Source organism: Globicephala melas, chromosome 3 (assembly GCF_963455315.2).
Source record: "Globicephala melas chromosome 3, mGloMel1.2, whole genome shotgun sequence".
NCBI lineage: Eukaryota > Metazoa > Chordata > Mammalia > Artiodactyla > Delphinidae > Globicephala > Globicephala melas.
Window position 1 is genome coordinate 160,973,316 of NC_083316.1, and position 144,179 is coordinate 161,117,494.

General features: G+C 44.2%; 3 protein-coding genes and 1 pseudogene across 3 annotated transcripts; 1 reads left to right on the forward strand and 3 right to left on the reverse strand.

Annotated features, from left to right (window-relative positions):
- Positions 1-22,628: 22,628 nt before the first annotated feature.
- On the forward strand, positions 22,629-87,639 carry LOC132597043 (mucin-16-like). The gene is given in 16 exon segments (XM_070045092.1): positions 22,629-22,908; positions 42,332-42,442; positions 43,525-61,701; positions 63,340-63,444; positions 71,487-71,885; positions 71,970-73,427; positions 73,526-74,224; positions 75,369-75,499; positions 75,855-75,922; positions 76,748-76,896; positions 78,432-78,592; positions 79,504-79,571; positions 83,875-84,041; positions 85,786-85,827; positions 86,031-86,149; positions 87,474-87,639. Coding segments are annotated over 16 exon segments (22,239 nt in total). The 3' UTR covers positions 87,579-87,639.
- A 1,665-nt stretch (positions 87,640-89,304) lies between these two features.
- MBD3L1 (methyl-CpG binding domain protein 3 like 1) lies at positions 89,305-89,877 on the reverse strand. The gene is given in 4 exon segments (XM_030880401.2): positions 89,305-89,416; positions 89,418-89,789; positions 89,791-89,841; positions 89,843-89,877. Coding segments are annotated over 4 exon segments (570 nt in total).
- Positions 89,775-92,879, reverse strand: LOC115865540 (protein LRATD2-like; annotated as a pseudogene).
- A 35,414-nt stretch (positions 92,880-128,293) lies between these two features.
- On the reverse strand, positions 128,294-141,268 carry LOC115865539 (zinc finger protein 709-like). Its single transcript, XM_060295547.1, has 4 exons — positions 141,135-141,268; positions 130,775-130,901; positions 130,510-130,570; positions 128,294-130,112 (listed from the first exon to the last, which is right to left on the reverse strand). Exons 1-4 carry the CDS (start codon positions 141,135-141,137, stop codon positions 128,294-128,296), a joined length of 2,010 nt encoding a protein of 669 aa, XP_060151530.1. The 5' UTR covers positions 141,138-141,268.
- Between the last annotated feature and the right edge of the window lie 2,911 nt (positions 141,269-144,179).

Consider the following 144,179-nt stretch of genomic DNA (forward strand, 5'->3'; position numbering starts at 1 on the left):
AAAAAGTAGCATGGAGGTTACAAGGGGCTTGCGGGAGGCGGTCATGGGGAGTTAGCGTTTAATGGAGATAGAGTTTCAGTTTTGTAAAATGAAGAGTTCTGGAGATGGATGGTGGTGATGGTTGCACAATAATATAAATGTGCTTAGTATCAATATACTGTACACTTAAAAGAGGTTAAGATAGCAAATTTGTTACATACATTTTTAAATAAATACAATCAATAAAACATTGAAAAATAATTAACAAAATATTTTTAATATTTTGTTGTATTGAGCAGTGACTACACACCATGTGAATGATCTCTCTCAATCCCCACAGACACCTCAGGCGATAAGCATTACGTGGAATCCCAGGAAATTGTCGATATTGGTTTTCAGCCACAAAAAGGACAATTTAATAAGGTTCCACCTATTACTATCTTCATTTTAAAGATAAGGAAAGTGAGTCATAGAGGCATTATGTGATCTGGTAAAAATTGCAGAATTTAGGCAAGGAGAGAGGCCAGGGTTTCAGCCCAGATTTGACTGATTTTAAAGCCCAAACTTGACCGTCTCCATGGCCTTTCTGCCAACAGCTGTTAGGAGGAAAAAAGGCATATATTTTTCCACAGAAGGGACAACCCCAAGGGCCTCCTACGTAACTAAGGGGTTTCACTGTCACATGTGACCCCAGCCTGGGGCTTGCTAGCTGCCCATGAAGAAATGCTTGGGCAACACCAGGCTCTTCATTGCTCTGAGTGTCCTTCTTTTCAGTTTGCTCTGGACAAAATACTCACCCAGGAGTTTCCATTTCTCAGCTGCATGCTTGAGATCTTTTTTTTTTCTCTAGGTTTCTTGAGCTACAATGGACATATAACATTGTGTATGTTTAAGATGTGCAATGTAGTGATTTGATAAGATATATTACAAAATTATCACCATCAGAGTTCAGCTAACTCCTCTATCACATCATATAATTACCATCTCTTTTTTTGTGTGTTGAAAGCATTTAAGATCTTCTATAGCCAAAAAAAAAAAAAAAAGGAGTGGAACTTAATATACATTTTTCCAGACATACAAATGGCTGACAGGTGCTGGGCATCAGTAATCTTGGGGAAAATGCCAATCAAAACCACAGTGAGGGCTTCCTTGGTGGCGCAGTGGTTGAGAGCCCGCCTGCCGATGCAGGGGACACGGGTTCGTGTCCGGGTCCGGGAAGATCCCACATGCCGCGGAGCGGCTGCGCCCGTGAGCCATGGCCGCTGAGCCTGCGCGTCCGGAGCCTGGGCTCCGCAACGGGAGAGGCCACAACAGTGAGAGGCCCGCATACCGTGAAAAAACAAACAAACAAAAAACCCACAGTGAGATATCCCTTCACACTTTATTTTATTTTTATTTATTTTTTAAACTTACTTTTGTCTTTATTTCATTTATTTATTTGGCCGGCAAAGCATGGCATGCAGGACCTTATTTCCCTGATCAGGGATCGAACCGGTGCCCCCAGCAGTGGAAGCGTGAAGTGTTAACCACTGGACCACCAGGAAATTCCCCCTTCACACTTTAGAATGGCTGGTATCAGAGACCACAAGTGTTGGCAAGGATACATGTTTGAGAACTTATCCTTTAGGGAACATTATGTGCCCCATTCCTGTGGCTTTCTCAAGGGCCTTGGGGGCCCATTCAATTAAACATTGAATGTTTAATTTTTTAAAAGCTTTCCACTTCAAAGCAGGCTTCTCTGTGTCTGCTGAGCCCATTAACCTCCCAGGTGTGTGTGCATGACCCTGGTCACTCATCTGAAGAGGAAAGTGGTGAGTTAGCCCCAAGTCAGGAGGGGCCCAGCCCTCTGGGGATGCTTTGCCCTAGAATAGGTTCTTTTCTTCTGGGCACTCACACCTGCTGTTTCCTCCCCCTCGGGTGTCATCCCAGCACTTAGCAAGGTGTGGGATGACCTGTCTGGGAAACACCTTTCCTCTGGTTGCAGGGAAATGAGTCTTGCTGGCTTTGAGAGATGGGCACTATATCTATTCCCCACATATTTCTGTATCATCAGCGTGGAGTCTGTTCTATTTCCTAGGATATGCCAGGCTGATCTGCAACTGTGATGCTTTTCTGGGAATATTACTATGTTACAAACAGCACCCTGACGTTTGCTAGCTCTGTGACGCTGCCACACCTTCTCCCTGAGCCTCAGTTTCCCTACCTGTAAGGTGTCTCTGGGTAACACCCACCTTGCTGGGTGGTTATGACAATTATTATAATTAAACAACAAGAATGACCTTTACCCAGATCCTGCTAGGCAGCAGGCAGGCCAGAAGGCTTTTCAAAGTCATGCTGGCGTTTAATAACTGGCATTTAGGAATTCCTGCATTAAAATTTTCTTTTTTGAGTAGGCTTAAACTGAGACAGGCTGGGACCTGAAACCTGGGACCTGGGACCCTTTGCTGCAGTGCTTGCACCTGGACACACATCTCCTCTCCTCCCGCAACAAAATACAAAGAAACTATAAGGGACTAAAAATAACTGGGTGCATGTGCAGTTGGGGCAATTTCTGGACAAAAGATACAAAAAGACCAAAAAACCGAACTGCCACTTCTGAGGAGTTGGGAGCAGAAGCAGGGTACTGTGCATGCACACTGCACACAGCACCACCAAAGGGTGGGCAGACCACCCCTCTGGCCTGACCCCTGGACCCACCTCTACCCTCACCCCATAAAAGGGATCAGCTTGCCCCCCTCAGCGAGCAAGGGAACCTGTTACCTGGTTTCACTCCAAGCCTTGCCCGAATTTCCTGTCTGGCCTCTTATCAATTTCAGTTAATTAAGGAGTGTAAGAACCCTGGTCGGTTATAAAACCATTTCAATAAATTCCCTATGGACTCAAATGTTTGGTCCTTGGTGAGCCTAAAATTGCACTCTGAGGAAATTACTGAAGCAAAAATGGGGAAGGGGAGAGAGAAAGAAAAATAGAGGGAAAATATTGGCCTCATCTTGGGGTATTCCCTTAGGACAATGGAACATATAAGCAGGTTACATTTCTCCCTTTACATTGGCTCAGAGTCAGTTATACCCAATGTTGACTTAATATAAGGCGCTTTGTTAACATGAAAAATAGGCATAAACGTTTTTAGACATTGCTTCATTTTTTTCCTCTGATCTCACTTAAGTTTTAGCTTGCTGTGTGTAACTCTATATTCCTTTTTCACTTTGAATGAGGAGGGGTCTACATGCATAAATACTATATTAATGAGAAAAATGCCTCAAAGATGCACAGACCATCCAATTTTTTTTAATTAGGGGTTTTTAGACTGAAGTCCATAAACTCCTGTGTAGGGTATAAATAAGACTACAGATGGTCAGTAATCTTCCTGAATATTTAGGAGGGGCTTGGGTATCTGTGCATCCCCTCTCTGCACCCAGAGAATTAATAGATTTCATCAGATTCTCCAATGGATCCACGACTCCCCTAGTTATTATGCATCTCTGCTGTAGATAGGATAAATGTAATTCTTGGATCAAGCCAGACCACCAGAAAGTAACCTGTATCCCTCATTGGTATGGCCCACCATCAGCAAGCTTTAATCCATTGGGTCCAAACTGGGCTGATTCTGCCCCCAGGGGACATTTGGCAATGGCTGGAGACATTTGTTTGTCACACCTGGAGAGAGGGGCAGATGCTATGGCATCTAGTAGGGAGAGGCCAGGGAGGCTGCTGAACATCTTACAATACACAGAACAACCCTGACAACAAAGAATTATCCAGTAAGTTCCAAATATCCATAGGGCAAGTTTGAGAAAACCCAGCTTGAACAAAATCTTCTGTTGAAACCTCAATCCTGGTTTGCAGCCCGGGGCGTTACAGAATCTAATGCTTTGAAAGGCAACATTGCATTTATGGTACCAATGTCTCGGTGCACACGATCTGTTAGGCATCACTCAGCACCCCATCTGGCCCAATTGCAATGATCCATCTGAGAAATTTCTTTCAGAATCGGCGTCAGCCAAAGCTTGGGCTCTCTTGAGCAAGAAGTGTTACTAAACGCAATTTCACGTGCCTGATGCACAGTGAGCCCAAACAAACCTAAATGTCAGAGTTTGGAGCAGAGAAAGGTTTATTGCAGGACCAAGCAAGGAGAAAGGCGGGAAGGAGGGGTGTTGGGCAGGGGGGTGCTTATGTTCCAAAAAAACTCCCAAACTCCCCGAAGGATTTCAGCAAAGCATTTTTTAAAACATCTTTATTGGAGTATAATTGCTTTACAATGGTGTGTTAGTTTCCGCTGTATAACGAAGTGAATCAGCTATACGTATACATACAGCCCCATATCTCCTCCCTCTTGCGTCTCCCTCCCACCCTACCTATCCCACACCCCTAGGTGGTCACAAAGCACCGAGCTGCTCTCCCTGTGCTATGTGGCTGCTTCCCACTATTTTACATTTGCTAGTGTATATATAAGGCAAGGTGAGAGAGAAACGTGGTTGATTGTTGCAAACTTCTTGGTTCAGGAATCCGTTGTTCTTGCAACTGCTCATGTAGGTCAGGTCATGATGTTCCTGTAAACCTCCCACAAAACAAATGCTATTCTCTGTTCTGCAACTTTTTTATCTCTACATGAATGGGATAGTGTTATACCCTTGATGGTCAGAGCCTTGAGAATGAGCTATCCTGTATATTTCAGGCTATAGGCACCATTCTTAACTCAGAGCAAAAGCCATGGAATACTAAGGTTAAAGTAAAAGAAACAGATCTAATATGGAGTCAGATTTGTTCTATGACAGAAGTGTGACTGTAATTTCTAAATACAGGGCATTTGTTCATTCAATAAGTATTTACTGCCTTGCCTGTCCATTGCCAGCCACTGTTTGGGCTCTGGGGACAAGCAGTGAGCAAAATGGATACAATCCCTGCCTTCCTGAAGCTTTCACTCCAGTGAGAAGACAGACACTAAATGAGCTACATAATGTGTATAATTACTGGCTACAAGGGAGAAGGAGTTACTTGGGTACAGAGAGACCAGTCTGTGCAAAGACCCTGGGGTAAGAAGGAGCACTGCAGCTTTAAAGAATCACTGGCTGGCAAAGCTGTGGGAGCCCTGAGAGCAAGGAGGTAAATAGTACAAAAAGCTAAGAAAATAGACGGCAGCCAGACCATGCACCCTGGACCTGGCTGGCTGAGGCAGGCTTTGATCTTTGTCCTGGAAATGGAACGTTAAGAAACACCTTAAGCTATTAGAAGGATGCACTGTGGAGGGCAAAGTAGATATAGAGAAAAAGGAGACTTTGCAGTTTTTTGGAGCTAATGATTGCTTTGGCATCCATCCATCCATCCATCCATCCAAATCACTGAATGTCAGTTTTGCCTAAATACTCATGCTTTAAATCTGTGCAAGGACCGTGGAGAAGCAACAGCATCCGGGGGCTTGTTAGACATGAAGAATCTCAGCAGGACTTACTGTATTAGAATTTGCATTTAAACAAGTGATTTCCATGTGGATTAAAGTTCAAACGGCCCCACCATTAATATTACCAATACTGACAAGGGTCGTCATGAGGCGTGGGATTTAGGATGGCCAGTACCTGGCATAAGCTGGCAACTCAATAAAGGGTAGTGCTACCATTTTAAAATTTGTAATATTGCAGCTTCAAGAATTGGGCTGCGGGGCTTCCCTGGTGGCGCAGTGGTTGAGAGTCCGCCTGCCGATGCAGGGGATGCGGGTTCGTGCCCCAGTGCGGGAGGATCCCACATGCCTCGGAGTGACTAGGCCCGTGAGCCATGGCCGCTGAGCCTGTGCGTCCGGAGCCTGTGCTCTGCAATGGGAGAGGCCACAGCAGTGAGAAGCCTGCGTACCGCAAAAAAAAAAAAAAAAAAAAAAGAATTGGGCTGCAACTCTGGCTGCTTCTGGGTAGTTGTTTGCCAGGCTCACTTGTAATGATGGGTATTTGTTATTCAGGGAATGTTTATAGAGGAGTGCCTCATTTAAAAAAATTTTTATTGAAGTATAGTTGATTTACAATGTTGTGCTCATTTCTGCTGTACAACAGTGACTCAGTTATACACATATATACATTCTTCTTTTATATTCTTTTCCATTCAGTTTTATCACAGGAGACTGGATATAGTTCCCTGTGCTATACACTAGGACTTTGTTGTTTATCCATCCTATATATAATAGTTTGCATCTGCTAATCCCAAATTCTTAATACTTCCCTCCCCCACCCCCATCCCCCTTGGCAACCACAAGTCTGTTCTCTATGTCTGTGAGTCTGTTTCTGTTTTGTAGATAGGTTCATCTGTGATGTATTTTAGATTCCACATATAAGTGGTATCAAGGTATTTCTCTTTCTCTTTCTGACTTACTTCACTTAGTATGATAAGCCTCTAGGTCCATCCATGTTGCCGCCAATGGCATTATTTCATTTTTTTAATGGCTGAGTAATATTCCATTGTATATATATACCACATCTTCTTTATTCATTCATCTGATGGACACATTTCTTAACCTGTTGACCCTCAGCATCTTCATCTATAAAATGTGGTTGTAAGAGCAATGCCTCTCCTCTGGGTTTCTGTGAACGTGTAATGAGATAACATATGGCAAAAGCTCAGCACAGTGCCTGGCTCACAGAAATCATTAGCAGGAGGATGGCTCCCTAAAGCCATTGGCTGGGGACCCTCTAAGTCACCACCTCCCTGAGACTGAATGAGTTCTTCGTATATTTCAGGAGCGCCAGCACACTTTTGCCTAGGCTCTCCTGGTCTGGCTCCACCTGAACACTTCCTTACAGCCGTGCCCAGCTGCTTCTGTGGCCACTTGGGATCAGCAGCCCATCATGGTGTTACCTGAGCTGGCTGACATCCACAGGTGTGGCTGGGAGACCACGGAGGCCAGTGGGGCATGACAGTCACTAGATCAATTTTGCAGCCGGAGGGAGTCCTCCTTGCAGCTGAGAAATGCCACACAGCCTCTGCTAGGGATGAAGGAAGTGCACGCTGTCCCCTACCTGGCCAGCCAGCAAGAGCTGGGCACAGGGTGGTGCTGGACATTTGGGGATGAATGTGGCACCAGCTCCTGCCCTTGCTTTGTTTTCCAGCTAGAAGGACCAAGCAGACGTGTCTCGTTGACACCAGCTTCATTCAGTCATTCACTCTTTCGGCAAATATTTATTGAGCACCTGCTTTGTGGCCACACTGGTGCCGAGCACAAGCGATGCACAGCAAGCAAAACGATCAAGGCCTCTGCTCTCATAGAGGCAGAAAAAAGTGAACATGGAACTGGGTGAGCAAGGGGCTGGGTGAGACTTCAGACAAGGTGGTCAGGAAAAGACTTCGTAGCTCTAGAGGTCAGAATTTGGACCAATAGAGGGATGTTATCATGATTAAGCGTAAGAGTTTTGATATATCATGATTAATCATGAGTTGAATAAGGTAGTGAGCTCCCCATCGCTAGAGGCATGCAAGTGAGGCTGAAAGACTCCACATGGGGAATGTTGTAGCAGGTCCTTATAGGCTGGGCAAGACCTGAGCATTTCCATGTAATTAAAATCTGTCACTGTGGCACCATTGTAAAGACCACTCTTGGGAAGTTCTTCCTTAAAAGAAAATGGGTGAATAGTCCTGAATACCTAGGTGATAGTCTGGGCGGCTTCAACCTCTCAGATGTGGATTCTTTGTCCCCATCCCTGCATGTCCAGGCTCAAGGACTCCTCAAAGATTCCTTCCCAGAGATGTCAGTGCCACCACCTCCTTGAGGAGGGTCCCTGGGGAAGGACATCGCAGCTGCAGGGTTGTGGATGCCTTTGTGAGTACATTCATCTGTTTAACAAATGCACACTGAAGTACATGCATGCAGGCTCTGGGCTCAGACCTGTCTGGGTTCAAATCCTGCCTTTGCCTCTCCTCCACTGAATGATTGATCAAGTCAGACGATTCCTCTGAGCCATGGTTTCCACGTCTGTACAAAGCCGGAAATACTGTGTAACTGTTAAGTTTGTTGTGAGGCTTAAAGAAATAAAACAAGTTCCTGCCAGTAAGTGTCTTTGTATACGGTAAGTGCTCAAAAAAATAAAGTGGTGACGATGGTGATGAGGGTTGCCGACTTGTTTTTTTTTTTTTTTTTTTTTTTTGGTGGTACGCGGGCCTTTCACTGCTGCGGTCTCTCCCGTTGTGGAGCACAGGCTCCGGACGCGCAGGCTCAGCGGCCATGGCTCACGGGCCTAGCCGCTCCGCGGCATGTGGGATCTTCTTGGACCGGGGCACAAACCCATGTCCCCTGCATCGGCAGGCGGACTCCCAACCACTGCGCCACCAGGGAAGCCCCCGACTTGTTTGTTGACTCATCTGTTCACATGGTCTTCTGGCAAACATTTCTTGGAGGCTGGGCGTTCACATCCCTCTGTGCTGCCTGTGGGGAGCTGGCATCAGTTCTCTGAACCTCCCCGTGAAGTCCCTCCTGACTGGTCAGTCTCCTGGTGTATCAGTTTCCTATGGCTGCTGTCCCAAATCACCACAAATATAACGCCTTCAAACAAAACCAGTTAATTTTTTTCTTGGAGTATAATTGCTTTGCAATGTTGTGTTAGTTTCTGCTGTAGAACAAAGTGAATCAGCTATATGTATACATATATCCCCTCCCTCTTGAGCCTCCCTCTGACCCCCACCCCGTCCCACCCCTTTAGGACATCACAGAGCACCAAGCTGAGCTCCCTGTGCTATACTGCAGCTTCCCACTAGCTATGTATTTTAAATATGGTAGTATATATATGTCAATGCTACTCTCTCAATTCGTCCCACCCTCCCATTCCCACCCTGTGTCCACAAGTCCGTTCTCTACGTCTGTGTCTCTTTTCCTACCCTGCAAATAGGTTCATAAGTACCATTTTTCTAGATTCCACATATATGTGTTAATATATGATATTTGTTTTTCTCTTTCTGACTTACTTCACTCTGTATGACAGACTCTAAGTTCATCCACATCACTACAAATGCCCCAGATTTGTTCCTTTTTTATGACTGAGTAATATTCCATTATATATATATGTACCACATGTTCTTTATCTATTCATCATCTGTCGATGAATATTTAGGTTGCTTCCATGTCCTGGCTATTGTAAATAGTGCTGCAAAGGATATTGTGGTACGTGTATCTTTTTGAATTATGTTTTTCTCAGGGTATATGCCCAGTAGTGGGATTGCTGGGTCATATGGTAGTTCTATTTTTAGTTTTTTAAGGAACCTCCATGCTGTTCTCCACAGTGGCTGTAACAATTTACATTCCCACCAACAGTGCAAGAGGGTTCCCTTTTCTCCACACCCTCTCCTTGTAGATTTTTTGATGATGGCCATTCTAACGGGTGTGAGGTGATACCTCATTATGGTTTTGATTTGCATTTCTCTAATAATTAGTGATGTTCAGCATCTTTTCATATGTTTGTTGGCCATCTGTATGTCTTCTTTGGAGAAATGTCTATTTAGGTCTTCCACACTTTTTTTTTTTTTTTGCGGTATGTGGGCCTCTCACTGTTGTGGCCTCTCTCGTTGCAGAGCACAGGCTCTGGACGTGCAGTCTCAGCGGCCATGGCTCACGGGCCCAGCCGCTCCGCGGCACGTGGGATCTTCCCAGATCGGGGCACAAACCCGTGTCCCCTGCATCGGCAGGCGGGCTCTCAACCACTGCGCCACCAGGGAAGCCCCCACCCATTTTTTGATTGAAACAAAACCATTTTATTATCTCACAGTTCGGGAAGTCAGATGTCTGGAAATGGGTCTCCCTGGGTTAACATCAAGGTGTCAGCAGGGCTGCATTCCTTCTGGAGACCCTGGGGGAGAACCTGTTCCTTGCTTTTTCCAGCTTCAAGAAAGTTGTTCACGTTCCTTGGCTCATGGCTCCTACCTCTATCTTCAAAACCAGCAGTGTAGGGACTTCCCTGGTGGTCCAGTGGTTAACACTTCGTCTTCCAATGCAGGGTGTGTGGGTTTGATCCCTGGTTGGGGAACTGGGATCCTACATGCCTCGAGGCCAATAAACCCAAAACATAAATAAAAAAAACCCCAGAAGCAATATTGTGACAAATTCAATCAAGACTTTAAAAATGGTCCACATTAAAAAAAAAAAATCTTAAAAAAAAAAAAGCAGTGTATCATCTTCCAATCTCTCTCTGACTCTCCAACCTCTGCTTCCCTCCTCACATCTCCTTCTCTGACTCTGACCCTCACGCTTCCCTGTTACAAGGACCCTCGTGATGACTTAGAGCCACCTGGGTAATCCAAGATAATCTCTCCATCTCGAGATCCTTAACGCAATCACATCTTCAAAGTCCCTTTTGCCATGTAAAGTCACATTTGCACATTCTGGGGATGTGGACGTGGACATCTCTGGGAGGCCATGATTTTGCCAACCACATCTGGGTCCACTGCCTTGGCCCCCGCCACCTGGCTCTCTAGATTCCTTCCAGGTCTCTCTTCCCATGAAAGGAAACTTCTGCCCCAGGTCACTCAAGTCTTTGGGCTTTGGTATATCATCCCATCTGTCTAAATGCTCCTCTGCTCTCCCTTTGTCTGGTGTTACTCACCCTTCACGTCTCCACACCACCCACTCCTTCCCCCCACCCCACCCCCAGTTTCACCAAGTTCCCAGATTAGACTAAATCCCCACCTTGTAAATCACCTGAAGTCACAATGGCATGCGTGCTATTCCTTACTGCCTGCCTCCTTCCCGTCACTCTAAAGCACCCTAGGGGCAGGGGCTGTGACTCTTGCTTACTGCTACATCCTCACACCTAGCACAGCACCAGGCGTGTCGCAGCCCCTGGAAACAACTTGTTAGTTTGAATTGAGTCGTTGCCCTTTCTCGTCCTGCCCCATGGCTGGCTTCCTTGTTGCTATATACAGGGGTATTCACTTCTTAGGGATGCTGTCACAAAACATCACAAGCTGGGTGGCTTCAATGACAGAAATGGATTATCTCAGAGTTCTGGAAGATAGAAGTCCACGACCAATGTGTTGTCAGGGTTGGTTCTATTTGAAGGCTGTGGTGGAGACAGAGTCTGTTTCATTCCTCTCTCCCTGCTTATGGTGGTTTGCTGGCAATCTTTGGCAACACTTGTGTTATAGATGTATCACCCTGATCTCTGCCTTCACCTTCACATGGCCTTCTCCCTGTGCATGTCGGTCTCTGTGTCCAAATTTCCCCCTTTTATAAGGACACAGTCATATTGGATTAGGGCCCACCCTCATGACCTCATTTTAACTTGATCATCTGGAAAGAACCTATTTCCAAATACAGTCCAAAATCCCATGCACAGGTACTGGGGGTTAGGACTTTTAACATCTTTGCGGGGGGGACACAATTTAACCCATAACACGAGGCTTCTGCCCTCAGAGTCACCCACACTTGAAACCTCAATCATCTTTGCCTCCACTTTCATATAATTCAGAAAATATGGGTAAAGGGACTTACTAAGTAAAAGAGACCTTAAGCTGAGTCTTTTTTTTTGGTCACGCTGCACTGCATGCGGGATCTTAGTTCCCCAACCAGGGATCGAACTCATGCCCCCTGCAATGGAAGCCTGGAGTCCTAACCACTGGACCACCAAGGAATTCCCTAGAAGACATCTTAATCCTGCTTTCAAGATCTGCAAGTGAGGAAGAGCAGATGTGCCTTTGGAATTCCTATTTCTCAGGCTGTATCACCTGGAGGAATGAAAATGAAGAGATTTTATTATTTATTTATTGCAAATAATTGCAAGAAAATATTTCCTTGGCTTGGCCCTGCCCTACCATCCTCTTCCACTTTTCTGAAGTCTCTCAAGTTCTCGCCCCAGGTCGATTGCAGGAGATGTCTCACAGACACTCCTAGATAAGTGTGCTTATTGCCACCTCTTGTACCACTAGCTTTGCCACACCGGGAAGAGGTTTCTCATTTCAGCCCCAATGGCAGTGTTGCAAAACAGGTACTTCCAGTTTTTTTGCCACCCACATGATTCTTTTTTTTTTAATTGAAGTATAGTTGATTTACAATGTCCTGTTAGTTTCAGGTGTACAGCACAGTGATTCATATATATATATATATATATATATATATATATATTCTTTTTCAGATTCTTTTCCCTTACAGGTTATTACAAATATAATATAGGTTATTATATTGAGTATAGTTCCCTGTACTATACAGCAGGTCCTTGTTGATTATTTTATATATAGTAGTGTGTATATGTTAATCCCAAACTCCTAATTTATATCTCCCCCCCTTTCCCCTTTGGTAACCATAAATTCATTTTCTATGTCTATGAGTCTCTTTCTGTTTTGTAAATAAGCTCATTTGTATCTTTTTCTTTTCTTAGATTCCATATAAGCGATATCATATGATATTTGTCTTTGTCTGGCTTACTTCACTTAGTATGATAAATCTTTAGGTCCATCCATGTCTTTGCAAAGGCCACTGTCCAGTTTGAGATGCACAGAATGTGAGGTCATTGTCCAAGGCTGCACACTTGCAAAGTGGTGGAGCCATGATTGAGCCCTGTGTGTCTGACTCCAGGACTTGCGCCTGTAACCCTGCCTTAATAAATCACAGCCCCAAGTTGATGGGAGGAAAAGCAGGTCCAGAGTAAGAAAGGGCACAGCATGGTCAGAGGTGAACCTGACCCCAAATCCATATAGACTATTATCTTTTCCCTTTTTTAAGGAATTAGAACTTATGCACAAAAACATGCATGGCCCAAGGCACTGTTTTCCAATACCTCCTTATGAAAAATTTCAAACATACAGCAAAGTTGAAAGAATGTTGCTGTGAACTCTCATATACCCACCACCTAGATTCTACTTTCATATTTTGCCATACTTGCTTTATCACACATCTGTCTATCCATCCATCATCCACTCATCGATCGATCCATCCATCCATCCCTTCATCCCACTATCTGTCGTATCTAAGCATCTTAGTTTTGATGCTTCCAAAGAAGTTGCATTATCAGTACCATCCCCCTCTAAGTAGTTCATCACGCAGAGAGTTAACTAGAATTCAGTATTTGTATATAGATTTTTATCTTTTGAGATCAAATTGACGTTAAGTGAAATGCACAGATCTCAGGTGTAATTTGCTAACTTTGGACAAATGCCTACTTCGGTGTAACCCAAATTTCTCTTGAACTGTAGAATATCACCAACCTCACCCCACAGAGATATAACATATTACCCTCCATTTTTTTTCTTTTATATGGAAGTATAATGTATACCCAGTAAAGTCCACAAATCCTAAGTGGATAGCTCAATGAATTTTTATATGAACTCTAAGCTTTTAACCCCTGGGCTGCACTTGGAGTCACTTTTCTTCTTGCTAACTGGATTTTGTCTTTGGGGTAGATTCTTTGATATTAATATAAATCAATTAGGTTTTTCAATTAAGCGTGATTTTGCTCCCAGATGACAGTTGGCAATATCTGGTGGCATTTAGGTTGTCACCACTTGGGAGGTGCTACTGGCATTTTGTAGGTAGAGGTCAGGGAGGCTGCTAAACATCCTACAATGCACAGGACAGCCTCTTCCACCCACCGCCCCCCCAGCAAAGGATTATCTGGCTCCAAACATCAATAGTGTCAAAATGAAGAAACCCTGATATCAACAGACCGCAAATCTTCCAATCCATCCATCCTCCAGCATTACCCAGATGTGTCTGGATTTGAGACTGAATCAGCTTAGGCTCCATCAAGGGGTCCTGCACACCATATATAAATAACTACACACCAAGATCAGAAGGGGGATGAAGCATCAAAGAGGCACAGAAACCACAGAGGAGGTGCAGTGGATCTGTTTCATTCACCTCTTTATGCACAGAGCTTGGTGCCTGGTGACTGGTAAGTAAATAAATGAATCGGTCAGGAAACTCCTTTACTGTTATTTTTTTGCACACCTCCTGCGTGTCAGGTACCCTCTGTGGTATTCACAAATCTAGGGACTGTAAGAGATCCAAACCCACATGTGTGATCGTGTGGTCAAGCTCTTTCACGGAGAAAGTTACAGAGTGCTCTGGAAACCGGAATGGCAGGTAAGCATGCTGTCTGTGGGAGGCGGAGGTGGGGAGCGAGGGCCCTTCATGAATCACAGGACCTGTAAACAAAGCATTTGAAGGAATGTGTCAGGTGAAGAGAGGGAGAGCAGTCCTGACAGAGGGAACAGCCTGGGCAAAGGCTTGGAGGGGAGAGATCATGCCAGATGTTGTGGGCATGGGAGGATGCTCTGGCGCTGCTGAATCCCTGGTTTATGGGGAAACAATGCACTCAGGCGAATGCGCTGGGGCGGGGGTGGGGCTGGTCCCAGATCAAGATGAGCCTTAAGAGCCAGGCTGGGGACTTTGGACTTGATCATGAGGGCAATGAGAAGGCACAGAAGAATTCAGACCAGGGGCGGGGCATGGACAGTTTTGCATTTTTGGAAGGTCATTCTGGGTGGGTGGAGGCAGAGGATGCGTAAAGAGGCCGTTTCAAAAAGTCAGAGATGACGAAGGCTTGAACTCAGGTGGGGTTTGGGGGCAGAGGGTCAAGAATGACGTAGAAGTTTCCGAGGATGGAAAGGGTCCAGGACAGGGTTTCACATAGCGCACCCCCAGAAGGCTGATTTCCCAAGGCTGCTAAGCCCTCATAGAGCTAAAATAAATAGAATAGGGTGCCCTTCTCAACTCCACTGAGGAAATCCTAGGACTTTATTTTTTTATTCAACAAGTATTTGAGGGCCCATTGTGTGTCATTCATGGGGGATAGAGCCATGACTAAGATAGACCCAGACCTGCCCCCCAGGGGGAAATGGAGACAATAAGCAAGTGAACAAATGGATGATACAATTTAGAAAATTGGCTTGGGCAGGAGGGGCATATAAAAAGAGGATGATGAAGTGGCACATGATGGATAAGGCAGGACAGTTTGGAGGGGTGGTGAAGGCAGACCTCTCTGGCGAGGTGATATCTCAATGGAGGCTTGAGGGATGGGAAGGTGCCAGTTGTGTAGAGTCAGGCAGAGGTAAGAGCAGGTGCAAAGGCCCTGAGGTGGGCCTGAAGCGTGAAAAGAAATTGTCCTGAGGCGAGTCAGGCACAGAGGCAACAGCATGTGCAAAGGCCCTGAGGTTGCAAAGCCCTCACATGTGCAACTTCCAGCAAAGAGACCAGTGTGGTAGATCAGAGAGAGAGGGGAGAGGAGAGGGAAAAAAAGACTAAGAGGTGGCTGGAGCCAGACCCGAGGGCTGTGGAGGTCTTGGTGAGGAATTTAGATTTTATTCCACATGTGGTATGAGGAGGACATTGGAGAGTCTGAACAGATGCACTGTGGAGAGTGATTTGGAGCAGAGGAAGAAGGGAGGCAGGGAGCCAATGAGCAACGTGTCCGCATTGTTCAGGTGAAAAACTATGGGCTGGCCCAAAAGTTCATTCGGGTTTTTCCATGCGATGTAATGGAAAAACCCGAATGAACTTTTTGGCTAGCCCAATATTATTCGGACAGGCCTCAGTTCAGCACCGCCCTCTGCCAATTACATCTAAAAATTTCTAAATATTATATGATATCACTTATATGGGAAATCTAAAAAAAAAAAAAAGATACAAATGAACTTATTTACAAAACAGAAACAGACTCACTGACTTCAAAACACACTTATGGTTACCAAAGGGGAGAAAGGTCCAGGGGAGAGATAAATTAGGAATTTGGGATTAACGTATACACACTATTATATATAAAACAGATGATCAACAAGGACCTACTGTATAGCACAGGGAACTCTACTCAAGATTCTGTAATAAGCTATAAGGGAAAAGAATCTGAAAAAGAATAGGTATAGGTATAACTGAATCATTTCACTGTACACTTGAAACTAACACAGCATTGTAAATCAACTGTACTCCAATATAAAATAAAAATTAAATTAAAAAAATAAAAATTTAAAGTTAATTAAAAAAAACTTTTTGTTGAGGTATAACATCTACCCACTGAAGTGTACAATGCCCTGGTCATAAGTGGATGACTCAATGAAGTTTTACTTACGTGTAACCTCCACACCGCCCAAGGTATAGAACATTCCTTTCCTCTAGAACATGGTTTCTCAAGCCACCACAGTACTGATGTTTGGCGTGGGATGATCCTTTGTTGGGAGGGGCTGTCTTGTGTACTGTAGGATGTTGACCTCGACCCCAGCCAACACCCACTAGATGCCAGTAGCACCCACATCTACACCTCTTACTTGTTTTTTTGTTCCCTGGAAGTTTGTGCGTTTTGACTACCTTCACCCATTTCCTGCACCCCTCCCCACCCTACTCCCCACCTCTGGCAACCACCAATCTGTTCTCTGTATTACTGAGCATGGTTTGTTTAGATTCCACATATGAAATCATACAGTACTTGTATTTCTCTGCCCGGCTTATTTCACTTAGCATAATACCCTTCAGGTGCATCCTTGTTGTTGCAAATGACAAGATTTTCTCCTATTTATGGCTAAATGATATTCCAGTGTGTGTGTGTGTGTGTGTGTGTGTGTGTGTGTGTGTTGCTTTCTTTATCCATTCATCCATTGATAGACACTTAGGTTGTTTCCATGTCTTGGCTATTGTAAATAATGCTGCAATGATGTGGAGGTGCAGATATCTCTTTGAGATCAAGATTTTATTTCCTTTGGATAAATACCCAGAAGTGGGATTGCTGGATCATATGGTAGTTCTATTTTAAAATTTTTAACTGTAGGGGCTGCACCAATTTACATTTCACCAACAGTGCATGAAGATTCCCTTTTCTCCACATCCTAACTAGCATTTGTTGTGTCGTCTTTTCTTTTTTTATAGCAATTTATACATATATATGTGTGTGTGTATATGATTATTTTAAGATGCTGAATAATCATATATATATGATTATTTTAAGGTGCTAAACATTGTTTTTCTTTACTTTCTTTTTTTATTGAAGTATAGTTGATTTACAATATCATGTTAGTTTCAGGTATACAGAACAGTGATTCAGTTGTGCATATATACATATATATATATATATTCTTTTTCAGATTCTTTTCCCTTATAGGTTATTACAAATATTGAATATAGTTCCCTGTGCTATACAGTAGGTCCTTGTTGATTATCTGTTTTACATATAGTAGTGTATATGTTAATCAACCTCCTAATTTATCCCTCTCCCCTCCCCCTCCTTTCCCCCTTGGTAACTATAAGTTTGTTTTCTATGTCTGTGAGTCTCTTTCGGTTTTGTAAATAAGTTCATTTGTATCTTTTTTTATTAGATTCCACACATAAGCGATGTCATATGATATTTGTCTTTGTCTGGTTTACTTCACTTAGTCTGATAATCTCTAGGTCCATCCATGTTGCTGCAAATGGCATTATTTCATTCTTTTTATGGCTGAGTAATATTCTGTTGTATATATGTACCACATCTTCTTCATTCATCTGTCAATGGACATCTAGGTTGCTTCCAGGTCTTGGCTCTTGTGAATAGTGCTGCTATGAACTATCTCTTGTCTTTTCGGTGATAGCCATCCTAAGAGGTTGAAGCAACATCTCCTTATGGTTTTGATTTGCATTTTCCTGATGATTAGTGACGTTCAGCACCTTTTCATGTACCTGTTGGCCATCTGTATGTCTTCTTTGACAACACTTCTCAGTTTGGACAGCTCAGAATGTCCCCAGACAGTGCCAAATGTCCCCGGGGAGCATAACTGTCCCTGATTGAGAACTGCTGCTCTAGAAATTTCCCTCATGCTCCTTTTCCAATGTCTCCATGCCCAGCACATCATTGGCTTTCATTCCCATCTGTTAGTCTTGCCTGTTCTTGAACATATTATGAATGGAAACATAAGCTGCCTCACTGCAGTCTTGTGTGATTATAGAGCATCTTTGCACCTCAGTCTCTTTCTCTGTGAAATGGGTTGATGAATGCACCATCTCATAGAACCAAATGAGCCATTAAAGCCTGTAAAGGAAGGAGCTCAGAGAAAACATTGAATAAATGCTGCTTGTTAATGCTGTGATTTAATGTCAGCGCCCTTAGCTCCTGGCACACTTCTTCTTCCTGTTTCCCTAATGGCTGGCATACAGTAGGTGGTCAGTAAACATTATTATTATTGTAGTCATTATCGCTGCTGTGGAGTGACAAGGATTTGAACCCAGGCTACCTCTAGCACCAGTCTCATACCCTCTTGACTTCTAAGCCTGACAACCTGGCCTTGCCCATTTTCCTGCATGGAAACAACTGTCTCAAGAATCATTGATAGCTTCTCCTGAGCTTCTTCTACCTCTGCTTTTTTTTTTTTTGGTTGCACGCAAGCAGGATCTTAGTTCCCCAACCAGGGATCGAACTGATGCCACCTGTAGTGGAAGCGTGGAGTCTTAACCACTGAACCACCAGGGGAGTCCCTACCTCTGCCTTTTATATGACATGTATATGGTACTCTCTCCCTTGCCCTCAAAACCCACTGCTCCTGCAGGTTCAGTGACGACCGACCGTGTGGGTTACTCCTCCTGCTTCTCTGATTGTGCCTCTACCACTAGCTTCTCTCTCCCTTTCTGGCCAGGCAGTATCCTCAGCCTTCTGTCTTGCTCAGGCAGCCCAGCCCAGCCCTGACGTTTCCCTTCTTCCCCCAGCAATGCCATCGGAAAGCAAGGCTGGCTCAGGCCACTCAGTCATTCTGGGTCCAGCAGAAGCCAGAGGTTGCTTTGCCCCTTCTCTGACCCTGCTGTTCTCTCCATGTCCCCACAGAAGGGCAGGCAGACCTCTAAGAGAAGAGCATCCAGAGACCTGCCCTCATCTTCCCCCATTCCCAAGTGGTCTTATTGACGTAACTCAGCATCGTCAAGGGTGGAGAAGGGAATATGGATCCCACCCCATCCTTGTCATTGGTGCAGGAACTGCCAAGCCGGGGGAGACAGAACAAAGAGAGGCAAAGGTATTTATAGTTAAGATGACTAAGATTAAATAATAAGAATAATATCTTAAATAATTAACATTATTTATAGTGGGGAGCACTCAGATCCCAGACCAGTGTTATCCAATAGAAAGAGAACCCAAGAACCCAAGTCACATACGTAATTGGAGATTTTCCAGTAGCCACATTAAAAGAGTAAAAAGACACTGGTGCTGTTCATTTTCATCATCTATTTTATTTAACCAGTATATCCAAATAGTTATCATTTCAATCAGTAACTAGTATAAAATGACTAAGGAGATATTTTACATTATTTTCTCATCCTACATCTTCTAAATCCGGTATGCATTTTAAACTTTATAGAGCATCTCATTTCGGACGCTAGATTTGTAATCTGAACTCTTGATCTGTATTTAGATTTCATAAAACTCCAGTAGAAAAAGTACATCCGCTGATTATTAGGCACATGGTGTCAAAACTACAATGAGGTACCACCTCACACTGGTTAGAATGGCCGTCTTTAAAATGTCTACAAATAACAAATGCTGGAGAGGGTGTGGATAAAAGGGAATCCTCTACACTGTTGGTGGGAATGTAAATTGGTGCAGCCCCTATGGAGAACAGTATTGAGGTTCCTTAAAAAACTAAAAATAAAGCTAACATATGATCCAGCAACCCCACTCTTGGGCATGTATCTGTAGAAAACCATACTTTGAAAAGATACATGCACCCCAATATTCATTGCAGCACTATTCACAATAGCCAAGACATGGAAGCAACCTAAATGTCCATCGACAGATGAATAGATAAAGATGTGGTGCATATATACAATGGGATATTACTCAGCTGTAAAAAAAAAATGAAATAATGTTATTTGCAGCAACATGGATAGACCTAGAGATAGATTATCATACTAAGTGAAGTAAGCCAGACAAAGACAAGTATCATATGATATCGCTTATGTGTGGAATCTAAAGTATGACACAAATGAACTTATCTACCAAAAAACAACAGACTCACAGATATAGAGAACAGACTTGTGGTTACCAAGTGGAAGGGGGAGTGGGGGAAGGAAGGATTGGGAGCTTGGGATTAGCAGATGCAAACTATTATTTATAGAATGGATAAACAACAAGATCCTACTGTATAGCACAGGGGACTATTTTCAACATCCTGGGATAAACCGTAATGGAAAAGAACATGAAAAAGAATGTACATATATGTATAGCTGAATCACTTTGCTGTACAGTAGATATTAACACAACATTGTATATCAACTATACTTCAATAAAATAAATCTAAAAAAAGAAAAAGTACATTCACATGCTTAAGCTCTTCCATGCCTACTCATAAATTTTCTAATAACTCAACTGAGGATTGCTCTTTTTAAAATTCAGATTAAACAAAATTAAAAATTCAGTTCCTCAGTCACACCAGCCACATTTCAAGTGCTCAGTGGCCACGTGTGGCTCATGGTGGGTGGCCCTGTTGGATGGCACAGATATAGAACATGAACATTATCCAGAAAGTTCCACTGGACAACAGTGTGGCTTTAGACCAGGTTTTTTGTTTTTTTTTTGGGGGGGGGTTGTTTGTTTGTGTTTTTTTATCAGTGTCAGTATTGACATTTGGGGCTGAATTATTCATTGTCAAGTGTGTTTGTCTTTTGCACTGTAGGATATTCACCAACATCCCTGTTCACTATCCACTAGATGCCAGTAGCAGGCCCCCTTCCCCTCATGACAACCAAAAATGACTCTAGACATTGCCAAATGTCCTCTGGGGGGTGGGGGGAATAACCCTTAGGTGAGAAACACTGTTCTCGATCAAAACAGAGTTCAAATCCTAGTTCTGCTATGTGCTAGATGAGTGACTTTGGGCAAATCCCTAAGCCTCGGCATTCTCATCTGTGCAATGGGGCAATGAGTAGCAACCACCTTATAGAACCACTGTGAGGGTAAAACCTAGCTTCAGGGTCGTGGGGATGACTGGAAGCCATGCCCAGTGCATAGTAGGTGTTCAATAAACAGTAGTTGTGATTACCCATTGTGAACCTAAACCCATAAACCCCTGTGCACCCGTTGTAAGAGCAGGGCAGCTCCTGGACGCTAAAGCCTCTCTGATGGTGTTTGGGGGTGCTCGTTGACATGTCCTGGAGAGACAGAGGATTTAAATCCAGGCCTCACATGCTTAAATAGGCAGAGTTCGGAGAGTCCAAGGATCTGGGGTCTGGTCCCAGCTGTGTCACTGATCCTGCTGGTCCTGGTACTTTTTGGGTGCCCAACTTTCCCCTCTGTGAGGTGCGGGGAGCTGACCACCGTGATCTCCCACTGGACCCTCTAGCTTGGCCTCTATTTCTGATTGTTTCCTTAAGGAAGGGAAGAGGTGCCCGGGTAGACAACAAAGGGAGGGGGTTTGGACAAAAGCCAGACTCCACTTCCTGCTCCCCGCTGCCTCCAGTCTTTGCTAACACTGTGTCTTTTCCCTGGAACACTCCTTTCTCTACTCCCCACCTCCCCTGGCCCAGCTGGCTTCAGCTTATCCTTCAGGACTTGGTGTATGTGGCACCTCCTCCAGGAAGCCTTCCCTGATCCCCTGCCCCTTCCCAGCCTGGGACTGGTGTCTCCCACCGACTTCTACGCTTCTGCCACCCCACCTTGATCATTTGTCCATCTTGGCCAGGCTGCATGCAGGGGCTCAGCAGAGTGTGTCTATGCTGAGAGCGAGTGAACGGCATCCGGGCAAGAAAGGTGGAGAGTAGGTTAGCAGGACGCCGCATTGAGCATGAAGGACCGGGGGGCAGGGGGGGTGGGTGGGTGTTCGGATAAGCTCGCCTTGGCTACAGGTCCATGGAGTTTGGCTCTGGGTACCAGATGCAGGAGAGATGTGAGGATTCGTGGGGTGGCCACTGCCTGCCACCTTCACACCTGCGTGTGCCGTTCCCTAGATGAGAAGATAAACCCACCTGTCTGGCTGTTAGAGGCTTGAGGGGTGGGCCAGGAGGGAGGGTGAGGGTCTCCTGAGTGCCTGGACGAGGGAGGAGCATGGGGGACACGGGGGATCACGTACCTAAGGAGGGTCGCCCTGGCAAAATCTGTTTGGCAGATGGCGGGGGAGAAGGGCAGCTGTTGTAACAGCCCAGGCCTGGGGTGACAAGAATCCCTGGAGGCTGCAGCCTTGTCAGGGAGGAAGCAGAATCCCACGCCAGCCCCTCCTGCTCTTCTCTGCCCCTGGGGCCGCTGAAGGGCTTGGCTGGGGAGTGAGCACTGCAGCCCCCATGCTGGCCATTTGGGGCCTGGAGGGGTACGGGGGGGCACAGGGTGGCTCTGAGGGACTCCCCAAGCGGACCACAACACCAGCCCTCTGCTTCCCTGGCAGCCAGGGAGTTCCCACGTGGGAATGCAGTCTCCCACTCCGCACATTCCAAAACCCTGGGAGCCAGCCGTGCCTCCCCCAGGGAGGGTCCACCCAGCTCGGTCTGGTGGTGCCAGCCCCTGAGCAGGAAGTTGTCAGGTAGAACCCAGGGGACTTGAAAGATTAGGACAGATCTATGGTCAACCTCCTGTTCACCTTTAAGGCCAGCCGGACCCTTGGGTGGGGGGCAGGGGGAGGGGTGGAGTAGGGGGGTGTCTCTTGGTCTGGCAACAGGCTTTTCGGGAGCCAGGCTGAGTCTGGTGGGTGGGGATCCCCTGGGCCCCTCTTCACAGAGGGTATCAGTCGGCGGGCGTTAGTCGCCACGAGGGCACTGAATAATGCCAGCTGACCTTTGCCAGCCGCAGAGCCACTGCTTCCCCCTAGGGCAGGCCCTGCCCCTCTCGGGAAGCTCAGCAAGGCGTGTCCTCAACGCCCTCCCAGGAGCCTGGCTGGCTCGACTGGGCTGGGTTCAGTCACTGGGACTTCTTCGGGGTGAGGTGCACTTCCCCGAGCGGGTGGGCAGGAGCATGGGCAGGGAAAGCCCTGCACACCTGGGGCGCCATCGGCGAGGGCAGATGCTGGCTCTGACCGTGACCCTCCTCCTCACCTGTGGGCCAGGTAAGCCGGGCTGAGCTGGGGCCAGCAGAGGAGTTGGACAGATTCCTGGAAAAGAGGGGCAGATGTGACAGGCTCCTCAGCTTCCCAAGCACCCCTCCAGGGGCAGCCATAAGGGCTTTTGCTTTTCAGCAAAGGCTTCCATCACAGCCAGCCAGGTGAGGCTACGTTTTCCAAACTGACTGGGAAGACTTCACACAGTGGTTACATCATGAATTAAATATTGCTGGATCAGAGATACCCAGGCACATCTTCTTTCTCTGGCTCACTTATACGTTCGTTCCCTAGGGTTTGGGTGTGGTTTTTTTGTTTTTTATTGGAGTATAGTTGATTTACAATGTTGTGTTAGTTTCAGGTGTACAGCAAAGTGATTCAGTTATACATATACATTCATTCTTTTTTAGATTCTTTTCTCATATAGGTTATCACAGAATACTGAGTAGAGTTCCCTGTGCTATACCGTAGGTCCTTATTGGTTATCTATCTGGGTTTGTTTGTTTACTGACACCTCAGATCCCAGTACCTGTGCTCAGCTCTCAGGTGGGAAATGAGAAAGTCACAGCCACAGGCTTGCAGGAGCTCCAGGCTGGTGGGCAAGGCAGAGGGGTGCCCAGGCTCTCTTGGTACAAGGCTGAGCAGGAGGTTTGCCACCTTAGGGGTTCTGGAGGTGAGGGTTTGCCTAAACTGCAGGGTGGTGTTTGGTTGGCAGGGATATCTACAGGTGCAATTAGTGGAAGAAGGAAAAGGGCACTCCTGTCAGGGAGAATGGGTGGGCAGAGGCCAGGAGGCAGGAAGGCGCAAGGTGTGTTTGGGTCATTCAATGTGATGTGAGCGCATTTGGGCTGCTTGAAGGCGGGATGCTGAGGGGAGGGGTGGGAGCAGAAAGGCAGACTGTGAGGGTTAGGGGAGGTATGTTCTTGGCTCTCAAGGAGCACTTTGCAGGCCTGTTGGTCATCTGAGGGATCAGCTTGGGTCTGGCTAACCAGAGAAACTCACTGGCCTCAGGAAAAGCTGAGAGTCCAGCTTGGTGTTGGGCTCTCTCCCCTACGGAAAGAAGGTCCAAGATCCTCCACGTGTGGCTCTAGGGCTGCCTAGACCCCCGGACTGTTTTACTCCAGCTGCCTCCTTGGGCAGGAAGTCAGGGCTTTCCAGCCAAACCGCTCTGGTGTCCAAGATAACCTGAGAACGGGCATCTACTATGTGCCAGGTGCTTAAATATCTGTTCGTTTACTCCTCCCAGGAGAAAGGACTGTCCTCAATGCTTGTCTGGGAAATGGAAGCCACTAAGGCCTGAAGGAGAGTGATGGTGGGGTCATCCTGCTTCCCCATCCTGAGGACCTCAGGCCCTGGACACTGGCAGCCCAGGAGCCACCCAGAGTAGGTGGGCTGCCTCCTCACCCACTCAGGCCTTGCTGCAGCTCCTGAAGCGGGTGGAGAGGGCCCCCCAGCCCCCCAGCCCTGAGTCACCCAGGCCAGCTCTTGCCCCTGGAAGAGCTTTGCAGTTGGATGCCATTGTAAGGCACCCACACAATGGCCTAAATTGTGGGCGGGTTTGGATCAGACAATTCCACCACCTCTGATGGGGCGTGTCACCCTGAGCTGTCCCCAAAGCACATCACCACAAACAGAGGCTGTTTAACTGCTTTTGACCCCAACGCTCCCTCAGAGTCTGATGCTGAGGGCTGTTTGAACTGAGCAGACGCTTGCTCCTGCCCAGTGAGGGCTGGTTGCCTGGACTAAGGGGTTGACACCCCTCCCCAATTCCCCATCAATTCCACAGTAAACAGGACGCCTGTCAGGGCAGGGATCCCCCTGGAATATCAATTCAGACACCCTTCAGGACTCTTGACTTTAACGCTGGGAAAGACTCCCTTAATCCCTGGGCAGAGATGAAAAGAAATCTAAATCCAATGCTGACAGGCTGTGTGTCCTTGGGCTTGACACCTAACCTCTCTGAGTTTCTATCTCCCCAAAGAGTAATTTAAAAAATTCCAGAGCCGGCGGAGATCCATTCCCCACTCACCTCTCCCTCCACCCTGGACTCATCTGGTGCATCTTCATCCACATCTGCATCCTGTGCTTTTTCCCTCTTTGCCCCTGCGGCTGAAACACCCCAAGATCCCAGAGGACTGCAATAATCATCATTTTGTATTGCGTGCCTACTATGTGCCAGGGCTTTTTTTTTTTTAACATTATTAGAGGATAATTGCTTTACAATGTTGTGTTAGTTTCTGCTGTGTAACAAAGTGAATCAGCCATATATATATATATATATATACACTACCAAATGTAAAATAGATAGCTAGTGGGAAGCAGCTGCATAGCACAGGGAGATCAGCTGGGTGCTTTGTGACCACCTAGAGCAGTGGGATAGGGAGGGTGGGAGGGAGATGCACGAGGGAGGGGATATGGAGATGTATGTGCCAGGGCTTTTACCTGCGTTATCTGGATTGAACTTGTGTGGGTGAGAATAGGGGCGTATTGCCTCCCATTTTACAGAAGAGGAAACTGAGGCTCAGAGAGGTTGAGCCTTTTGTTTAAAGTCACACAGCAGGGATCTGAACACCCATTTCTAGATGATTCCTAAGTCCTGACCTTTACCCTCTACCTGGGAAGAGACTGAGGGTTGAGGAGGATTTCTCCTCTCCTGCCTGTTTCCTGGCCCTTGAGTACCTCCCCCAGGGGAGACAGCTGTTCTCCATTGCCCCTCTGAGCAGTATCCTGACAGTATAAAGATCTTGCTGTGCTGTTGAGCCCCTTCCTGCGTCCCTGGACAACAGTCATTGCCCCAGTCCAGGCTTGGCTGAGATATCCGAGGTCCAGGGAGGGAGATTATCAAGGGACAGTGCATTGGAGGGAGTAGGTGTGTACGTGGAGGGTATCTGGAGCTGAGAGGTGGGTTCCAGAGTGTAACCTGCTCTGGCCAGAATTTCAGAATCTTTCACCACCTGTGACTCAGCTCCAGGAAAAGAGGAAAGGTTTGCTCATGTTTTCTCCCGATCACAAGGAATAGAGTCACCTTTCTTTCCAGTTACTGTGTGGCCTCCCCCAAAAGGAAGGTGCTGGATCCAGGCCGGCAGGGCAGCCCTAGGCTTCTTTATACCTAGGTTGTCCTTCTGGTCACTTGATGCTCCCAAGGTTGCCCCAGGCGAGCAGGTAAATGAACCCCTACCCGCCTTGGGTATATACTTTATACCCAAAGTTCCAGAGTGATGTGAATGGCCATCCCCATTTCAGAGGTGAGGGGACAGAAGCTCAAAGAAGAAGGTTTCTCATGTGACCAGGGTAGATCTGGGCTTCAAACCCAGTGTATCTGACTCCAAACACTACACTCTGCATCCCACTATCCAGGTCTGGCTTCTCGGCACAGGTACCAGCCCGCTTCCTCATCTTCCTGCCCCTGCTCAGGGCTCAGAGCTGTCCCCAGGGGCCTTAATGCATCATAAGCCCAGAGCTGTGGGAGGCAAATGTCAGGCCAGCTGTGATCAAGAGAAAGATCCTTGCTGAGCTGATATTCTAGCAGGGGGAGACAGACCATAACCCATAACAATAGTAAGTAAATTAGGTATTTAAGTATTAAGAAGGTGATAAGGAGAAAAATTTGGGACAGAGAATCTGGGGTGCTGGAGTGTGTTGGGCGGCGGGTTGCTCTTTTCAATGGGGCGGGGTTGGGGGAAGGCTCCCTGAGAAGCAAAGACGTGAAGGGGGAGGACGTTGTTGCTGTGGGTCCATGACTAACACATCCCAGTGAAACCCAGTGCAACATGGGGATAGATATTCTCTGATGTTATTTCTGCTTTAAAGATGGTGAAACTGAGGCTCCATGAAGTGAGCTGGGGCAGAACCAGGATGAAATCCAGGACTCCAGGACTTGAGTTCCAGCTGTGTGTGTGCGTGCATTTGTGCGTGTGTGTGTGCGCGTGTTACTGAATTTGTATGTGTGCACAAGTATGTGGGAGAGTGTGTGTGTGTGTGTGTGTGTGTGTGTGTGTGTGTGTGAGAGAGAGAGAGAGAGAGAGAGAGAGAGAGCGAGAGAGAGCTCTTTTTTTCTTGCAGGAGGTCCTCCTCTTTCTCTCCTGGCAGCATGTCCTCACTTTTCTCAGGTGGGAAGAAGAGCCCTTAGGTCTTTCTTTCCAGGGCACATAGGACTTCTGCCCTGGGGAACAGTTGGTGCTGAAATCCCCAAAGGACCACCCCCACCAGCAGTCCCTTGTGGGTGCAGGATGGGCCAGCAGGGCAGGGGAGCAGTGGGCTCTGCCCATTATCGGAGGCCCCTCCTGCAGGTGGGGATGGGATTGGCATTTCCCCTGCTGTCCTGGGCTGGGTGCCCCCTCCCTGCACCCCCCTGCTGGGTCCATGCCTGGGAGGAGATGCCCAAGGAGCTTCCCCAGCTCGTCTGACCCCATACCTGCGTGGAGCCGGGCCTCACAACGGTCAAGGGAACAGATATTGCAGTGGGGCATCCTGCCTGGCTGTCCCCCACCCTCTCTGGACCTCTCATCCCACACTGACCAGTCTCATCTACCTCCATTGGACCACGCTGCCCCTTATAAGGGCTGTTCTGGGACAGCTGTCCTTTGGGCGTCCAGCTTTGTGACTCCCCAGCATACAGTGAATCTGACCCCTGCTTCCCATCATTGATTCTTACCCTGGTCCCCACTTTCTCTGATTCTGACCCACTCCCTAAGAGTAACTCTGATCCAAGTTACCTCCTCCCTCTAATAATAATAATATTGTGATAAGTGCTATGCTAAAATGAGTTGTAATAATATCTTTATTATTTTATATTTTATTTTATTTTGTATTTTTAAATTTTAATTCACATAAAGTTCAGTCTTTGGTGAATTTTGACGAATCATATTCATACAACAATCGAGAACACTGTCGTGTGCCGGACACTGTTTTAAGCCCTTTGCATAGATTAATTCATTTAATACTCTTAGTGACCTGATGAAGTACATACCATTATCGTTTCCACGTTGCAGATAAGGAAACCGAAACAGAGTTTCCTTTTTAGACTGGGATCCATAATAAGAAATACATTGTACCCTATGACCAGTTATGTGTAAGGCAGCCTGTCCCAGTACCTGGGACATAGTAGGTATGCAGTAAATATTCATTGCATGAATAAAGGAGGAGGAGACTACTGGTCTGCAGCCTCATTCCCCAGTCATGACAGATGCCCTGATAACCTGAGGGGATGCTAGTTCATCTGCACTGTCCAAAGTACAAGCTCAGGTTGCCAGCACTGGCATGAAGACGAGCAAAACATCTTTTCTGACAGCTGCAACCTCCTCTGAGAGCCCCAGGATGAACTCAGTCCTCAACTCTCCTGAGGCTCTTAGAGAAGCATCCAGCTTTGCCCCCTCTCCCTCTGTACCCGCCTCCATCCTCACAGGGCCCTCTGGAAGAGCCCTTCAGTTTGTGTCAAGTGGTACCCACATGCCCCCCCACTTCAGCCAGGGCTCTGTCCCCAATCCTGTCATGGGTCCAGCTTCTCCTTTTGGGGACATTCTTGGGGACAATGTCCAGCCTATTTTTTGAGTCCCTATCTTCTTCACAGCCTGTCTCTGAGAACATGGCTGATCTGGGGCATGAACCTTGGAGGACGCTTCAGGGACAAAGAACTGTCTTTTTTAAAATTTTTATTGGAGTATAGTTGATTTACAATGTTGTGTTAGTTCCAGGTGTACAGCAAAGTGAGTCAGTTATACATATACATATATCCACTCTTTTTTAGATTCTTTTCCCATATAGGCCATTACAGAGTATTGAGTAGAGTTCCCTGTGCTATGCAGTAGGTCTTTATTAGTTATCTATTTTATATATAGTAGTGTGTATATGTCAATCCCAATCTCCCAATTTATACCTCCCCCCCTTTCCCAGTTGGTAACCATAAGTTTGCTTTCTACACCTATGACTCTATTTCTGTTTTATAAATAAGTTTATTTGTACCATTTTTTTTAGATTCTACATACAAGCGATATCATATGATATTAGTCTTTCTCTGTCTGACTTATTCACTCAGTATGACAATCTCTAGGTCCATCCATGTTGCTGCAAATGGCATTATTTCATTCTTTTCATGGCTGAGTAATATTCCGTTGTATATATGTACCACATCTTCTTTATCCATTCCTCTGTCGATGGACATTTAGGTTGTTTCCATGTCCTGGCTATTGTATCAATAAATAGTGCTGCAGTGAACATTGGGGTGCATGTATCTTCTTGAAGTATGGTTTTCTCTGGATATATGCCCAGGAGTGGGATTGCTGGATCACACGGTATCTCTATTTTTAGTTGTTTAAGGAACCTCCATACTGTTCTCCATAGAGGCTGTACCCATTTACATTCCCACCAACAGTGTAGGAACTGTCTCTTAGAAACACAATTGCCAGCAGCAAACATGCCTGAGCCTATGGCCCAGGCAGTTCACAGCCCCCCATGCTGGGGAGAAACCCAGCTGGATGAAGGAAAAGCCCTGGGCTTTGCCTCCTTCCAGCATCACTCAGTTTACAAGGAATGAGCCTCTGCCTTCTGTGGTGTCCTGGGCCGTGCGGGTGGGCAGCTTTCCCCTGGATGGCTGAGCAGGAATTCTGAATTCTGGCTGCATTCCTGTTTCAGGATCTGTTCTGAGTTGTCTGAGACTCCCTACTTCCTAGATTTATTACCCTCATCATCACAGTCAGTTTCATTTTTGCTTTTTATTTTTTTATTCCATCCTCCTCATCCTTTTCTTGTTGATAAAAGTATGTTAGAAATTTATTAGAAATATAAATGTATTAATCTTACAAAAATAAGAATTGACACTTAAAATGTGTAACAAAACTCCATGTTTTTTTCTGGTTAAATATTCAGAATCCTAAGAACATATTTCCATACGTGTGTTTATTTAATGAATATTGTGATAGGGTTATCACAATAGATGTATTTACCTAATATTTTAGGTTTGCTGAATGAAACAAATGAAAGAAGAACAAGAAAAAGCCAGACTGACAGACTCTAGAAGAAAGAGATCAAACCTATCATTATTGTTAAGAAGTAGTGTAGCTGTAGGGTCATTTTTTTTTTTAAAACCTTGAGTCCCTAAGTTTGTAGGCTAGTCATCATCCCCTGGGTTATCAAGGGCAAACTCCTGCAAGATCCCCCGGAGTCTGGGGGTCTTGCCCTCAACCACCACCTCAAAGGAAGCCATTTATGTCTGATTGCACCCCTGCTACTTATAAGCAAGGCTGGCTCCCCAGCTCTAGGGGTGAGAGAGCCTGCAATTTGCCTGCTGGGGAGGAAGGACCAGGCCTCTGGTATCTGGGACCTGGCAGGGTGGATGCAACCAAACGAAGAGGTACTCCTGGCAGCAACCAGCAGTGGGATGGGGAGTCCAAAAAACATAGACCCAGTCATCAGCGTTGCCCTTCATTAGCTACATTACCTTGGAAAGTGTTGCCACTCTGTGCCTCAGTTTGTCCATCTGTAAAATGGAAATAATTTCACTGACTAACAAAGAAGGCATATGGAAAGCACCCAGTGCAGGCCTGTGACCCTCTGGAGCCATTCAGAACCAGTGACTAAAGATAATAACACAAGGAAGCCCCAGGAGACAATAAATTCTGGACCTGCAGGTCGCTGCATCCCTATTGCACTTTCCTTGTATTAATTTTCAAGTGCTAGTTTGCATGTTTGAGTGCTTAGCTCAGTGGGACCTGATAGCAGATGAGTGCTACCTGCATCTTAGAGGTCCCCTCCCCTCTACTGAGCTTTAAGGGCAGAAAGCATCCTAACCTGGACGTTGAGAAAGCAGCAGCCTGCTTAGGATAGGACAGAAGGCCCCAGAGAAGTCGGGTCACAACAGAACTGGATGTGAACCCTCACTCAGAGCCCTTGCAGCTACGGAGCTGAATCCCTGCTCACCCTTGGGGCAAGAGGAGGAGGCAACTTCTTGCTTCTTCTAGTTGAAGTCCTCAAAGGATTCAGACTGTGCATAAGGCCACCTCTCTTTAGGATATGTGCCTTCTTATTAGGGGTTCAGCCAGTCAGTATGAGGGGGGCTGGGATGGCCCTATCTTATATCACAGACTCTTCTCCTCCCTTGGGTTCTAGGAAGCTGGCTCCTTCCAACCCAGAAGCTTATAGGGTGGAAATAATGATAATGAATTATTATATTATGTGGATAACTTAGTTCCATTCAGCAGGGGTGTGTGTGTGTATGCTGGGGTTCTTGGCATTGGTGGCTGTGTGTCCTTGGGAGTAATGTCCCCAATGTTCTCCTTCCATTTGCTTCTCTCTCTCAGGGCTTCTGGGAGCATTTACACAGAAATCAATCCAACTCGATCATGGTGTATTATTCTGCCATTTGCAGCAACGTGGGTGGGCCTAGAGAATATTATGCTTAGTGAAATAAGACAGAGAAAGACAAATACTGTATGATATCACTTATATGTGAAATCATATCACTTATATGTGAAATCTAAACAAATATATAAATGAATGTATATGTGAAAGAGAAACACACTTAACAATATGGAAAACAAAAGAGTGGTGACCAAAGGTGAGAGGGAAGGGGGGAGGGGCAGGTTAGGAGTAGGCGGTTAAGAGATACAAACCACTGTGTATTGGGTTGGCCAAAAAGTTCATTCAGTTAATGAATACGTTCGATAAAGTTCTTGGTGAAACTGAAAAATGTGTCTTATTTTTGCTTAAAACCAAACGAACTTATTGGCCAACCCAATATAAAATAGATAAGCAACAAGGATATATTGTATAGCACAGGGAAGTATAGCTGTTATCTTGTAATAATTTTTTTTTTTTTTTTGCGGTACACGGGCCTCTCACTGTTGTGGCCTCTCCCGTTGCGGAGCACAGGCTCCAGACGCGCAGGCTCAGCAGCCATGGCTCACAGATCTTCCCGGACCGGGGCACGAACCCACGTCCCCTGCATCAGCAGGCAGACTCTCAACCATGTTGCCACCAGGGAAGCCCTCTTGTAATATTTTTAATGGAGTATATATAAGCTGTAGAAGTGCTGAATCACTAGGCTATACATCTGAAACTGATATAATATTGTAAATCAACTATACATCAATTTTAAAAGTCACCTCATTAACATGACAAAAGGCACCTTTATTGCTCTCATCGTGCAGGAAATTCCAAGGGTATTAGGAGCTCTTTGCCAGAAATGGGGACAAAGACCAAATACATATTTCTTATTATAAATTACAATATCACAGCTTTAAAGAACACTTTCCAGAGGAGGAGATACTTGAACTGTGTGGGTTTTTTTTTCATTTATTGAGGTAACATTGGTTTATAACATTATATAAGTTTCATGTGTACAACATTATATTTTGACTTCTATATACACTACAGCATGCTCACCACCAAAAGCTTAGTTTCCTCCATCACCATAGAGTTGACCTTCTTAACCCATTTCATCCTCCACCCATTCCATTTCCCTTCTGGTAACCTGTACTATGTTCTCTGTACCTATGTGTTTGTTTTTGCTTGGTTTGGTTTGTTCACTTATTTTTTTTAATTCGGTTTTATTTATGCAGTATTTTATTTATATGTTTGTTTTTTATATTCCACAACTAAGTGAGAGCATATGGTATTTGACTTTCTCTGTCTGACTTATTCCATTTAGCATAATACCCTCTAGATCCACCCATGTTGTCACAAATAGCAAGATTTCATATTTTTTATGACTGAGTAGTAGTCCAGTGTGTGTGTGTGTCACACACATTCTTTATCCTTTCATTCATTGATGGGCATTTAGGTTGTTTCAATATCTTGGCTATCGTAAATAATGCTGCAATGAACAGAGGGGTGCATATATTTTTTTCAGATTAGTGTTTTGATATTCTCTGGATAAATGCTCAGAAGTGAAACAGCTGAATCATATGGTAGTTCTATTATTAATTTTTTGAGGAATCTTTAGACTGTTTTTCATAGTGACTGCACCAATTTACCTGAACACCAACAGTTTACGAGTGTTCAGTGCAATCCCTATCAAAATTCCAATGACATTTTTCACAGAAATAGAATTTTAAAATCCTAAAATTTATATGGAACCACAAAATACCCCGAATAGCCACAGCAGTCAGAGAGGAAAAAGAAATAAAAGGAATCCAAATCGGAAAAGAAGAAGTGAAATTGTCACTGTTTGCAGATGACATGATACTATACATAGAGAATCCTAAAGATGCTACCAGAAAACTATTAGAGCTAACCAATGAATCTGGTAAAGTAGCAGGATACAAAATTAGTGCACAGAAATCTCTTGCATTCCTAGACACTAATGATGAAAAATCAGAAAGAGAAATTAAGGAAACACTACCATTTATGACTGCAACAGAAAGAATAAAATACCTAGGAATAAACCTACCTACGGAGACAAAAGACCTGTAGGTAGCACTGATGAAAGAAATTAAAGATGATCCAAACAGATGGAGAGATATACCATGCTCTTGGATTGGAAGAATCAACATTGTGAAAATGACTATACTACCCAAAGCAATATACAGATTCAATGCAATCTGTATCAAGCTACCAATGCCATTTTTCACAGAATTAGAAATAAGAATTTCACAATTGGTATGGAAACACAAAAGACCCCGAATAGCCAAAGCAATCTTGAGAAAGAAAAATGGAGCTGGAGGAATCATGCTCCGAGACTTCAGACTATACTACAAACCTACAGTCATCAAGATAGTATGGTACTGGCACAAAAACAGAAATATAGATCAATGGAACAGGATAAAAATCCCAGAGATAAACCCACACACACATGGTCACATTGTCTTTGATAAAGGAGGCAAGAATATACAATTGAGAAAAGACAGCCTCTTCAATAAGTGGTGCTGTGAAAACTGGACAGCTACATGTAAAAGAATGAAATTAGAACACTCCCTAACACCATACACAAAAATGAGCTCAAAATGGATTAAAGACCTAAATGTAAGGCCAGACACTATAAAACTCTTAGAAAAAAACATAGGCTGAACACCCTATGACATAAATCACAGCAAGATCCTTTTTGAACCACCTCCTAGAGAAATGGAAATAAAAACAAAAATAAACAAATGGGACCTAATGAAACTTAAAAGTTTTTGCACAGCAAAGGAAACCATAACCAAGACAAAAAGATAACCCTCAGAATGGGAGAAAATATTTGCAAACGAAGCAACTGACAAAGGATTAATCTCCAAAATATACAAGCAGTTCATGCAGCTCAATATCAAAAAAACAAACAACCTGGAGATTGGTTCAAGATGGCGTAGTAGAAGGACGTGCTCTCACTCCCTCTTGCAAGAGCACCAGAATCACAACTAACTGTTGAACAATCATCGACAGGAAGACACTGGAACTCACCAAAAAAGATACCCCATATCCAAAGACAAAGGAGAAGCCACAATGAGACGGTAGGAGGGGTGCAATCACAATAAAATCAAATTCCATAACGGCTGCATGGGTGACTCACAAACTGGAGAACACTTATACCACAGAAGACCACCCACTGGAGTGAAGGTTCTGAGCCCCATGTCAGGCTTCCCAACCTGGGGGTCCAGCAACAGGAGGAGGAATTCCTAGAGAATCAGACCTTGAAGCCTAGCTGGATTTGATTGCAGGACTTCGACAGGACTGGGGGAAACATAGACTCCATGTTTGGAGGACACACACAAATTAGTGTGCAGATTGGGACCCAGGGGCAGGAGCAGTGACCCCATGGGAGACTGAACCAGACTACCTGCTAGTGCTGGAGGGTCTCCTGCAGAGGCAGGGGATGGCTGTGGCTCACTGTGGGGACAAGGACACTGGCAGCAGAGGTTCTGGGAAGTACTCCTTGGTGTGAGCCCTCTCAGAGTCTGCCATTAGCCCCACCAAAGAGCTGGGTACGCTCCAGTGCAGGGTCGCCTCAGGCCAAACAACCAACAAGGAGGGAACCCAGCCCCACCCATCAGCCGACAAGTGAATTAAAGTTTTACTGATCTCTGCCCACCAGAGCAACACCCAGCTCAACCCACCAGCAGTCCCTCCCATCAGGAAGCTTGCACAAGCCTATCAGATAGCCTCAACCACCAGAGGGAATAGAGCAGAACCAAGAAGAACTACAATTCTGCAGCATGTGGAAGAAAAAACACATTCACAGAAAGACAGACACAATGAAAAGGCAGAGGACTTTGTACCAGATGAAGGAAAAAGATAAAACCCCAGAAAAACAACTAAATGAAATGGAGATAGGCAATCTTCCAGAAAAAGAATTCAGAATAATGATAGTGAAGATGATCGAGGACCTCGGAAAAAGAATGGAGGCAAAGATCAAGAAGATGCAAGAAATGTTTAACAAAGACCTAGAAGAATTAAAGAGCAAACACCTAGAAGAATTAAAGAGCAAAGAAACAGAGTTGAACAATACAATAACTGAAATGAAAAATACACCAGAAAGACTCAATAGCAGAAAAACTGAGGCAGAAGAACGGATAAGTGACCTGGAAGACAGAATGGTGGAATTTACTGCCACGGAACAGAATAAAGAAAAAAGAATGAAAAGAAATGAAGACAGCCTAAGAGACCTCTGGGACAACATTAAAAGCACCAATATTCGCATTATAGCGGTCCCAGAAGAAGAAGAGAGAGAAAGGACCCGAGAAAATATTTGAAGAGATTATAGTCGAAAATTTCCCTAACATGGGAAAGGAAATACCCACCCAAGTCCAGGGGGCGCAGAGAGTCCCAGGCAGGATAAACCCAAGGAGAAACATGCTGAGACACATAGTAATCAAATTGACAAAAGTTAAAGAGAAAGAAAAATTATTGAAAGCAACAAGGGAAAAATGACAAATAACATACAAGGGAACTCCCATAAAGTTAACAGCTGATTTCTCAGCAGAAACTCTAAAAGCCAGAAGAGACTGGCATGATATATTTAAAGTAATGAAAGGGAAGAACCTACAACCAAGATTACTCTACCTGGCAAGGATCTTATTCAGATTTCATGGAGAAATCAAAAGCTTTACAGACAAGCAAAAGCTAACAGAATTCAGCACCACTAAACCAGCTCTACAACAAATGCTAAAGGAACTTCTTTAGGTGGGAAACACAAGAGAAGAACAGCACCTACAAAAACAAACCCATAAGAATTAAGAAAATGGTAATAGGAACATACATATCGATAACTACCTTAAACATGAATGGATTAAATGCTCCAACCAAAAGCCACAGGCTTGCTGAATGGATACAAAAACAAGACCCATATATATATGCTGTCTACAAGACACCCACTTCAGCCCTACGGACACATACAGACTGAAACTGAGGGGATGGAAAAAGATATTCCATGCAAATGGAAATCAAAAGAAAGCTGGAGTAGCAATACTTATATCAGATAAACTGGACTTTGAAATAAAGAATGTTACAAGAGACAAGGAAGGACACTACATAATGATCAAGGGATCAATCCAAGAAGAAGATATAACAATTATAAATATATATGCACCCAACATAGGAGTACCTCAATACATAAGGCAACTGCTAACAGCTATAAAAGAGGAACTTGACAGTAACACAATAACAGTGGGGGACTTTAACACCTCACTTACACCAGTGGACAGATCACCCAGACAGAAAATTAATAAGGAAACACAAGGTTTAAATGACACAATCGAACAGATAGATTTAATTGATATTTATAGGACATGCCATCCAAAAACAGCAGATTACACTTTCTTCTCAACTGCACATGGAACATTCTCCAGGATAGACCACATCTTGGGTCACAAATCAAGCCTCGGTAAATTTAAGAAAATTGAAATCATATCAAGCATCTTCTCCGACCATAATGCTATGAGATTAGAAATCAATTACAGGGAAAACAATGTAAAAAACACAAACACATGGAGGCTAAATAATACATTACTAAATAACCAAGAGATCACTGAAGAAATCAAAGAGGAAATCAAAAAATACCTAGAGACAAATTACAAGGAAAACACGACAATCCAAAACCGATGGGATGCAGCAAAAGAAGTTCTAAGAGGGAAATTTATAGCAATACAAGCCTACCTCAAGAAACAAGAAAAATCTCAAATAAACAATCTAACCTTACACCTATAGGAACTAGAGAAAGAAGAACAAACAAAACCCAAAGTTAGTAGAAGGAAAGAAATCATAAAGATCAGAGCAGAAGTAAATGAAATAGAAACAAAGAAAACAATAGCAAAGATCAATAAAACTAAAAACTGGTTCTTTGAGAAAATAAACAAAATTGATAAACCTTTAGCTGGACTCATCAAGAAAAAGAGGGAGAGGACTCAAATCAATAAAATTAGAGGGCTTCCCTGGTGGCGCAGTAGTTGAGAGACTGCCTGCCAATGCAGGGAACGCGGGTTCGTGCCCTGGTCAGGGAAGATCCCACAGGCCGTGGAGTGGCTGGGCCCGTGAACCATGGCCACTGAGCCCGCGCATCCGGAGCCTGTGCTCCACAACGGGAGAGGCCACAACAGTGACAGGCCTGCATACTGCAAAAATAAATAAATAAAATAAAATAAAATAAAATTAGAAATGAAAAAGGAGAAGTTTCAACAGATACCACAGAAATACAAAGCATCACAAGAGACTACTACAAGCAAGTCTATGCCCCAAAAATGGACAACCTGGAAGAAATGAACAAATTATTAGCAAGGTATAACCTTCCAAGACTGAACCAGGAAGAAATAGAAAATATGAACACACCAATCACAAGTAATGAAATTGAAACTGTGATTTAAAATTGTCCAACAAACAAAAGTCTAGGACCATATGCCTTCACAGGTGAACTCTATCAAACCTTTAGAGAAGAGCTAACACCCATCCTTCTCAAACTCTTCCAACAAATTGCAGAGGAAGGAAAACTCCCAAACTCATTCTATGAGGCCATCATCACCCTGATACCAAAACCAGACAAAGATACTACAAAAAATGAAAATTATAGACTAATATCACTGATGAATATAGATGCAAAAATCCTCAACAAAATACTAGCAAACAGAATCCAACAACACATTAAAAGGATCATACACCATGATCAAGTGGGATTTATCCCAGGGATGCAAGTATTCCTCAATATACGCAAATCAATCAATGTGATACACCGTATTAATAAATTGAAGAATAAAAGGCATATGATCATCTCAATAGATGCAGAAAAAGCTTTTGACAAAATTCAACACCTATTTATGATAAAAACTCTCCAGAAAGTAGGCAGAGAGGGAACATACCTCAACATAATAAAGGCCATATACGACAAACCCACAGTAAACATCATTCTCAATGGTGAAAAACTGAAAGCATTTCCATTAAGATCAGGAAAAAGACAAGGATGTTCACTCTTGCCACTATTATTCAACATAGTTTTGGAAGTCCTAGCCATGGCAATCAGAGATGAAAAAGAAATAAAAGGAATACAAATTGGAAAAGAAGAAGTAAAACTGTCTCTGTTTGCAGAAGACATGATTGTATACATAGAGGACCCTAAAGATGCCACCAGAAAACTGCTAGAGCTAATCAATGAATTTGGTAGAGTTGCAGGATACAAAATTAATGCACAGAAATCTCTTGCATTCCTATACACTAACAACGAAAAATCAGAAATAGAAATTAAAGAAATAATCCCATTCACCATTGCAACAAAAAGAATAAAATACCTAGAAATAATCCTACCTAAGAAGGTAAAAGAAATGTATGCAGAAAACTATAAGACACTGATGAAAGAAATCAAAGATGACACAAACAGATGGAGAGGTATACCATGTTCTTGGATTGGAAGAATCAATATTGTGAAAATGACTATACTACCCATAGCAATCTACAGATTCAACGCAATCCCTATCAAATTACCAATGGCATTTTTTACAGAACTATAACAAAAAATCTTAAAATTTGTATGGAGACACAAAAGACCCCGATTAGCCAAAGCAGTGTTGAGGGGAAAAAAATAGAGCTGGAGGAATTAGACTCCCTGACTTCAGACTATACTACAAAGCTACAGTCACCAAGACAATATGGTACTGGCACAAAGCCAGAAATATAGATGAATGGAACAGGATGAAAATCCCAGACATACACCCACGCACCTATGGTCAACTAATCTATGACAAAGGAGGCAAGGATACACAATAGAGAAAAGACAGTGTCTTCAATAAGTGGTGCTGGGAAAACTGGACAGCTACCTGTAAAAGAATGAAATTAGAACACTCCCTAACACCATACACAAAAATAAACTCAAAATGGATTAGAGACCTAAATGTAAGGCTGAACACTATAAAACTCTTAGAGGACAACATAGGAAGAACACTCTTTGACATAAATCACAACAAGATCTTTTTTTTTTTTTTTTTTGTGGTATGCCGGCCTCTCACTGTTCTGGCCTCTCCTGTTGCAGAGCACAGGCTCCGGATGCGCAGGCTCAGCAGCCATGGCTCATGGGCCCAGCTGCTCCGCAGCATATGGGATCTTCCCGGACCAGGGCACGAACCTGTGTCCCCTGCATCGGCAGGCGGACTCTCAACCACTGCGCCACCAGGGAAGTCCAACAAGATCTTTTTTGATCCACCTCCTAAAGTAATGGAAATAAAAACAAAAATAAACAAATGGGACCTAATGAAACTTAAAACTTTTGCAAAGCAAAGAAAACTACAAACAAGACAAAAAGACAACCCTCAGAATGGCAGAAAATATTTGCAAATGAATCAACGGACGAAGGATTAAACTCCAAAATATATAAACAGCTCATGCAGCTCAATATCAAAAACACAAAACAATCCAATCCAAAAATGAGAAGAAGACCTAAATAGTCATTTCTCCAAAGAAGACACACAGATGGCCAAGAAGCACATGAAAAAAAAGGCCGCTCAACATCACTAATTATTAGAGAAATGCAAATCAAAACTACAAAGAGGTATCACCTCACACTAGTTAGGATAGGCATCATCAGAAAATCTACAAACAACAAATGCTGGAGCGGGTGTGGAGAAAAGGGAACCCTTTTGCGCTGTTGGTGGGAATGTAAATTGATACAGCCACTATGGAGTATAGTAATGGAGGATGCTTTAAAATATTAAAAATAGAACTACCATATGACCCAGCAATCCCACTACAGGGCATATATCCTGAGAAAACCATAATTCAAAAAGACAATGCACCCCAATGTTCATTGCAGCACTATTTACAACAGCCAGGTCATGGAAGCAACCTAAATGCCCATCGACAGACAAATGGATAAAGATGCGGTACATATATACAATGGAATATTACTCAGCTATAAAAAGGAATGAAATTGGGTCACTTGTAGAGACGTGGATGGATTAGAGACTGTCATACAGAGTGAAGTAAGTCAGAAAGACAAGAACAAATATCGTATATTAACGCATATATGTGGAACTTAGAAAAATGGTACAGATGAACTGGTTTGAAGGGCAGAAATAGAGACAGAGATGTAGAGAACAAACATATGGACACCAAGGGGGGAAAGTGGCGGGGGTGGGGGGGTGGTGGTGTGATTAATTGCGAGATTGGGATTGACATATATACACTAATATGTATAAAAGAGATAACTAATAAGAACCTGCTGTATAAAATATAAATTAAATTAAATTAAAAACAAAAAACCAAACAACCCAATCCAAAAATGGGCAGAAGACCTAAATAGACATTTCTCCAAAGAAGATAAACAGATTGCCAACAAACAGATGAAAGGATGCTCAATATCACTAATCATTAGAGAAATGCAAATCAAAACTACAATGAGGTATCACCTCACACACATCAGAATGGCCATCATAAAAAAATCTACAAGGGCTTCCCTGGTGGCGCAGTGGTTGAGAGTCCACCTGCCGATGCAGGGGACACGGGTTCGTGCTCCGGTCCGGGAAGATCCCACATGCCGTGGAGCGGCTGGGCCTGTGAGCCATGGCTGCTGAGCCTGCATGTTTGGAGCCTGTGCTCCGCAACGGGAGAGGCCACAACAGTGAAAGGCCTGCGTATCGCAAAAAAAAAAAAAAAAAATTTACAAACAATAAATGCTGGAGAGGGTGTGGTGAAAAGGGAACTCTCTTGCACTGTTGGTGGGAATGTAAATTGATACAGCCACTATGGAGAACAGTATGGAGGTTCCTTAAAAATTACAAATAGAACTACCATACAACCCAGCAATCCCACTACTGGGCATGTACCCTGAGAAAACCATAATTCAAAAAGAGTCACGTACCACAACGTTCATTGCAGCTCTATTTACAATAGCCAGGACATAGAAGCAACTAAGTGTCCATCGGCAGATGAATGGATAAAGATGTGGCACGTATATACAATGGAATATTACTCAGCCATTAAAAGAAAGGAAATTGAATTATTTGTAGTGAGATGGATGGACCTAGAGACTGTCATACAGAGTGAAGTAAGTCAGAAAGAGAAAAACAAATACCATATGCTAACGCATATATATGGAATCTAAAAAAAAAAAAAGGTACTGATGAACCTAGTTGCAGTGCAGGAATAAAGAGGTAGACATAGAAAACGGACATGAAGCTGGGAAGGCAAAGCTAGGGCGAAGTGAGAGTAGCATTGACATATATACACCACCGAATGTAAAATAGTTGGCTGGTGGGAAGCAGCAGCATAGCACAGGGAGATCGGCTTGGTGCTTTTCGATGACCTAGAGAGGTGGGATAGGGAGGATGGGAGGGAGGCTCAAGAGGGAGGGGATATGGGGACATGCATATGCATATGGCTGATTTGCTTTGTTGTACAATAGAAATTAACACAGTATTGTGAAGCAATTATATTCCAATAAAGATCTATTAAAAATAGTAATAAATAAAGAGACCTAGGAATGAAGGCTCCTGGTCTAGGAATGCATAAGAGTATGGCTGGTCAAGAGGGACCCAAGTCCTCGACTGCAACTGTCTAGAGCAACTTCAGCGTATTGGCTGTGCACAAAGTCTGGTGTGGGGAGGACAGATTTCCTATTTGAAGTTAATATCCTTGAGGTAATTGCCTATGGTTGGGCCTGAAAAATCACACACAGCTTTTTACCTAGGAGCCAGACTCCTCAATAACTACAATAATTTTGCTGGATTTAACTCATGTTATATATGAATATTTCAAAATGAATAAAGGTATAATAGAGTGATGAAGACCCTACTTGTTCTAAGGAGACAGATAGTTTTAAAAATTTATATGTTGAGACCAATCAGATCAGAAGTCCCCACAATTAACAAAAAGCTTTCCATCCCTTATGACCATCTTGAGGGTTTGATTTAATGTAAAAAAGACAGTTACTCTTTAAATGCCTTCTCAGAGACAAATGAGGGCATTGCTAAGCCAGTATCTAGTGAGAATGTTCCTTATAGGTCCGTATTCTTAGGGAATGCAAAGGTAACACCTCTATCTTTTACTTCAGGCCCTGATGAGTCTGTGGCAAGCACCACCAGGGAGCTGAGTCAAGGAGAATATGGAGGTACCACTTCGCCAACCAGTAACCCCTCATCTCTTACGACTATGATCAATGTGGGTAAGTAAGAGCATCATCTCTGTTTTCTTCAAGTCTAAGAGGACCCATTTGGGTCCTCTCTCTTCATCCCTGGGGTCAAAAATTGGATTGTTTAAGGAAGTAAAATGACTAGGTTTGAAATCGATTTCTTTGGCTTCCTGTCACTCTAAAGATGTTGGTTATTTTTTTCCTAGAGATTGTATTAACGGAACACTGTTATTGCTTCACCTTAGTAATTTATATGATTAGTAGCCAATTAATTCAGCAGGAGAAAATGCCACAAGGTCAGTTCCCTCCACACTTTCTCTTGCACCAGGGTGAAGGATCTTTCTAAATCGGAGATCCTCACTGGAATTTTGTGTTGACAGGGAGGGCACAGACAGACTTGAGGTGATACAGTTTTCTTTTGTTACAGTAGAGGAAGGGATCATGGTCCTTGGCTATGCCAAGTTGGTGAGGATAATGTAAAAAAGAGTGCTCTTAGGTCGAGCTTTCCTTATCCCTGTGGCAGTTACATGCCCTTTACCTCAACGATAGGAAAAGGGTTCAGAGAGGAAGATGAATTTGAAAGAGGATGAAGGTAAAGGAAAAGAATTTTATCACCCTTCTATTCTGTTGCTTCTCAAATATAAATCCTTAAGTGGCTTTTCAGTGAACTAAGATTTGGGGCATCTAGCGGAGGCTCGAAGTTATAAGCTGAAACTGGTTCCGCAAGGGCAGGCTCCAAGGAGAAAAGTAAAATAGGGTAGGGGAAGCCTCGTGCATGGGTAGAGTCCAGGTTCATCACATCCTTCCTTGTACAAAGAGCCCTTCTTTGTAGGGTATGTAGTACACTGAGTTCCAGGTAACAATTTCTTCTGAGTAAACAAGAGGGTCAAAGCCCTCACCCCACTAACCCTAACACTTTGATCCATCTTTGGGGATGGTCAGTATGTTCCCTGGTGTCCAGAGTCTTGAAATGTGGTATGAGAGGGTTAACATTTTCTTTTCTGGAGAAATAGGAAATAGTTTGAGTTGAAATCACAGGAAGGAACAAATGATACTGTCAATCAGGACTCCTGTACCTTTTGCATATCTCCTACCAATTCACTTTCCAATCACAGGTATGTCCACAAGAAGCCCAGAAATGGCTACAGCCTTCAAAATCATAAGCTCCAAGGAGCCCAGCACCAGCCCAGAAATGAAGTACACTCTGGGAAATTCTTGGAATACTTCAACAGCAACTGTCCCTATGAAGACCACAGTGGAACCAGTCACACTTCAGTCCACAGCCATAGAGAGTAGCGGCATCAGCCTCTCTCACCTGCCCACAGGATTCATGACACCAGCCAAGTCACCAACAAAAGGGACAGCAACTACAGAATGGGTCTCACTCTCCCAATCTGAGGTTGGGACCAACCCCCATCTTGGGACTCCAGAAGGGACCAAAAAGTCATTGGGCACAGTGTCCTCTGTCTCCCGAGAGTCAAATCCTAAAGGCAACATAGGGACTGGTCCACAAACAAGCCCAAATCTGATTCCAAGGACAACTGGAATGAATTTATCCATGTGGCTTGGCTCCACTGGAGGGACCACCGTGGACACACATGTCTCTCTGAACACATCTTCCACTGGTCCTGAAGACTCTGTGGCCATCCCGGACTCTGTGACAACCCAGATGGTAACCACGAGCTCAGTGACAGATAAATCTGAATTTATAACCAAGACAAGGGTCAACATCACAGTCATTCCTTTACAGTCCAGTATTTACATGGATACCAACTCAACCGCAGAGATAAGCAGTGTCCATTCCCTAAGTTCTTTTGCTATTACTAGGGTGTCCGGGACAGAAGTCACTACCTCTGACAGAATTTCCAGCCCAGATCTAGCTCAGTCCACAAGGTCATCAGACATCACCAGGCCCTCTACCTTCCCTGACATAACAGACTCTGAAAGAATAACCATCACCATGCAAACAGGTCCTTCTGGGACTACATTGCTGGGTGCACCTACCATGGACACATTAGCCACAGCCTCCTTGTCAGGGACCTACTTGGCTGTGACTCAGGGATTTCCACAGTCAAAGATAACCACTCAAACGAGCAAAGGTCCTGAAGGTGTGTCATGGACAAACCCTCCCTCTCTGGGAGAAACCACCTCTTCCTATTCCCTAGCACCTATCCCCGACACAACCTCATCTTCTCATGTTTTGCTGACATCACAAGGGCAAAGTACCTCCTCTACTCTATCTGTGACTTCAGGTCTCTTGCCTGAGAACTTCGGCTTGGGGAAGACCAGAGACATGTTGAGGACGAGTTTGGAAACTGATACCAGTTTACCCCCAAATTTGAGGAGTAGCTCAGATGAGATGTTTGTCACCACAGATATAGAAGCAATTCATCCTTCCACAAACACAGCAATGACACATGTAGAGACTACCAGTTGTGAACATGAATCACATTCTCCTGTCCTGGCCCCCACACAGCCACCCAAAGCTAAATCTTCAGTGGTTACCTCCTCCACCATGTGGGACACTACTGCCCCCACATCAATGTCTGGCTCATCTGAGACTATAAAGATTGAGAGAGAGTCAGTATCCTCTCTGAATACTGGACTTAGGGAGACAAGTACCTACCAGGAGACCAGCTCTGCTACAGAGACAAGCACTGTCATTTCCAATGTGTCCACAAATGATGCTACTACTGAGGTCACCAGGACACAAGTTACCTCCTCCAGCAGGAAATCTATCCCAAGCCTTGCTCACTTCAAAACTTCTCCAAACACACTTACAGAAAGCAGAACCAGCCCCTCTATATCCATGTTCATGACAGAATCTTCGGGAATGACCATCACTACCCAAACAGGTCCCCCAGGGGTTACATCACAGGACACACTTACCTTGGACATATTGACCAAGGTCTCTGGGGCAGGGACTCATTCGACTGTGACTCAGAGTTCTACACACTCAGAGATGACCACTCTCAGCAGCAGAGGTCCCAAGGATGTGTCTTGGCCAAGCCCTGCCTCTGTGAAAGAAACTGGCTCTCCAACCTCCCCAGTAATTGTACCTGCCAGGACAACACCGTCCCCTGAGCCATCCACATTACCAGGGAGGAGCCCCTCCTCTCCTACACCTGTGACCTCACTGCTCACTCGTGGTCTGGGGAAGACCAAAGACACATTGGGTACAAGTGTGGAACCTGTGTCCAGTTCACCTTCAAGTGAGATGAGCACCACCATTGAGATACTGTCCACCTCTGAAGCCTCCACAGGTACAGATGCACTTCAGCCCTCCAAAAACACAGCTGGGACCCACCGGGCCAACACAATTTCTGGACATGAAGCACATTCCTCTGCCCCAGCTGAATCACAGCCATCGAATGTCACGTCCCCAATGGTTACTCCTTCCCCCTCTAGGGACACCAGTGTTTCTACATCAATGCCTCACTCTTTAGAAACTACAATGTTTGAGATACACTCCACATCCTCTCTGACTCCTCCACTGAGGAAGCCCAGCACCGTCCAGCAGAACAGCACAGCCACAGAGAAAATCGCCGTCCCTTCCAAAGTACCCACTGATACGACTATTGAGAACTCTAGGACCGAATCAATCTCCCCTAGCAGCACGTCCATCCCTGGCCCTGTTCAGTACACGCTGTCGCCAGACATTCCTGCAGGCATCATCACCGGGCCCTCTGCCTCTCCTGTGCCAACAGAATCTGCAGAAGTCACCATGACCACCCAAACAGGTCCCATTGAGCCGACATCACAGGACCCACTTACCTTGGACACTACATCCAACACCTCAGGGGCAGAGATCCACTCGACTGTGACTCAGAGTTTTATGCACCCAGAGATGTCCACTCTCAGCAGCAGAGGTCCCGAGGATGTGTCTTGGCCAAGCCCTGCCTCTGTGATAGAGACTGGCTCTCCATCTTCCCCAGTGATTGTACCTGCCATGACAACACCCTCCCCTGAGCCACGCAAATTACTAAGGAGAAGCCCCTCCTCTCCTACTCCTGTGACCTCACTTCTCACCCGTGGTCTGCAGAAAACCAGAGACACATTGGGTACAAGTGTGGAACTTGTGCCCAGTTCACCTTCAACTGAGATGAGCACCACCATTGAGATACTGTCCACCTCTGAAGCCTCCACAGGTACAGATGCAATTCAGCCCTCCAAAAACACAGGTGGGATCAATGGGGCCAACGAAAGCTCTGGACATGAAACACATTCGTCTGCCCCAGCTGACTCGGAGCCATCCAATGTCACGTTTCCAAAGCTTATTCCTTCCAACTCTAGGGACACCCATGTTAGCACATCAGTGCCTAACTCTTTAGAAACTACAGTGTTTGAGCTAGACTCCATATCCTCTCTGACTCCTGAACTGAGGAACACAAGCACCGTCCAGCAGAACAGCTCAGCCACAGAGAAAATCGGCGTCCTTTCCAAAGTACCCACTGATATGACTACTGAGATCTCTAGGACCGAACCCAACTCCTCTAGCAGCACGTCCATCGCTGGCCCTGTTCAGTCCACGATGTCACCAGACATCCCTGAAGGCCTGATCACCAGGCCCTCTGCCTCTCCTGTGACGACAGAATCTGCAGAAGTGACCATGACCACCCAAACAGGTCCCATTGAGGCTACTTCACACGACCCACTTACCTTGGGCGCTACAACTAATACCACAGGGGCGGAGATTCACTCGACTGTGAATCAGAGTTTTATGCAACCAGAGATGACCACTCTCAGCAGCAGAGGTCCCGAGGATGCGTCTTGGCCAAGCCCTGCCTCTGTGAAAGAAACTGGCTCTCCATCCTCCCCAGTGACTGCACCTGCCATGACAACACCCTCTCCTGAGCCAACCACATTACCAGGGAGGAGCCCCTCCTCTCCTATCCCTGAGACCTCACTTCTCACTCGTGGTCTGGGGAAGACCAAAGACACATTGGGTACAAGTGTGGAACCTGTGTCCAGTTCACCTTCAAGTGAGATCAGCACGACCAAGGAGATACTGTCCACATCTGAAGCCTCCACAGGTACAGATGCAATTCAGCCCTCCAAAAACAAAGCTGGGACCCACGGGGCCAATATAAATTCTGGGCATGAAGCACATTCCTCTGCCCCAGCTGATTCAGAGCCATCCAATGTCACGTCTCCAATGTTTACTCCTTCCACCCGTACGGAGACCAGTGTTTCCACATCAATGCCTCACTCTTTAGAAACTACAATGTTTGAGCTAGACTCCACATCCTCTCTGACTCCTGAACTGAGGAACACCAGCACTGTCCAGCAGAACAGCTCAGCCACAGAGATAATCGCCGTACTTTCCAAAGTACCCACTGATATGACTACTGAGATCTCTAGGACCGAACCCAACTCCTCTAGCAGCACGTCCATCGCTGGCCCTGTTCAGTCCACGATGTCGCCAGACATCCCTGAAGGCCTGATCACCAGGCCCTCTGCCTCTCCTGTGACGACAGAATCTGCAGAAGTGACCATGACCACCCAAAGAGGTCCCATTGAGGCTACTTCACACGACCCACTTACCTTGGGCGCTACAACTAATACCACAGGGGCGGAGATCCACTCGACTGTGACTCAGAGTTTTATGCAACCAGAGATGACCACTCTCAGCAGCAGAGGTCCCGAGGATGTGTCTTGGCCAAGCCCTGACTCTGTGATAGAGACTGGCTCTCCATCTTCCCCAGTGACTGTACCTACCAGGACAACACCCTCCCCTGAGCCATCCACATTACCAGGGAGAAGCCCCTCCTCTCCTACTCCTGTGACCTCACTTCTCAACCGTGGTCTGCGGAAAACCAGAGACACATTGGGTACAAGTGTGGAACCTGTGTCCAGTTCACCTTCAAGTGAGATGAGCACCACCATTGAGATACTGTCCACCTCTGAAGCCTCCACAGGTACAGATGCAATTCAGCCCTCCAAAAACACAGCTGGGACCCACCGGGCCAACACAATTTCTGGACATGAAGCACATTCCTCTGCCCCAGCTGAATCACAGCCATCGAATGTCACGTCCCCAATGGTTACTCCTTCCCCCTCTAGGGACACCAGTGTTTCTACATCAATGCCTCACTCTTTAGAAACTACAATGTTTGAGATACACTCCACATCCTCTCTGACTCCTCCACTGAGGAAGCCCAGCACCGTCCAGCAGAACAGCACAGCCACAGAGAAAATCGCCGTCCCTTCCAAAGTACCCACTGATACGACTATTGAGAACTCTAGGACCGAATCAATCTCCCCTAGCAGCACGTCCATCCCTGGCCCTGTTCAGTACACGTTGTCGCCAGACATTCCTGCAGGCATCATCACCGGGCCCTCTGCCTCTCCTGTGCCAACAGAATCTGCAGAAGTCACCATGACCACCCAAACAGGTCCCATTGAGCCGACATCACAGGACCCACTTACCTTGGACACTACATCCAACACCTCAGGGGCAGAGATCCACTCGACTGTGACTCAGAGTTTTACGCACCCAGAGATGTCCACTCTCAGCAGCAGAGGTCCCGAGGATGTGTCTTGGCCAAGCCCTGCCTCTGTGATAGAGACTGGCTCTCCATCTTCCCCAGTGATTGTACCTGCCATGACAACACCCTCCCCTGAGCCACGCAAATTACTAAGGAGAAGCCCCCCCTCTCCTACTCCTGTGACCTCACTTCTCACCCGTGGTCTGCGGAAAACCAGAGACACATTGGGTACAAGTGTGGAACCTGTGCCCAGTTCACCTTCAACTGAGATGAGCACCACCATTGAGATACTGTCCACCTCTGAAGCCTCCACAGGTACAGATGCAATTCAGCCCTCCAAAAACACAGGTGGGATCAATGGGGCCAACAAAAGCTCTGGACATGAAACACATTCGTCTGCCCCAGCTGACTCAGAGCCATCCAATGTCACGTTTCCAATGCTTATTCCTTCCAACTCTAGTGACACCCGTGTTAGCACATCAGTGCCTAACTCTTTAGAAACTACAGTGTTTGAGCTAGACTCCATATCCTCTCTGACTCCTGAACTGAGGAACACAAGCACCGTCCAGCAGAACAGCTCAGCCACAGAGAAAATCGGCGTCCTTTCCAAAGTACCCACTGATATGACTACTGAGATCTCTAGGACCGAACCCAACTCCTCTAGCAGCACGTCCATCGCTGGCCCTGTTCAGTCCACGACGTCACCAGACATCCCTGAAGGCCTGATCACCAGGCCCTCTGCCTCTCCTGTGACGACAGAATCTGCAGAAGTGACCATGACCACCCAAACAGGTCCCATTGAGGCTACTTCACACGACCCACTTACCTTGGGCGCTACAACTAATACCACAGGGGCGGAGATTCACTCGACTGTGACTCAGAGTTTTATGCAACCAGAGATGACCACTCTCAGCAGCAGAGGTCCCGAGGATGCGTCTTGGCCAAGCCCTGCCTCTGTGATAGAGACTGGCTCTCCATCTTCCCCAGTGACTGTACCTACCAGGACAACACCCTCCCCTGAGCCATCCACATTACCAGGGAGAAGCCCCTCCTCTCCTACTCCTGTGACCTCACTTCTCAACCGTGGTCTGCGGAAAACCAGAGACACTTTGGGTACAAGTGTGGAACCTGTGTCCAGTTCACCTTCAAGTGAGATGAGCACCACCATTGAGATACTGTCCACCTCTGAAGCCTCCACAGGTACAGATGCAATTCAGCCCTCCAAAAACACAGCTGGGACCCACCGGGCCAACACAATTTCTGGACATGAAGCACATTCCTCTGCCCCAGCTGAATCACAGCCATCGAATGTCACGTCCCCAATGGTTACTCCTTCCCCCTCTAGGGACACCAGTGTTTCTACATCAATGCCTCACTCTTTAGAAACTACAATGTTTGAGATACACTCCACATCCTCTCTGACTCCTCCACTGAGGAAGCCCAGCACCGTCCAGCAGAACAGCACAGCCACAGAGAAAATCGCCGTCCCTTCCAAAGTACCCACTGATACGACTATTGAGAACTCTAGGACCGAATCAATCTCCCCTAGCAGCACGTCCATCCCTGGCCCTGTTCAGTACACGTTGTCGCCAGACATTCCTGCAGGCATCATCACCGGGCCCTCTGCCTCTCCTGTGCCAACAGAATCTGCAGAAGTCACCATGACCACCCAAACAGGTCCCATTGAGCCGACATCACAGGACCCACTTACCTTGGACACTACATCCAACACCTCAGGGGCAGAGATCCACTCGACTGTGACTCAGAGTTTTATGCACCCAGAGATGTCCACTCTCAGCAGCAGAGGTCCCGAGGATGTGTCTTGGCCAAGCCCTGCCTCTGTGATAGAGACTGGCTCTCCATCTTCCCCAGTGATTGTACCTGCCATGACAACACCCTCCCCTGAGCCACGCAAATTACTAAGGAGAAGCCCCTCCTCTCCTACTCCTGTGACCTCACTTCTCACCCGTGGTCTGCAGAAAACCAGAGACACATTGGGTACAAGTGTGGAACTTGTGCCCAGTTCACCTTCAACTGAGATGAGCACCACCATTGAGATACTGTCCACCTCTGAAGCCTCCACAGGTACAGATGCAATTCAGCCCTCCAAAAACACAGGTGGGATCAATGGGGCCAACGAAAGCTCTGGACATGAAACACATTCGTCTGCCCCAGCTGACTCGGAGCCATCCAATGTCACGTTTCCAAAGCTTATTCCTTCCAACTCTAGGGACACCCATGTTAGCACATCAGTGCCTAACTCTTTAGAAACTACAGTGTTTGAGCTAGACTCCATATCCTCTCTGACTCCTGAACTGAGGAACACAAGCACCGTCCAGCAGAACAGCTCAGCCACAGAGAAAATCGGCGTCCTTTCCAAAGTACCCACTGATATGACTACTGAGATCTCTAGGACCGAACCCAACTCCTCTAGCAGCACGTCCATCGCTGGCCCTGTTCAGTCCACGATGTCACCAGACATCCCTGAAGGCCTGATCACCAGGCCCTCTGCCTCTCCTGTGACGACAGAATCTGCAGAAGTGACCATGACCACCCAAACAGGTCCCATTGAGGCTACTTCACACGACCCACTTACCTTGGGCGCTACAACTAATACCACAGGGGCGGAGATTCACTCGACTGTGAATCAGAGTTTTATGCAACCAGAGATGACCACTCTCAGCAGCAGAGGTCCCGAGGATGCGTCTTGGCCAAGCCCTGCCTCTGTGAAAGAAACTGGCTCTCCATCCTCCCCAGTGACTGCACCTGCCATGACAACACCCTCTCCTGAGCCAACCACATTACCAGGGAGGAGCCCCTCCTCTCCTATCCCTGAGACCTCACTTCTCACTCGTGGTCTGGGGAAGACCAAAGACACATTGGGTACAAGTGTGGAACCTGTGTCCAGTTCACCTTCAAGTGAGATCAGCACGACCAAGGAGATACTGTCCACATCTGAAGCCTCCACAGGTACAGATGCAATTCAGCCCTCCAAAAACAAAGCTGGGACCCACGGGGCCAATATAAATTCTGGGCATGAAGCACATTCCTCTGCCCCAGCTGATTCAGAGCCATCCAATGTCACGTCTCCAATGTTTACTCCTTCCACCCGTACGGAGACCAGTGTTTCCACATCAATGCCTCACTCTTTAGAAACTACAATGTTTGAGCTAGACTCCACATCCTCTCTGACTCCTGAACTGAGGAACACCAGCACTGTCCAGCAGAACAGCTCAGCCACAGAGATAATCGCCGTACTTTCCAAAGTACCCACTGATATGACTACTGAGATCTCTAGGACCGAACCCAACTCCTCTAGCAGCACGTCCATCGCTGGCCCTGTTCAGTCCACGATGTCGCCAGACATCCCTGAAGGCCTGATCACCAGGCCCTCTGCCTCTCCTGTGACGACAGAATCTGCAGAAGTGACCATGACCACCCAAAGAGGTCCCATTGAGGCTACTTCACACGACCCACTTACCTTGGGCGCTACAACTAATACCACAGGGGCGGAGATCCACTCGACTGTGACTCAGAGTTTTATGCAACCAGAGATGACCACTCTCAGCAGCAGAGGTCCCGAGGATGTGTCTTGGCCAAGCCCTGCCTCTGTGATAGAGACTGGCTCTCCATCTTCCCCAGTGACTGTACCTACCAGGACAACACCCTCCCCTGAGCCATCCACATTACCAGGGAGAAGCCCCTCCTCTCCTACTCCTGTGACCTCACTTCTCAACCGTGGTCTGCGGAAAACCAGAGACACATTGGGTACAAGTGTGGAACCTGTGTCCAGTTCACCTTCAAGTGAGATGAGCACCACCATTGAGATACTGTCCACCTCTGAAGCCTCCACAGGTACAGATGCAATTCAGCCCTCCAAAAACACAGCTGGGACCCACCGGGCCAACACAATTTCTGGACATGAAGCACATTCCTCTGCCCCAGCTGAATCACAGCCATCGAATGTCACGTCCCCAATGGTTACTCCTTCCCCCTCTAGGGACACCAGTGTTTCTACATCAATGCCTCACTCTTTAGAAACTACAATGTTTGAGATACACTCCACATCCTCTCTGACTCCTCCACTGAGGAAGCCCAGCACCGTCCAGCAGAACAGCACAGCCACAGAGAAAATCGCCGTCCCTTCCAAAGTACCCACTGATACGACTATTGAGAACTCTAGGACCGAATCAATCTCCCCTAGCAGCACGTCCATCCCTGTCCCTGTTCAGTACACGTTGTCGCCAGACATTCCTGCAGGCATCATCACCGGGCCCTCTGCCTCTCCTGTGCCAACAGAATCTGCAGAAGTCACCATGACCACCCAAACAGGTCCCATTGAGCCGACATCACAGGACCCACTTACCTTGGACACTACATCCAACACCTCAGGGGCAGAGATCCACTCGACTGTGACTCAGAGTTTTACGCACCCAGAGATGTCCACTCTCAGCAGCAGAGGTCCCGAGGATGTGTCTTGGCCAAGCCCTGCCTCTGTGATAGAGACTGGCTCTCCATCTTCCCCAGTGATTGTACCTGCCATGACAACACCCTCCCCTGAGCCACGCAAATTACTAAGGAGAAGCCCCCCCTCTCCTACTCCTGTGACCTCACTTCTCACCCGTGGTCTGCGGAAAACCAGAGACACATTGGGTACAAGTGTGGAACCTGTGCCCAGTTCACCTTCAACTGAGATGAGCACCACCATTGAGATACTGTCCACCTCTGAAGCCTCCACAGGTACAGATGCAATTCAGCCCTCCAAAAACACAGGTGGGATCAATGGGGCCAACAAAAGCTCTGGACATGAAACACATTCGTCTGCCCCAGCTGACTCAGAGCCATCCAATGTCACGTTTCCAATGCTTATTCCTTCCAACTCTAGTGACACCCGTGTTAGCACATCAGTGCCTAACTCTTTAGAAACTACAGTGTTTGAGCTAGACTCCATATCCTCTCTGACTCCTGAACTGAGGAACACAAGCACCGTCCAGCAGAACAGCTCAGCCACAGAGAAAATCGGCGTCCTTTCCAAAGTACCCACTGATATGACTACTGAGATCTCTAGGACCGAACCCAACTCCTCTAGCAGCACGTCCATCGCTGGCCCTGTTCAGTCCACGATGTCACCAGACATCCCTGAAGGCCTGATCACCAGGCCCTCTGCCTCTCCTGTGACGACAGAATCTGCAGAAGTGACCATGACCACCCAAACAGGTCCCATTGAGGCTACTTCACACGACCCACTTACCTTGGGCGCTACAACTAATACCACAGGGGCGGAGATTCACTCGACTGTGACTCAGAGTTTTATGCAACCAGAGATGACCACTCTCAGCAGCAGAGGTCCCGAGGATGCGTCTTGGCCAAGCCCTGCCTCTGTGATAGAGACTGGCTCTCCATCTTCCCCAGTGACTGTACCTACCAGGACAACACCCTCCCCTGAGCCATCCACATTACCAGGGAGAAGCCCCTCCTCTCCTACTCCTGTGACCTCACTTCTCAACCGTGGTCTGCGGAAAACCAGAGACACTTTGGGTACAAGTGTGGAACCTGTGTCCAGTTCACCTTCAAGTGAGATGAGCACCACCATTGAGATACTGTCCACCTCTGAAGCCTCCACAGGTACAGATGCAATTCAGCCCTCCAAAAACACAGCTGGGACCCACCGGGCCAACACAATTTCTGGACATGAAGCACATTCCTCTGCCCCAGCTGAATCACAGCCATCGAATGTCACGTCCCCAATGGTTACTCCTTCCCCCTCTAGGGACACCAGTGTTTCTACATCAATGCCTCACTCTTTAGAAACTACAATGTTTGAGATACACTCCACATCCTCTCTGACTCCTCCACTGAGGAAGCCCAGCACCGTCCAGCAGAACAGCACAGCCACAGAGAAAATCGCCGTCCCTTCCAAAGTACCCACTGATACGACTATTGAGAACTCTAGGACCGAATCAATCTCCCCTAGCAGCACGTCCATCCCTGGCCCTGTTCAGTACACGTTGTCGCCAGACATTCCTGCAGGCATCATCACCGGGCCCTCTGCCTCTCCTGTGCCAACAGAATCTGCAGAAGTCACCATGACCACCCAAACAGGTCCCATTGAGCCGACATCACAGGACCCACTTACCTTGGACACTACATCCAACACCTCAGGGGCAGAGATCCACTCGACTGTGACTCAGAGTTTTACGCACCCAGAGATGTCCACTCTCAGCAGCAGAGGTCCCGAGGATGTGTCTTGGCCAAGCCCTGCCTCTGTGATAGAGACTGGCTCTCCATCTTCCCCAGTGATTGTACCTGCCATGACAACACCCTCCCCTGAGCCACGCAAATTACTAAGGAGAAGCCCCTCCTCTCCTACTCCTGTGACCTCACTTCTCACCCGTGGTCTGCAGAAAACCAGAGACACATTGGGTACAAGTGTGGAACTTGTGCCCAGTTCACCTTCAACTGAGATGAGCACCACCATTGAGATACTGTCCACCTCTGAAGCCTCCACAGGTACAGATGCAATTCAGCCCTCCAAAAACACAGGTGGGATCAATGGGGCCAACGAAAGCTCTGGACATGAAACACATTCGTCTGCCCCAGCTGACTCGGAGCCATCCAATGTCACGTTTCCAAAGCTTATTCCTTCCAACTCTAGGGACACCCATGTTAGCACATCAGTGCCTAACTCTTTAGAAACTACAGTGTTTGAGCTAGACTCCATATCCTCTCTGACTCCTGAACTGAGGAACACAAGCACCGTCCAGCAGAACAGCTCAGCCACAGAGAAAATCGGCGTCCTTTCCAAAGTACCCACTGATATGACTACTGAGATCTCTAGGACCGAACCCAACTCCTCTAGCAGCACGTCCATCGCTGGCCCTGTTCAGTCCACGATGTCACCAGACATCCCTGAAGGCCTGATCACCAGGCCCTCTGCCTCTCCTGTGACGACAGAATCTGCAGAAGTGACCATGACCACCCAAACAGGTCCCATTGAGGCTACTTCACACGACCCACTTACCTTGGGCGCTACAACTAATACCACAGGGGCGGAGATTCACTCGACTGTGAATCAGAGTTTTATGCAACCAGAGATGACCACTCTCAGCAGCAGAGGTCCCGAGGATGCGTCTTGGCCAAGCCCTGCCTCTGTGAAAGAAACTGGCTCTCCATCCTCCCCAGTGACTGCACCTGCCATGACAACACCCTCTCCTGAGCCAACCACATTACCAGGGAGGAGCCCCTCCTCTCCTATCCCTGAGACCTCACTTCTCACTCGTGGTCTGGGGAAGACCAAAGACACATTGGGTACAAGTGTGGAACCTGTGTCCAGTTCACCTTCAAGTGAGATCAGCACGACCAAGGAGATACTGTCCACATCTGAAGCCTCCACAGGTACAGATGCAATTCAGCCCTCCAAAAACAAAGCTGGGACCCACGGGGCCAATATAAATTCTGGGCATGAAGCACATTCCTCTGCCCCAGCTGATTCAGAGCCATCCAATGTCACGTCTCCAATGTTTACTCCTTCCACCCGTACGGAGACCAGTGTTTCCACATCAATGCCTCACTCTTTAGAAACTACAATGTTTGAGCTAGACTCCACATCCTCTCTGACTCCTGAACTGAGGAACACCAGCACTGTCCAGCAGAACAGCTCAGCCACAGAGATAATCGCCGTACTTTCCAAAGTACCCACTGATATGACTACTGAGATCTCTAGGACCGAACCCAACTCCTCTAGCAGCACGTCCATCGCTGGCCCTGTTCAGTCCACGATGTCGCCAGACATCCCTGAAGGCCTGATCACCAGGCCCTCTGCCTCTCCTGTGACGACAGAATCTGCAGAAGTGACCATGACCACCCAAAGAGGTCCCATTGAGGCTACTTCACACGACCCACTTACCTTGGGCGCTACAACTAATACCACAGGGGCGGAGATCCACTCGACTGTGACTCAGAGTTTTATGCAACCAGAGATGACCACTCTCAGCAGCAGAGGTCCCGAGGATGCGTCTTGGCCAAGCCCTGACTCTGTGATAGAGACTGGCTCTCCATCTTCCCCAGTGACTGTACCTACCAGGACAACACCCTCCCCTGAGCCATCCACATTACCAGGGAGAAGCCCCTCCTCTCCTACTCCTGTGACCTCACTTCTCAACCGTGGTCTGCGGAAAACCAGAGACACATTGGGTACAAGTGTGGAACCTGTGTCCAGTTCACCTTCAAGTGAGATGAGCACCACCATTGAGATACTGTCCACCTCTGAAGCCTCCACAGGTACAGATGCAATTCAGCCCTCCAAAAACACAGCTGGGACCCACCGGGCCAACACAATTTCTGGACATGAAGCACATTCCTCTGCCCCAGCTGAATCACAGCCATCGAATGTCACGTCCCCAATGGTTACTCCTTCCCCCTCTAGGGACACCAGTGTTTCTACATCAATGCCTCACTCTTTAGAAACTACAATGTTTGAGATACACTCCACATCCTCTCTGACTCCTCCACTGAGGAAGCCCAGCACCGTCCAGCAGAACAGCACAGCCACAGAGAAAATCACCGTCCCTTCCAAAGTACCCACTGATACAACGACTATTGAGAACTCTAGGACCGAATCAATCTCCCCTAGCAGCACGTCCATCCCTGGCCCTGTTCAGTACACGCTGTCGCCAGACATTCCTGCAGGCATCATCACCGGGCCCTCTGCCTCTCCTGTGCCAACAGAATCTGCAGAAGTCACCATGACCACCCAAACAGGTCCCATTGAGCCGACATCACAGGACCCACTTACCTTGGACACTACAACCAACACCTCAGGGTCAGAGATCCACTCGACTGTGACTCAGAGTTTTACGCACCCAGAGATGTCCACTCTCAGCAGCAGAGGTCCCGAGGATGTGTCTTGGCCAAGCCCTGCCTCTGTGATAGAGACTGGCTCTCCATCTTCCCCAGGGATTGTACCTGCCATGACAAAACCCTCCCCTGAGCCATCCACATTACCAGGGAGGAGTCCCTCCTCTCCTACCCCTGAGAACTCACTTCTCACTCGTGGTCTGGGGAAGACCAAAGACACATTGGGTACAAGTATGGAACCTGTGTCCAGTTCACCTTCAACTGAGATGAGCAGCACCACTGAGATACTGTCCACCTCTAAAGCCTCCACAGGTACAGATGCAATTCAGCCCTCCAGAAACACAGCTGGGATCAATGGGGCCAACGAAAGCTCTGGACATGAAACACATTCATCTGCCCCAGCTGACTCGGAGCCATCCAATGTCACGTTTCCAATGCTTATTCTTTCCAACTCTAGGGACACCCGTGTTACCACATCAGTGCCTCACTCTGTAGAAACTACAGTGTTTGAGCTAGACTCCATATCCTCTCTGACTCCTGAACTGAGGAACACAAGCACCGTCCAGCAGGACCGCTCAGCCACAGAGAAAATCGGCGTCCTTTCCGAAGTACCCACTGATACGACTACTGAGATCTCTAGGACAGAACTGATCTCCTCTAGCAGCACGTCCATCCCTGGCCTTGTTCAGTCCACGATGTCGCCAGACTTCCCTGCAGGAACCATCACCTGGCCCTCTGCCTCTTCGGTGATGACAAAATCTGCAGAAGTGACCATGACAACCCAAACTGGTCCCACTGAGGCTACATCACACGACCCACTTACCTTGGGCACTACAACCAACACCTCAGGGGCGGAGATTCACTCGACTGTGACTCAGAGTTTTACGCACCCAGAGATGACCACTCTCAGCAGCAGAGGTGCCGAGGATGTGTTTTGGCCAAGCCCTGCCTCTGTGAAAGAAACTGGCTCTCCATCCTCCCCAGTGACTGCACCTGCCATGACAACACCCTCTCCTGAGCCAACCACATTACCAGGGAGGAGCCCCTCCTCTCCTATCCCTGAGACCTCACTTCTCACTCGTGGTCTGGGGAAGACCAAAGACACACTGGGTACAAGTGTGGAACCTGTGTCCAGTTCACCTTCAAGTGAGATCAGCACGACCAAGGAGATACTGTCCACATCTGAAGCCTCCACAGGTACAGATGCAATTCAGCCCTCCAAAAACAAAGCTGGGACCCACGGGGCCAATATAAATTCTGGGCATGAAGCACATGCCTCTGCCCCAGCTGACTCAGAGCCATCCAATGTCACGTCTCCAATGTTTACTCCTTCCACCCGTACGGAGACCAGTGTTTCCACATCAATGCCTCACTCTTTAGAAACTACAATGTTTGAGCTAGACTCCACATCCTCTCTGACTCCTGAACTGAGGAACACCAGCACTGTCCAGCAGAACAGCTCAGCCACAGAGATAATCGCCGTACTTTCCAAAGTACCCACTGATATGACTACTGAGATCTCTAGGACCGAACCCAACTCCTCTAGCAGCACGTCCATCGCTGGCCCTGTTCAGTCCACGATGTCGCCAGACATCCCTGAAGGCCTGATCACCAGGCCCTCTGCCTCCCCTGTGACGACAGAATCTGCAGAAGTGACCATGACCACCCAAAGAGGTCCCATTGAGGCTACTTCACACGACCCACTTACCTTGGGCGCTACAACTAATACCACAGGGGCAGAGACTCACTCGACTGTGACTCAGAGTTTTATGCAACCAGAGATGACCACTCTCAGCAGCAGAGGTCCCGAGGATGTGTCTCGGCCAAGCCCTGCCTCTGTGAAAGAAACTGGCTCTCCAACCTCCCCAGTAATTGTACCTGCCAGGACAACACCGTCCCCTGAGCCATCCACATTACCAGGGAGGAGCCCCTCCTCTCCTACACCTGTGACCTCACTGCTCATTCGTGGTCTGGGGAAGACCAAAGACACATTGGGTACAAGTGTGGAACCTGTGCCCAGTTCACCTTCAGGTGAGATGAGCCCCAGGATTGAGATACTGTCCACCTCTAAAGCCTCCACAGGTACAGATGCAATTCAGCCCTCCAGAAACACAGCTGGGATCAATGGGGCCAACAAAAGCTCTGGACATGAAACACATTCATCTGCCCCAGCTGACTCGGAGCCATCCAATGTCACGTTTCCAATGCTTATTCCTTCCAACTCTAGGGACACCCGTGTTACCACATCAGTGCCTCACTCTGTAGAAACTACAGTGTTTGAGCTAGACTCCATATCCTCTCTGACTCCTGAACTGAGGAACACAAGCACCGTCCAGCAGGACCGCTCAGCCACAGAGAAAATCGGCGTCCTTTCCGAAGTACCCACTGATACGACTACTGAGATCTCTAGGACAGAACTGATCTCCTCTAGCAGCACGTCCATCCCTGGCCTTGTTCAGTCCACGATGTCGCCAGACTTCCCTGCAGGAACTATCACCTGGCCCTCTGCCTCTTCGGTGATGACAGAATCTGCAGAAGTCACCATGACAACCCATACTGGTCCCACTGAAGCTACATCAGAGGACCCACTCACCTTGGGCACTACAACCAACACCTCAGGGGCAGAGATTCACTCGACTGTGACTCAGAGTTTTACACACCCAGAGATGACCACTCTCAGCAGCAGAGGTCCCGAGGATGTGTCTTGGCCAAGCCCTGCCTCTGTGATAGAAACTGGCTCTCCATCTTCCACAGTGATTGTACCTACCATGAGAACACACTCTCCTGAGCCATCCACATTATCAGGGAGGAGCCCCTCCTCTCCTACACCTGTGACCTCAGTTCTCACCCGTGGTCTGGGGAAGACCGAAGACAGATTGGGTACAACCTTGGTAGCAGTGACCACGTTACCTCCAACTTTGAGTAGTCCCACAGTTGAGATAATTTCCACCTCTGAATTCTCCATAGATACAGCGAAAATTCTTCCTCCCCTATACACAATAATGAGTACTGTGGGTTCCAGCAGTTCTGGACACGAACTAAGTTCCTCTGTCCCAATTTTTCCTGAGTCCTCCAGCACCACATATCCTATGGGTACTGCTTCCTCCGTGTATGAGACCACTCCTTCCTCATCAATGCGTTCCTCCTTTGAGACGAAGACACTTTCCCATCTGACTCCTAGACTGAAGGAGACAAGAATAGCCTTGGATTCCAGCTCAAGCACACTCACAAACACACCTTCATCGCCTCTGTCCACTCATGGTTTGAAGGGTCCCAGGACTGATGCTGCGTCTTCTGTGAAAGTATCAGCACCAGATCAGCCTCTGTCTACACAGTATACTGACATTCCAGTGGAAACAGTCACACGCTTTTACACTTCTCTCTCCATTACAAGGTCTGCTGGCATAACTGTCCCAGAATCCAATCTTTCTATGCCTGTATCAGAAAATACACGTTACCTAAGCACAGATATGCTGTCTTCAGCTGAGACCATTTTTGCTAATAACACACTAACACCTTATTTGTCAGAGGCCATGGCTTCCTTTGCTACATCTGGAGTTCCAGGTGCCATTTCAGTTAGTCCATTTTCTAGGACAGAATCAGGCCCTGGGGATGCTACTATGCCCACCACTGCAGAGAGTCTACCTTCTTCAGCTTCAATACCATTCCCCTCTTTGACCTTCCGTACCACTGATTCTTCAACCAGCCCACTCCCCCATTGGATTACTTCCTCACCAGCTACCCCAAGAATAGTAGACACCAACCTTGAGGCAGAGAGCCAAAGCACTGCTGCATTACCCTTGGTTACAGCCAGTACTTTGCAGACTTGGACGCAGCCAGTCAGGACATCTTTACCACCCATTACGGATACCAGAATGACAGAGAGTGTTGGTTTGGGAACAGTGACAAGTTCTTCTCAAGTTCTTCCACACTCAACCCAGTTGACAAGTAAGGACCCACTGCTCCTACACTCTCATTATTTGGGGCTCATAGAAAATGGCTTCTTTTCCGACAGGTAAAAAGGAGTTAATTAGGAGTTTATTACTGCACCAGAAATTCCTTTAGCAAACATATATGTTGATCTATTTTCATGTTCAGGCATTGAAATAAGCACTGGGGGAACAAAGCTAAATAAGCAAGTAGTTGAATAATTATAGTACCATGATGGATGTTGTAACATTACAGCTAATGTTGATGATGACAATAATGATAACAACAAACGTTTATGGAACACTTATTCTGTGTCAAATGCTGTTCTATTAAATTCCTCATTGGAACACAGTTTGAGAAGGGACTATTATAAGCCCATTCTACAAATGAGTCAACTGATACAGAGAGAGGTTGAGTAATTTGATTAAGATCATTAAAGCTGGTAAGTGATAAGAACTCAGATTATATGGGACTAGGAACCTATGTTCTTAGCCATTAGGCTAGGCAGGAGTGGTCCAAGAGATAGGAGGAAAAGCAAGAGATTCTGGCCTCACAGAAGCCAGAGGAAGAGAGAGTTTTAGGAAGGAGGGATGGTCAGTTCCATCAAATGCTACAGAATAGCCAAATTGAAATGAGGTGAGAAGTTCTCTGACAACATGTGGGTCCTCAGGGATTCTAATGAAGGGAGCATCAATGAGTTTTAGAGGACTGAAACAACAGATAAAATAATACATAGATAAAAGGAGAGATTCCTCCTTTAAACTGAGCATGTTTCTATATTGAGAAGAGAGTCAGCAAGGAGAAGGGAAAGAAAAAGGTGAGTGAATGAAAATCGAGGGAACAAAGTACCTATGGATGTGGGAAGTACTTAGGACCTAGGAGGAGAAACACCACCTCCAAAAGAACAGTAGATGAGGTAGGGAACTTCTTGGGAGGATTCCATTCCTTGGATAAGTTGAATTTGACGCCAGATTTTGTTCTGGACACAAATCCAACAAGGCCCTCCAACTACTCCAGCACCTGTTCACTAGACAATATGTACAGAAGGGTGATTTGATTATTTCCCAAACCAGTTTTAACAATTCACAATCAGGTTAGACACATTGATGGCTATTGACCCATGTCTTAAAACGTGGCTTGATAGTTCAGTGATGGGTGTTCAGTAAGCAAGTGATGAGTGGAATGGAAAGAAGGTAGGACTGTGGTTGGATGGGAGGAAGGAAGAAAGGAAGAATGGAGTGATAGATAAATGAAAGAAGAAAAGATGGATGTATAGAAGAAAGGATGAATGTATAGAGGGAAGGGTGAAAATAAGGAAGATGGATGGAAGAAAGGATTGAAGGAAATAAAGATTGAAGGAAATACTGTAGGGATGAAAAGTTGCAAAGAAAGGAGAGAGGAAATATGAAAGGAAAGATGCATGGTAGGAAGAAAGGATAAAAGGAAGGATGGATGGAATGGGTAGATATAAGGGTAGATGGACAGAAAGATGGATGAATCTCTGTGTGAATGGATGAACACAGCCCTGGTTCCAATCCATACAGATGGTTGAGAAGAAATGCATTGTGTAGTCAAATTAAGTGGATCTATTTAGACCATGTTATCCTTCTGGATGAGATGAGTTACTCTAGGTCTCTTCCCTACCCTCTCCTGCAGGGACTGACGGCATTGTGGAGCATATCACAAAGATACCCAATGAAGCAGCACATGGAGACACCACCGTCCATGTCCCCCTGGCATCCACGTCTGCTAGTCTTAGAGGTAGGTTCAACTTTGCTTACTTCCCAGTAATCCGACTTATGCCTTTATTTCCTGTTCCAGAGGGATGAAATGTTTGTTTCTTTAGAGAAAGAACTATGTGGAGTTGCCATGGGTTTCCCTGTCTCAACTGAATCTTTGTCAAGTTGTTACCAGGTAGATGTTACTTTTCATTCCCTCATAACATGCTGAGTGAGTTTAGTTCAAGGTTGGATATGTCAGCTTCACAAATCCGACCCAGTTTAACTTAACTCTGAAAGTGCTTATTAATAATTTACTGTGTGTTAGAAACTATGACATAAACTAAGGATGCACAGATGAAAATAGATCGGCATTGCATCCATGGAGCTCTCAGTCCAGTACAGGAGACAGCAAAGGAAAAAAATAATTATGATGCAAGTTTTAAAAAAATTTTTATTGGAGTATAGTTGACTTACAATGTTGTGTTAGTTTCAGGTGTACAGAAAAGTGAATCAGTTACACACATATACATATATCCACTCTTTTTTAGATTCTTTTCCCATACAGGCCTTTACAGAGTATTGAGTAGAGTTCCCTGTGCTATAAAGTAGGTCCTTATTAGTTATATGATGCAACTTTAAAGTACTTGAATGGTAGAAGGAAGGCTTCATGGAGGAGGTAACATTTGAGCTGGGTTTGAAACGATGAAGAGGAATTTAGCAGGAAGACAAGGAGAACTGATGAAGACATTCTGGACAGAAGGGAGAGTTGCATGCAAAGGCACAGGGAAGGGTAAAATCTGGACATATTTGGGAGGTACAAATAATTCACCTTTGCTAAACTATGAAATATACAGATGAGATGGTGAGAGATGAGACTGTAGACGGGCAGAAAACAACATTCAGAAAACTTTTTAAGCCCTTGTAATGCTTGGATGCCCTTTAACAAAAGGACAAAAAGTTTGTGGCCAAAAAAGTCTGACAAACATGTTGCTCCTGGAAATTCCCTGGCTGCCCAATGGTTAGGACTCTGTGCTTCCATTGCAGGGGGCACGGGTTCAATCCCTGGTCAAGGAACTAAGATTCCACAAGCCGCGTGGTGTGCCAAACAAACAAACAAACAAAAAAACATTGCTCCTTCCTAGAGGGTAATAACATGCATAAGCATGTTAAAGGCTCTGAGATATCCTGCTGTAAAGAAACTTGTTTAGCCTTATTCAACACAGGGTTTTACATAATTATTTGACTGTATAATTTTTTTTGCTGAAAAGCACCTACTAACATGTTACAGTATTATTGGTCTGCATGAGTGTTTAAGAGGTGCATGGTGAGGAGAGGGGTTCTCCTCACCACATGGCTAAAAGGTAAAGTTCCCCATACCCATTAAGTTTCTTCCAACATTTTTTAAAATTTTATTTATTTATTTATCTGTTTATTTATTTATTTATTTTTGGCTGCGTTGGGTCTTCGTTGCTGCACGCAGGCTTTCTCTAGTTGCGTCCAGCAGGGGCTACTCTTCATTACGATGTGTGGGCTTCTCATTACAGTGGCTTCTCTTGTTGCAGAGCATGGGCTCTAGGCATGCAGGTTTCAGTAGTTGTGGCACGTGGTCTCAGTAGTTGTGGCTCGGGGGCTCTAGAGTGCAGGCTCAGTAGTTGTGGTGCACAGGCTTAGTTGCTCCACGGCATGTGGGATCTTCACGGACCAGGGGTCGAACCCGTGTCCCCTGCATTGGCAGACGGATCCTTAACCACTGCGCCACCAGGGATGTCCCATTTTCCAACATTTTTAGAGACCAGACTATTTTACCAGTACATTTTGGAAGCTTTTTGCCAGATCCAGGCTTTGGACAGAGTCACTACCAGTCAGGTTATTAGTCTTATCCTGTGACCCAGGTATCTTTGGTTGGCTCCCCGCAGAAGCAGACATGAGTTAAGGATGTGGGCAAGTAGTTTATTTTAGGTGGGGGTTGGTCCCAGGAAGCGCTGGAGAAGAGAAGGAAAGGAAGTCAATGCAAGGTGCTTTCCTGAGCAGGTCACAGCTGTAGGCAAAAGAGTGTCAGTTCCACTCGGGACCTCTAGGAGACAGCATAGAACACCTCACCTAGCCAAGTGGCTGGAGTGTTTATCATCCAACTTCCTTCCATTGCTGGCCATGGGCTGCTTGGTCCTGGAGGTAACCCTCAGCACTTCCAGCCTGCCGGACACACAGGCTAAGTGAAAGCCCTTAGGTGCAGAGCTACAGGGGCTGCATTAGGATCCCGTTGTGATTACGTACTACAGCAGTGAGTGCTTGTGGGATATGAGTGAGGCATTGCCAGTTGGCTACACCAGATCACTTGGAAATGGATCACTGAGCTTCAGGTGATAACCAATATTTAGATGGCAAAGTTTATGAGGTATAGCTAACCATATTCATTGGCTTCTTTCAATATAGAGCGGGATTTCTCAACCTCAGTACTATCGATATTTTGGGCAGATAACTACTTGTTGTAGGGGGCTGTAGGATGTTCAACAGCATCCCTGGCCTCTGCTCACAGGATGCCAGTAGCACCCTCCATATACACACAGCTGTGACAACCAAAAATGCCTCCTGACATTGCCAAGTGTCTCCTGGGAGCAAAACTGCCCCAGGCTGAGACCACTAAATTAGAGAATCCTTGAGGACCCCACCCCCATGGTCATTTTCTCCTTACATCCTTCCTTTCCATCCTGGCCCCCACAAGATCCTGAAACTCCGTTAGGGAATTAATAACCTGCAGTGGTTGAGAGCATAGGTCTAGGATTCAGAGAGAACTATGTTCAAATTTCCACACTATCAGTCAGTAGCTGTGTGATCTTGGCAAATGATGATCTCTGAGTTTCTGTCTTTTCCCTGGTCTGTAAAATGACAAGAATAATAGGATATACACTCAGTGTTCTTGTGAGGCTCAAAAATACAAGGCATGTTAGGCAATTTGCTCATCATCATCTTCATCATCAAATACATATTAAACACATTAGGATGTGTACTCTTGGAGATGTTTTTTAGGGCATACCCAGCAACACAAGGACATTGTTCCACCATCAGAGTCCAAATCCTCCTCCTTTTGTCCCTCTCCCTGCAGCAACCTCCAGTAGGCTTTGTGGTCTTTATAGAGAAGCCTCCCTGTAGTTCTTCCTCCTTCCTGGGGACCTTTTTCTGAAGGCCTGGTGAGTAGCTGCTGTCTCAGCCAATATCACTCTACTCTTCCTCAGAGACTGAATTCCAGTCACCTTGGCCAGCTAGCATGGTTCCTGGCAAATTCAATTCAGTAAACATTTATTGTATATTAGAAGTCCAAAGAGCAGGAGTAGTAATAATGTGTGGCTGTAGCTACTAACAGTAGCAATAACTCTAGCAATAGTAGGTAATAGCAGGCAGCAGCAGCAGTAGTAGCGATAACAGTAGTAATAGGTGGTAATAGTAGTAGTAGCAGCAGTAATGGTTGGTAGCAGCAGTGGTAGCATTAACAGTATTAATAACAGCAGAAATGGTAGGTAGAGGCAGTGATAGTAGTAACAGTAGTAATAACTCTAGCAGTAGTAGATAATAGTAGACAGTAGTAGTAGTGGTGGTAGTAACAGTAGTAATAGGTGGTAATAGTAGTAGTAACAGCAATAACAGTAGTAATAGGTGGTAACAGTAGTAGTAACAGCAGTAATGTTAGGTAGTGGCAGTGGTAGTAGTAACAGAAGTAATAACAGCAGAAATAGTAGGTAGAGGCAGTGAGAGTACTAAGAGTAGTAGTAGTAGGTAGTAGCAAGAGTAGTAATAACAGTGGTAATAGTAGATAAATAGTAGTGGTAGTAGTGGTAACATCTTATTACAAAACAGGAGGCATTGTGCTTGGTGCATTTTTATCAAGACTCTGAGATGACCACTGTACTTATTCCTACTTTATAGATAAGAAAATGGAGGTCTAGCAAGATCTGACAACGTAAAGAGCCACACATCTGTTTAGTGGAGGAGCCAGAACACTAATGTGGCGTAAGAGCCCAAGCTCTTAAGCACAAAGATACATGATCTCTCTCAAGTCAGAGGAGACCTGCTAATGTGCATATTCATCCATGTATTTGTTCATTCATTCAACAAATATTTGTTGAGCCCCTACAATATGCCAAGCAGTCAGACATTAGTAGATATTACCAGGCAGACTGGGAGGGGTGGTACAGTGCAGGTTCAGACAGTATGATGAGGAAACATTGAGAAGGGACAGATGGATTCCTACATGGATTTGTAAAGGTAGATTTGAGCTAGGGTTTGAAGAAGGGCAGAACATAAAACCTGTGAGAGATGGGCATGGCAGGTAGAGAAAACAGCTTGAACAAAAGGCTCAGAGGGAGAGTACAGAGAACATCTGGAAACGGGGTGGTCAAGAATTCATGGAGGAGTTCCCACATCTACTTCTCTGACTGATATGCATTGAGGAGACAATAAATATATCAGAGAAATTTATAGAAAGTGACTAGAACTTTGAGGATTTTGTTTTATAAATACAAAAAAAAACAACCTGAAACCCATTTTCAAAAATCCATTTGTGGGCTTCCCTGGTGGCGCAGTGGTTGAGAGTCCGCCTGCCGATGCAGGGGACACGGGTTCATGCCCCAGTCTGAGAGGATCCCACATGCCGTGGAGCGGCTGGGCCTGTGAGCCATGGCCATTGAGCCTGCGCGTCTGGAGCCTGTGCGTCTGGAGCCTGTGCTCCGCAACGGGAGAGGCTGCAACAGTGAGAGGCCCGCGTACTGCAAAAAAAAAAAAAAAAAAATCCATTTGTGTGGGACTTCCCTGGTGGCACAGTGGTTAAGAATCCACTTGCTAATGCAGGGGACACGGGTTCAAGCCCTGGTTCAGGAAGATCCCACATGCCGCGGGGCAACTAAGCTCACGCGCCACAACTACTGAGCCCACATGCCGCAACTACTGAAGCCTGCGCACCCTAGGGCCCATGCTCTGCAACGACATGCCACCACAATGAGAAGCCCGCGCACCGCAACGAAGAGTAGCCCCCACTCACCGCAACTAGAGAAAGTCTGAGCGCAGCAACAAAGACCTAACGCAGCCAAAAAAAATTTTTTTAATTCATTTGTAACCTCATTCCCTAGCGAATGGCAACGTTAACCACAGTCTTGTGGGTTATCCGTGCTTGGCCAAACTTCCCAGGATCTCCTTCTCACTTCCTGAATAGTTTATCGAAAAAGGTAAAGTTCTTAGACTTACATGAACTACAGTTTAAATCCTGGTCTTGACACTCTAGATGTAATTAAATATCAAAAATCTCTGCGGGGGCTTCCCTGGTGGCGCAGTGGTTAAGAATCTGCCTGCCAATGCAGGGGACACGGGTTCGAGCCCTGGTCTGGGAAGATCCCACATGCCGCGGAGCAACTAAGCCCGTGAGTCACAACTACTGAGCCTGCGCGACGGGAGAGGCCGTGACAGTGAGAGGCCCGCGCACCGAGATGAAGAGTGGCCCCCGCTCGCCGCAACTGGAGAAAGCCCTCGCACAGAAACGAAGACCTAACACAGCCAAAAAAAAAATTAATTAATTAAAAAAAAAATCCCTACGGGGCTTCCCTGGTGGCACAGTGGTTGAGAGTCCGCCTGCCGATGCAGGGGACATGGGTTCGTGCCCCGGTCCAGGAAGATCCCACATGCCGCGGAGCGGCTGGGCCTGCTGAGCCTGCGCGTCCGGAGCCTGTGCTCCGCAATGGGAGAGGCCACAGCAGTGAGAGGCCCGCATACCGCAAAAAAAAAAAAAAAAAAAAAATCTCTGCGTACTGGTTCCAGTAGCTACTTACTTGATGATCTTGGATATATTGCTTAAGCTCCTATCTGTAAAGTGTGGGGAGAAATATCTACATCAAAATAGGTATTGGGTGCATTAAATAAAGTCAAGTCTTCGGATGTACTATCTAAAAATTTTAACCTCCCTGAGGATCGGCTCTTTCATCCATAGAATAAAAGTGATTACTATGTAATCATAATTTTAAAGGTTTAAAATGACAATTAAAATAGGATACTTAACAAATGAGAGGTCTCCAGTTATATTATTATTTGTAACCGAAAGTGGGGCCCAACTGCTTACCGCTCAAAAGCCAATAAAGAGGCAAGGTTGGTGGAAAGTTTGCTTTATTTTGGATGCCAGCAACTGCAGGGAGAGGGGAGGGCAGACTCCAGTCCAAAGGCCAACTCCCACCCCCACAACCGGTGGGCAAGAGCTTTTATAGACGGAGGGATGGGGCTACATGCAGAAACAGCAGAGTCAGCTCTCACAGTCATCTTGAAATTGGTCATCAGTGGTCTGACCAGCATCATCTTGATTGTTTTAAGTACAGTTTTAGGGCCAGTTTGTTTCCACTTCTTTGAGGCAAATTCTTGGAATTGTGTCAGCTTATGTCATAGCTACATGTTCTGGTCATCATGTAGTTAATTTCTTCCACCTGGTAGGGGTTTCAGTTTCTACAAGACAGCTCACAGGATACGGCTCAGAATATTATCTATAGCCCTTGAGAAGGACCTAAAGGTCCTTGACTTTGCTTAATGACTAAACTATCATTTAGTCTTGTTTGACTGCTTTTCTTTGCTTCTGCATTTTCTCACTTCTCTGATTAAACTTATTCTTTGGCTAAAGTGTTTCCACAGACAAAAGGCAGGCTGAGGACGTGGGGGTCAGAGACAATAGGGTCCTGCTCCATTTCAGTATCATATTCTCAACTGTCAGTTCCCAACCAGAGATGCTTATGAAGAAACTGCCTGTGGTGATAGAACACTTGCCCAGATGATAGCCTGACTGACAGACTCAGGATCTCTGTGAGGGTGTGTTCAGAATAGATAGATATTTTTTTCAAAGCTAAACAAATAAATATCATCACAGCTCTGGTTAAAAAATGAGCAGTGGTCTAATTTTCTGGATCAATCTTTTTCTCTCTTCCTTCTCCTACTTTCACTCATTTTAGATTAATGATTATTCCAATATGGTCCTGAGGTATTTATACTCTCTTGAACTTGGGCAATATAGCTGCCACCTGTGTTTATAGTTAATAAAAAGAGCAATTAGATTTATTCGGATTTCAGAGAGCTCTTTCATTTTATGTGCATGGATCTTATTTTTTTAAGATTTATTTATTTATTTAATTTATTTTTGCCTGCGTTGAGTCTTAGTTGTGGCATGCAGGATCTTCTCTGAGGCATGCAGGATCTTTCTTTGCAGCACACGGGCTTCTCTCTAGCTGTGGCATGCAGATTTTCTCTCTCTAGTTGTGGTGCGCAGGCTCCAGGGAGTGTGGTTTCTGTAGTTGTGGTGCGTGGGGTCCAGAACGCATGGGCTCTGTAGTTTGCGGCATGCAGGCTCTCTTGTTGAGGCCCGCAAGCTCAGTAGTTGCAGCACGCAGGCTTAGTTGCCTCACGGCATGTGGGATCTTAGTTCCCTGACCAGGGATCGAACCCACATCCCCTGCATTGGAAGGTGGATTCTTTACCACTGGAGCACCAGGGTAGTCCCATGCATGGATCTTTTTTAAGGAAAGTTTTACTCCATTATGTTTTTGAGTTTTGTTTCTGTTGTTATTATTCTGATTTCTACCTGAGAAGAAAATAATAAACCTTATGTCGGTTTCCATTTTCAGTATTTTCACTGTTCTCTTTTTATTTTCATGCTCTTAATGTTTATAATAAACTCATAAACTGATTTTTTAATATATTTTCTTGGCCGCCGCACAGCATGTGGGATCTTAGCTCCCCAACCAGGGATCGAACCAGTGCCCCTTGCATTGGAAGTATGGAGTCTTAACCACAGAACCACCAGGGAAGTCCTATAAACTGATGTTTTAAAATTCTATTCCTGTTCTAAATAAATACTTTTAAACAGAAAAAGAATTCATGGAGGAGTTGCAGCCCAAGATGAGTCAGGTAGGGTGAGGGAATGCCAATCACAATTCCTTTTCCCATTCCAGAAGCATCACTGGAACACCCCAGGCAGACATTTCTCTCCCTTTCCTGATGTGGAGAAAAAATAAGCGATTGCCAACCCAGTAAGCAGTAATCATGTGTCCCTCCTACAATTCACAGGACTATCAACAGGAGGGAAAGAGAGGGCAGAGACAACTGCCATGGTTCTGAAGACCACTTCCACAGTGACTTTGACTACCAGAGTCTCTACTCCCACTTCAGGTATGCTGTCTCTCCTTAGGACATCAGATAAAACAGCCAGCATAAGCACAACAGGAATGATCATCACAACCCCAGATGTTCCAAAGATGACAGCCTCATTTGTCACCAGACCTGGAGACAAGACCAGCACAGTAGTTCCCATGACAACCCCATCTATTTTCAATAGAGGACCACAGACTACACCCTCACTGGTCCCTAGTTCTGGGGCAGAGACCAGTGCAGCTGTTCCAACTCTGACTGTTTCCTTTGGTGAGCCAGAGACCACAACCTCATGGGTCACCCATCCTGCAGAGACTAGCCCAACTGTTTCCAGGGCAATCCTGAATGTTTCTCATAGTGAATCAGACAGCACACCCCCAACAGCTACAAGTCCTGGGGAAGAAGTCAGTTCAGCTGTTCCAACTCCGACTGTCTCCCCTGATGTACTGGGGGTGGTGACCTCACTGGTTACTAGTTCTGGGACAGAGACTAGCTCAGTTGATCAAACTCTGACTGTTTCCCCTGGTCAGCCAAATGCAACAACCTCATGGCTCCATTCCACAGAGACCAGCACACCTGTTTCCAAAACAACTCTGAATTTTTCCCCTAGTGAATTAGACACCACATCTTCAGCAGCCACCATTCCTGCGGCAGAAGCCATTTCAGCCACTCCAGTGATGACTGGCTCACCTAGCATACCAGCGATGGTGACCTCACTGATCATTAGTTCTGGGACAGACACCAATATAATCTTTTCAACTCTGACTGAGTCCCTGCATGAATCAGAGTCAACAGTCTCCTTGGTCACCCAACCTGCAGAATCCAGCCCAACTCTTCCCAGAACAACCCCCGATGTTTCCCATAGCACACCCTCAATGGCCACCAGCCTTGGGACAGAAGTCAGTTCAGCTGTTCCAACTACATGTATCTTCTCTGGTGTACCAGATATGGTGACCTCACAGGCCACTAGTTTTGAGATAGATGCTAGTACGGCTATTCCAAGTCTGACACTTCCTCCTGTTGAGCCAGTGACCACAGCCTCACTGGTCACTCAACCTGGGGTGCAGACCAGTCCAGCTGCTCCAACTCCAACTGTCTCCTCTACTGTGCCAGGGCTGGTAACCTCACTGGTCACAAGTTCTGGGGCAGAGACCAGTACAACTTTTCCAATTCCAACTGATTCCCCACACAAACCAGAGACAACAGCCTCTCACATCACCCACTCTGGAACAGAAACAAGTTCAGCTATTCAAACTATGACTGTTTCCCATGGGAAGCCAGATACAACAGTCTTACTGGTCACCCATCCTGAAGAGACCAGCCAAAGTATTCCCAGGACAATCCCCAATGTTTCACATCATTAATCAGACACCACATTCTCAATGGCCACCAGTCCTAGGGCAAAAGCCAGTTCAGCTGTCCCAGCTACGATTGTCACACCTGGTATGCCAGGGATGGTGACCTCACTGGTTACCAGTTCTGGGGCAGAGACCAGTACAACTTTTCCAACTCTGACTGATTCCATGCACAAACCAGAGACAACAGTCTCATGGGTCACCCATACAGAAACAAGTTCAGCTATTCCAACTATGACTGCTTACCCTGGGAAGCCAAATACAACAGTTTCACTGGTCACCCATCCTGTAGAGACTAGACTGACTGTTCCCAGGACAGCCCCCAATGTTTCCCATAGTGAATCAGACACCACATTCTCAGTGGCCACCAGTCTTGGGGCAGAAGTCAGTTCAGTTGTTCCAACTCCTACTGTCTCAGCCGGTGTACCAGATATCAGGACTTCACAGGTCACTAGCTCTGAGACAGACACCACTATGGCTATTGTACCTCTGACTCTTTCTCCTGGTGAACCACCAACCACAGTCTTATTGGTCACCCATTCCAGTGCAGAGATAAGCACAAAGTTTCCTGCTTTAACTAAACTATTTTTCCTCATTTACCAGAGATCACAGCCGCACCATCCATCCCACCTGGGTTAGAGACTAGTACAGCTCTTCCAAATCAGACTGTTTCTCTCAGTCCACCAGAAACATCCTCTCTCTTCACCACAACTGTAACCAAGACAGCCAGAGTTAATCTAACTCCAACAGCTTCATTTGGTGTTCCTGCAGAAACAGCCTCACTCTCCACCCATCCTGGGACAGACATCAGCGCAACTACCTCAACTTTAGCTCTTTCCCGTGGTTTACCAGAGACCACAGGCTTACTGACCACCAGGCCTGCAACAGAGGCCAATACAAGTACCCTAGCTCTGACTGTTTCCCCTGGTGTTCTTGGGCCTTCCAGGACCCCTGCAACAAATGTTGGGTTTTATCCTGTACCTTCCTGGAGCACAGAAACCTCACCACCTACAACCTCAGTTGGACTCCCAGAATTTCCCAAGACCGTGACAGGTGACACCGTGACCTTGATAGCATCAGAGACCCCAACACCACCTAAAACCAGTCATGGAGAAGGATTAAGTACAACCACTGTCCTGAAAACCACCACTGCTGAGACCACTCATTTAGCTGCCACAGGTTCAGGTCCCACTGTGGCCGAGACCACAATCACCTTCAATACACTGTCTGGAAGTCCTTTTGCCCCTGTGACCACACCTGGAACCTCTACCTTGGCCTCTGTGAGTGTGACTTCAAGAACAAGTAAGAATAACTTTATTGTGGTCAAATATAATTTATTTATATATATATATAAAATATGAAATATTTGCTATTGTAACCATTTAAAATGTACAATTCAGCAGCATTAATGACACTGACAGTATTGTGTAACCATCTCTACTGTTCTCAATCACCCTGAACAGGGTATGTGAACCCATTAAGCAAGAATTCCCCCTTCCCCACTCCCTCTAGCCCCGGGTGACCTCTAATCTACTTACTGTCTCTATGAGTTTGCCTATTATAGATAATTCATATAAGTAGAATCATCCAAAGTATTTTTCCTTTTGTGCCTGGGTTATTTTGCTTAGCATAATGTCTTCAAGGTTCATCCGTGTTGTAGTGAATATCAGAACTTCACTCCTGTTTAGGAGGAATAATATTCCATTGTATGGATGTAGCTCATCCATACACCATAATGGAAAAGAATATGAAAAAGAATATATATATATATGTATAACTGAATCACTTTGCTATACAGTAGAAATTAACACATTGTAAATTAACTATACTTCAATAAAATAAAAAAATTTTTTTAATATTACTTACGGGGACTTCCCTGGTGGTCCAGTGTTTAAGACTCTGCGCTTCCACTGCAGGGGGCATGGGTTTGATCCCCCGTTGGGGAACTAAGATCCCACATGCGGCATGGCGTGGCCAAAAAATATATATATTACTTAAGGACACAAAAAAGGCAGAGACACTATTATTAACAGGGTGCCATGGGAGTGCAGAGATGGGGCAAGTCAAGGATTGCCTCCTGAAACTGTACTAGACACTGGACATGACAAGAACAAGATAGATGAATGTCTGCTCTCATGGAGCTCCACCTCAATGGGCTCCTGAAGCAAGAATAGGAGTTTTCCTGGAAAAGAAAAGGGTGGAAGAGCATTCCAGGAAGCGGGAACTGCATAAGCACAAGCAGAAAAGCTCAGCTTAGGAGATTCCTTATAAAATTCCAGTTTTCTCCCTCTACAGGGTGACTTTCCATTTAGGAGCCCTATAGTCCCCAACATGTGGACCTGGTTTTGGTTGATTATGACAGTAGGTAGGGGCCCCCAAGCCACCATGCCTCTGTCCTAAAACCTGAGAGTCTCCATCTGTCTTTTCTTCCTCTTGGTGGCTCCAGGCTATGTACCCCAGAGTTCATCTATCCAGAGCGAGTACCAGCTAAATTTCCACATCATCAACTGGAACCTCAGCAACCCAGACCCCATGTCCTTAGAGTACACTGCCCTGCTGAAGGACATCCAGGACAAGGTAGGGTCTCTCTCCCCTCCCATCTCTCCTTGCCCTGGGTGCCCCTCTCATTCCTCAGTCTGACTTACATCTGTTAAGTGATTGCTTAACTCCTCACTTTACCTACATGTTCTGGGTTCTTGCTGATTCCAGGGGTCATACCCTAGCTGCCTCCCCACTTCTCATATGGGCAAACTGAGGCTCAGAAAGGGGAGCACTGTGCCTAAGGTCACACAGTGAGTTAAGGACAGAGCCAGGATTGGAACTCAGGTCTCCCTTGCTTCAAGACCTATGTTTGTTCTTCCACTGGCTCCAGTGGCCCCCTCCAGCCCCAAGAGACCTCCATCGCACTCACTCTCCCTACCCTTTATTCCAGGTCACAAAACTGTACAGAGGCAGCCAGCTACAAGACATATTCCACTCCTGCCTGGTCACCAACCTGATGTAAGTTGAGATTGGAGGCATTGGCTGAGCTGGCGGCTTGAGGCTCTGACCCCCTGTTGGCACACCCTTGAACTGGAAGGTTCATTGACATGGTGCCCATTCTTCCCCATGTCCCTGACAGCTAATCTTACCATCTCCTTCCGTACGTCTTCGGGGTGCAGGAAAAGGATTAACCTCATGGAGCCACCAACCCCTTGCACCCACCTCCTTCTTGGGAAATACAACTTTCAGCTAATAATAGTCCAATAATAACATTCACCGTGGCCAGGCTCCCTGCTGAGTACTTTCATGCAAGATCACCTCATTTAATTCTCATAACATCCCCCAAGAAGTGAATGCAATGTTCATCCGCAGGGTTCACATGGGAAAACTGAGGCTCAGAGAAGTGAACAGCGCAAGAGCTGTCAAAGTTGGGTTTGAACCCAGGTCTCTGAGGGATGGGTAGAGGAACTAGGACATCTATATTAGAGAGAGGGAGGATCATGGGACACAATGCTGACTTTGAATGTTACCAAACTTCAGTTCCTTTGTCTTTAAAATGGGGAAAACTATAATAATAGCTTCCACCAGAGCGATGGGGAGGGAATGTGGAATTCACTTCTTAGAGATGCACAGTAGACATTCATTATTGTTACTGTTATTGCTTCTATTCCCAAGCCCTAGAAGTCTTTCCCTTTTTGGTCAGGGTCTCTTCTCTTGCCTGGGGGAAGAGGCAGTCAGATACCCACAGTGCTTGTCCCTAGGTCTTTGGCTCTATAAAACAGTAACTCAGGAGACACTGCTGGTGTTGGGTGCTGGCTGAGTTCCCATGGCCTCTGTTCCTAGGCTGGATCCCATGTCGGTCAGCATCAAGGTACTGTTCTCCTCCAAACTGGACTCCAGCGTGATGAAGCAAGTGTTTCTAGACAAGACCCTTAATGCCTCATCCCACTGGCTGGGTGCCACCTACCAGTTGACAGATGTGCATGTGACAGGTATGAGATAAGGTGGGGGAATAGGTTCATGGCTGGAAAAGATGGTTTTATGAAGAAGGATAGGGCTTCTGGGTAGCAGTGAAATGGATAGAGGCTGCAGAGGAAAAAGGGGGGCTTTCTGGAAGCCCATGTTGATGATTCATGGCAATGTGTCATCCAACAGGATGCAGGAAGAGAAAATGCAGCGATTGCAACCAAGGAAATGGTTATTTTACACGTCAGTTTTTCTAACCCAGAATGTAAAGGATCCTGTGTTTCCTTCTTAGGCTGCAGTTATGAGTCATGCATTGGTTGATTCATTCATTCATTCAATGTATACGCCATGAAAATAAATAGGCACTGATGATACACCGTGAAAACCACTATAACAGGGGAATTTCAAAACTCTGTGGGAACCCCCAAAAGGGATACACAATTCTCTCTTGGAAAGTTTTCTAGAGGAAGTGATGAAGAAACTGAGAGCTGAAGGAGAACAGGACCTAGTTGGGGGAAAGAGATGGGCAGCTGTGCTACATGTGTCTATAACCTAGAATATAGAAAGAACATGTCATTGGAGGAGGCTTTAAGAAGTTTGGTGTGGCTGGAGCATACACCTTGACATGAGACATGGGAAAGCTGTAGCTGAAGATGTGGGCAGGGACTTTCCTGGGCACTGGAATGGTTTGTGGAGGAACAGAACACACCCAGAATTCTACTTCAGAAAGCACATCCTCTCCGTGTTACAAGGACAATGATTGGGGACGGGGAGGAAGAACAGAGGCAAGAAGACACATTAGGAACCTAGGTCAACAAAGCTGTGTGATAGATGCCCACTGAGATGGTCAGCACCTGCACCTGCCAACTCTGCCCCAGAGAAGCCCAAGCTCCTCTTCACCACATCCTAGTGAACTCTCATAATGCTTGGTGGAGAGTTGGACAGGCAGACAGATGAATGGATTCAAGGTGGACAGGTAGATGAACAGTCTTCTGTAGGCCAATTTTTTTTTTAATTTTATTGAAGTACAGTTGATTTACAATGTTGTGTTAACCTCTTCTGTATAGAAGAATGACTCAGTTATACATATATATATTCTTTTTCATATTCTTTTCCATTATGGCTTGTCACAGGACATTGAATATAGTTCCCTGTGCTATAGAGAAGGACCTTGTTGATTATCCATCCTATATATAATAGCTTGCCTTTGCTAATCCCAAACTCCCATTCCCTCCCTCCCACATCCCCCTCCCCCTTGGCAACCACAAATCTGTTCTCTGTGTCTGTGAGTCTGGTTTTGCTTCATAGATATGCTGATTTGTATCGAATTTTAGATTCCACATATAAGTGATATCATACAGTATTTGTCTTTCTCTTTCTGACTTGCTTCGCTTAGTGTGATAATATCTAGGTCCATCCATGTTGCTGCAAATGGCATTGTTTCATTCTTTTTGAGTGTAGCCCACTTCTAAAATCCCACCTCAGTCCACATTGCCAGGAATAAGTAGACTGGCTGTAATGACTTCTTTGTTAAAAACTTCATACTTTCTTTTTATTCTAGAAGTGGAGCCATCAATTCATATACCAACAGACCAACCAACAATCAGTCCCAGCTTCCAGAACTTCCAGCTGAATTTCACTGTCACCAACTTAATCTATTCCCAGGACATAGCCCCAGGCACCCCCAAACACCAGCGGAACAAGAGAAATATTAAGGATGCGGTGAGAATGGGGTTGTTTGTCCACCCTGTTCCCATGTAGAGACTGACCTATGGACACTGGGTAGTCAGAGGGTGACTTTTTTTTGGTGTGCACATTTATTTTTTTTCAGTTTGGCAATCTGGCCTTTTTTTTAAACATCTTTATTGGAGTATAATTGCTTTACAATGGTGTGTTAGTTTCTGCTTTATAACAAAGTGAATCAGCTATACACATACATATATCCCCATATCTCCTCCCTCTTGCGTCTCCCTCCCACCCTCCCTATCCCACCCCTCTAGGTGGTCACAAAGCATCGAGCTGATCTCCCTGTGCTATGCAGCTGCTTCCCACTAGCTATCTATTTTACATTTGGTAGTGTATATATGCTGGACATTTTTAAAAACTGAAGTATAGTTGATTTACAATATCATGTTAATTTTGGGTGTACAGCACAGCGATTCAGATATATATATCCTTCTTCAGATTCTCTCCCTTAAAGTTAATACAAAATATTGAGTATAGTTCCCTGTGCTATACAGTAGATCCTTGTTGGTTACCTGGAGGGTGACTTTTTTTTAACATTTCATGAAGACAGGTTCTTATTCCCATTTTACAAAGTAAGAGACAGCCACAGAGGGGTTCACTTGCTAGCCCAAGTCATACCCTGGAACAGGCCCTGGGCTAGTGTTTTCTTTTTCGTTTTCGTGTTTATTTGGGTTTTTTTTGGCCGTACCACTCAGCATGTGGGATCTTAGTTCCCTGACCAGGGATCAAACCCATGCCCCCTACAGTGGAAGCACAGATTCTTAACCACTGGACCGACAAAAAAAAAAAAAAAAAAAGATGGGGAAGTGTGTTCTTTGGTTAATTGGCATTCTCCGATGCCACCGTGCCATGGATTCTGACCAAGGAAATGTTGCCCTGTCTTTCAGCTCAACCAGCTCTTCCGAAACAGCAGCATCAAGTGTTATTTTTCTGACTGTCAAGTTTCAGCATTCAGGTGAGTTCCAACTCAGGACCCAATCATTTTGGAGGTTTGTTCTGTCCTTTGAAAGTGTCCCACTGCCATAGTCTCTCAGTTCCTAGCTGTCATAGAGGAGAGCCCTAGGAATATAGAGCTGTTACCCAAACATCAGCTTGTTCCTGAACCAGCGAGTACAACTGGCTAGAAACTCAGAAGAGCTTGTGTCAACCTAGGTAGGCATGAAGGTGGCTGGTGCTGGGGGCCATGGAATATAGAGTGTAGCATTCATGTCTTAAGAAATCGGCCACTGAAGGCAGAATCCATGGGAGCTAGGGGTTAGAACCAGATGACTTGGAATCCAGCAGTCTAACTGTGCTGTCCAATACTGTAGCTACTAGCCATAAGAGGCAATTAAAAACTTTTATACACCTCTTGGGATGTGTTTCACATACCATAAAATTTACCTTTTTGATGTATGTAATTTAGTGGTATATTTATATAGTGCTACAACTATCCCACTACCTAATGGAGGGAGGAACATTTTCATCACACCAAAAAGAAATCTTGTACCCACCCATTAGCAGTCACTCATTTTTCCCTCACCCCCACCCCCTATCAAACAATTTACTTTCTCCCTCCGTAGATTTGCCTATTCTGAACAATAGGCATTCCATTTATATGAAATGTATATAAATGGAATCATACATTATGTGGTCTTTTGTGACTGATTTCTTTCCCTTAGCATAATGTTCTCAGGATCATCCATGCTGTAACATATATCAGTCCTTCATTCCTTTTTAGGACTGAATAATATTCTATTGGATGGCTGTACCACTTTTGTTTATCTGTACATCCACTGATGGACATTGGATTGTCTCCACTTTTTGGCTATTATGAATAATGCTGTTATGATCATTAATATCCAAGTTTTAACGTGAACTTATGTTTTCAATGCTTTTGGACATATAAATAGGAATGGGTATTGTAGGGTCATAGGGTAACTATGTTTAATTTTTGAGGAACTACTGAATTATTTTCTACAGAGGTTCCACCATTTTATATTCCCTTCAGCAATGTATGAAGGTTCCAAATTCTTCACATCCTCACGAACGATTATTATTGCCCTTTTTTTCCCCACTATAGCCATCCTAGTGGGTGTGAAGTGGTAGCTCATTGTAGTTTTGATTTGCATTTCCCTAATGATTAGTGATGTTGAGCATTTTTTCACATATTTATTGGCCATTTTTATATCTTCTTTGGAGAATTGTTTATTCAAGCTCTTTACCCATTTTTAAAATTTTGTCTTTTTAATGTTGGGGTATAATAGTTCTTAATATAGTCTGGATACTAGACTCTTACAAGATACATGATTTGCAAATTTTCTCCCATTTGAAAGGTTGGATTTTCATGTTCATGATAGTATCTTTTAAAGCACAACAGTTTTTCATTTTGGTGAAATCCAATTTATCTACTTTTTCCTTTGGATTCTTGTGCTTTTAGTACCATATCTAAGTAAGCAATGACTAATCCAAGGTTATGAAGATTTACTCTTATGTTTTCTTCCAAAGGCTATATAATTTTATCTCTTACATTTAGATCTTTAATTTATTTTCAGTTAATTTTTGTATATGCTGAGATAGGGGTCCAACTTCCTTCTTTTGCATGTGAATATCTAGTTGTCCCAGCTCTATTTGTTAAGTAGCCTATCTTTTCCCTGTTGTTTTGGAAACTTTGCTGAAAATCAGTTGTCCATAATTGCATGACTTTGCTTACAGACAGTAAATTTTATTCCATTGATCTGTATGTCTATCTTTTTGCCAGTGGCAGTGTTTTGAGTACTGTAGTTTAGTAGTAAGTTTTGCAATTGGGAAGTGGCGCTGTCCAGCGTTGTTCTTTTTCCATATTGGTTTGGTTATTCGAGTCTCTTGAAATTCCATATTAATTTTAGTATCAGCTATCAATTTCTGCAAAAGAGCCAGCTGGGATTTTGATAGGGATTGAATTTAATCTTTAGGTCAATTTGGGGAGTGTTATCATCTTAATAATACTAAATCCCCAATTCATGAACATAGGATGCCTTTTCATTTATTTAGGTCTTTTTAAAAGTCTTTGAACAAAGTTTTATAGTTTTGAATATACAAATCTTACATTTCTTTTGTTAAATTTATTCCAAAGTGTTTTGTACATTGTTTGATGCTATTGTAAATGGAACTGCTTTCTTAACTTTATTTTCAGAATGTTAATAACTAGTGTATAGAAATACAATATAGATTTTTGCATATTGCTCTTATATCCTACAATCATGCTGAACTAATAGGATTTAGTAGTGTGTGTGTGTGTGTGTGTGTGTGTGTGTGTGTGTTTCTTGGGATTTTTCTATATACAGTATCATGTCATCTGCAAATAGAGAGTTTAACATCTTCTTTTCCAACCTAAATGCCTTTTATTTCTTTTTCTTTCCTAATTGGCCCCATAAGAACCTTCAGTATGATGTGAATAACATATAAGAGGAGGGCAGACATACTTGTCTTGTCCTTGGTCTTAAGGGAAAAGTTTTCACTCTTCCACCATTAAGTATGATGTTAGGGGTAGTCTTTGCATGAATGCTCTTTATCAGGTTTGTAAAGTTTCTTTCTATTCCTAGTTTGTTGTTTTTTTTAATCATGAAATTATATTTTGTCAGTTTTTTTGTGTCTATTGAAAACATGTGGAAAAAAAAGAAAACATGTGGTACTTGTCCTTTATTCTATTAATATGGTATGTTACATTGATCAATTTTTTTAGATATTAAGCCAACCTTTCAGGTAGAGGTAAGAGTTTAAGACCTTCTCAAGTCTTGCACAGCACTCTTGTGGTCTTCTGGATACCCAGGAATACATTGGAGCTTTTCAAAGCCCCCTGTAGACATCTCATTCCCCAATTTTTTCTTTTAAGTTATTAGCTCACCTCTTGCTTGCCTCAACTGGTATTGCTCCCTTGGGCAGATATAGTGTAAAACAATTACCACTGACTGTGGCAAGTGCCATGGGGTTAGGCTCTCCTCTCTAAACAAGCTCTGAACTACCATATGACCCAGCAATTCCACTACTGGGCACATACCCTGAGAAAACCATAATTCAAAAAGAGACATGTACCACAATGTTCATTGCAGCACTATTTACAACAGCCAGAACATGGAAGCAACCTGAGTGCCCACTGACAGATGAATGGATAAAGAAGATGTGGCACATATATACAATGGAATATTATTCAGCCATAAAAAGAAATGAAACTGAGTTATTTGTAGTGAGGTGGATGGACCTAGAGTCTGTCATACAGAGTGAAGTAAGTCAGAAAGAGAAAACCAAATACTGTATGCTAACACATATATATGGAATCTAAAAAAATAAAAATGGTTCTAAAGAACCTAGGGGCAGAACAGGAATAAAGACACAGACGTAGAGAATGGACTTGAGGACACAGGGAGGGGGAAGGGGAAGCTGGGACAAAGTTAGAGAGTTGCATTGACATATATACACTACCAAATGTAAAATAGCTAGCTAGTGGGAAGCAGCTGCATCGCATGGGAGGATCAGCTCGGTGCTCTGTGACCACCTAGAGGGGTGGGATAGGGAGGGTGGGAAGGAGATGCAAGAGGGAGGGGATATGGGGATATATGTATACATATAGCTGATTCACTCTGTTATACAGCAGAAACTAACACAACATTGTAAAGCAATTATACTCCAATAAAACTCTGAGTCAAATAAAGACAAGCTCCGAAAATAAGGCTTTTTCAAGGAGCTGCCAGATAGGTCAAATAATGACAATTCAATGGTGATGGGTCTTTTGGGGAGCTCTAAACCCATTATGGTTTTCAAAGTTACTGAGCCCCTTGTGAGAGCAGGATGAGAACTGTGCAAGTTATAACACCATAACGTTTACTCCATTTGCCAAGATTCAAACATTTTTTCTTAACTAAATGCTGTTTGAATTGTTACAAGCCTTCGGTTAATTTCTAGACTTCTGAAAAAGTTGATTTTGACCATGTTTGCCAGTGTTCTCATTGTTTTTACAGATTTTCAGAAGTCCTTACTCCAACATTTCAAAATGTTCTCCCTGCAGCTAGTTATTTATAAATTAATTCAATTAAATAAAATGAGACATTCAGCTTCTCACTCACACTAGCCACATTTTAAGTGTTCGATAACAACATGGGGCAAATAATGACTGTATTGGATAGTACAGACACAAATGTTTACATCACTGCAGAAAGTTCTCCTAGACAGGACCAGAAGCAGGGAACCAGGAATCGGGGTAGAATTCCAGATATCCTTGTTCATTCCTTGTGTCCTTCCAGGTCTGAGCCCCGCAGCAACCACACTGGGGTAGATGCTCAGTGTAACTTCTCACCATTGGCTCAGAGACTGGACAGAGTTGCCATCTATGAGGAATTCCTGCGGCTGACCAAGAACGGTACCCAGCTGCAGAATTTTATCCTGGACAGGAATAGTGTCCTTGTGGATGGTAAGGCTCCCTGATCATTGAGGCAGAAGTGGGGGCTTCCAATTTCCTCACCTGGGGACTTTCCTGGGAATCTGGAGACTTTGGGATGAGTCAGCACTGAACTTCCCCAGGCTGGCAGGAGGTGCATACTCCCACAGATTTTACCCACTACTGAGGGAGAGGAAAGGACATTCAGTGGGATATAGGAGACGCTCGCCTTCTCCTAGACTGCACCATGCAATAGAACTCTCTTAGTGAAGGAAATGTTCTATATCTGTGCTATCCAGTGCATAAGCCACATGAGGCTCTTGAGCATATTAAACACAGCTATTGTGACTGGCTTTTATGGTTAATGATTTTTAATAGTACTGACTACCAGATTTTTAAAATTTCACTTAATTAAAATTAATTTTAATTTAAAAAGGCACTTGTTGAAGTAAGTCAGAAAGAGAAAAATACCCTATGCTAACACATATATATGGAATCTAAAAGAATAATGGTTCTAATGAACCCAGGGGTAGGACAGGAATAAAGACGCAGACGTAGAGAATGGACTTAAGGACACGGGGAAGGGGAAGGGGAAGCTGGGACAAAGTGAGAGAGTAGCATTGACATATATACACTACCAAATGTGAAACAGATAGCTGGTGGGAAGCAGCTGCATAGCACAGGGAGATCAGCTCGATGCTTTGTGACCACCTAGAGGGGTGGGATAGGAAGGGTGGGAGGGAGACCCAAGAGGGAGGGGATATGGGGATATATAGCTAATTCACTTTGTTATGCAGCAGAAACTAACACAACACTGTAAAGCAATTGTACTCCAATAAAGATGTTAAAAATTTTTTTTTAATTTTTAAAAAATTTTTAAAAAGTAAAAAATTAATTAATTAATCACAGCATATATTTTATAAACCTGGTCTGAATGGAAGTAAGAATAAACCTCCAAGTAGATGCAGAAAAAAAATAAAAAATAAAATTAAAAAAAAATTAAAAAGCACTTGTTCCTGCTCGTATCAGGCAGCACATCTTAAGAATTTGCCTGGGGTTGTACGAGCAGGGGGACCTGAAACCCTCTCCCATTGCCCAATGGGTGCTATGTGTCCCTACCCTCATAGAGTTTGTGTTGCAGTTGGAAATAACAATAGGCAATTTAAAATTATAAATTATTTGATGTGAACCAATCCATACTTGGGAGTGGTAATCAGAAGGCTTCCTGGAGGAAGTTACAGTATAGGTGAATCCTGGAAAATAAGCATTAAAAACTCAGTAAAGGAGAAGGGAGAGAATGTACTCATAGCCAGAGAAGAGAGTTTTGAGTGGGAATTTATAAATTTAAAGAGATCCCATGGTCTTGTCAACTGTGATGATCCATTCTCCCCTCCACTAGCATAAGAGGGTCCAGCCCATCATCAGTCATCCATTCCCAGAGGTATGATTTGAAATATCACTCTTGTAGTGTGATAATGACTTTGTTATTATGTAGCAAAATATCCTCATTTTCCAGTGATGCAAACTAAAATGGAGTGAATCATCATTATGGCTACATGACTTTAATATTTCAATGGAATTATGGGATGATGCAAGGGTAGCAAGTGTTACTAATTTATACATTGGGTATGATACTGTTTTAACTGGATAAATTATATATTGTTATTTCTAGGTGATGGACGTTTATAATGTGGTTCTATTTTTCTGTGTATTTGAAAAGTTTTATTTAAAAAAGTAAAACACACTCACATGCATTCTCCATTTCATTCACTTTCAGGGTATTCTCCCAATAGAAATGCTGTCTTGACTGAGAATTCGGGTAAGCCTCAAAGACGCTCCAGCCCAGGATGGGGAGGGAATATTTTGATTCTCTGCCTCACTAAAGGGAACCATGTACCCAGGGTATTGGATGATGATGAATGTTGGCCAACCCATGCTAAGGACTTTGAGGCACAGTAGGGGGGGATCAGGAGCCCTAGGGGAATGATAGGAGGTGGCTCACACAAGCACTTGTCTCCCCAGACCTCCCCTTCTGGGCCATCATCCTCATCTGCCTGGCAGGACTCCTGGTTCTCATCACGTGCCTGATGTGCTGTTTCCTGGTTAGCAAGAAAATGCTGTTGTCTTCTTACTATCAGGTTGTAAGAGCCCTTTATATATTACAAATACCTGTCTTCTGCTGGGGATATGTTTTGCAAATATTTTCTCCTAGTCTGAGTGTAGTTTGCCTTTTCCTTTTCTTAACAGCATTAGTCATTAGGGAAATGTAAATGAAAGTCATAATGAGATACCACTACACATGAGAATGGCTAAAATTAAAAAGATAACAAGTGTTGGTGAAGATATGAAGCAACTGGAACTCACATATAGTGCTGGTAAAAAATAACATGGACACATCTTTAAAAGTTACATTGGGGTTAGTAGATGCAAACTGTTACATACAGAATGGCTAAACAAGGTCCTACTGTATAGCACAGGGAACTATATCCAATATCCTGAGATTAAACCATAATAGAAAAGAATATAAAAGAATGTATATATGTGTATAACTGAGTCACTTTGCGGTACAGCAGAAATTAACACAACATTGTAAACCAACTATAGTTCAATTAAAAAATAAATTTTAAAAGAAGTTACATACATCTATGCAACCACCCAGTCCTAGGAATTTATCCAAGAGAAATGAAAACATATGTCTACACAAAGACTCGTACACAGATGTTCATAATAATATCTGTACTAGCCAAAGACTAAAAACAACCCAGAAGTCCATCAACAGGTGAAGGGATAAACAAACTGTGGTATATCCACACAATTCAATACTATTTAGCAATAGTACTGGATTATTAACACATGCAATGATTAATCTCAAAATAATTATGCTGAATGAAAGAAGTCAGATGAAAAAGAGTACTTACTGTATGATTCCATTTATAAACAAACTCTTGAAAATACTAGCTAACCTCTGAGGCCAGAAATCAGATCAGTGGTTGTCTGGGAATAAGAATGTGTTTGTAAATAGCAGGGGAGGAGGAATTGCAAAAGAACATGAGGACGATTGGGGGGATAATGAGCATTCCTTATTTCGATTGTGGGGATGGTTCAATAAGTTTATAATCCAAACTTATCAAATCATTCACTTTAAATGTATGCAGTTTACTGTATGTCAGTTATACATCAGTTAAGCTGGGGTGGGGGGAGGAAAACAGAAGATATGAAGGGGATATCAGAGAGAAAATGGTAGAAAAAAAAGAGTTAAAAGGAAAAGAGAAGAAGAGAAAGAGGTGAAAGAGGGAGAAAAGAGACGAAAAGGGCTGGGAGAGAAAATTAAGAGAAAAAGAGAAAAAAGGAAGAGAGACACACAGGAACATCAGGTCTCTGTGGCTGTGGCCATGTCCCTCCCCTGTAACCCCCAATACTTGGCAATGACTGGTCCATTCTGATGCCCTCTGCTCACCCTCACAGGTCACTGTCTCCAGGCAGAAGGAGGAGGAAGACTGTGAGGCTCAGCAACAACACCTGGGCTATTATTACCTGGGACCTGAGGAAGCTGCAGTGACATCTGCTTGAGTCCCCTTTTCCCAGTCAGGTTCCAAAGGAGCTTGGCCGGAACAGAAATAAATCACATTGGTCAGACACAACCTCTGGGTCTTTCTTGACTTGGCCCCTACCTGGTTCACACTGTACTGAGATAAAATTCTTCCCCTTCATTATGTCCTAAAGACAACTGCAACTTCTGTCTTATGGTTTCACACCATATCAACCCTCAGGGACACAAGGATTGGTGAAACAGGCACAGACGTTGTCAATGAACAAAATCAACATCCCACTTAAGTGTGAGGTTTGCCTACCTAGTCACCCACTACACACGTCTCTCCTTGACTCCTGCGCAGCCATCACCCTATCTCTATTCCTCCATATTCTGCACCCCCTTCCCTGAAGCCCTGACAGTCTCAAGTTCCCCTTGAACTACTTCGTTCTCTGATGTTCAGATTCACCAGGACATCCAGAAAATCTGCCTTGGTGACTCCTTTCCCTCATCACAGGTCCTACAAGGTGGGAAACAGACCAAGAAGGAATGAGTGGGTCTGACATGACTCTGCAATCAGCCCTGGGACTTGGGAGCTGAAATGACTAGGTATCTGGGAAGACTGAATCCCTGAGTAATACCAAACTCTAGAGAGATAGGGTCTGCTTTGGATTTAAAGATTTATAAAACTCAGGGGAAAGGTCTGAGAGAAAAAAAGATAGTCTTTTTTTCATTTTTTTTTTGCACTGAATCTAACCAAACAGTTAAAGCAGAAACTCTCTAACAGGCAGTGTGAAGCATCCCAGGCATGAAACAAATACTACAGATGCTCTATTATTGTTTTACTACAGATGCTCTATTATTGTTTAACACCTCGCTCTCAGAAACTATAAATCCCTCAGACAAAAGTAAGTCATGATAAAGAGGATTTGAATAATACAACATGCTTGATGAGGCAAACAGGCAAATAAATCCCAACAAGCAGTGACTTATTGTTAGATTAATGATGCTGAAAACAGTCTCTTTTGATATCATGATACCCCAAATGGCATGTCAATTTTCATGAATCAAATTTTCAACACATAAACATCTTTAAAAGTAAGGAAAAGTTTGGTATCTCATTATATGCAACTCTGAATTAGCATGCAACAACACAAAAATAGAGACCTAGTAGTAGATATCTTATTTGAGAACATAATTATAACAGCTCTTTAATGAAATATTATTTTGGAATCTACTGGGTATTATACAAAACAGGATAATCTATTGTGAAAAGGTAGGTTTTATTCTGTGATTGTAAGGGCAAAAAAACTAAATAATCCCATAACTTTGATAACTCTCTATTGACTTTAAAATACAAATAAATAACATACATAGAGAGGAAAATGAGATAACAACATGAAGAGGAAAGATCTCCTCTTCTCACCAGAAACCAAATCACTCCCCTCAAAAAGATCACTGTCTAGGGAATTCCTTGGCAGTCCAGTGGTTAGGACTCGGCGCTTTCACTGCCGTGGGCCCGGGTTTGATCCCTCGTTAGGGAACTAAGATCCCGCAAGCTGAGGGGCCAGCAAAAAACAAACAAACAAATATAAATAGATCACTGTCTATATTTTCTATGCCACGCAAAAGAATTTAATGAGAGAAAAGTATTGGTTTATTTTAAAGTTTCAAAAGCTCAAAGCAAGAAAAACTTACAGACACTCCAGAGAGTCATTAATAAAGTGCTGTGGTGTACCATTTCATCTGCACCATTTTCTCTTTTTTTCAACAGTGTTTGTCAGGACATCCTTCTTAGCCCCTCACTTTTTCTGCCTTGATAGCTAGCCTGTCTGCAATCAATGCTATCCTCAGGCTCTCTCTTGCCATCTTCACTTTGCTGTTTCCTGATATCTTCCTCAGTCACCGGAAATTGTTTGCAGAGGAGCTGTGAGATACCCAGACCAGCTCCTGGAATCATCTCTGCCAAATCTGAAGACTGGGCAGGGGTGGGCCTGGGGCTGGAGTTCAGACCACCTGTGAGAACTCCTGGCAGAGATTCACCTGTGCAACTAGTTGCAAGTTTTTGCAAGGCTTTGGCAAGATCCAAAGTACTTAAGGGTTCTCTGGTTCCACTGAAGACCTGGAATCCATGTAGTCTCTTCGGCCAGAGCACTTGCTGGGGCTTATCCAAAGTTTCCTCCCATTGATGGCATCTGACCTCATTGCCAGGATAGGATGTGATTCTAGCAACCAGCCTCTTGAATATGTACAGACATTCTCAGAGGGATGGAGGTGCTTAAGCCACGCTTTGGATTGGTTTCTACAATCACGTTGCTTCCTCTGTGAAGTCTTGACCATCATGCTTCTTTTCTTCTTATCCTATAAAATTAATCATGAAATTGTACAGGACAAAATAGTTCTAACGTCTTATTCCTAAGGAGAAACAAATATTATTAAATATATATATATATTTTTTAACATCTTTATTGGAGTGTAATTGCTTTACAATGGTGTGTTAGTTTCTACTTTATAACAAAGTGAATCAGCTATACATATACATATATCCCCACATCTCCTCCCTCTTGGGTCTCCCTCCCACCCTCCCTATCCCACCCCTCTAGTTGGTCACAAAGCACTGAGCTGATCTCCCTGTGCTATTCGGCTGCTTCCCACTGGCTATCTATTTTACATTTGGTAGTATGTATAAGTCAATGCTAGTCTCTCACTTCGTCCCAGCTTACCCTTCTCCCTCCCCGTGTCCTTATATATATATTTTTAAGTGCCAATGTAGCCATTGCCCGGGCATTAAAAACTCTTATCCACAACACTGCCATTTTCAGGAAAGATCCAACAGCTGATGTGATTCCCTTTTTTGGAAGCTTCACTGGTGGGTTGTTGCTTTACTTTAAGCATGATAACCCTAAGAAAACTTCCAACGGAATCACCATTCTGAAGCATAACATATTTCACACTTCTGGTACCCTGTAAAAACGTTTGCATTGCACTGGAAAGCAGCATCTGGAGCAGATCTATTTCCTCTTCTAGTTCGTTTTCAAGCCCTATTATCAAAAATCTCTTCTCTAGATGGAGAATGCTACTCTTGGTATGGATTTCACAGGCGTTCTTCCCTCAAATTCAGATTTCTCACAAAGACGTTTGTAACAACAGCTGGTCACTGCTATGCCTCAGTGTGATCTGACGTTCACTTTCCATTTGAGGGCAAGGGAGGGAGACAGAGATGAGGGAGTGAAAAAGAGAGCTGGCTTCCCCAGCCCCCAGAGCTGCTAGACAGTGCTGCTCTGTTCTTCCCTACTGCTGCCTGCACATTGGTCATTTCTTTCAACTTTCACTACTGTGTTAAGCATAAAAGAAAATCCAAATCTGTTAGGTATTGCAGGCTCTCTGTTACATGTCTTTACCCACATTTATCTTGCTCCATTTCTCCACAACCAGGAGAATATAAACACAGAGCTTATTACTAAACTTTCAAGATTATTAAACACAGGAACTAGATCTACATTTCCAAAAGGAGACTGATATTTCTTCAAAGTCCCAGACCAGGGCTGAGTGTGGTACATCATTAACAGTCAATGATGACAGTGAAATATATATATTTGACCCTGTTTGGCTGCTTCTGTAGTGGATACTTTATGGGGTGACACCAGCCAACGTGTGACCTGATGGATGAGCAGCCAAACAGGTTTAATTAGATCAGAGACACAAAGGGCTATTCCCTCCTTCGATAACAAATGAAGCAGCTGTAAGCGCCTACAATAGCAGTCGAGAAACAAAGGCAGCAAAACAGAACCATAATTGGTCCTTCTCCTAGCTGGCCTGTTATTTACCTGTAACCTGGGAAGTGACAGCTGGAGCAGGAGACTCAGCTAGAAGCCAGCTCCAGAAGATGAATTGCTTGGGGATGGGGAGGAGGGAGGTAGCAAAATCTCTGTTTTGTAGCCCAAATTTACTCAACTATTTGTTACACATCATAGAAGGCTGCTAGGTTTTAGCCTGCTGCTCCCAGACCTGGTCCTGATTTCACCAGATTTGCACGCTAGGAATCCCATAAAATAAATCACCCCCTACTCCCGGATCCCACAGACAGCTCCGCGGGGTTAACGCCACCACAAGCCGGCTCTGTCCTTAGTACAGGGCATCCTCCAAGCCCAGGGTGGGAGGCGAAGCGGGTAGGAGGCAATGGCAGGCGACGGTACTCCGACTTTTCTCCACCCCCGCGCTCATTAGAAGCGTCGATTTTTGGATCCAGGTGTAGCAGGGATTAATTGTCAGGCAAGTCAACAGTTTACCCCACTTCAGAAAGGACGAAAGATTGAGCGGGCGGACAGGAATCTCCCCCTGCCAAAGGGCTCCTACCTGCTCCCTCTTCCTCCTCCGTCCAAGATAACAAGCTCAAGCCAAAGCCTGCGCATTTCGCCAACTCTCCGTTTTCTAAGTGGCCCAGGAGCCCAGACAGGGACCACAAGGTGGTGGAGGAGGGAGTGAAGGAAGGGAGGGGGCAGCAGGTGCTGCAAACAGCTTCGCCTCACAGCTCCGCACTCAGCTCGCGCATCAGCGCACCACCGCCTTTCGGTCCTCCTCCTCCCGGCCTGGCGCAGTCTGCGTGGCGTTGCGTTCGCCCTCCTCCAGCTCCGCGGGGTGCAGGTGCTTGGCGAGCTCCCGCAGCGCCGCTGCACGTCCGAAGTGGTCGTTGTGCCGCTTCTCCATAATCGGGTCCTCCAGGCTCTGGAACTCGAGCTCGTGGCTGCGCTGGGCAAAGAGCTGGATCTGCACCCCATAGGGCTGTTGGCCGAAGCGCGGCTCGTCGCCGATCTTGAACCCGCGCTGGCCTAGGCGGCATCAATCGGGTGAAGCTCTCGGAGTGGCATCTGCTCAGCTCGCGCTGCGCACCGTGGCGCTGGGGCTCCGCGGCTCGTAGCCGTAGACGGTTCACCACACGGCTCGCGTCGGGTGGGAGGCTGTTGCTCACCTCCAGCCGATGCAAATGCACCTGGAAATAGCCCACGTATTATACAGTCCAGTTGCGGGTACTGCGCCTGCCACACGAACTCCCCCAGGTTGCCAGGTCGGCATTTTTGAGCAGGTTCTTGGGCGTGTAGGTGCTCAGCGCCACGGAGCCCGCGCAAAGCTTTTCTGGTAGATGCAGTCGTGGCGGTAGAACTCAGAGCACCCCACCTCGCGCAGCTGCGGGTCAGAGGTCCACGGCGCGGGCAGCGGCTGCGGCTCCACGGCCTCATCAACACTGGAGAAGATGTAGGAGATTCCGATGTGGGGCCCGTCGGGTCGGCTGTGGGAACTTCCTAATAACTTAGGCGGGTCATTTTCTCCGCATGCTTTCCCATCACACTGCAGACGCAAGATCACACCGCCGAGGGAGAAAGCGGAACCGCCACTAGGGTCATTGGCACAGGTCTCCGGACAGGGACTGAGACCACCTGCGAGAGGTGGAGGCCGTGGGGAATTTTGGGGAGGGGGGCGCTGCACCCTGAGACTTCTAGGGGAGTTTGCAAGTGTGGGCTCCGCAGTTCCTCTCCTGGCGCGGTGGCAGCGAGGCTGGGCAGAGGGAAGGGACACACGTCTTGCCCTTACAGGTACATCGCGCCTCAAGACTTGAAGGTAGGAGGGCACTGCCTGTTCACACCATCCCCTCCCTCCTGCTGGGGCTGCTGTTCCCCCTCAACCTGCTCTGGGGAGGTGGGGCTCCAGAAGGAGAAGGAAGCAGCCTTGCTGCCTGCCATTGGCAGCTCCTGCTCAGCCCTGTGAGCAACAAGCACCAGATCAGGAGAGCTGGGGTTGTACGTAGATCCTGCTCCCAGCTTCCCCAGGGGAAGGAATACAGACTATTAATACAGGGAGGTCTGTTGTTCCTCAGCTAACAAACTGCCTAGAAGGTAACAATTGTATAACTTTCCCCCTCAACCAGACTCAAAATGTACTTTCAAAGGCCAAAGCGTTTTTCACTGCCGGCGCTCCTGTCCCTCCTCTTGCACATGTGCCTGAGAGGGCTGGGAATTTTTGGGTGAGCTACAGACCTCCATCCTCCTGGTAGTTCATGGTGATGCCACTGACTGTCCCCTGTTGTTGCAGGCAAAGATGAATCAACTCTTAAACTAAATGAGGCCTGCAGGATGGGTACCCTCCAGGAAGATACAGTGTAGAAGCCTGTGAAATCCATGGTACCTACCAGGGAGAAATGTCTCCTACGTGGCCACATTGCTGTCCACCTACCCCACTTCCAACACCGCCCAACAGGTACTGGACCAGTGGTTCACTAGGTGAGTGTGGCCCCCTCCTCAGCACAGTGGTGACTTGCCCACTGCTAGCTGTGTGTTTGAGAATGTGACCAAATCTCTCTGAGCCTCAGTTTGCTCCTCAAAGTGGGGTGGTAGAGGATAAACCTCATAGAGTCCTCCTTGTAGGGACTACTGGATCACCTATGGCAGGTGCCTGTCTGGTGCAGAAAGGGCTGCTTGACATGCCGGGGTTGTTCCTCGTTATTATCCTCCCCTCCCCCATGAAAGGCCATCTGCCACACCCCACTGGTCTGTGGCCTTCCTGAGTTTAGAAAAGCACATGGAAAGCAACCTGCTATTCCAATGCAAAGGTTTGAGATTCCATCTTGCTGGTCCTTGTCCTTGGTGAGGCCAGAGTAGGGATCTCTGTGGGCAGGATGAGAGGCCCCAGGCCTACTCAGATACCTGGCATGGTTCTGGTTGAAGTTCATTCATTCCACAGTATATATTAAGCATCTACTACATGCAGGCACTTTCTGAGACACTTAACAAACTCAGTGAATGAAGCAAACACAATACCTAGGCCTCAATATAGCAGAAGAGTCACAGTCATACTAGACATCATTTGCAGGTCCTGCCCACTGTACACATGTGATGCCCTCATCTAGATCTGCAAGCACCCTCCCATATTCTAACTGGGATGATGAACCACAGGACCAACTAAAAACCTGAGTGGTGTCTGGGCCCAGAAGAAGGGCCTCCTGTCCCCACAAAACAGATGGAGAGAGTATAGGGGCTGTGTGTAGGGAGTGACTGGCAGAACCTTGGATCTCACACAATCTTTTGATTTCCCTGGGAGGGCTGAGGTCTGGAAGCTTCTGCTTCAGAACAGGAGGAAAGAGAACTGTATATGGGGTCCCAGGTCCCTTGAGAATCAAAGGGGAGGATGGGTTGAGCATCCCCTGAAATAACCATCCCCACCACAGTCCCATCTTGATCTACCTGGCCCCCTCCACATCCACCACTCCTGACACCCACCATCAGGCCCAGGACAGGAGACGTGGGAGAAATGTGCTCACGGGTCTGCCTCAATCCTCAGTCCTGACTCCCAGATGCATGGAGAACTGAGGTGGGAATGCATATTTGGTCAACAAGCACAACAAGAAAGGCCTCAAAAGATTCAGGCCAATGTTTCCAAGACAATGAAAATTAATCTGTACAGAGGCCAACAAGGTGCTCATTAAGCCCAAAGTAGTCAAATACAAGATGTTAAAAAGTGCCAGCCCTAAATTAGACAGTCTCACCCATATCATCCACCCCAGTCTCTGGAAGTATGTTGTTTTTCTTTTCCCATATAGTCAAGAGTACTACACTTTGGCAATCACAGACCATGAGTGAGGCCAAGGTCAAAGCAAAGGCCAAGGTCCCAAAAAGTTCCCCCAAAGACTCCAGGAAAAAAGCTTTTGTCTATCAACTTTGAGGATCAAAAATGGTACAAAACTTGGACTACTGCCCGCCTGGGCAGGTATCTCCCTATGCAATTTATAGAAATACAATATAAATTCCATCCCCCACTCCCCACTTACCATAAAAGAGAGATAATCATATAGTTTTTACCCTGAAATATGTTAATACAATAAATCATGTTAATATTTAACTGTCCTTGCCGTTATGGAATAAACTCTACTGGATCATGATATATGTCTTTTAAATACACAGCTGAATTTATTTTGCTAATATTTTATTCTGAATGCTTACTTCTCTAATCATGTGTTAGAGTGGGCTAATGTTTACAATAGCAAAAAAAAAGAAAACAAACAACATCCACCAGATGGAGAACAACAGAATAAATTATGGTGTAGTATACTATGGAATGTTACTCAGCTTTTTCTTAATTTTGAGAGGTCCATTGACTAACCCAAAGAGATAGCCATGATATACTCTTAAATGAATACACCAAGTTACAAAAAGTCTATATATGTGTGTATATATGCTTATATATTTTTGAGCAAAGAGAAAGATGTCGAAAAATACTCAACGTGTTGGTTAATGTTGGCTACCCCAAGGAGTACAGTGGAGAAGGGAGAGACCTGAGAGGGGAGGAATATATTAACTTTTTCTTTATTCACTCCTAGTTTGTTTAGTGATTGCAAGCAGAGTATTCCTTTTGTAATTTTTTCTTTTAACAAAGGTAGGATGGTGGTGGGGGAAGAAACACCAGTTATCTATTAAAAGTGATGTCAATTAACATCTGTTGAGAACCAATAAATAGCTACAATTAATACATCCAAAAACGAAAATAGAATAAAATTATCAAAAGCAAGAAGAAGAATCATTATGAAGTTCATTTACCTTAAAATACAAAGCAATCAATCTGGAACCAAAGTTACATAGACGTGGTCTTTCCCAAGTGTATTAAGCAAGACATCTTCAGGAAGAACTAGTTTTTCATTTACAACTAGCACAAAATTATCAGTTCATGGATATGAGGACAACCAAGGATAAAACAAAGAGAAAATGAGTCAAGTCCATTTAAAGGAAAATATTTAAGGAATAATTGTACCCATCATACATACACAGATTAGCTGAAAGAGGCAAAATATTACAGAAATCATTGAAGCTTGGGGAAAAAAATGACATTCTGAATAGTCAGCTTGTCATCTTCACTAAAGAAAGAGGGGCAAATTTTTTCCTAGTGTGTTATTTTATATTTTACACCGTAAATAGACAAGTCCTTTTTACTAAATCACAAAGGAAAACCAACCACCTTGACCAATCACCACATACGAAACAATTTAAAATGAAAACTTACAAAAAGCTATCAACATGGAGCATGGGGCCGGGTGGGGGGGGAGCGATAAAGTTCTCACACTCAGAAAGTTGCAGTTACTCACAAAAGTAAGAAATGTGTGTAAAACTTGAAAATATTTACATAATCGAATTTTTAAAAATTGTCAAAGGTCTCATTCTCTCTAGAAAAGCTGTGGTTTGCTATTTCACCGAGGAGATAAAAATTTAATTTTTGTCAGCTCTGTGGTGGTTAAAGGAGAATAGTACAGAAAGAAATGCGTACTAGGAGTCTGCCCAACAGAATTTTTGTCCTAAAAGTTTTTGACTAAGTTTACGGTTATTCAAGTACTCTTTCTCTCAGCTCTTATCAAATCCTTCATAAAAGAAAATTTCAGGACACAAATCAGTAGCCGAATCGCCATGGGCTCCGTTGGCTGCCCACTTCGCCGTCTCCCGCTCGCCCCGTCCCTCTCCCTGGAGCTCAGGCGCTGGAGACGAACGCCCGCCCTTCCCGAAGCCACCTTTCCCGCCCGGCTCGCCAGTCTCTTACCTGCCGCTCCGAGTTGCTCTTGGCACGTGGGGGTCAAGCCCCAGGTCCCGGGGTCTCCCGTGAGGCTGGCGCCGCCCGCGATTCCCCGAGCACCTCGCCGCGCTTCGCTGCCTGAGGTGAAACTGCGCCCGGCAAAGCGCTGCGGCCCTCTCCTGTCAGCGGCCCTCTCCTGTCAGTGGCCCTCTCCTGTCAGCGACCCTCTCCTGTCAGCGGCCGCCTCACAGACGCCGGCTCTCCGCCTCAGCTCGGCGTCAGCTCTCCGCTCTGAAGTGAGCGCTCAGCTGGGATGCGAACGCGGCCGGGGGCGGGGCCTCGCGGAGCATGCGCGGAGGGCGATGCCGGGGGCCGTAAGGGTGACCCCTGCCCTGCGCTCAGAGAGCTCCCAGCTTCCCCAGCGGGGGGGTTGGGTATCACTGGCCCGCGTTGCCAGAGCCCAATTGAGCGGCACCCGGGAACCCGCAGTTCCCGGCCTCCCGGTGGCGCCGCCTTCGCGACGGGGCTGTTGCACCCTCCAAAGAACGGGCAACCCTGCCCTCTCCACAGTTTATGGGTGATGAGCAGCTTCGAGAGAGAACGGAGACCAAACCGTTCTCTGCGCGGAGAAGGTGAACCCTGGCTCTGCCGCCCTGTGAGGTTTGGGCATTCCTCTTTTCCTCAGGGGCCTCTGACTGGTGGGGTCCTTGGTATTTTGTGAGGAAGAGGAAGGGGAATTCAATAGATCTCCAAGCCCTAGATAGTTCAGCTCTGCCCCCAGGGGTGAGGTCGCGCTGGGTGATGCTGTTGTCACGTGCGCCCATTTCTGAGCCAGTCCTCCTGCTTTGAGGGCCGGAACGTTCCTTTAGATGCCCGCTCCCCCACCTCAGTCCCCTCACACGCACAGGTGAGTCATTGGTCCTTATAAATGTCAGTTATTCTTTCCTTGATGCTGAGCTGTAATCTGTAGACTGTTTGAAACGCCACAATTGGCTGAGGTGGGAATCGGGGATGAGGTGCAAAAAGCAGCCCTGGGGGGTGGGGTGGGGAGGGAAGAGAGAGAAGGCCGACTGTGTTGTCTAGAATCACCGCTGAAATTCACCAACGCCAGCCCGAGAGCCTGTGGTGAAGCTGTGACACTCCTTCTGTCACTGCCAGGTCGGACAAGAAGTAATGCGGGGTTTTTTTGTTTTGTTTTGTTTTCCGGTACGCGGGCCTCTCGCTCCGGACGCGCAGGCCCAGCGGCCATGGCTCACGGGCCCAGCCGCTCCGCGGCATGTGGGATCTTCCCGGACCGGGGCACGAACTCGTGTCCCCTGCATCGGCAGGCGGACTCTCAACCACTGCGCCACCAGGGAAGCCCAGGAATGCGGTTTTGAGAGCTAGTCAGCAAGGCACAGAAAGCCCCCATATTAAAGCCTCCTTGAAGGTCCTATTTCTCCCATTTGCCTCCACATAGATCCTCTTCCCTTTGACTCTTCTTTCCCTCGCATCACACAAGAGGAAGCCAACTGTGAAAGATATCTGGACATACGTTTTCCTCATGGGCTGTAAGATGACGCAAAGCAATCACTGTCACATACTCTTCCTGGTTTGTCTTTCCTTCCATCAACTGAGACGACCTTTTGTGTTCATCCTGTCCCTAATGAGAAGCCTAATGAGAAGTGACTGGAAATAGATAACCCAAATTACTTCAGTCAAGCAACCTGTTCCCTGGTGTTTCTAGGAGAGGTTGGTTTGGTAAGTCCTTTGAATCTACTTCAGGACTTTCTTTTATTCCCCCCCCCCAAAGTTGGTATGAATTTCAGAATAATACAGGAGATTGAATATGAAACCATTTCCAAAAGCTAGTCTCTACAGTGAGTGCTTGAAAAGTTAGAACTAGAGCAGCTTTGAATACTATGGCTAAAATGGCAGGGTGAAGGATTGGTAGATGGAACTTTCTGATGATAACTCCAAAAACTTAGATTACTCTAAAACGGATCTGTCTATGGTGATGGAGGCAGAGTAGTGATTACTTTGGGGGAACTGACTTGAGAGGGGACAGGAGGGAGCCTTCTGGGTTACTGGAAATGGTCAGTATCTTGATTTGGTTAATGATTACAAAGGTTAACATATGTGCAAAAAGATTTGTGTGCTTTACTGCATATCAATTCTAAAACTTTTTTTTAATTTTATACACACAAAGAGGCATTACAACATGATCATGATTGGAATCTGGAAAATTGGGTTTGAATCTCAGTGTCACTCGCCAATTACCAGCTATGTGAACTTGAGCAAGTCTCTGAGCCTTCTTTTTTTCATCTAGCTAATATGGGTGATGTTACCTCACAGGGTGGTTGTAAGGATCAAATCAAATTATGTTTGCAAAATACTTAGCACTAACCCTGCTAAATAATAAGTGCTTGGGAAACAGTAGCCATTGTTACATTATCTTTCTTACACTCACATTTACTCTACTCCTCTGGTCTTTTTAATTTATTTTAAATATTACTTTGTACCACTGAACTAATAACATTCCTTTCCCCCAAAATAACAAAAGGCAGTCAGAAGTGTCAAGTGTTGGTTTTCAAACTAGCTCAGGTGGCAGGACTTAGAAATTAGGGTAGTCATTGTGGAACCCTATGAAATGTTGATGGATTTATTTCTTCCACATGGACTTCACACAAATTTACTAACACTAAATTTGGCTATATTTTGTTTATGCAGATCTCCCACATATTAAAAAAATGTATTTTAAGAAATAATATGTCTGCCTTTTCCCTTTTTTTAAAATTTTATTGAAGTATAGTTGATTTTGCTTTTTTCCTTTAAAATTTGTTGGCAACGCTTCACAAGATAGAAAGTATCAAACATTTAGGAACAATTCACAAAATGCAAACCTTTAAATCCATTCTTCCTGAAAATTAAGAAACCACTGTAATTGTTCAGTTTTAGCAGCAGACCTCTTTAGTGGGCAAAAGCAACAGGCAAAAAGCACATCTGTTTGTCTGGCACAGACACTTTTAGGCACAGACCTCTTCCTCAGTTCTCTACAGAGTTTGAAGGTACTTGGTATTGACAATGTAAATTCTGTAAAAGACATTTCGACTGAGAAAGGGGGGAAAATTAAGTTCCATTTGGAACTTTCTACAGGTGGAACCCTAGTTTATTTCCAACTCATTCCCTTCTAGTTTATTCATATACTCCTGAACACATATACAAAAGTTGATTATGAAAAAATTTAAATGCACAGTATATTACAAGAGCATTTTTCCCCGAGAGAGCTGAAAATCACTATTCAATTCCTAATTGCAACTCACCTTTAAGATCTGATCTTTGAAAAAGTACTTCCAGCTTGTATTATATTTTCTGATTTTGTCCTAATTAGAGTCATTGCTTTGTATATAGTTAATGACTCCATCTTTGCTCAGTTGTATTAAGTTTAAGAAAACTATGTTTCTTATTACTAGTATCAGCATTTCCATTTTCTATTCATATTTATAAATGGTAATAAAAATGTAATGAAATGTTCAAACAATCATATAAACAAATACCCGTAAATGAAGATGCTGCCAAAAATAAACTCTTGACTGGTAGGCTGTGCCACTGTGTAAGAGCTTAAAACGTTCATTCACCAGCAAATGCAAGTATGTCACAATTCCATGTATTAAAAGATGACTAAGCAATGGCACTGTAAGAGAAACTCTAAGTTGATCTAAAGTTGAAACCACAAACATTGATGAGCACCTATTTTGCACTCATTGTTGACGCATTTTTTTCAAAGACAGTATACTAAAGAAATTACAATTATGTCATCATCAAGGTTATTTACTGTACCCAAATACAAACATGACACCACTGACCCACCACTAATAAGAAGTTTGAGTCGATTCTCCAGTGTTGTATGGGTTTTATTGAACCTGCAGATCCCCTTACTCAAAGCACCTAAGTACTTACAAGGGAGTTAAATATTAGGAGGAGCCATTGGCAGCAAAGGGAGCATGATTGGCCTTTACAGAGAATGACCACACAGTCATATGGTTTGGTACCATAGCCCTTATCAAGTAGCAATGAGTAAAGGGAAGAATACAGTAGAGTTGTGTAAACTGTCTTTATTTTCTTTCATATAATGGAATACCCCTAATTTCTTTGAATCCAAAATGGCTTCAGACAAGAGATGAATTTTTTTAATATAATTGAATTATAGCTTTGTTGATGTGAAATATAAAGAGTTTTCAATTATAAAAAAAAAAAGAGGTGAGAGGAAGAAAAGTGAGGGGAAATAAAGGTTTCAATTGGACTTTATCCCACACATCTGAAGCCCCTGTCACAGTTTCTCTAGGTTGAGTGAACCAAGCCTGATGCGCAGTGTGAAAGGAACAAAAAAGGAAGTCAAGAGTCAGAATTCAGCAGAAGAAAGGGAGCGGGGCATTTTCATGTTACGTTGCCAACCTAATAATTGTAATGAAACTTCATTCAGGTGTAATTTGGCTATCTGAGAATCTCATCTATCTAAAGTACAGCAAAGAACCAAGGAAATAAAAGAGATGGAAAAAGCCCTCTTCAGAAATAAAACAGAGATCACCAAAGTCCATGCCCTAAAGATCAAGCCCATTACTCCTAGAGATTCATCAAAGCCCTTTCTCATAGGTTATTAATGTTTACTTGGATTCAATTTTAAAGGACCTGGCAGTCCGGTTTCCAAACTCATAAAAAATTAAAATCGGTAAACTAGAAGTGGGAGGAGAAACTATCCCATGTGGGCATGCAGATAGCAGTAAGAAGACTGGAAGTCTATAAGCAGGACAGAGATAAAAAAAGGCATAAAAATTGACTTAATGATCAAAAAGCACTGCAATTTAGTGTCTTTAGACTAGGGGGAAAGAGTCTTACACCTCTATAGGCCTTGTGGAAGAAATATTAAAATCTGATTCTATATTAACCTTGAGCAATCAAGAAAATTAAATTATATTCACTATACAGACATTCTCTGAATTATGCAGCACTCAACTTTATGTAAATAGCTCTATAAGGCACACAATAAATTTTTGAAATTTTGAAGATGATTTTATATGACACTGAGAAATACAAAGAAGTCAAGTGTATGTTAATGGTTAAATAAATTATGACATGAAAATTTGATGGGCAATTATGAAATCATAAAAACTATTAGTGAAGAAATGTGTATGACACATGAAGTTAAAAAAACAGGATACAGAATTGTATACGCAGCATAATCTTAATAATGTGTAAACTACGTAGAAAGAAGATCTTTTGATCTCATTAATAACAGCCACAGAAAAAATTTTTTAAACCTCAGAACAAACTCTATGTGCAATACACACACACAAAAAACTATAAATATTCACTGAAGGAAATTTTAAAAACTGCGTAAACAAAAAGGCATACCACATTCCCTAATGGGAAGACTTGATCTGGTAAAGGTGCCATTTTACCCAAATAGTTTACAAATTCAATGTAATTCCAATCAAAATTACAATAGGATTTTTAACAAAATTGATATGCTAATGCTAAAACTCATCTGGAAGAATACATACTTAAGAAGAGCTAAAAAAAAAAAAAAAAAAGAAGAGCTAGACATTTTTTAAGCATACTGAGGGGCCTCTAACTACCAGGTATCAAAATATACAATCACAGTCATTAAAGGATGATAAAGAAAACAGAAAAAAAAGATTAACAGAAGAGAAAAGATCCATCAGCTACTGACACAAAATTGTGGATAGAATTTCAAGTAATTGAGAATAGGTGTTGGGACAATTGGTTATCCATTAAAAAAAAAAAAAGCTATATCTCTACATCACACCGTTCAAAAATAAATTAATTAACTTTCCCTTCCCAGCAACTGGCATGGTCAGGGCCAAGGCCTGGAGAGGCAGCAGCCAGCACCGTGGAGGCTAACGGGGACTGGGATGGGCACAGCTGGACCAAGCAGCAGGCAGCCACAGGGGTGGGGAAGAGGGGACAACCAGCATGGCAGGGAGATCTGTTATCCACAGGGGTATTGGGAAAATAAGGAAATACACGGAGGATGGTGAGAGCAGGTTTCTCTCTGTCATAGGACGGAGTTACAAATATGGAAAGTGAGAAGCTTAAAAAGAACTCTGTGAGGTTGGACTGGAGAAATTGGTGTGAACTCAAAGTTTTACATATCTATGTTCTGATTTGGGTGCTTGTGCTAAGGTTATGTAGCGGGGGCAGAAAGAGGTACGGATACTCGGGGGGAGAGGAAGAGACTTTGCTGAAAGGAGTCTGGAGACATTACAGTTGCTTGTCCCATCCATAGAATAACACACACACACACACACACACACATATACACACACATATAAATGTGTGTGCGTGTTTATATATACACATACAATTACATGCACATGAATGTGTATGTATGTATATGTACAGATATATGTATATATATATGCCTGCTTGAGGCTGCAGGTTCCACCTTTGCTCCATCCACACCTCACAGACTTAGGGCTTTGCAGATACTTCTAAGATATTCCCTTTGATTTTCATCTTCCTGTTCCTGCATTTTCCTTTGTCTGCACTTTGGCTGATCCCAGCAGCTTTCTGAGAATAAACCCAGTGTATACAAAGAAGGAGACTGGTTATTGGTGTTTTCTTCCCCTTTTTTATATTTCTCCCATAGAGTGGGATGTTATTTTCCAGCAGGAAGTGCCTTTCTATTTATTCATTTTCTGCTTGATTATTATGATGAATGATGCCAAGGGGATCTGTGGATGGATGAACCAAGGCTCTCTGCATCACCTGTCCTGTCCTTTCCCCTGCACCCCGACTTCCCCACAACTGTCCATAATTATTTTGTCTCTTTCCACCCACTTCACTGTTTCCTTCAAAGTGGGAGATGAGAATTTTTATGTTTTCTGATTTCCTTCCTTTTCACATCCCCTTTTCAGGGCTTAATAAGACAGCACAAGGTACCCAATGTTAGAGGCCTAATATTCTAGAATATTCCCTCCCCGGCTGGTGGCTGAACAGTTGACTTTGATGGGTGCGGTGAGCAGCTGGCTCTCAAGGAAGGCTGGGTGGACCCAGCTTTCTCATCAGCTGCCCCACACCTGCCCTTTCCTGATCAAGAACCTGATGATCTTGGTCCAAAGCCCTATTCCCCCCACTTCCCACTGCGTGACCTGAGCAACTTTCTTTTTTTTTTTTTTTGTGATACGCGGGCCTCTCACTGCTGTGGCCTCTCCCGTTGCGGAGCACAGGCTCCGCACGCGCAGGCCCAGCGGCCATGGCTCACGGGCCCAGCCGCTCCACGGCACGTGGGATCCTCCCGGACCGGGGCACGAACCCATGTCCCCTGCATTGGCAGGCGGACTCTCAACCACTGTGCCACCAGGGAAGCCCCTGAGCAACTTTCTTAATCCCCAAATCTTCGTTGTCCAATGTGGACAGTAGAGGTGGACACTGAGAGAGCCTGCTGCACAGGGTGGCTTTGCAGATTAATGAGGAAGAACGGATAGTACGTTGGGTGGGGCTGGTCCTTTAAGGGTGGGAGGTGAGCTCACTGAAGTGCTTCCAGGTCCTGGGATCAATCATCCATTTGCCCAGGAGGCCTCAACAGCCTCAGCATTCATTAGGCACCTGGTGTGTACTTGTCTTATGGGAGACAAAGACCCTGGTTGTAGCAGCCATGGGAGAATGTGCATCTGAATGGGGAGTCAGACCCAAGGGGTGATCAGAATGAGTGGAAGATGCCCCTTGAGATGGGCAGGTGTGAGTCATGTTTCTGGTGCTTGGAAGAAGTGAAGCTGGGCTGGATGCAAATGCCACTCCCCCCTCCCCAGTACTGTGTTCTGTGTCATCCTGTGCTGGGCATCTTCATTGGACATAAACAAACCCAGGGACTCCAAGAAGCTTCAGGTCACATCCTCAGCTTCCTGAGCTCCAGCTCTGACCAGAGACCCCGGTGTAGAACCGTGAGGAACTGCAGATGCTAGCTGTGGTGTGGAGGCTGAGTGACGCTCTTCATCCTCCCCAGGAGCTGTTCAAGAAGGTGGTGCCCCATCACTGCCTGGGCTCCATCTGGTCCCAGGGGACCAAAAGGGGCCATGAGCACCTGGTGCCCACTGTCCACAACACCGTCACCCACTTCCAAAAGGTGGTCAACTTTATCACCACCACCTACCTCGGGAACCCAATTATGACAGCCCAGAACAGGGCCGAAGTGGTGGAATTCTGGATCCAGGTGGCCAAGGTATGCTGTAGGAGGGCCCAGGGAGCACTCTCTGGAGCCATGGGCACTGCCCCTTCTCCTTTCTCAGCTCTCAGGATTGAAGTCTGGGGTCTGAGTTCCTACACAGTCCCTAGGCCCCTCCTGCCAGGGGCACACTGACCTTGACATTCAGATCCCAGTGATGGGCTGCTCACTTCCTCCTTGGGTTGAGCTAAAACCCTCGGGTCCCAGGTGCACCCTCCCCAGGGCCACTGGGCATCTTTCTCGGGGACAGAAGCCAGAGGAGCGGGGTTCCAGCTCTCTCCTCACTGACCATTCCCTTCCTTCCCCAAGTGTGCAGAGGCCTGAGGAATTACTCCTCTCTACAAGCCATCATTTTGGCTCTGCAGAGGCCTCCATTAAAGCACCTCAGAAAGACATGGGGACAGGTTTCCAGGTGAGTAGGCTGCTTTCCATCTGAGCACCAGAGTAGACAAGACACTACCCACCATGTTGCTGGCTGTGTCCCCTCCGTCAGCTGGGAGCTCCTGGGAGACAGTGGACCCTGGGGACAGGAAGCCACCTGGTTGCTGGGACTCTTGAGTCTCTCTAGGACCTGAGGCCTGTGGTTCTGCTTAAAAAATTAGGATCTTTAAATGTCAGATCCTGCATTGAACCAAATGGGAGATTTGAACCAATGGGAGATTTTCAAGTGACAGCGACAGAACTCTCTATCCAACTGAAACCAACACCGGTCAAAACAGATCTGCTCAGGAGTGAACGGAACAAAGGCCCCAGGAGACAGCCTCCTCCCCAGTTCCACAGAGACCTCTGGGCCCAGACGACGCAAGGGATACCCTCATGAGGCCTGTTAATTTTCCAGGTACTCATAAAGGATTTGCTCTCAAATCCCTGCACATTATTCCCCTGTTTTCTTCCTTCTTTCCCATCCCCTCAGGAAGAGCTCCCAACAATTTGAAAAGTTATGCCGGAAAAACAAACTGCTGAACAGGACGATCATTGAGGTGACGTGGAGGCTGTAGATCTGGAAGGAGGGGGGACCAGGCAGGATGTGGTGTGGGTAGCTTATCACAAAAAGTTCTCCGAGAAATTCAGTCTGTCTTGTCCAGGTTGACAGGAAGAGGGATGTGTGAGCTCTACAGGCAGGTGGGGGCAGTCTGGGGCAGGAGGCCTTGGTCATGGGATGTAGCAGTGTTGGCTGGACTGTTTCAGGAGGGTGAGAAGCTGGTAGAATTAGTAGTTCTCTGGATTCCTTGCTGGTCCATCAGCTGCCACTCATCTTCCTACAGGCTGTTGGGTGGACGGTGCAGGTGGGGGTCCTTTCTTCCTAAACTAGCCCAGACTGTCCTCACTAAGCCAGGCCGCTGCTGCTCCTTCTGTCTTCACTGTACCTCGCAGAAGAAGGGGACCCTGGCTGCAACAGGGATGGACACAGCGAGAATCCCAGGGACCAGGGGGACGGGGGCAGGGGGCACTGCCCAGCCTAAGACAGATTATGTGTGCTTTCTGAAACTCCCCACTCTGTCCTACAGAGTCACTGCTAATCGATCCCAGAGGGATTCTTGCCTGATGCCTTTTTAGCAATGATAGTTGCCCCAGATGGTGATGAGAAGTATCTGAGGAACTGATAGATTCCTAATGGATCCTTCCTGACTGGACTTCAGAAGTTGCCACAAAAAAGGTGGAAGTTATGGGCTTCCCTGGTGGTGCAGTGGTTAAGAATCCGCCTGCCAATACAGGGGACACGGGTTCGAGCCCTGGTCTGGGAAGATCCCACATGCCGCGGAGCAACTAAGCCCGTGTGCCACAACTACTGAGACTGCGCTCTAGAGCCCACAAGCCAAAACTACTGAGCCCACGCGCCACAACTATTGAAGCCCGCGCACCTAGAGCCCGTGCTCCACAACAAGAGAGGCCACCGCAATGAAAAGCCCGCGCACTGCAAGGAAGAGCAGCCCCCGCTCGCTGCAACTAGAGAAAGCCCGCGGGCAGCAATGAAGACCCAACGCAGCCAAAAATAAATAAATAAAAAAGCATTTACCTGCTTCTGGCCGGGAGGTCTGGAGTCGTAGGTGTTTCAGGGTTCCTATTTGTAAGTAAATGGAATCCTTAATCTTGAAAGTGTAGTGTTTAAAAAAAAAAAAAAAAAAGGTGGAAGTTAGTGCTCTGATCGCCCACTGCCCTGTCAGTCAGAGCACCTCAAGGGTCCCCTTTCTGAGTACCTGAAAAAGGATTTCTGTGCAAGGGAATGTCATGAGGGGTTCTTAGGGAAGTGAGGCTTTAGCATGGCCTCGGGTCAGCCTAGGGTCAGAGGACAGGAGGCTAGGACAGTCAGGAGCCTCTCAACCAGGCCCCCCAATATACCCTGTTAATTTTCCTCCATGGCTCAGCTCCTTGCTGGGAGCCTGGACACTCATTAGTCCAGAGGTTAGGACTGTGGTCAGTGGTGGAGCCGGGGGTGGGGTGAAGGCATCCAGGACAGGGCCTATGGCTGGGAGGGGTAGTGGCCTCTCCTCTGTGGACCCCTCTGTAAGTCACTCACCTCTGAGGGCCTCAGTCCCTTAAACCGGGGAGATCTGGAGAGAGATGATTCTGTACTTAGGCTGCACAAGGAGGTTCAGTGAGTAGGATCAAGGGAGGAAGAGAATGTGTGGAGCTTTGTGATGGCTCCACCTGGACGGGTGAGGGCAGTGATGACAGTCACAGGACACTGAGCGCTCAGGAGACCCAGGGACGCCGGCAGAGTTCTCATACGGTCCGGTGGCCAGGTCACACAGCCAAGGTCACACACAAGTGAGTGTTAGAGCTGGGATTGTTCTAGAATCAGAGCTCACTGGAGGTTGGGGCAGCAGAGGTACCAGGTCACTCAGGCCACATGTCCAGGGGTTGAGATCAGGAGCCCTGGGGGGAAATGTGGGAGGGTAGTATGGCCACAATGACACTGTCCTCGACCCTGCAGGAGGCAACCTCCTTGTTGGCCACTGTGGAGGTGGACCTCCAGGGAGCTCAGGAGACACAGCAGCAGCAGGTGAGACTGCCTGCGGAGGAGGGGCCCAGGGGTCCGAGCAGAGGGTGCTCCTCCCTCCCAGCTGGAGGCATCCACCAGGAGAGGGGCGCTTTCCATCTGCAGACCTGCCCCCGGTACCACAGGACCTGAATTGACTGCAGTGGAAGTGACCAGGAGGAGGGATTTGGGGAGGGATGGGCCAGGGACCACAGAACCTGGGATTTGCCAAATGCCAGCCCCAGGAGGTGACTGGAGGAAGTTTGGTGCTCCTGAAGGGGAAGGGAGGGGGTTCGGAGGAGGCTGCTAAGAGTCCTGGGTTACTCCGTGTGGGGTCTGGGGGTGGGATAGGAAGCTGAGAGTGAGGGGTTTCAGGGGACCTTCAGATGGCCCCTGAGAGGGGGGGCTCATCACCATTCCTATCCCGATGGCAGAGTGTCGTCCCTTTCCTCAACACCTTCCTCAGTCACCTGCTGCTGCTGGACTACATAATGGACGGTCATGAGAAAGTGAGCCTGGAGTGGGGGGCTGGGCAGGATCGCGAGGCTGGGAAGGAGACAGCCCTACCCTGAGCCCTTAGCTCTCAGCACGTGGCAAACCTCCTCTCATGGGAGCCTAACAGCCGCCCTTGGGAGCAGGGACTTAGGCCCGTCCTAGTTATGAGTGAAAGGAGCCTCCGAATAAGCCGCCCTCCCAGTTCCCTGGGCAGATGAAGCTCAGAGCTGCCTGACAGCAACGCTACAGGAGGTTGAGTCTGAGCTGGACTCATCCACTCCCTCAGACCCTGCCCGTGACGGGGAGTGAATATCCTTCCAAGTCAAAAAACACATCCTGGGCTTCCCTGGTGGCGCAGTGGTTGAGAGTCCGCCTGCCGATGCAGGGGACACGGGCTCGTGGCCCGGTCCGGGAGGATCCCACATGCCGCGGAGCGGCTGGGCCCGTGAGCCATGGCCGCTGAGCCTGCGCATCAGGAGCCTGTGCTCCGCAGCGGGAGAGGCCACAACAGTGAGAGGCCCGCGTACCGCAAAAAAAAAAAAAAAAAAAAAAGAGCATACTATAAACAGTTATACACAAACTAATTGGACAATCCAGAAGAAATGGATAAATTCCTAGAAACAGACAACCTAATATGACTGAATCATGAAGAAACAGAAAATCTGAATAGACTGATTACTAGTAAAAAGATTGAATCTGTAACCAAAACCTCCCAACGAACAAGAGTCCAGGACCAGACGGCTTCACTGGTGAATTCTACCAAACATTTAAAGAAGAATGAATGCCAATTCTTCTCCAACTCTTCCAAAAAATAGAAGAGGAGGGAACATTGTAAAACTCATTTTACAAGGCCAGTGTTACCCTGATACTGAAACCGTAACAGCCAATTTTGACTGTGTGTTGGATCTGTTTCTTTGACTTTAGTCTTTGCTTTTCGTTGCTTTTGTTATTATAATCACACATGATGGCCTGCCTCAGGGAACCCTACCCACCTGTGAATGGCTTCAAGAAAGAAGAAATTAACACATCCCCCTCCCCAAGTCTGGCCATCCCAGATATTTGCCCTTTTTACTTTACTTCCTCTCTGCCTCTCCCTCTCTATTCTGCCTTTTCACTTTACTTCCCTCTCTGATTCTATAAAAGAAACTGACATCCAGACCCCAATAGGATGGTTATTTTGAGACACTAGTCTGCCATCTTCTCCGTCTGATCTCAGAGAGGCAGCAGTGAGTGGTGGCGTGAAGCAAGATCTTAATTCCCTGTCCAGGAATGGAACCTGGGTAGCCTGGATGAAAACCAGGAATCCTAGCCACCATACCCCCTGGCTCTTGCACCCAGTGAAAAATGCATTTCTCACAGAGGCAAAAACTGTAAAAACAGGTGCAAAGTTTATTATTAGAGACACAGCACAACAAGTGGGAGAGCACACAGAGAAAGTTTGTTTAGTTAAGATAGAAGCAAGGCAGATGCACACCCAGAGAGAAAGGGTGTGGGGTTCTCTCTAAGGAGGAGGAGGGGTGCAGTAAAGAGGTGGTTAAGTCATTCATATAGGGCAGTTCTTCCGGGTCTTTACCTTTGGCCGATTATCTGGTTTCTTTTTCCACACCTGACCAGCCCTAGGACCCTCCCTAACATGTGTGCGCACCTTTTTTCCACGATGGATTTCAGCCCAGAGGCCTATGGGACAGCCTTAGCATCACGTATTATGGGTGGTGCCTCCTCCTTTTTGACCCCCAAGGAGCCTTTCTGCACATGTGCAATGTTTCCCTTGCCCCAAGGATGGGAAATGTATGACCTCTTGACCTTTTCCTCAAACAAGGTTTAGCCCCTCTCTGTTCCTGCCATGACTGTTATCTTAAAGCGTCCACAGGAGACAAAGCCTGCCTATTTACCCTGTTTCTCTTGTTACTTCCATTTGGAGAGCAAACAGGAGGCTGGTTTTTTTTTTTTTTTTAACATCTTTTTTGGAGTATAATTGCTTTACAATGGTGTGTTAGTTTCTGCTGTATAACAAAGTGAATCAGCTATATGTATACATATATGCCCATATCCCCTCCCTCTTGCATCTCCCTCCCACCCTCCCTATCCCACACCTCTAGGTGGTCACAAAAGAGCTGATCTCCCAGCTACACGTAAAAGAAAGAAATTAGAACACTCCCTAACACCATACACAAAAATAAACTCAAAACGGATTAAAGACCTAAATGTGAGGTCAGACACTATAAAACTCTTAGAGGAAAACATAGGCAGAACACTCTATGACATAAATCACAGCAAGATCCTTTTTGACCCACCTCCTAGAGAAATGGAAATAAAAACAAAAATAAACAAATGGGACCTAATGAAACTTCAAAGCTTTTGCAAAGCAAAGGAAACCATAAACAAGACCAAAAGACAGCCCTCAGAATGGGAGAAAATATTTGCAAATGAAGCAACTGACAAAGGATTACTCTCCAAAATTTACAAGCAGCTCATGCAGCTCAATATCAAAAAACGAACAACCCAATCCAAAAATGGGCAGAAGACCTAAATAGACATTTCTCAAAAGAAGATATACAGACTGCCAACAAACACATGAAAGAATGCTCAACATCATTAATCATTAGAGAAATGCAACTCAAAACTACAATGAGATATCATCTCACACCAGTCAGAATGGCCATCATCAAAAAATCTACAAACAATAAATGCTGGAGAGAGTGTGGAGAAAAGGGAACCCTCTTGCACTGTTGATGGGAATGTAAATTGATACAGCCACTGTGGAGAACAGTATGGGTTCCTTAGAAAACTAAAAATAGAACTACCATATGACCCAGCAATCCCACTACTGGGCATATACCCTAAGAAAACCATAATTCAAAAAGAGTCATGCACCAAAATGTTCATTGCAGCTCTATTTACAATAGCCAGGACATGGAAGCAACTTAAGTGTCCACCAACAGATGAATGAATAAAGAAGATGTGGCACATATATAAAATGGAATATTACTCAGCCATAAAAAGAAACAAAATTGAGTTATTTGTAGTGAGGTGGATGGACCTAGCGACTGTCATACGGAGTGAAGTAAGTCAGAAAAACAAATACCGTATGCTAACACCTATATATGGAATCTAAAAAAAAAAAAAAAAAATGGTCATGAAGAACCTAGGGGTAAGATGGGAATAAAGACACAGACCTACTAGAGAAATGACTTGAGGATATGGGGAGGGGGAAGGGTAAGCTGGGACAAAGTGACAGAGTGGCATGGACATATATAGATTACCAAACATAAAATAGCTAGCTAGTGCAAAGCAGCCGCATAGCACAGGGAGATCAGCTCGGTGCTTTGTGACCACCTGGAGGGGTGCGATAGGGAGGGTGGGAGGGAGGGAGACGCAAGAGGGAAGAGATATGGGAACATATGTATATGTATAACTGATTCACTCTGCTATAAAGCAGAAACTAACACACCACTGTAAAGGAATTATACTCCAATAAAGATGTTTTTTTTAAAAAAAGCACATCCAGCTGTAGTGTGCAGAGCAAGCAGATCATGGGGGCAAGAGCAGCAGTGGGAAGCCAGTAGGGACGCTATAGCAAGCAGCACAGGCAGGGTGAGGGTGGTTTCCAAGACCAGGGGAATGGCAGTAGGGCTAGCAGTACGGAGTTTTTTAGCAAAAAAATTACATATAAAAATGTAAATATTAAAGAAAATCATGTAAAATCTCAAAAAAAGAAAAAAAAAAAAAAAAGACTCCACGCTTCCACTGCAGGGGGAGAGGGTGCGTGGGTTCAATCCCTGGTCAGAGAACTAAGATCCTGTATGCCGTGTGGCGTGCTAAAAAAAAAAAGAAAAAAATTTACGGGACAATGTACTGATGAACATAGATGCAGAAATTTTCAATAAAATATTAGCAAACCAAAGTCAACAATACATTAAAAGGATCCCAATTCCAGGGATGTAAGGATGGTTCAACATCTGCAAATTAGTAAATGATACACCACATAAACAAAATGAAGGGTAGAAATCACGTCACCTCAACAGATATAGGAAAAGCATTTGACAAAATTCAACATCCACTTATGATTAAAACTCTCAACAAAGAATAGAGGAAACATACCTCAACATAATAAAGGCCATCTATAATAAGCCCACAGCTAACACCACCCTCAATGGTGAAAAGCCAAAAGCTTTTCCTTTAAGATCAGCAACAAGACAAGGATCTCCACTCTTGCCACTTTTATTCCACACAGTATTGGAAGTCCTAGCTAGAGCAATTAGGCAACAAATAGAAATAAAAGGCATTCAAATTGGAAAGGAAGAAATAAAAGTGTCACCATTTGCAGATGACATATTATATATAGAAAACCCTAAAAACTCCATCAAAAAATTGTTAGAGGCATTCCTATATACTAATGATGAAAAATCTGCAAGTGAAATCAAGAAAACACTCCCATTTACCATTGCAACAAAAAGAATAAAATATCTAGGAATAAACCTACCTAAGGAGACAAAAGATCTGTATGCAGAAAATTATAAGACACTGATGAAAGAAATTAAAGATGATACAAATAGATGGAGAGATATACCATGTTCTTGGACTGGAAGAATCAACATTGTGAAAATGACTCTACTACCCAAAGCAATCTATAGATTCAATGCAATCCCTATCAAACTACCACTGGCATTTTTCACAGAACTAGAACAAAAAATTTTGCAATTTGTATGGAAACACAAAAGACCCCGAATAGCCAAAGCAATCTTGAGAACGAAAGAAGGAACTGGAGGAATCAGGCTCCCAGATTTCAGACTATACTACAAAGCTACAGTTATCAAGACGGTATGGTACTGGCACAAAAACAGAAAGATAGATCAATGGAACAGGATAGAAAGCCCAGAGATAAACCCACGCACATATGGTCACCTTATCTTTGACAAAGGAGGCAGAAATGTACAGTGGAGAAAGGACAGCCTATTCAATAAGTGGTGCTGGGAAAACTGGACAGCTACATGTAAAAGTATGAGATTAGATCACTCCCTAACACCATACACAAAAATAAGCTCAAAATGGATTAAAGACCTAAATGTAAGGCCAGAAACTATCAAACTCTTAGAGGAAAACATAGGTAGAACACTCTATGACATAAATCACAGCAAGGTCCTTTTTGACCCACCTCCTAGAGAAATGGAAATAAAAACAAAAGTAAACAAATGGGACCTAATGAAACTTAAAAGCTTTTGCGCGGCAAAGGAAACCATAAAGAAGACGAAAAGACAACCCTCAGAATGGGAGAAAATATTTGCAAATGAAACAACGGACAAAGGATTAATCTCCAAAATTTATAAGCAGCTCATGCAGCTTAATAACAAAAAAACAAACAACCCAATCCAAAAATGGGCAGAAGACCTAAATAGACATTTCTCCAAGGAAGATATACAGACTGCCAACACACACATGAAAGAATGCTCAACATCACTAATCATTAGAGAAATGCAAATCAAAACTACAATGAGATATCATCTCACACCAGTCAGAATGGCCATCATCAAAAAATCTAGAAACAATAAATGCTGGAGAGGGTGTGGAGAAAAGGGAACCCTCTTACACTGTTGGTGGGAATGTAAATTGATACAGCCACTGTGGAGAACAGTATGGAGGTTCCTTAAAAAGCTACAAATAGAACTACCATATGACCCAGCAATCCCACTACTGGGCATATACCCTGAGAAAACCATAATTCAAAAAGAGTCATGTACCAAAATGTTCATTGCAGCTCTATTTACAATAGCCCAGAGATGGAAACAACCTAAGTGTCCATCATCGGATGAATGGATAAAGAAGATGTGGCACATATATACAATGGAATATTACTCAGCCATAAAAAGAGACGAAATTGAGCTATTTGTAATGAGGTGGATAGACCTAGAGTCTGTCATACAGAGTGAAGTAAGTCAGAAAGAGAGAGACAAATACCGTATGCTAACACATATATATGGAATTAAAAAAAAATGTCATGAAAAACCTAGGGGTGAAACAGGAATAAAGACACAGACGTACTAGAGAATGGACTTGAGGCTATGGGGAGGGGGAAGGGTAAACGGTGACAAAGCGATAAAGAGGCATGGACATATATACACTACCAAAAGTAAGGTAGTTAGCTAGTGGGAAGCAGCCGCATAGCACAGGGAGATCAGCTTGGTGCTTTGTGACCGCCTGGAGGGGTGGGATAGGGAGGGTGGGAGGGAGGGAGACGCAAGCGGGAAGAGATATGGGAATACATGTATATATATAACTGAATCATTTTGTTGTGAAGCTGAAACTAACATACCATTGTAAAGCAATTATACTCCAATAAAGATGTTAAAAAAAAAAAAACAGGAACAGGAGAAGTGTGGGGGTCAAAAAAAAATTGTTAGAACTAATAAATGAATTCAGTAAAGTTACAGGATACAAAATCAATAACACAAAATCTGTTGTGTTTCTATATGCTAATAATGAACTATCAGAGAAATTAAGAAAACAATCCCATTTACAATTGCATCAAAGATAATAAAATACTTCGGAATAGATTTAACCAAGAAATGAAAGACAAGACAAAAATACAAGAAATTAATTAAAGAAACTGAAGACACAAATAAATGGAAAGATATTCTGTGTTCATGGACTGGAAGAATCAACATTGTTAAAACGTCTACACTACCCAAGCAATCTACAAATTCAGTGCAATCCCTATCAAGATTCTAATGGCATTTTTCACAAAAACAGAACAAACAATCCTGAAACTTGCATGGAACCATAAAAGACCCAGAATAGCCAAAGCCATCCTGAGAAAGAAGAACTCGGCAGGTGGCATCTCATTCCAATTTTAAAGCTATACTAATTAAAATTACAATATGGTATCCAGGTAAAAACAGACACATAGATCAATGGAACAGAACAGAGAGCCCAGAAATAAACCCACACATAAACCTGGTCAATTAATTTATGACAAAGGATACAAAAACATACAATGGAGAAAGGACAGTCTCTCTAATTAATGGTGTTGGGAAACTTGGACAGCCATATGCAAAAGAATGAAACTGGACCACACTAACACCATACACAAAAATCAACAAAATGGTTCAAAGACTTGAACATAAGACATGAACACTCCCAGAAGAAAACACAGATGGCAAACTTCTTGACACAGGTCTTGGCATTGAATTTTTTAATCTGACACCAAAAGAAAAAGGAAAAATAAACAAGTGGGGATACATCAAATTAAAACCTGCTCAGCAAACGAAACCATCAAACAACATGAAAAGCAATGTACTGAGTGAGAGAAAATATTTGAAAATCACATATCTGATAAGGGGCTAATATCCAAAATATATAAAAACTCACACAACTCAATAGCAAAAAAAAGCGATTAAAAAGTGGGAAGAAGATACATTTTCCCAAAGAAGACATATATATGGCCAATGGTACATGAAAAGATGCTCTACATCATTCATCACCAGGGAACAGCAAATCAATACCACGATGAGATATTACCTTTTTCATACCTGTTAGAATGGCTATTATCAAAAAGACCAAAAGTAAAAATGTTGGCAAGGATGTAGGAAAAATGGGAAACCCTGTGCACTGTTGGCGGGACTGTAAATTGGTGCAGGCACTATGGAGATCTGTATGGAGGTTTCTCAAAAATTAAAAAGTAGAAATACCACATGACCCAGCCATTTGACTTCTGAGAATTTATCCAAAGAAAATGAAAAAACTAACTTCAAAAGATATATGCACGCCCATGCTCATTGCATCATTATTTACAATAGCCAAGATATGGAAACAACCTAAGTGTCCCTTGATGGATGATGGATAAAGAAATTGTGATGTGTGTGTGTGTGTGTGTGTGTGTGTGTGTGTGTGTAACGAGATATTATTAAGCCATAAAAAAACTTACCATTTGCAACAACATGGATCAACCTAGAGAGTATTATGCTAAGTGAAATCAGTCAAAGAGAAATACTGTATGATTTCACTTATAGGTGGAATCTAAAAACACAAATGAAGAAACATAACAAAATAGAAAGAATTATAGATACAGAAAACAAACAGGTGGTTGCCAGAGGGGAGGAGAGGGAAGGGAGGAACGAAATAGGTGTGGGAGATTAGGAGGTACAAACTTTCAGTGTCAAAATAAATGAGTATGAAATGTACAGTGTGGGGAACATAGTAAAAACAGGGCCCTGTTAGAGCACATGGCTTTGTGCCCATGAATATGTTATGACTGCTTCTGTTTCCCTCTCAGCTCATAGTCCCATGGTGTTGTCTCAGAGAAACTTTCCAGAATGGGGCATACATAGATTTTTAAAGATGTTCAAGATAAGCAGAGACAAGTAGGCTTCAGTTAAAAACAAATTGCCAAAAATACTCTAAAGATGGCAATGGAAAGAAATTACGCTGATGCTCGTGAATGAGGATACCCCTAGGCAGATTCCACTTGGGATACACCTTTATGTTTCAGAACTGCAGAATTTCCAAAGATCTGTCCAAAGATCCTGGTTTAAATTCATATTCTAAAAGCACTCTCACTCCATTCTTAGTTTATGTGATGAGATGTAGACAGGTGCAGCCCTAGAGGGTGTTTTCTCAGTGCAGGTTGGGCTCCAAGAAAGGCCCGTTGTGGCCCATGTTCTTCTTCCCCAGTCCTGCAATTCTTCCTAAGGATCCCACAGTGGTGAAACAGAGCTGAACACATAAAATTCAAGGTTCAGGAGCTTAACACTCTCTTATCATACAAAAGCACATCTGCGGTTCTGCATCTTTGGATTCAACCAATTGTATAGTATTGAAGTACATATTTAATGAAAAAATCCTCGTAATAAGTGGACCCGCACAATTCAAACTCATGTCGTTCAACGGTCAGCTGTAATAGCCTCTCTCTACAGCTCATTTCAATTATTCCTCAGATGATAGCCTCTAAGCATCAACTCTTTTTGGTGTTTCCACTGAGAAATCACAGTAGGTTTGCATAGGTAACACTCTATTCACAGAATAAACTCAGAATGAGCTGGAACTGTGTAGATGAATGTAACCATTTCCCTAAATGGGAGAAACTCCATGTTTAATGCAGCAAAATGAAAAAGCCAAATACTGTAACATTTAAAAATTTTAAAGGGAAATGAAAATCCTCTCAAATGACATTAAACACAAATAGGTACCACAAACATCTATGGCCCAAATCAATAGGCAGTCCCAAGCCCTAGAAAACAATATCCAAGATCATGACTATATATTCTACATACAAAATGTATAACAATTGCAAAAATGAAGATGAACCATGTCTATACTTTTGGGTAATCTTGACTGTGAATCCAGAATGCAGGAATTTATTGTTGCACTCTATTTACTTCCACATCCAAGTTTTTCCTCAACCAGTGTTCAAGATGTACCACCTGGCACAAATTCAAGTGATCACTGACATCATCATTCACTGAGGCTCTTACCCTCACAGAAAAGATTTATTAACACTGCAGCATCTCTATGATCTAATGTTTTTTTGGGGGGGTGGGGGACCTCGACTCGCAGCATGTGGGATTTCCCCAACCAGGGAACGAACCCATGCCCCTGCAGTAGAAGCAGAGCCCTAACCACTGGACCTCCAGGGAATTCCCTCATGGTATTTTTTAATATTCATCTATCTTATACACCAAAAGTTTTACCATTTGTTAATTGTCTTTCTTTTCTCACAAAAATGTAAGCACCTGCACTGCTTGAACCTGTTTTCCTAATGTTACTTTATCCAAATCCTACAACGCCTTAATTATGTGTGCTGAGTTTGGTAAAGTGCATGGCAATGAGGAATACTGAAAAATCAGCAACAAGACTATAGTATCTGAGAAAGAAATGCTTGACTAAAATAGTGGTCCATGGGAATTCCCTGGCAGTCCAGTGGTTAGGACTTAGTGCTCTCACTGCCATGGGCCTGGGTTCAATCCCTGATCAGGCAACCAAGATCTCACAAGCTGCACAGCACAGCCAAATAAAAAGAAATAATGGTCCTGTCTTTCTCCCTTGGTAGGTTTGCATTCTCTCACAATTTATCTAAACTTACAGGCCCCAGTTGAGTCATAAAACGGATATTAAAAATATTACATAGTATAATAAGAAGTAACTTTACATATTTAACTTTACATATTTTAACTTTACAAAAACAGTGTCTAATACACTGAGAGAAATGCATCAGTGTTTAGAAAACAAGTAGGAAAGGCAAAAGCTCTTCCAGAGGACCAGGACCTGGCCTGCATTCATTGCAAGGGTAAGTCTTTTCCTGTTGAAGAGAAAAATGCCACACAACTTCAGCAAATAAGATAATTGGTGACCATGATGGATCAAGACATTTATAAGGGGATTATAAGCTATGTAACCATAGCTCTAAAAATGGTAAAAGATAAAGTTCAAAAGCATTAAAAAGACCAGTATTCCTGTCTTCTTACTGAGGCTTCTTAAGTTTAGCTTTATCACCTTTGTTTTTTGCCTTCTAGAAAATGATTATGATTACCACGGATAGTTTCCCTCCTCACAACATTCAATACAGAAAAAAATCTTGTTTCCTTGAGTGGTAGTCAAATCTTCCAACACAAGCTAAAATGCTATAAGAATTCCTTTTGAACATCGTATTACAATTATACTCCACAGTCCTTTACAGTTTGTGGTCATTCTTATTTGAATTCATTACAACCTTCTCTTTGACTACTGGTGCAATCCTGTGAGGCACTGGAAAGAGGATACTGAAAAAACATGATCTAACTTTTGGGTATTAAGAATGATTAAGAAATTAGCTACATGACAAAAATTGCAACTAAAACAAAAATACAAAAAAATAAAAAGAAAAAAGAAAGAAAAAAGAAAATTTCCTGGAGGAAAAAATACCTGAACTCATATGCACATAATCTTCACTCATAATGTATAATGAATAAATGAAGAAAATTATAAAGTTTACCTTAAAATTGATAATTATAATGGCATATTTTCATATATCCTCTCAGGAAATAAAAAACCCAACATTTGTTAGCACTTGATGGCTTAGAGAACAGTTAATAAAATGTTTCTATGAAACAACTACAGAAGCATTCCTGTGACAAAAATATAGACATACTTCTACTTACATATGAACATAATTTAAAACATATTGAGAGATTACATTCAACTGTAAGAACAAGACACACCAACACAAGGAAAGAGTTTATTTTCACATGGAAGGATCAGGTGAAGGCAGCCCATGTACAATGCAGTAGAGAAACAAACTCCCCTGTTGTATTTTCACTGCACCATTGCAGGCGTCATGGTGAATCAGGAACATACTCACTAGCACCATTAGCAGCATAAGGTGTTTGTTACACATTTTAGACTTTAAATGGATATAATCTAGAGAAGAGGGGTCTCAGACAATACTCCCAAATAGTGAAGTCCAAAGTAGCTTCCTGGTGCATACAAGAGGCCTTAAAGAAAAATCCAAACTCTGATGGATCTTTGAGGTGCATCTTGGGAAGACAAAAGTGGAAACCTACAACTCCAGGAAAATGGAAATCAAACATTGGTGGTGGTTTTGAGGTACTCTTGATTGGAAGGTCAAAGAATCCAAAAACTGGGCTGGAAGATGATATCCTTGAAGTTCCTATGTATTGGTCTCACTTCCTGTATGGTGCCTCCAAACTCTGACTAATGCCTTGTTTACTTCTCCTTTCCAAATCCTAGGCAAGTGAGGCTATTGGTGAATTTTAATGTGGAACCATAAAACGTATGGATTCTATAAAATTTAGTTTCTAACAGAGTCAAGATGGCAGACTAGAAGGACACAGAGTTGGCGTTTCCACACAACTAGGGCACCTACCAGCACTGGAGGGGGTCCATGGACACCTAAGGGGACGGAAGGAACCCCCAAGCAACTGGGTAGGATGTGAGGGAGGAGAAGCAGTGGAGGCGGGATGGTACCAGCACCCCTGAGGGGCAGTTGGGGGAGGGGAGGGGTTCCTACACCCAGACGGGGAACGGGGAGAATGCTGGGAGTGCGGAGGATCAGAAGGGAACATGGCCAGTGTTTCCCCTGCCCACTTGGGCCCTGGGGAGCCTGTTGAGGTGCTAGACCTGATCCTCTGTCTACTGAGCCCCCCTCCAACCACCTGGGTCCTGAGGGAGTGGGAGGGAGGGGGGGAGGAAAAGTAAAGCCCAGAGTGATGGGATCAGCGCCCCCCAGGGGTGGCTAGGAGAGGGAAGGGGTTCCCACACCCAGTTGGGCCCACCCACGGTTAGGGGATCAACAGGGACAGGGGAGACCCTCAGGAAGCAGAGGAAAGGAAGGGAGTGCGGCCACCGTTTCCCCTGACCACTTGGGCCCTGGGGAGCCTGCTGAGATCCTGGGCCTAACCCTCCACACTCAGAGGCTCCCTCCTGCCACTGAGCCTAAGCCCCACCCCCACCCCCTCACCCAGGGCCTTACCTCCAAACTCCAGCTTCAAGGCATTCGGAAGCCCCTTGAGGCCTCCTTCCTTTCCCCACTGCACAGGCCCTAAGCCTAGGCCCCACCCACAAGGCCTTTTCCAGCTGCAAAGGTCCTGAGCCTAAGCCACAGCCCACGCTTAAATGTCATGCCTGCCTAGGCCCCCCCCCCCCCCGCCTAAGCTCCGCCCCCCACAGCCAAGGTCTTTTCCAGCTTTTTTTTTTTTTAAGGTTGTGATTCTGTTTTACCTTGTTGTTGTTGATTCATTTATATATATATTTTCTAATAAATTTTTTATTTTTCTAACTTTATTTTATTCTTTATACTCTGTTATTGTTCTGCTCCTTTTGGCTTGTTCCTTTTTTTTTCTTCCTTCTGTTGTGGTTCTGTTTTACCTTGCTGTAGTTGTTCCACTTATATTTTTATTCTTCCTAATATACTATTTATTTTTTAAATTTAATTTTATTTTTTATTCTTTGCTATTGTACTGCTCCTTTTTTTCTCTCTTTTCTTTGCCACGACATGCAGCTTCCAGGATCTTGGTTCCCAGGCCGGGAGTTGGGCCTGAGCTCCTTTGGTGGGAGTTCCAACTCCAAACCACTGGACTAACAGAGAACCTCAGACCTCAAGGAATATTAATCAGAGTGAGGTCTCTCAGAGGTCCTCATCTTGGCACCAAGACCCGCTCTACCCAACTGCCTGCAAACTCCAGTGCTGGACACCTCAGGCCAAACAACCAGGAAGAAAGGAATACAGCCCCTCCCATCACAAAAAAATGAGATGACAAAAAAATATGTTACAGACAAAGGAGCAAGGTAAAAACCTACAAGACCAAATAAATGAAAAGGAAATAAGCAACCTACCTAAAAAAAGAATTCAGAGTAATGATAGTAAAGATGATCCAAAATCTCGGAAAGAGAATGGAGGCATGGGTCAAGAAAATACGAGAAATGTTTAACAAAGACCTAGAAGAACTAAAGAACAAACAAAACAGTGATGAACAACACAATAACTAAAATGAAAAATACACTAGAAGGAGAACAACTGAGGCAGAACAACTCAGCAGAACAACTGAGGCAGAAGAGTGAATAACTGAGCTGGAACATAGAATGGTGGAAACAACTTCCAAGGAGAGAATAAAGAAAAAAGAATGAAAAGAATTGAGGACAGCCTCAGAGACCTCTGGGACAACATTAAATGCACCAACACTTGAATTATAGGGGTCCCAGAGGAAGAAGAGAAAGAGAAAAGGTCTGAGAAAATATTTGAAGATATTATAGTCGAAAACTTCCCTAATATGGGAAAGGAAATAGCCACCCAAGTCCAGAAAGCACAGAGTCCCATACAGGATAAACCCTAAGAGAAACATACCAAGACACATATTAACCAAAGTAACAAAAATTAAATTCAAAGAAAAAATATTAAAAGCAGCAAGGGAAAAGCAACAAATAACATACAAGGGAATCCCCATAAATTTACCTGCTGATTTTTCAGCAGAAACTCTGCAGGCCAGAATGGAGTGGCAGGATATATTTAAAGTGATGAAAGGGAAAAATCTACAACCAAGATTACTCTACCCAGAAAGGATCTCATTCAGATTTGACGGAGAAATCAAGGGCTTTACAGACAAGTAAAACTAAGAGAATACAGCACCACCAAACCAGCTTTACAACAAATGCTAAAGGAACTTCTCTAGGCAGGAAACACAAGAGAAGGAAAAGACCCACAGAAACAAACCCAAATCCACAAGAAAATGGTAATAGGAACATAACATATCAATCATCACGTTGAATGTAAATGAATTAAATGCTCCAACCAAAGACACAGATGGACTGAATGGATACAGAACCAAGACCCGAAAATACGCTGTCTACAAGAGACCCAGTTCAGACCTAGGGACACATACAAACTGAAAGTGAGGGGATGGAAAAAGATATTCCATGAAAATGGAAATCACAAGAAAGCTGGAGTAGCAATACTCATATCCGATAAAATAGAGTTTAAAATAAAGACTGTTACAAGAGATACGGAAGGACATTACATAACAATCAAGGGATCAATCCAAGAAGAAAACATAACAATTATAAATATTTATGCACCCAACATAGGAGCTCCTCAATACATAAGGCAAATGCTAACAGCCATAAAAGGGTAAATCGACAGTAACACAATAATAGTGGGAGTCTTGAACACCTTACTTACACCAATAGACAGATCATCCAGACAGAAAATAAATAAGGAAACACAAGTTTTAAAAGACACAATAGACCAGATAGACTTAATTAATATTTATAAGATATTCCATCTGACAGCAGAAGAATACACTTTCTTCTCAAGCGCACACAGAACGTTCTCCAGGATAGGTCACATCTTGGGTCACAAATCAAACCTTGAAAAATTTAAAGAAATTGAAATCGTATCAAGTATCTTTTCTCACAACAAAGCTATGAGATTAGAAATCAATTACAGGGAAAAAACTGTAAAAAACACAAACACATGGAGGCTAAACAGTGTGCTGCTAAATAACCAAGAGATCACTGAAGAAATCAAAGAAGAAATGAAAAAAATACCGAGAAACAAATAACGAAAACATGACAATCCAAATCCTACGGGACGCAGCAAAAGCATTTCTAAGAGGGGAGTTTATAGCAATTCAAGCTCACCTCAAGAAACAAGAAAAATCTCAAATAAACAATGTAACCTTTCACCTAAAGCAACTAGAAAAAGAAGAACAAAGAAAATCCGAAGTTAGTAGAAGGAAAGAAACCATAAAGATCAGAACAGAAATAAATGAAATAGAAATGAAGAAAACAATAGCAAAGATCAATAAAACTAAAAGTTGGTTCTTTGAGAAGATAAACAAAATTGATAAACCTTTAGCCAGAATAATCAAGAAAAAAAGAGAGGACTCAAATCAATAAAATTAGAAATGAAAAGGAGAAATTACAACTGACACCGCAGAAATACAGAGGATCATAAGAGACTACTGAAAGCAACTATATGCCAATAAATAGGACAACCTGGAAGAACTGGACAAATTCTTGGAAAGGTACAACTTTCCAAGACTGAACCAGGAACAGTTAGAAAATATAAACAGATCAATTACACATAATGAAATTGAAACTGTAATTAAATATCTTCCAACAAACAAAAGTCCAGGACCAGATGGCTTCACATGCAAACTTTATCAAACATTTAGAGAAGAGTTAACACCTATCCTTCTCAAACTCTTCCAAAAAATTGCAGAGGGAGGAACACTCCAAAACTCGTTCTACAAGGCCACCATCACCCTGATAACAAAACCAGGCAAAGATATCACAAAAAAAGAAAATTACAGACCAATATCACTGATGAACATAGATGCAAAAATCCTCAACAAAATACTAGCAAACAGAGTCCAACAACACATTCAAAAGATCATACACCATGATCAAGTTGGATTTACCCCAAGGATGCAAGGATTCTTCAATATACGCAAATCAATCAATGTGTTACACTGTATTAACAAATTAAAGAATAAAAATCATATGATCATCTCAATAGACAGAAAAAGATTCAACACCCATTTATGATAAAAACTCTCCAGAAAGTGGGCAGAGAGGGAACATACCTATGTATGAACATACCGTACATAATAAAGGTCATATACGACAAACCCACAGCAAACATCATTCTCAAAGGTGAAAAACTGAAAGCATTTCCTCTAAGATCAGGAACAAGACAAGGATGTCCATTCTTGCCACTATTATTCAACACAGCATTGGAAGTCCTAGCCACGGCAATCAGAGAAGAAAAAGAAATAAAAGGAATACAAATTGGAAAAGAAGTAAAACTGTCACTGTTTGCAGATGACATGATACTATACATAGAAAATCCTAAAGATGCCACCAGAAAACCACTAGAACTCATCAATGAATTTGGTAAGGTTGCAGGATACAAAATTAATACACAGAAATCTCTTGCATTCTTATACACTAACAACAAAAGATCAGAAAGAGAAATTAAGGAAACAATCCCATTTACCATCGCAACAAAAAGAATAAAATACCTTGGAATAAACCTACCTAAGGAGGAAAAAGACCTGTATTCAGAAAACTATAAAACACTGATGAAAGAAATAAAAGATTACACAGATGGAGAGATACACCATGCTCCTGGATTCAAAGAATCAATATTGTGAAAATGACTATACTTCCCAAAGCGATCTGCAGGTTCAGTGCAATCCCTATCAAAGTACCAATGGCATTTTTCACAGAGCTACAACAAAAAATTTTACAATTTGTATGGAAACACAAAAGACCCCTAATAGCCAAAGCAACCTTGAGAAAGAAAAACGGAGCTGGAGGAATCAGCCTCCCCAACTTCAGACCATACTACATAGGTACAGTAATCAAGACAGTATGGTACTGGCACAAAAACAGAAATATAGATCAATGGTACAGGATAGAAAGCCCAGAGATAAACCCACTTACCTATGGTTACCTAATCTATGAAAAAGGAGGCAAGAGTATACAATGGAGAAAAGACAGCCTCTTCAATAAATGGTGCTGGGAAAACTGGACAACTACATGCAAAAGAATGAAATTAGAACACTACCTAAAACCAGACACAAAAATAACCTCATAATGGATTAAAGACCTAAATGTAAGACTGGACACTATAAAACTCTTAAAGAGAAAACATAGGAAAAACACTCTGACATAAATCACAGCAAGATCTTTTATGACCCACCTCCTAGAGAAATGGAAATAAAGACAAAAATAAGCAAGTGGGACCTAAACTTAAAAGCTTTTTCACAGCAAAGGAAACCATAACAAGATGAAAAGACAACTCGTAGAATGGGAGAACATATTTGCAAATGAAGCAGCAAAGAAGGGATTAATCTCCAAAACATATAAACAGCTCATGCAGCTCAATGTCAAAAAAACAAACAACTCAATCAAAAAATGGGTGGAAGACCTAAACAGACATTTCACCAAAGAAGACACACAGATGGCCAAGAGGCACATGAAAAGATGCTCAACATCACTAATTATTAGAGAAATGCAACTCAAAACTACAATGAGAAAAAAAAAAAAAACTACAATGAGGTATCACCTCACACCAGTCAAAACAATCATCATCAAAAAATCTACAATAAATGCTGGAGAGCGTGTGAAGAAAAGGGATCCCTCTTGCACTGTTGGTGGGAATGTAAATTGATACAGCCACTGTGGAGAACAGTATGGAGGTTCCTTAAAAAACTAAAAACAGAACTATCATATGACCCAGCAATCCCACTACTGGGCATATACCCTGAGAAAAACATAATTCAAAATGACACATGTACCCCAATGTTCATTGCAGCACTATTTCAATAGCCAGGACATGGAAACAACCTAAATATCCATTGATAGATGAATGGATAAAGAAGATGTGGTGTGTGTGTGCACGCACGCATGTGTATATATGCACACACACACACACACACTATATATATATATATATATATATATATATATATATATAATGGAATATTACTCAGCCATAAAAATAAATGAAATTGGGGCTTCCCTGGTGGCCCAGTGGTTAAGAATCTGCCTGCGAATGCTGGGGACACGAGTTAGAGCCCTGGTCTGGGAAGATTCCACATGCTGTGGAGCAACTAAGCCTGTGCGCCACAACTACTGAGCCTGCGCTCTAGAGCCCACAAACCACAACTACTGAAGCCTGCGTGCCACAACTACTGAGACTGCGAACCACAACTACTGAGCCTGCGTGCCACAACTACTGAAGCCTGCACACCTAGAGCCCATGCTCCACAACAAGAGAAGCCACTGCAATAGAAGCTCGCACACAATGAAGAGTAGCCCCTGCTCGCCACAACTAGAGAAAGCCCACGTGCAGCAACGAAGACCCAATGCAGCCAAAAATAAATAAATTAATTAAAAGAATAAAGAAAATAAGCCTTAAAAAAAAAAAGAAATGAAATTGGGTCATTTGTAGAGATGTGGATGGACGTAGAGTCTGTCACACAGCGTGAAATAAGTCAGAAGGAGAAAAACAAATATTGTATATTAACACATATATGTGGAATCTAGAAAAGTGGTACAGATGAACATATATGCAGGCCAGGAATGGAAACGCAGAAGTAGAGAACAGACGTGTGGACACAGAGGGGGAAGGGGAGTGTGGGATGAATTGGGAGATTAGGTTTGACATAAATACAGTACCGTGTATAAAACAGATAGCTAGTGGGAACATGCTGTAGAGCACAGGGAGCTCAGCTTGGTGCTCTGTATTAACCTAGATGGGTGGGATGGGTGGGGAGGGAGGTCCAAGAAGGTGGGGAAATATGTATACATACAGCAGATTCACTTCACTGTACAGAAGAAACTAACACAACATTGTAAAGCAATTATACTCCAATAAAAAATAAAATTAGTTTCTAACATTACCCACAGGCTCAGATATTTGTCCCATCACAGGTCTCTCTTCTTAAAATCTATTCACCAAATAACAGTCATTGGAAGAACAACAAGCAAAGACCCAAATATAAAAACAATTATTCACATGAAACTCCAAAAAAGGAGCTTTGTCATTAAGAAAGGTAGAATACATAAAATAGACTATAAAGATATCCAGGAACTGTCCAGTATCCAGATATCCAGTAGGAAAATCCCAACAAATACCACATTTTCCAATTGTCCCTTAACACAGAATAAACCTATAAAAAATTAAACCTGACTATGCACATATCAGAAATACAGTTCAATTCACCCACGGATCCAAAAGACTTCAAAATGGGGAGAGAAAATATTAACTGATTCAAGGAAAAAGCACTGCCTTTTAATGATATGTACTACTGTAGAAAGATGACTTGTAGAATTATATCACCCCAATATTCATTTTTGAAACTAGTAGAAACCCACACTCCAATGATATACTTTAAGAAAGAGGCTTGATAAACAATATATTTACAACTTGTAAAAAACAATTCTTTTGTGTTGAAAGTTTTTTGGAACGTTATACATGGATTAATTTTCATCAAGCTTTCTCATGTTACTTACATTTATAATTTATTTCTGGTGGGAGTTTTAACATGTAACGATGAAGGCCAACTGAAGTCTTTCCCACGCTGTTTACATTCAAAAGGTTCTACCCTGTGAGTCTTTTCATGCCTTCGGAAGGAAGTGGGATGACTGAAGGCCTTCCCACATTCTTTACATTCATAGGGTTTCTCTCCAGTGTGAGTTCTTTCATGTCTTCGAAAACTCTGATACCACCTGAAAGCTTTTCCACATTCCTTACATGCATAGGGTTTCTCTCCTGTGTGAGTCCTTTCATGTGTTTGCAAGGAACTGTAACCTCTGTAGGCTTTACCACATTGTTTACATTCATAGGGTTTTTCTCTAGTGTGAGTTCTTTCATGTGTTCTAAGATAACTGGGACACCTGAATGCTTTACTACATTTTTTACATTCATAGGGTTTTTCTCCAGTGTGATTTCTTTCATGTCTTCGAAAACTTTGATAACACCTGAAGGCCTTTCCACATTGTTTACATTCATAGGGTTTCTCTCCAGTATGAATTCTTATGTGTGTTTCTAAGGAAGTGTAATCTCTGCAGGCTTTTCCACACTGCTCACATTCATAGAGTTTCTCTCCAGTGTGTGTTCTTTCATGTTGTCGCAGCAAAGTTGAACAACTAAAGGCTCTTCCACACTCCTTACATTCATAGGGTTTCTCTCCAGTGTGAGTTCTTTCATGTTTTTGAAAGGAAGGGTAATACCTGAAGGTTTTACCACACTGTTTACATTCATAGGGTTTCTCTCCAGTGTGACTCCTTTGATGTATTCGAAATGAACTGGGAGAAATAAATGCTTTCTCACACTGCTTACATTTATAAGGTCCCACTCCAGTGTGAGTAATCATGTGCACTCGAAGGCTTGCAAGAGCTCTAAGGGCTTTCCCACATTCCTTACATTCATAAGGTTTTTCCCCAGTATGAGTTCTTTCATGTTTTCGAAAAGAACTGGGACAACTGAAGGCTTTACTACATTTTTGGCATTCATAGGGTTTTTCTCCAGTGTGATTTCTTTCATGTATTTGGAAACCTATATTAGAACTGAAAGTTTTACCACATGGCTTACATTCATAGGGTTTCTCTCCAGTATGAACTCTTTCGTGTGTTTGGAAGGAAGGGTAATATCTGAAGGTTTTACCACATTGTTTACATTCATAAGGTTTCTTTCCATTGTGAGTTCTTTCATGTATTCGGAGGGAACTGGGACAACTGAATGCTTTACTACATTTTTTACATTCATAGGATTTCTCTCCTGTGTGAGTCCTCTCATGTATTTGTAAAGTTTGATGATATCTATAGGTTTTTCCACAATGTTTACATTTATAAGGTTTCTCTCCAGTGTGGGCTTTTTCATGTATCTGAAGTGAAGCTAAAGAACTAAAAGTTTTCCCACAATCCTTACACTTATAAGAGGCACCTCCAGTATGTGTTACCATGTGTCTCTGAAAAGTTTTGAGCTGCATGAAGGCTTTCCCACACTCCTTACATTTATAGGTTTTCCCTCCAGTGTGATTTCTTTTATGTTTTTCAAAACACTGCAGATAACTAAAGGCTTTCCCACATACATTACATTTATATGGCTTCTCTCCATTTTTCTGATACTCATATGGCTTGTGTCCAACGTGACTTCTGGTGTACCTATTATGGGATGAATGATGCATGAGGACTTTTCCACATACTTTGTGTTCCCATGGTTTTACTCTGATAAGAGTTTTCTTGTTCAGATTGAGATTTGGAATAAGGCTGAGGTTTTCTCTACATGGACTATCCTCTTTCCCTTCACATATTTTCCCTACCTTATGACTCCTGCAAAAAACAAGGAGGAATTATTAATGATCTCTTTATTAATGATTTCATACTTATTACAATATTTCAGCTACAATTTTATTATTTGTAGCAAAACTATAGGTATTTTTCTATTTCGGGTGAATTGTTCAAAACTGAATATACTGAATGCTCTGCGAGAGGACTCACCCTTGCTCACCAAAACGGTGATATTTATACATAGGGCTTATTAATGCTGTTTCCAAGTGAACTATTTTGCAAACACTGAACATTATGTCATATGTAAGAAAGTAATTTGGTGAAAATTTTCTGAGAAGCAATAAATTTGAAGCATGGATTGTCTTGTTTCTTTTTAAGATCTGGTACAATAATATAATTCTCATGTGAAACACTGCTTTCTGCTGGGAGTACCACTCACCTTAGTTTTGTCCCCTGGTTTTTGCATTTATCTTCAATGTCATGATCTTTCCATGTTTCTCCTAAAATGCAGACACAGAAAAATGATTCCAAAGTATTAGAAGTTATAGAAAAATTATTAGATTCTAGTGCTACAGTGAGCTGTGACCATACCTAGTTTATTTACCAATGTCCTCCCTGTACACATTCTACCTCTTAGAATAATATTGTAGGGCAGAAAAACTTGACCTTTGACTGACAAGGTGAAGGTAAGTTGTCATCCTTACCTACTGAGGCCAGGTTCCTGAAGGTTTCCCCCATCACATCTCTGTAGAGTTTCTTCTGTGAAAAATCCAGTAAAGCCCACTCTTCCAGGGTGAAGTTCACAGCAACATCCTCAAAGACCACTGCGTCCTACAACATCCCATATATATGTATGGTAGGATGAGTAAGACTGACAGCACTGGACATCTATACTCCATTTATAAGGAAGGTTACATATGATTCTGCTATCTCCCAACATTTATTCTCTGACTTGATCATCAGAAACTAATTCTCTGTCCATACTTACTTCCTCATAAATTTAACAGCATCAGGAACACATGAACATTATTTACATAGTTTTACTGCGATCACATTACAAATCCTATTGCTGTCTAATGGCAGGGTCCAAAGCATGTTGGGAAATGTCAGAAATGCTATAAAAATGAAATAAATATTATCAATTTAAGACCATCCATTGGTGAGAAAAACTCTTTCCTCCCGTTTCTTATTATCCACCATTTACACACTCCATGATGCAGAGTGTGTAATATCCTGTAATAAACCATAATGGAAAAGAATATGAAAAAGAATATGTATATATATGCATAACTGAATCACTCTGCTGTATAGCAGAAACTAACACAACATTGTAAATCAACTATACTTCAATAAAATAAATTTAAAAACATAAAGAGGGACTTTATCATAATGACAAAGGTGTCAATTCTCCACGAAGGCATGACAATCATTCATGTGTACATGCATCACAACAGATGGGCAAAATATATGAGGCCAAAACTGATAGAATGCAAGAAAGTAAGTGAATCCACTACTAGTTGTAGACTTCAACACCTCCTTACCATGAATTATCAATTGCAGCAGGCAGAAAATTAGGAAGGACAGAACTGAAATCAATAGCACCATGGAACAACTGGATTTAATTGTAATCCATGGAAATCATTCTTCTCAAGTTCATAAGGAACATTCACCAAGACAGAACACATTCTGGGACATAAAACATACTTTAACAAATTTGAAAGGACAACAGTCATTCAAAATATGCTCTCACACCACACAGGCACTAGCCTAGAAATCAGTAACATGAAGATAGTCAGAAACTCCCCAAAATACGTGAAGATTCAACAATACACTTCTAAATAATACGTGGGATCAAAAAAGAAGTCCCAAGAGAAATAAAAAATTATTTTGAAGTAAATGAAAATACAACTAATCAAGGGTTGTGGGATGCAGCAAAACAATGCTTAGAGGGAAATTTATGCCACTGAACAAATACACTAGAAAAAAAAGAAAAATCTATAATCAACAATGTAAATATCTACCTTCGGAAGGAAAAGAACAATTTAAACCCAAAGTAAGCAGAATAAAAGAAATAATAAAAATTGGGGGAAAAATCAGTGGAGTATATTAAAAGAAAAAAAGCTGGTTCTTTGACAAGATCAATGAAACTGATAAACATCTTGTGATCATAACTAAGAAAAAGAGAGAAATTACAACACAAGACCATCAGGGGTGACCAGAAGGTATGGGAGGTGGGTGCTGAAGCCTCTTCACTATAGTGAAGGAGTCTCTGAGGACACTACCAGGTGTGCCTGTTGTATGGCAACAGTCTTGAGCCTTCTATGGTAGGGCTGTCTATTCAAGGTGGCCCAATTTCCAAGTAACCGCATAAATGGGCTCCAGTAAATTTATAAACAAGGGATATGTTGCCTCCCAAACATCACAAGAATCTAGACAATGTTGTGAGTGCTGAGACGGACTATTGGTATTTCTTCATGGTGCCAGGAAGGGGTGGGCTTCTGTTTATTAATTTTTTTAATGTATTCATTAAAGGTATCCAGGCCTCATATGTTTGGAGCAATGCCCATCCACTTTTTACGAGCCCACCTTTTTCAATACTGTATGTCCTGAATATCAAATGAACTTCCTCAGAAGAGATGTCATTAATGTCGTATCTCTGCTCGTGGCACAAGGTGGATGCAGTTCAGATCCTGCCTGCAGAGACTGTGTGTTTTCACAGTGGTGTTGAGGTTCCCTGACGGTAACCAGTTAAAGGTGTATCATGTCCTTTCAGAGGTGAAGGCCAAGTGCAGCTGAGAGGCTGTTGAAACAGGAACTGAACAGAACAGACGTAGCCAAATCTGTGAGAGTAGAATGTTGAGCAGAATGTTTAGCAGTTGCTGAGTAGATGGAGTCAGTAATTTCCATAATGTTGGGGACTAGGAATAAGGGGTTTCTGTGATGGGACAACAGCCTCAAGGTTGTAGCATCCACTGTGAGGTGTTTTTCACTCTTTCCAGGTTTAATAACAGGTCAAATTAGGCTGTTCAAGGCAGAAGCCCTGGGGATAATCACTTCTTCCCAAAATAACAGGTTTCTTAAAGTTTTCAATCCTCATAGGCCCTGTTTAACTTATACTGGATCATATAACTAATTTAACTAAGGGGTAAGGACCATGGAGTCTCATTTTGTGAAGCCAATTTGGAAGTGGCAAGAACTTAATTTAACTTAATTTTAATTTATGATTTATTGGTTCAGAGCTTTCCTGCTCACTATGGGACATTTTGTGACAATGGGTGCTATGATCGTAAGGAGAGGCAAAGAGTTCTGATGGTTATAGTGAAGTATACCAATCTGCCCTCTATATTATATTCCGTACTTCCTCTAAGATCATGCAGTACACCTTGCTTAAATCTACTGAGATTCTGGGGATAACTAACTTGAGATCTCTCACTCAATAATTGTAGGAAGGTTTGTGAATTACGGCATTATAGGAGACTGTAACATTAATTCAAAACCTACGTTCTGAAGCGGTTCAAAAAGCAAGGACTTTTTGTCGAAAGCTTTCTCTGCATCTATTGAGATGATGAGATGATCATATGGTTTTTCTCCTTCAATTTGTTAATATGGTGTATCACGTTGATTGATTTGCATATATTGAAGAATCCTTGCATTTCTGGAATAAACCCCAATTGACCATGGTGTATGATCCTTTTAATGTGCTGTTGGATTCTGTTTGCTAGTATTTTGTTGAGGATTTTTGCATCTATGTTCATCAGTGATATTGGCCTGTAGTTTTCTTTCTTTGTGACATCCTTGTCTGGTTTTGGTATCAAGGTGATGGTGGCCTCGTAGAATGAGTTTGGGAGTGTTCTTCCCTCTGCTATATTTTGGAAGAGTTTGAGAAGGATAGGTGTTAGCTCTTCTCTAAATGTTTGATAGAATTCACCTGTGAAGCCATCTGGTCCTGGACTTTTGTTTGTTGGAAGATTTTTAATCACAGTTTCAATTTCAGTGCTTGTGATTGGTCTGTTCATACTTTCTATTTCTTCCTGATTCAGTCCTGGCACGTTGTGCATTTCTAAGAATTTGTCCATTTCTTCCAGGTTGTCCATTTTATTGGCATAGAGTTGCTTGTAGTAATCTCTTATGATCTTTTGTATTTCTGCAGTGTCAGTTGTTACTTCTCCTTTTTCATTTCTAATTCTATTGATTTGAGTCTTCTCCCTTTTTTTCTTGATGAGTCTGGCTAATGGTTTATCAATTTTGTTTATCTTCTCAAAGAACCAGCTTTTAGTTTTATTGATCTTTGCTATCATTTCCTTCATTTCTTTTCCATTTATTTCTGATCTGATTTTTATGATTTCTTTCTGTCTGCTAACTTTGGGGTTTTTTTGTTCTTCTTTCTCTAATTGCTTTAGGTGCAAGGTTAGGTTGTTTATTCAAGATGTTTCCTGTTTCTTAAGGTAGGATTGTATTGCTATAAACTTCCCTCTTAGAACTGCTTTTGCTGCATCCCATAGGTTTTGGGTCGTCGTGTCTCCATTGTCATTTGTTTCTAGGTATTTTTTTATTTCCTCTTTGATTTCTTCAGTGATCACTTTGTTATTATGTAGTGTATTGTTTAGCCTCCATGTGTTTGTATTTTTTACAGATCTTTTCCTGTAATTGATATCTAGTCTCATAGCATTGTGGTCGAAAAAGATACTTGATACAAATTCAATTTTCTTAAATTTACCAAGGCTTGATTTGTGACCCAAGATATGATCTATCCTGGAGAATGTTCCATGAGCACTTGAGAAAAATGTGTATCCTGTTGTTTTTGGATGGAATGTGCTATAAATATCAATTAAGTCCATCTTGTTTAATGTACCATTTAAAGCTTGTGTTTCCTTTTTATTTTCATTTTGGATGATCTGTCCATTGGTGAAAGTGGGGTGTTAAAGTCCCCTACTATGAATGTGTTACTGTCGATTTGCCCTTTTATGGCTGTTAGTATTTGCCTTATGTATTGAGGTGCTCCTATAGCTACAGTAATCAAGACAGTATGGTACTGGCACAAAAACAGAAAGACAGATCAATGGAACAGGATAGAAAGCCCAGAGATAAACCCACGCACATATGGTCACCTTATCTTTGATAAAGGAGGCAGCAATGTACAGTGGAGAAAGGACAGCCTCTTCAATAACTGGTGCTGGGAAAACTGGACAGCTACATGTAAAAGTATGAGATTAGATCACTCCCTAACACCATACACAAAAATAATCTCAAAATGGATTAAAGACCTAAACGTAAGGCCAGAAACTATCAAACTCTTAGAGGAAAACATAGGCAGAACACTCTACGACATAAATCACAGCAAGATCCTTTTTGACCCACCTCCTAGAGAAATGGAAATAAAAACAAAAATAAACAAATGGGACCTAATGAAACATAAAAGGTTTTGCACAGCAACGGAAACCATAAACAAGACCAAAAGACAACCCTCAGAACGGGAGAAAATGTTTGCAAATGAAGCAACTGACAAAGGATTAGTCTCCAAAATTTATAAGCAGCTCATGCAGCTCAATAACAAAAAAACAAACAACCCAATCCAAAAATGGGCTGAAGACCTAAATAGACATTTCTCCAAAGAAGATATACAGACTGCCAACAAACACATGAAAGAATGCTCAACATCATTAATCATTAGAGAAATGCAACTCAAAACTACAATGAGATATCATCTCACACCAGTCAGAATGGCAATCATCAAAAAATCTAGAAATAATAAATGCTGGAGAGGGTGTGGAGAAAAGGGAACACTCTGGCACCGCTGGTGGGAATGTGAATTGGTTCAGCCACTATGGAGAACAGTATGGATGTTCCTTAAAAAACTACAAATAGAACTACCATATGACCCAGCAATCCCACTACTGGGCATATACCCTGAGAAAACCATAATTCAAAAAGAATCATGTTCATTGCAGCTCTATTTACAATAGCCCGAGATGGAAACAACCTAAGTGTCCATCATCGGATGAATGGATAAAGAAGATGTGGCACAAATATACAATGGAATATTACTCGCCATAAAAATAAATGAAATTGAGCTATTTGTAATGAGGTGGATGGACCTAGAGTCTGTCATACAGAGTGAAGTAAGTCAGAAAGAGAAAGACAAATACCGTATGCTAACACATATATATGGAATTTAAGAAAAAAAAATGTCATGAAGAACCTAGGGGTAAAACAGGAATAAAAACACAGACCTACTAGAGAATGGACTTGAGGATATGGGGAGGGGGAAAGGTAAGCTGGGACAAAGCGAGAGAGTGGCATGGACATATATACACTACCAAACGTAAAATAGATAGCTAGTGGGAAGCAGACGCATAGCACAGGGAGAGCAGCTCACTGCTTTGTGACCGCCTGGAGGGGTGGGATAGAGAGGGTGGGAGGGAGGGAGATGCAAGAGGGAAGAGATATGGGAATATATGTATATGTATAACTGATTCACTTTGTTACAAAGCAGAAACTAACACACCATTGTAAAGCAATTATACTCAAATAAAGATGTAAAATAAAATAAACTACACTTTCTCATAATTCAAAAAAAAAGCAAGGACTGCCCTTTTTATCTTTTTGGTTATGTAAATTTTTTAGTATATTTTGGATTTCCAACTGGAAAGTTGTGAGCCTTTTTTCTATACATTTTTCCTTTTGTTCCTTCTTTCCCGTCCTTCCCTATATTATATTTTAAGTCCCAGGATATACTTCGGAAACAAGGGTGTCCTGTCTACCCTGGCACTCATAAAATTTTTCCCCCAGGGGTGCACACTAGTGCCATCCGGATCAGAGGTCTCCTCCACGACTACCGGGTATTTTATAGAGTTTTTAGTTTAAGTTTGAACTAATCCCTTTGCCGTACCACAGTGAGGCTATGGGTGTTGTCCCCTGTAACTCAGAGGGTCAGGATCTTCGTTGCAGTAGAGGCAGGGGCAGCAGCAGCAGAGGTGAGCCCTCATATTAGGAGAGTGGACTCAGCTCACCACCTACTGGCTGCCTTTCCCAGTCTCCTTCTCTCTCTGAAATACCTGATCTTTAAGGAGTGGCCATCTCATGGGCTCACCTCATTCACAGGGTATACAATCAGCCTTTTACTCCCCAAAGACAAGGCAATCCCAGCCTCAGTTACAATTTTACTTAATGACACTGATAGGTTTCAGCCAACACATCGACTGAGGACCACTTTAACAAAGGAGCCTTTCTCATACTCCTGCTCAGAGAGGACAACGAATTACCAAAACTTCCAACTCGGTGTCCTCTGTATATAGAACCCAGGGTTGGTGGGGTCAGCAATGCCACACAGGGCAGCTCAGCGCAGAGAAGGAGCTCCTCAGCAAAGAGCAGCTCACAGGGCAGGAGCCTCCAGGCTTTCTTATCAGCCTGTCCAGGTAAGAACTAGGGGAAGAGGGAGGGGTGAGCTTAACTTTCAGTAGTCAAACATCATATATGTGGACCCCCAACAGCTCATTATAAGAACAAATCCAGAAAGCATTAGCACTGGTTTGTTCTTATACAAAGAAACACTAAGAAAATGATCAAGAAGTAATCAAAACTGGTTATTTCAGGGTGGCTGGAATAAGAGCAGAGAAGTAGAACAGGATATGTAAGTTAGTTTCCTATCTCAGGAATTTTTTTAAAAAATCAACCTTTCCATGCATTAGTTACTGAAAATAAGAAGAGAAATTTACATACACTGCCTTTTCCTATGATTAATCATTATTTTAAATTAGCTTTTGATTTTTAAAATTTAAACTTTTCTACATAAGAAACTACTTCAAAATTTAATCCTTTAAACACTAGCAGATATAAAACTGCAGATCATGAAAAATTTACAAATCCCTTTCCAACTAAAAAAACGGGATTTCTATCAACAGCCCTAACGTACAATGCTTCAACTTACAATTTTTCGACTTTCAACAGATACACTTACAACCATCCTGTGCCCATACAACCATTCTATTTTTCACATTCAGTACAGTACTCAATAAAGTACATCAGACAGTCAACACTTTATTATAAAATAGGCCTCGTGTTAGATGATTCTACCCAAATGGAGGCTAATGTAAGTGTTCTGAGCATGCTTAAGGCAGACTAGGCTAAGCTATGATGTTCAGTAAGCAAGGTGTATTAAATGCATTTTCAACTATCAATATTTTAAATTTACGATGGGATTATTGGGATGTAAGCCCATCATAAATTGAGTAAGATCTGTAATAGTTCCTCCCTCCACTATATTTAACATAAAATATTTTATAGTATGAGTAGCATATTATAATACATTAGGGGTTTCAATTAAGCCCTGAAATGTACTAGAAATTTCAAAGATTTCCATAGGCTTTGAGGTGTTTTCCTCATATCAATGAAAAAAGAAATTCAACTGCTTTTTCCTCGCATGCGTTAAAATAGGAATTCATTTGCCTTAGGAATAGTATAGCCTCTTAAAAGTCAAAGTTCTCTAGAGACATGGACAAACACTGATCTAAAAAATGAAAGAAGCAGGGCTTCCCTGGTGGCACAGTGGTTGAGAGTCCGCCTGCCGATGCAGGGGACACGGGTTCGTGCCCCGGTCTGGGAAGATCCCACATGCCGCGGAGCGGCTAGGCCCGTGAGCCATGGCCACTGAGCCTGTGCGTCCGGAGCCTGTGCCCCGCAATGGGAGAGGCCACAACAGTGAGAGGCCCGTGTACCGCAAAAAAAAAAAAAAAAAAAAAAATGAAAGAAGCACCTGAGAACTTAAAAACACCCATATCTCACATCTTGAGGGTCTCCTGCCTAAATGGAACCAAAATTCTACCTGGTTCCACAATTTTCTTATCTTACACTGTATGTGTCAACCAACTTACATAGTATAACCCTGAATGCCAATGAGAACCAGAATCAACACAGATATGCAGCATGCTTCGCTACAATTCAGAAAACAAAAACACCACCATGTTCACAAAGTTGAACGTAATCGCAACTTGGGTTCTAAACACTCCTGGTTGAGATGTAACCCCCTACAGTGTGTCAGCCTCTGGTGAAGGAGGGTAGGGACACCTGAGCAGCCACAAGAAAGAACACTGGGAGCTCCATATGTCCTCCTCCCTGTAAGCATGGACGCTCTCCTTCCTCCAGGCTTCTACTCTCACAAGTGAGGAAACTCTCAGCCTGATTCTGTTTAAGGGTCTGACCCAAATGAACTCCCAAATTCATCAACCCTTTGTCCATGAGACAGAACACCTGACCTTCAGACTTTCTCGATGTGCACCAATTACATTCTGAATGCAAAACGTCAGCATAAGGCCTAAAAATGTCTAGACCTAAGGAACCACAACTACAAACTCAGAAATACCATCACGACACACCTCCCACCCCCGTGTGCACATGCATCCCCAGTGTTCCAGGGGCTTTTCTCAGTATAAAGGACTCCTTCTGTGGTGGGTGTGACCAGGAAGAACACCAGCAGACGGTGGCTCTCCAGGAAGAATCCAACAGGTCTTTAAGTATTTCCCTTTGCAGACAAAATGGGAGCCATAGCTTGGGCCAGGCCGCTGCTCCACTCTGCAGTTGCTGTGGAACAACCGTTGATACTTTAGTTTTTTTTGTGTGTGTGGTACGCGGGCCTCTCACTGCTGTGGCCCCCCCCCCCCCCGGTTGCAGAGCACAGGCTCCGGACGCGCAAGCTCAGCAGCCGCTCCGCGGCATGTGGGATCTTCCTGGACTGGGGCACGAACCCGTGTCCCCTGCATCGGCAGGCGGACTCTCAACCACTGCGCCACCAGGGAAGCCCCCGTTGATACTTTAAATGACACAAAGCCAGTGTGTGAACAATCCCAAAAGTCACTCAAACCCAGCATTTACATAGAAAGGAGGGAAGAAAACTGTAAGGCACTTTGACGAGTTCAAATAGAAAACCCCAAATATCTATTCAGGGGTCAGGTAATTATTATTTCCAGGGAAAGAAACTGGTTTGTAAACAACTGATCATACTGGAACACTTCTACTCTGCAATTCTAAGCCCTGGAAATTTACTTGAAGACACCCAAAAGTAAAGAATAGACCTCAGGAACTTCCTATACATGCTCAGGGGAATAAAGAGTGAAAGAATCCTATACAAATGGAACGTGTAATACTGGAACATATTATTTTCTTCTAAAATTCACCTCTTTCTTGCCTGTTTAGAACTATTTTATACTCTCTTTGAAGTTCTATTGATTAAATACATTTTACCTCTATTGAAAAACTGAGACTTAAATAAGTGAAAAAAATCTTTCTGAGGTGACAAACCCAGAGAGGGGCTGTTCTGACAAAACACCCAGGAAAATTTCCAAAGAAGAACCTCCACCCAAAGCACTTCCCATAGGATGTGTGTGTGCAGGACAGATTAGGGGGAGAGGAAAGAGGATTTGATGCAACCTAGTTCTAAGTGGTTATTCTCGGCTTTCCTCTCACAAAAACAGCCACAGGCAAATATAAATCTTTTAAAAACAGCATTCCATGGCTCTGGAGAAAAAAGATAAAATATTGGATCTGTGTGACTTGCAGCCGGAAGACAAACAGTTAGCTGATTATAATGTGAATTAGAGAGGGGAAGTTGGCTCTGGGAAGGAGGTGAGGGATCTGAACATTTAGGGATTTATTATCAGTCCTAGGAAGAGCTACGGCGGGGGGACGGGAGCATGGATTTGAGACTCCGCTTCCCAAGTATGTGGAAAACTCGGGAGAAAACAGGTGACCCCTGGGAGAAAGGGACCGGGAACACCGCAGACTACAGCTCCTCCCACGCACGAACCCCAGAGACCGAGGCCTGATTGTCACTAATGACCCTCCCCGTGGTTACCGCACAGTCTGGGGAGACGCGGGGACGTAGGCACAGCGCTGCCCAGCGAAGCTCTGGGGTTGGGCGCCGAGCTAAATAACGGGACAGGACGCCCGGCGTCCGGCTGCCGTCCCAGCGTCCACGCTGCGGGCGGGAGGGGACTGAGGACCGAGCCCCGCCACAGCCGGTTCCCACAAGACGCTCCGCCCCGACTCCACACTCAGGGGCAGCACACTCACCATTTCTAGGTTTCCTGGGTCTCCCTGAGTCCTTCCTACGGCTCCCACGACCAGTGCAGGTCACAGCGCAACACAGACCACGGCCCGCTCACCAGGAACCGTGAACCACAGGCTATACCCGATCTCCGGCAAGGCCGGCGCCAGTAGGGACGTCCACTCCGGTGCGGTACGTCGCCCCCACCCACCTGCTCCAGCGGCGCCCCTGATTGGATAGCTCGGAGGGCCACGCCCCTCAGCTTGAGCTACAACAGGAGGGAGGATGCGCTGCTCACCCGAACCACCTTCTGCCAGTGAGTGGGAAACTGACCCAGCCACGATCGTTTGCATGGAGAAAAAACTTTCTCCTGGCCTGGGGCTGCCTCTACAGTTTTTTTCTCCCAGCTCTTCGTGAACATGTGGTCACAATTTACAGGGAATTCTTGAGTTTTCGTGAAACAAGCACACAGCATGAGGGTGGGCCAGGCCACACTGGAACAAGAGGGTCTTCTGTCTCTAGGGATCAAGGGCTTGGCATAGGGCTGTCAGGCCACTCAGGGAACTGCAACCCTTGTTCAGAAACACAAGACACTAAATGTGACCTCACCACTGATAATAAAGAACCTGGCTGCATTTGATCTTTGATCCTTGCAAGGATTGAGCCTTCCACCCATCCCTTTCCCACCCCCACTTATTTGGCACTTAAGTGAAAGAAACCCAGGACACTTGGGTCTGTGGGAAGTTTGAACCCAACAACCCCAGCCTGGGCACAAGGACTCAGTCTAACCACAGGGTGTGAGATGTACTCATTAAACTATTAGGTCATGAAATAAAATTTCATATTCTAAGGCAAGTCAAGGAAAATTTAAACATAAAAAATTTTCTCTGCCCTTTGGCCTCCTCCTCCCCCTCTACTGTGCATTGTGTATCAGCATTATGCATCAACCAAACCTCCCCACGGGCAGAAATACCTGCTCAAGCATAAAGAGCAACATTCTCCCAGTATCAAGAAGATAACTCCTTAGGAGATAGCCTTCCTGCTTAATCTTGTAAGGGGCCACGAATACCCATGACCCACTATTCATACTTCCTTTGTACATGCAGCCCTGGATTGTGTAAACTGTCAGTAATACATCATTTAATGTGCAGCCCTCTGCCTCAAAATCTTATATAACTGTGCTTCGACATCTAGTGGGCAGAATAGTTCTTGGAGCTTTCTGAGGGTATATTTCCAGGTTATAATCCTCATTTCTTTCTTAGATCGACTAATTAATTTTTTTGTCAACACAGGTTTCATTAAATTCACATTTTACATTGGAAGGAAATTTATTTTAGATCAGATTTTGCCAGTGTTTCTCGAGAACTTCAAAATGTAACTGACTATAATGTCCCTAAGGCAACTGATTCCGATTTTCACTGATAGAAGAAAAATAGTCTTTATCTAAACAGGGAAGTATCTGGAAATCTGCGCCCCGCCCCCACCAGCTTTACTGAGGTATGACTAATAAAACTGCCTGTATTTAAAGATTACAATGTGATGATTTAATATACGGTATCCCGGGGCTTCCCTGGTGGCGCAGTGGTTGGGAGTCCGCCTGCCGATGCGGGGGACACGGGTTCGTGCCCCGGTCCAGGAGGATCCCACATGCCGCGGAGCGGCTGGGCCCGTGAGCCATGGCCGCTGGGCCTGCGCGTCCGGAGCCTGTGCTCCGCGGCGGGAGAGGCCACTACAGTGAGAGGCCTGCGTACCGCAAAACAAACAAACAAACAAAACAAAAAAAATATACGGTATCCTACATTGTATACTTGAAATCAGCCAAGACAGTGGATTAAGTAATCTCACCACCCACACAAAAAGTAACCATGTGGGGTGATGGATGTGTTCATCAATCTGGAAACTCTTATATGCCTACAAGATTGAATTGCATAACTCTTAATGTATTTAATTTATATGAACACCTTTATTGAGACAATGTAGATACCATACAATGCATCACATTAAAGAGTACAATTCAAAGGTTTTCAGTATATTCCCAGATATATACAATCATTCCCACAGTTGATCTTTGAAGATATTCATCATCTCAAAAAGAAATTCCTCTTCACTTTTTCACTCCCAATATCCCATCTTCCTCCTCCAATATCCAGCCTTAGGAAACCTTAATCTACTATTTGTCTCTATAGATTTCCTTATTCAGGGCTCTCAAATGAATGGAATTATGTAATATATGGTTTCTGTGATTGACTTCATTCATTCGGCATAGCTTTTTCAAGGTACACCGGCATTGATCAATATTTCATTAATTTTTATGGCCAAATAATATTCCACTAGATGGATAAAATGTTTTGTTTACCCTTTCACCTGTTAATAGACATTCAGATTATTTCCACTTTTTGGCTACTATGAGTAACATTGCTATAAATTTCATGTACAAATTTTGTTTGACCACATGTTTTCATTTTTCATAGGCATATAGCTGGGAAAGGAACTGGGGGGTCATATGATAATTATAGATTTAATTTTTGAGAAACTGCCTGACTGTTGATCAAATGGCTGCACCATTTGTGAATAAAATATTTCAAGTGTTGATAGAAAAAAAGGATCTAACTAGAATTCGTCGTTGAGCAAAATTATCCTTCAAAGGTAAGGGGGAAATAAAGACTTTGAGACAGGGCTTCCCTAGTGGCGCAGTGGTTGGTAATCCGCCTGCCAAAGCAGGGGTCCACCTACCAAAACAAGGGATGAAGGTTCGAGACCTGGTCCGGGAGGATCCCACATGCCGTGGAGCAACTGAGCCCGTGAGCCACAACTGCTGAGCCTGTGCTATGGAGGCCGCGAGCCACAACTACTGAGGCCCGTGCGCCTGGAGCCCGTGCTCTGCAACAAGAGAAGCCACCACAATGAAAAGTCCGTGCGCCGCAACGAGGAGTGGCGCCCGCTCACCGCAACTAGAGAAAGCCTGCGCACTGCAACGAAGACCCAACGCAGCCTAAAATAAATAAATTTATTTTAAAAAAGAATTTATAAAGACTTTGAGACAACATATTAGGGAATTTGTCACCAGTACG

Excerpts from the sequence above, each read along its gene's own strand:
- LOC115865539 (XM_060295547.1), bottom strand. Across the intron at positions 130,571-130,774 it reads CAGGAACCTGGCCTCAGTAG|GAGAAACATGGAAAGATCAT; the intron begins GTAAGGATGACA and ends TCTGCATTTTAG. Across the intron at positions 130,113-130,509 it reads AACCAGGGGACAAAACTAAG|GAGTCATAAGGTAGGGAAAA; the intron begins GTGAGTGGTACT and ends TGTTTTTTGCAG.